General features: G+C 37.9%; 3 protein-coding genes across 9 annotated transcripts; 1 reads left to right on the forward strand and 2 right to left on the reverse strand.

Moving 5' to 3' along the window:
- The first annotated feature begins 8,397 nt into the window (after positions 1-8,397).
- Positions 8,398-52,572, forward strand: CCDC150 (coiled-coil domain containing 150). Of its 4 annotated transcripts, none has more exons than XM_081934435.1 (27): positions 8,398-8,443; positions 8,677-8,819; positions 12,836-13,006; positions 13,366-13,586; positions 14,868-15,046; positions 21,942-22,010; positions 23,012-23,128; positions 24,152-24,281; positions 25,064-25,107; positions 25,299-25,391; positions 26,120-26,227; positions 28,250-28,362; positions 28,543-28,717; positions 29,901-29,966; positions 30,559-30,651; positions 33,943-34,050; positions 38,342-38,470; positions 42,017-42,186; positions 42,481-42,571; positions 46,300-46,469; positions 46,897-47,023; positions 48,019-48,213; positions 49,525-49,593; positions 49,681-49,821; positions 50,036-50,122; positions 50,909-51,022; positions 51,167-52,572. In XM_081934435.1, exons 3-27 carry the CDS (start codon positions 12,861-12,863, stop codon positions 51,269-51,271), a joined length of 3,060 nt encoding a protein of 1,019 aa, XP_081790561.1. In that variant the 5' UTR covers positions 8,398-8,443; positions 8,677-8,819; positions 12,836-12,860; the 3' UTR covers positions 51,272-52,572. The 4 variants fall into 4 exon arrangements, with proteins under 4 accessions (XP_081790561.1, XP_081790560.1, XP_081790559.1 ...); XM_081934434.1 differs by having other exon boundaries at positions 8,421-8,508; positions 12,769-13,006; XM_081934433.1 differs by having other exon boundaries at positions 8,421-8,508.
- A 206-nt stretch (positions 52,573-52,778) lies between these two features.
- Positions 52,779-74,337, reverse strand: GTF3C3 (general transcription factor IIIC subunit 3). Of its 2 annotated transcripts, none has more exons than XM_081934438.1 (19): positions 74,029-74,337; positions 72,536-72,638; positions 70,030-70,205; positions 69,562-69,685; positions 67,476-67,667; positions 65,818-65,983; positions 64,694-64,841; positions 63,897-63,969; positions 63,255-63,329; positions 62,098-62,201; positions 60,520-60,691; positions 58,854-59,056; positions 58,558-58,659; positions 58,189-58,315; positions 57,700-57,937; positions 57,000-57,190; positions 56,333-56,457; positions 54,886-55,038; positions 52,779-53,549 (listed from the first exon to the last, which is right to left on the reverse strand). In XM_081934438.1, the coding sequence occupies exons 1-19, from the start codon at positions 74,128-74,130 to the stop codon at positions 53,427-53,429; spliced, it is 2,697 nt and encodes an 898-aa protein (XP_081790564.1). In that variant the 5' UTR covers positions 74,131-74,337; the 3' UTR covers positions 52,779-53,426. The 2 variants fall into 2 exon arrangements, with proteins under 2 accessions (XP_081790564.1, XP_081790563.1); XM_081934437.1 differs by having other exon boundaries at positions 70,030-70,208.
- A 14,706-nt stretch (positions 74,338-89,043) lies between these two features.
- PGAP1 (post-GPI attachment to proteins inositol deacylase 1) lies at positions 89,044-140,323 on the reverse strand. Of its 3 annotated transcripts, none has more exons than XM_081938999.1 (27): positions 140,031-140,323; positions 132,718-132,871; positions 130,886-131,061; positions 130,148-130,319; positions 127,517-127,677; positions 126,478-126,530; positions 126,284-126,350; positions 125,143-125,248; positions 123,818-123,873; positions 122,631-122,714; positions 121,719-121,768; positions 119,375-119,426; positions 119,093-119,170; positions 118,467-118,542; positions 118,067-118,140; positions 117,917-117,968; positions 116,429-116,495; positions 113,709-113,814; positions 110,388-110,426; positions 109,698-109,791; positions 108,573-108,663; positions 108,203-108,388; positions 103,681-103,816; positions 102,993-103,043; positions 101,702-101,925; positions 100,613-100,717; positions 89,044-89,365 (listed from the first exon to the last, which is right to left on the reverse strand). In XM_081938999.1, the coding sequence occupies exons 1-27, from the start codon at positions 140,172-140,174 to the stop codon at positions 89,347-89,349; spliced, it is 2,673 nt and encodes an 890-aa protein (XP_081795125.1). In that variant the 5' UTR covers positions 140,175-140,323; the 3' UTR covers positions 89,044-89,346. The 3 variants fall into 3 exon arrangements, with proteins under 3 accessions (XP_081795125.1, XP_081795124.1, XP_081795123.1); XM_081938998.1 differs by lacking the exon at positions 89,044-89,365 and adding an exon at positions 90,982-99,184; XM_081938997.1 differs by lacking the exon at positions 89,044-89,365 and adding an exon at positions 90,982-99,883.
- Between the last annotated feature and the right edge of the window lie 1,333 nt (positions 140,324-141,656).

Below are 141,656 nucleotides of genomic sequence, written 5' to 3' on the forward strand. Positions count from 1 at the left end.
ATGTGGTTGAGTATAGAAAATCCCAGTTTAAGTCCTAATAAAGCATTTGAGATGAATCAAGAATTGTGGAGAATGAGCCTCGTGAGTATAGATTGAATTACTTTAGGGGTCTTATATCTTTATAAGGCAAAATTGTTGTACCACAAAGTTAAAGTAATATTATCTTAATTATAAATCATGGAATGGCCTCTGGGAAGAATTTATGTCTTTGTGTCTGATTATATTTGATTATTGCAACTGAGTAACTCTGTACAAAAGATGAGACTTTGTCAATTTGTTGCTTCCATGTGGAAGACAAATGAAAGGTGATACTTAAAGTTATATTTGAGTGCCCTTGGTTTGATGTTTATGAAGGCATCCGCAAGGTCTTAGAAAACAGGATTACCTTTAGTTCTGAATAATTGAACATACATTTTTTTATGATGACAGAAGCTAGCTAGTATTTGAAAGCTCCTCTGCCTAACTGATACTTCTAGGTAACACCAACTCCATACAATATAGGGTCACTCTGGAGGATGAAACACATCGTTTGACAGAAACTGAACAATACAGTTAAAATAGAAACTAAAATATAATGCGGGTAAGGATAAATCTGGTGTATTTTTGACACTGCTTTAAGGAAGTCCCCTGTCTTGAAAAAGACTTAACCAAGTGGTTGGCTTTAGACAAGTGATCAAATTCCTATGTTTGAGCCATAAATCCTTAGTTTATGAACTTCAATTGCCAGAACTTTATCTTAAGCCTAGAAACAAGCCATCAAGGAATTAGCTCAATAAGTGAGCTGATTGATGGAATTCCTAGTCTCTGTTGGAACCTCTGGGAGAAGGTTACATATCCAAGCTCAGGCTGTAGCCTTTCTGATCCTAACATCCCATTTGATGCAATCAATGTTCAACTGTCTGCATGATCTTCTCAGCTAAATATTCCCATGATCAATGACATTCAGAAAAACACTGAAAATTATCCCACCAGATCAACTGATGCTTCCTCTGAAAAAGCAATCAAAATCAAACACTGCTTTTCCTGATAGTAAGAATGGAGACAAGATGATCTAATTTTAGGATTGGATCAGCTTGCTTTCTCAATCAAACTGGGTAAAGATCCAGAACAATGAGCATGACAGTACCTTTCCCCTTCATTTTTATCCAAATTCACAATTGAACAATTGAGACCTCAGATGAAGATGTGCTGAAGGCCTTGCTCATTCCCAAATCTGTGATTTTTAGTTGTTGTCAATAGGTTAGATTCAATGAATTCTCTTCTGAAGCATTAAGAAGTACAAAATGTTCACGAAGGATCCCTTACAACAAGCTACAGAGATCAAAACATAACCAGAAAGGACAAAAACAACCAACCAACTGCTCTTCAAGAGGAAGATGAGACCAAGGCATGGACTTCAGTGTCTGAGTTATCATTCCTAAGAGGACTCTGACACTACCAAGCAGGTACTTAAAGAATTTAAACAGGCTCTGAAACTAAAAAGGGAAACATCCTTTACTTTTATAAAAGAATATATATTAAGTAATATTTAAAGCGCTCCATGGCTTAGGCCCAGGGTACCTGCGAGACCACCTACTGCCACCAGTAGCCTCCCACCGTCCAGTACAATCCCACAGAGCTGGCCTCCTCAGGGTGCCGTCGGCCAGACAGTGTCGGCTGGTGACCCCCAGGGGGAGAGCCTTCTCTGTGGGAGCGCCTTCCCTCTGGAATGAGCTGCCCCTGGAGCTTCGCATAATCCCTGACCTCCGGTCCTTCCGACGCGCCCTAAAAAGTTGGCTTTTCCAGCAAGCCGGCCTGGCCTGTTAATTTTAACTCATTTTTAAATGTATTGTCTTATAAATTTGGTTTGGTTTTTTTGGATATGTATTTAATTTCTTTTTAACTTTTGGGATGTGTGTTTTTTAATGTTGTACGCCGCCCTGAGTCCTTTGGGAGAAGGGCGGCATATAAATCCAATAAAAACAAACAAACAAACAAGTATGTCTGAAAAAATTAATAGTTTTAAGTCTGTGTTAACTGACATTGTTCAGGCAGCTTTTCTATCATATGATTAGGTACAAAAAATCCCTCTAGCATAAAAAATGGAGGGAGGGAGATGTTAAAATATCTCTGGCAAATGTTGAAGATCTTTACAAACAAAACAATCTCTGTATGATGAAAAAATTGGGAATGACATGGTAGATATGATATTAAAGCTCAGTATCAGTATTTGTATGAAAAGAACATGGTCATCCACAGTTTTTTGTTTTTTTTTTGTAAAATTTTTTAATTAGTTTTAAAACATTTATGGGAAAAGGGTAATAGGGTACATAGAAAATTTTGGTAGCTCCCATGTTAGAAATCCCCCCAGTTCTCACGCTTCTACAAATTTAAAAATAACATGTAAAGGATAAGCATATACAGAGTTCTTACATTATATCAGCCATATGTTCAATCCTCTCTTTGTCACTTTCTAGAATATCAACAATTACAATAATATTTCAAATATATTTATTTTTGTGACCTGAGCCTTTGCGATATTGCTCTCTCCTCCCTGTCCCCAGGTGGAGCCACAGCCCCCCCTTCCCCGTGTCTTCTAGATTACTGCCTTTTCCCCCACCTCCACTATCTTCATCCTCTGGGAGAGAAAAATGTTTTTAAATAAAGGCCTCTGCCTCATCCACTTTCTTAATTCTGATATGGCTTCCCTCCCAGAAAATCAGCATTCCTTATGGCAATAGTCATCTAAACCAAATTCCACTATTATATAGTTTCTTTGATAAGGAAGAATATTTCCTCCTTTTTTCTCTTATCTTTTTTGGAATTTGCTTTAGAATGGTAATTTCTTTATCTTGGTATTTTAAAGGTCCCTCCCTTTGGGCCTCTAGCACCTCATCTCTCGTGGTCCTCCTAAGAAATTTAACATGTACCTCTTTTGGAGCATTATGGATTCCAGCATAAGCTGAGTTAATTCTATAAACCAGGTCCATATCCCACCACATCTGCTCTTTGTTTCTTTTAAGGTATTCTGCTAAAAGTGTGCTCATAATATCTTTAAGGTCTTCGTTTTCTGTCTCTGGTAGATTCTGGAACCTGAGAAAAAAAGACATTCTTTCAAATTCTATTTTGGTCATAAAATTTTCCAATTCTAAATTCCCCTTTCAGACCTCCTTAACCCTTTCCTCCATCCCAGCTGCCCCCTCCTCTAGCACCGCAATTTTCTGTTAATTTTCTGTCGTATTATCCACACAGAATTTTTTAAAAAGTTTGCAAAGTTGAAAATAATTAAGCTATCATAATTAAGTTTCTTAGTGAACATATCTGATGTACATTACTCAGAAGCATGCAAACTAATGGAAATAAACTGAGAACGAGAAAAGATTTTGTTTTTTCATTATTCAAACTACTTGGTAAAGCAATGATTGTATTAGTGTTTCTGTTCTGACCCCCCCACCTTTTGTCACCAAGACACTACAAGACACACAAAGTCTCTTCAAGATGTTTATTGACATACAGGTTCCACCTTGGCAGCAATCCAGCCTGCCAGGGTCAAGATAGCACTCTGGGCAGCAATCCAGCTACAGCGACACCCCTTGGCAGCAATCCAGCTACCAAGCTCCAGATAATCGCTTTAGCAGCACTCCTGCCTGCCAAGGTCCAGGGAACAGATTGGCAGCAATCCAGGTAAATCCTTTGGCAGCAATCCAGCCTGCCAAAGTACGACACAGATCTGAGCTTCTGCAACTCTAATGATCAGTTGATTCCTGCAAAGGGTGTGTCCACAAGCAGTCCCTTTATAGTCTGGAGAGGAGTCTAATGATCAGCAGCTGAGAGCAATTATCTCCTGTAATTGCTCAATTGCTCCTTTCGCCGGGTAGCACGCCGGTAACGAGCATCTAATAGCTCACTGCTGATGTCTGACTCACTGTCCTGTGACTCCTCCCCACTGCTCCAAGGCATGACATCAGGAGCCCCCTTCCTTTGGCTTTCACCACTGCTCCATGCCTCAGGCGCCTCCTGGTGGTCAACCAGCCTCTCTGCGCCCTGCTCAGAGTTGGAACCCTGTCCAGGGTCCTCCACATCCTCCTGAGCCGACTCAGAGGGACCCTCGCTGTCGGAGTCTGGTGGCAACTCCAACGGCTCCTGCTGGGCCACAACAGTTTCTAACAGGAATGTTGATAAAAATAGAAATATGTAATAAACAAGGATTTCATTCAAATTGATTTTATTTATTTCTTCACTTTTAGCAAATTGATATGGCCATTTATCTCACAAAAAGTCAATTTACAAGCAAAATAACCATATCACAATATTAAAAAAAAACAGACATAAATGACTGCAAAAATAATAAATAAAAACAAAAGGAACCCAAGAGAATAACAGGACAAGCATCATTTAACCTCTTTCAACCATTCTGCAGACTCACTGGTGTTGATGGAAGAATTACATTTCCAAGGCTTTCCAGAAGGCTAAAAGAAATGGGGCTATGGGGCTATTCCTCAGGGGAAATGATGTTCCAGAGGGCGCAGGCTACAGTAGAAAAGATGCCTCTCCTGGATCCAGCCAGATGGAACTCCAGATGGGACTTAGAGCATACCTCTTCTGCTGGACTTGGTGGAATGGGCAGATGTAACCAGGAAGAGACAGTCCTTCAAACAACTTGTGCCATGCCATGTAAGGCTATAAAAGTCAAAATTAGCATTTTGAATTGCACCTGGAAGCCAAGTAGCAATCAATGCAGCTCATAAAACAGAGGTGTAAAATATGCCATCCTAGGTGCAGACATAACTATCCATACTACAGTTGCACTCTGCACCAGTTGAAGCTTCCAGATGCTCTTCAAGGGCAGCCCATGTAGAGCATGTAGCAGTAATCCATTCTAGAGGTGACCAGGACATGAGTGACACTGAGGCTCTACTCATTTACATTTAGTACAACCTCAGGGCATGAGTGACAATAAGTAGAGCTACATTAAGTAAAGCTTTATAGTACTTTTAAAATCTTAAGGAGTAGAGATAATTCCTCATAGTCAAGATATTAAAATCTGGCAGACTTGAAGAAGACGCCACCTAATGCTGGCAAAAGAAATTACCTTTGAGATTAAAATAAACAGACAAATGCAAAAGAAAGATTACAGAATTCCAACAAAACAAGTGGAAAAGGGGGAAAAATAACACCACAAACTCATTATATTGACCAGTTATAAATCTGGCATAGTAAGTAAAGTTGCATTAACTTACATAGTAAGTTAATGCAACTTTAACTTGCATTAGGACTTCAGACACCTTTGATGGAAAGCCATGAAATAGTAATAAGAGGAAAATATATTTATCAAAGAGGTATACTTAAAAAAGAAAAAAACATAAATATTACATCAATTACACTTAGAAAGTAAAGTTATTAGTAAAATATAATAACACAGATTCTCCAAAGGTCAATAAGATTAAAATAGTTAGTCTAGAGATCTATACAATTTCAAAACAGCTTCTATATTCCACCAAAAATGAATCTGATAACAAGGACTCTAATTATTAGCAAATAAGCTTAACAAAAGTTTAGTTAATTCATTCATAAAATCAAAATTCTAAAGGATGATTGATGACAACAACATCCATTTTTAATTAGTATTTTTTTCCAAAATCTAATCTTATTAGTCTTACATTTAAATTAAAACACATCCAGGTTTCATCCTAGTTTCATCTAATTCTTTGTCTTTCCTGTACCCACATGGACTGATGCTCCTAGCATAGTATTGAAAGATAATAATAATAATAATAATAATTTAAATTTATTAGCCGCTCCCTTTCCGAAAAGGACTCGGGGCGGCGTACAATGGAGTAAAAAACATATAACATTTACATAAATCCATGACATACATAAGTACAAAGACACACATGTTCGGAGGAGGTTAACAGATACAATACATAGACAATTAAAAACCATTAAAATACCCTAATAAACTCAGCTTTTATAGAAAAGTACAACAGAACTGAAGAAAGATAAAAGTTTCCCCTGCCCAGTGGTGTTCGACTCTGGGGGACACAACTGGGTGACACAACTTCTCATTTCTGTTTCCTAGCTGAGGGAGTCAGTGTTGTCCAAAAATGCTTTCGTGGTCAGATGGCCAGCATGACTATACATTGAGGTGCATGGAATATTGTTACCTTCCCACCAAAGTGGTGCCTGTTTATCTACTCGCATTTGCATGCTTTCGAATTACGATTTCTTGCAACTTCAATCAGCACAACTAATGATGAAGCCTACTAATAGTTGTAGCTCAATATCTGGAAGTGCAGCAAGCTCTCTATGCCTAATGCTTACTAATATGTGAACAAACTGTACTTAGAAATACAAACCATCCATATATACTTATCTTGACAGACAGTTGTGAATAGCTGCAATCTTTTTTTATTGCAAGCTGAGTAATATGTGAAAATGGCCCTAATTTTTTGATAAAACCAAAGTATTGATCTGTGTGTCTGGGATATAAATTCACTCTCGTTGTCAGGCTTCTGTAAAAAAAGAGAAGTTTCACACGAAGACAGGATTGTCACCTTGTCTACAGACATGAGAAAATACAAAGAAAAGGCTTGGTAGGGTGAGAGGTTAGTGTTAGAGTGGTCAGTGGATGGTGTAAATTGTGACAAAGTTGTTTGAATCCATTTCCAAGTTCTCCTCTAACAACTGATGCTATTCAGTTGTCAATTTTGGATACTAACCCTGCTTGCAATAAAGTGTAGTCTTGGCTGTCTTGAAATTCCTTGAGGAAACAACTGCAGTGAAGTTCTTGAACCAGAGAGTTTGACTCACTCCCAGATTAGCATCACTTCTGGCCGGATTCTCTCCTGGGAAATCAGATTATGCTTGTAGTCATAAATGCTTTGCATTCCTTTAATCCAGTAAATTGGCTGCATGCCACTTCCTGAAAAGAAAAAATCTGGTCTCCATAATCACACAGAGTGACTAAACAAGCAACTGAAGCTTCTGATACCAAATGGGTGGCTTGCTTAGTGATAGGGTATTATACATTTCTATTGATAATTTTTTCAATATTAATGTTAGCTTCTATATACAAAACAAACTGCTGTCCATTATCTATAATCCCTTAAACATAGAGGAATCACGTAGAGGAAAACATAGCTCTTATGCTAAACATTGTTCTTTTTGAAAGTAAGTGCCCTCATATTCCAGAATATTAAAGACAGTCAGGATTCCTGCTTGGGACTTCTATTCACCTATTGAAAACAGCATTTGAACTGCTATCAAAAAGAGCGTAATCAGTTTAAGCCATCCTTACCCTTTAGCTCCCAACCTTTCTTTTATTTCTATTCATCCCAACCACAATATTTACTGTGTGTCTTGAATCACAAAGATGTATCTTGAATGAATAGAAATCCTCAGATAGATTGTAGCAGAGAGATTATTGGATTATAAAAAGACCAAACCAGAACAAAATGGCTGGACCCATTCATGGAAGTCATGAAGATGAATGCCTACTAGCCTTGATGGCAATATGACTATCTGTGAAGACCATCTTCTCAGAGATTATTGGGCTCCCTTGTGCATTTGGTTGGCCGCTTAACGTGCTATAACTAAACTGTATACTTATATTGAAAACAGCACATACATTTATTTCTCCTTCTCATCTTCTTAAGCCCTCAAATCTATCTGTATTTTTAATGTCAGTTCTGTGACTCCAAAATTATGTCCCACCAAGGAAACAAATGGCAATAAAAAACATTTAAATACCAATCTTGTAAAAAAAAATTGCCGAAGTCTCCATGAGCATTTTGTTCAGTGGCATTTAATGTTTATAAATATTGACAATGCAACATTTTGCAACTTTATGTGTAAAAAATGTTTTCTTATCTGATAAAAGAAAATTAAGCATAATAATATTCATCAGATCAACCTGGGGCATTTAAAATAGTAAACAAGAAATTAGCTTATTTGGCTGTCATTATTAAACAAACTATGAATTATGGGGCTCAGAGGGCACTGATCTCTGGTGGATCCTTCTGGACTGGTGTTGGGAGGCTGGCCATAAACAGCACACAGTGTTTTGTTGGTTCTCCCCTCCTTCCTTTTCCCCCAGAGCCAAACCCAATCAGTGTTGATAGGAGAGGAGGGGTCCATCTTGCAGCCTATATGCTATGTGGGGTCCTGCAGAGCTTAGTACTTTTTCCTTTCTTATTTAATATTTACATTAAGCTACTGGATGAGTCCCACGACCATCCCCGTCCTTCCAAACGCCAGCAGCATCCACAATGCTTTTCTCTCACTAGATAGACCTAGATCGTTTTCCTTGCGCCTGGCTGCGTTACTTTTCTAACACCACCCTTTGAAGAACAGCTCTCGAAAGCTGGGCGGGGTTGGGAGGAAGAGGAGCGGCGGGACTACGAATCCCACAATGCAGCGGGACGTGGGACGCGCGTGCGTGGGATGGCGCTCTCTCGGGAAGCGGGTGAGTTTGAAGCTGCAAGAGGAGCTCCATGGAAACCAGGCCGCGGGGACATCAGGGTCTGTCGGGTGAGCTCCTGCGCTCCTGGAAAGGGGCCGAGGAGGGCGGTTTGCAGGCTCGGGCGGAAGAGCTTGAGGGTGTGGGGGAGAGCAAGCAATAAAGATGGACTCCAGGCTCCTTTTGACCCCACGAAGCTCCCGCCCTGCTAAACTAATCCCCCTTTTGGTCGGTTTTAGGACTTAAGATCCGAAGGGGCTTCCGACCTGTGAGCTCTTATCGAGGCCGAAAGAGCTGCCTTTTTCAGGGAAGATGAGCGGCGCTGAATCCGGAGCCTCCAGCTGCACGCAGGCTTGATGACTGAGATGCGGACCCTCCCTTGGTAATCAGCTTTGAAGGGGGATATATCTCTGCACAGACGCTGCTCTAAAATTATAGCCGGTGGCACGGAGGAAGACTTGTCATGATCCCGTTTAATGTCTAGTATAATGAAAAGAAGGACTAGGGGAGACATGATAGCAGTGTTCCAATATCTCAGGGGTTGCCACAAAGAAGAGGGAGTCAAACTATTCTCCAAAGCAACTGAAGGCAGGACAAGAAACAATGGGTGGAAAATAAGCAAGGAGAAAAGCAACCTAGAACAGGAGGAGAAATTCTCCGAATGTGAGAAAAATGAATCAGTGGAATGACTTGTCTCCAGAAGTTGTGGGTCAGTGGTGGGTTCCGGATCTCATTGCAACTGCTACGGTTGCAACAGGGCCCAGCGTCCTCCACATGGACGTGTGCAGCGCATGTGTGCAGTGCTCGCATGTGTCTTATCGTCCAGCAACACCTCTGTGATGCTCCAGCTGCTCGGCAGAGCGTCACACAGGCGCTGTACGTGCCATGCACATGCACAGAAGCGCCAAAGAGTTTAAAGACAGGAGCGCGGGTGGGTGGGCCCTCTGGAGCACCGTACCGGAAAGGTACCCAGTGCTCCGGGCAGGCTCAGGTATGCCTGTACTGGGGCATACTGCCTGCAACCCACCACTGTTGTGGGTGCTCCATCACCGGAGGTTTTTAAGAAGAGATTGGACAGCCATTTGTCTGAAATAGTATAGGGTTTCCTGCTTGGATAGGATGTTGGACTAGAAGACCTCCAAGGTCCCTTCCAACTGTTACTCTCTTATCTGATTTCCTTATTGGTCTGTTGCTAATTCCTTGTGCCTTTGAGTCTTGATGTGGAGAGTGAGCTCTCTCTTCCTTCTGGCAACATCTTTAATCATGTTTTCAGCTGCTGACATAGTGTGACTCTTTATTAATAATAGCAATAGTACTTAGATTTATATACTGCTTTACAGCACACTCTCAGCGGTTGTATTCATGATGGCAAGAGCTACTGGATTTAGCAGGACTTAATCACAATGGGAAGGTGGGAACAACTGGCCTTTTTTGTTGAATTATAGTATTGCTTTTTTAAAAAAAAGTTATTTATTTACAAACATGCAAAATACACACACACAAAACCACATTTACACAATACAATATGAACAGGAACTTCCTGTTCTTTCTAATAGCAATTGCCAATCGATACCGTTCTCCTTATATTATTTCCCCTTCTAGTATATTTCATTTGCATTTCACCATTCTTAACCCTCTTATTTTACTCATCTTTCTGTTATATTGGCTGATTACCTCTAGTAAATTTAAACCTCTTGGATGCATATATATATATATATATGTGTGTGTGTGTGTGTGTGTGTGTGTGTGTGTGTGTGTGTTAATTCTCCTTAACTACTATTTTGGGGCTTTATTGGCTTTCTTCATTGATCCTTGTTTCTTTCCTCCATTTATCCCATATTTGCTAGTATTCTGTTTCTTCTTTTCCCTGGATTTCTTTTGATAATTTATCCATTTTGGCACAATCCATCATCTTTCTTATTATTTCATCTTCGCTTGGAATTAATTTGTTTTCCATTTTTGAGCAAAGGCAATCCTCACCGCTGTAATTATATGTAAAATTAAATACTGGATTTCTTTTTTATATTTTGCAGTCATTATTCCTAGTAAAAAAACTTCAAGTTTCCAATCTATTTTGACTCCTTTTATTGCCTCTAGCCAATTTGTGATCCTTTTCCAAAAAAAAATTAGCCTTCTCACAAGTCCACCATAAGTGGTAGTATGTCCTATGTATTGATTCACATTTCCAACATTTTGGGAAGGTATTTGCTGAGATTTTAGCTAACCTTGTTGGTGCCAGGTGTCATCTATAAAACATTTTGTACTGGTTTTCCTTGTATGCAACTAATAGTGTCATTTTTAAGTTTGTTCCTCCAAATTTTTCCCATTTATCCAATTCAATATTATAGCCAAAGTTCTGTGCCCATTTTATCATTTGTTCTTTCACGATTTCTTCTTCCAGTTTATACTTCAGGAGAAATTTATATATTCTCCCTTTCTATCAGAGCTTTGAATTATTTTATCCAATTCATGTGGTTCCATTTCGATGCCATATAATTTAGTATCCTTATTGTGTTTAGTTTTGATTTGCAAGTAGGTTAGCCAGTCAACTTTCATGTTTTGTTCTGCCAATTTTTCAGTTGTTTTTAAATTTCCCTGTCCGTCAATTAAGTCTCTGTATCTTAGCATTTTGTTCATATCTATAAAATTTGAATGGATCGTCCTTTCTGTCGGGGATAGCCAGTTCGGGATTTTCACATAATGGATTTTTTAAAATTTTGAGCCAGTTTTGCAATAACACTTTTCTAATTAGGTGTTTTTTAAAGTATTTGTGCGTTTTATTTTTATCATCCCATAGGAATGTATGCCAACCTGCTTGCAAATCATGGCCTTCTAAGGTCAGAATTCTTTTATTCTTTAGCTCTGTCCAATCCTTCACCAATGTTATTGTTACTGCTAATGTATATAATTCCCAATTTGGTAATGCTAAACCTCTCCTCTCCTTGCTGTCTTGCATTGATCCTCGCTTTTCGTCCTTGCCAGATGAACATAGCAGTTATTTTGATTAATTCTTGAAAGATTTACCCGGATTGATAGGTGCGGCTTGCAACAAAAATAAAATCCTTGGTAAAATATTCATTTTAATTGTGGCTATGCGGCCCATTAGTGATAGCTGAATATTCTTCCAATAGTAAAAGTATTTTTCCAAAAGCAATAGTATTGCTTTCCTGAATGTGAAGAACCCACCCACACCAACAGCACAATAGCATTGGGTTTTCCCACTTCTCTACAGGGTCAGTCTTCCACTAGCTGTAATTATTAACTGCAATCTTTGTTCATGCTACATATTTTTATCTCAGAAAAGGAACTTTTCTGCGTCATACAAGAAGCATAAAGTAGCACAGAATAAAATGTCAGTTTAAGAAAAGGCAATTCTTCTACAGTCTCTGCATTAAAGAGTTTAGAAGATTGACCTTGTCACTCATGCAATATTTTTGCCAAGTTTCTTCTGTGCAGTAGAATGGGTTGTTTTTAATCAGTTTTGGATTTTTCTTTTTTTAAGGGAAAATAAAAAAAACTCAGAATTGACAAATATGTCAGTTTTTAAAACAAGCTGAATGGTGAGCGAATCCCATGGCTTTGATAGGGATTTAATATCAAATGAAATGTACACCAGAGAGTTAAAGTCAAATCTGGATGGCTCAGTATATCAGATAAAAGGGATGAGTCGTCATGATGTTAGTGATAATATATCTTTGGAAATAATTCTCTGTGTTGTCAGTCTTCTCTTTCTGCTTCAAGACAAGGAAGGCTTATAGTGAAATTATTCACTGTAAACAATAGTAATTTCACAAAAAGCCTTAGTTGCCTCTCCTTTTTTCAGAAGTTTTGTTTGGAAAATCTCTATTGGCATTTATTGGCTTATATTACACTTATTGAATTATCCAAGAAAATTAGGAAAACTTATCCTTTTAACTCAGCTTCAAGAAAAGAGATACTCTATTCCCATATTACAGAATAAGAGTAGATAGCCGAAGGCTCTTGGGACACATGTAACCCCCAGGCCTCGCTCTTGAAACTGCTTCTGACTGAAAAAGCTAAAAAAAAATTAGAAGTTTCTTGCAATTCTGAGTCAGGAAACATAAAAATATAGTGTCCTACAACTGACATTTAAAAGAAAATGTCAGTTGAAAAAAAAAATTAGAAATCTTAGCACTGTCTAATTCTTCTTACACCTATTTCATTTTCCAGACATGCAAAAAAGTATGTCAGTATGGCAGCTGACTATAAAAATTATCTATTTTTATCTATTCGTTTAAAATACATAAACATTATAGAAACCATTTTATTATTTCTCTCTGCAGTTATCACGTCTTTATATTTTTTTTCAGTGATTAATGAGCTGGTTTGAAGAGCACTCATTACTACTACCTCTAAATGTAATTGTTTTTAAATCAGATACTAGTTGAAAACTGAGATTGTGATGGCAAGGCCAGTAATTTCCCCAATGGATGTCCACCCAACCGCTCCTGAAACTTTTGTTGTGCTGGACCAAAGAATGAAAGTAGTTGAAGAGGAGACAAATACACTATTGAATGATCTGCAGAAAATGGGAGTGAACGGACACAGGTATGATTGAAATGGATCTTGCACAATCTTGAATAGGTTTGCTTAGAAGTAAGTTCCGCGGTAATTTACTCAGACTTGTTTTTAGGAAAATTTATTTAAGAATGCTCGTTTAATTCTGAGTTTGCTTTCTTCCGTATCTGTTTCTCTTTCTGAGCTTCATGTTGCTTCTTCCCTTAGAATTTAATTATTAGCAGAGTTTTTCTATTCTAATTTAATCTGGTTGCTGAATTAATATAAGAGAAATGAGAAATAGATTTTGTGGCTTTGTTGTGTTCCAGATCGTAGCTAATTATATTAAATATTGATGAGATGCCAGTGATGATTCCAAACAAGTAAGTATTCCTTTGGTCTTTTCCCAGCATGGAACTCTTAGCTGCAAAATACCCGGTGAATTCTGAGAACCACCAATCCATCAGCCCTGTCCAAGTTCGAACAGCATTTGTTGAAGCAAATAACTCACTGTGGAGAACCTGCGAAACTCTGGTGAATCGAGTATGCCGTCTCGAGAGTGTCATCCAGACCGTAAAACTGAACATGTTTCGATTACAAACAGAAAAGGAATTGAATCCAAAGCATGCAGGTATTATAGAAAGACAATGAAAAACTGTAGCAACATACATTATCTATTCGAGGTAGTCCTCACCCTTAAACCATTCATTTAGTGACTGTTCAAAATTACAATAGCACTGAAAAAAGTGACTTATGACTATATTCACACTTTCGACCATTGCAGCATCCCCTTGGTCACGTGTTCAAAATTCGGATGCCTGGCAACTGGCATGTATTTAAAACTGTTGCAGTGTCCCTGGTCATGTGATCACCTATTTCACCACATCAACAAAGTCAATGGGGAAACCAGATCCACTTGACAATCATGTTACTAACTTAATGACTGCAGTGGTTCACTTAGCAACTGTGGCAAGAAAGGTTGTTACATAGGGGCAAAACTCACTTAACTGTCTTGCTTAGCAGTGGAAATGTTGGGCTCAGTTGTACAGGTAGTCTTCTATTTACAACCACAATTGAGCCCAAACTTTATGTTGTTAAATTGTTCAGTGAATTCCCCCCCCCCCCCCCCGTTTTAGGACTTTTCTTGCCACATTTGCTAAGTAAATCAGTGCAGTTGTTAAATTAGTAACACAGTTGTTAAGTGAATCTGGTTTCCCCATTGACTTTGCATGTCAGAAGGTTGCACAAGGGGATCACATGATCCTGAGGCACTGCAACCATCATAAATGTGAGTCAGTTGTCAAGCATCTGTATTTTGGGGATGCTGCAAAGGTCATAAGTGAAAAATGGTCATGCCACTTTTTTTGGTGTTCTAACTTTGGATGGTCACTAAGAAAACTGTTGTAAATCGAGGACTACCTGTATACCTTCTTTCCTTTGTGCCAAGCCTATAGTCTCTACAGTAGCAGTTGCCTGTGTAACTATGATCTGCTTACTGTAGGCCTAACTCCACATATATTTTATATGTAACTTATAATTATTTCCCATCATAATATGGTGAGGAAATGTGCTGTCAGCTTTTAGCAATCTTGAATTGAGGGATTTATGAGGACTATAATAAAGAGAGCTTGGATAGGCAATTTGAGAGCCCTAGCCAACTTTACTGCTGTTTTTATATGATTGGATATAGGATAACATATTACCATCTGAAGTAGCACATCAGATAATCCATGATCTAGATCTCCAATTCAGGATAATGCTTCCTATCAAATCACGATAAGTGTTTTTTTTTTTTTGGATGATGGGCAGCTTTTTTTCATCTTATAAACCTTTTTTGAGTGCTTCTTATGGGAAGTTTGGGCAATTTTATTGAGTACGACTATGCCTCCATTCCTCCCTTGCTATTTTATAGCCAATTTAGAACAGCGCCTGAATACAATACAGGAGGAGCACATGAAAGAGCTAAAGGTGCTGCAAATGGAAGGGCGAATGCTGTGCCAGCAGCTGAAGGAGTCTCAAGAAGAGGAAGAAAAAGCCAGAGAACACGTGCAGAAGCTAAGCGCTGCCCTAGAAATTGCAACCACAACAAAGGTATACTTTTTCTTTCTGTTGCTTCTTTAATCTCCAGTTTAATGTAAATCACTTCTACCACATTACTGGTCTTAAATTCTGAATTCACACCATATGATAAGCCATGATTTCTTTCCTAATGCATAATTGGCTCAATTCATTCATCTGCATTAATCTTTTTCAAACTACACTAGCTGGGTCTACATCGCACACTAAACCAGTGCAAATAATTGTAGCTTGGTACCTGCATGGACCCAACTTAAAGGGAATAGCTCATAGTATTCTTCTAACAGAAGACTATATATAGCTCAGGTTGAACTGTGGTATTGTCTCTGAGCTTTCATTACCCAATTAGGTAACCTCAGCAGTTCAAGTGAGTTAGTTTTGCTCCCTGTTATATACAGGAATATATTTGTGTGGGATGTGATTTGCTCCTTTGGAATGAATGAAATGTTTCAAGCAAACAAGTGAGCTCAGAAAGCACCAGGGACTCCTCTGTTAGTATTGTTTTTATTGCTATTTACAGAGAAGCCAGAAATCCTATGACTTTACTTGCAGTGGACAGAGGAATGAAAAATGCATTTGTCTCATACTCATTCCACCTAGATTGGTTAGGAAGGATATTAGATGTATTAAGGCGATGAGATCACCCCCATTCTAAAAGGGGAAAAAATGAAGTGATATTCAATGTTATTTGTACACTTGAAGTGAGGTAGTTCATGACTAGGAGTCTCTTTGAGGCAGTGCTTCTCAAATAGTAAGGCAGGCCCCCCAGGGGGGGGCGCGAGGCTCCGTAAAGGGGGGCTCAGCTCAAATTATTTTATATATTTTTGTTTTGCAGGTTAAAGTTTTTTTTAATATTGTGTTCCTTTAAATCCTGTGCTCCTTTAAATCTTTTCTGCTACAGTTAATAAAGCTATTCTTTGTTGTAAATTGATCCACATTTCTTTCTTTTTTTATTCTCTTATACGTTAATAAGGATACAGTGTTATGCAGAGGTGTACTTATAACAATTTTATAGACAAATGATACTATTTACAGTCGCGCGGGGGGCGCGAAATGTTTTCTTCTTCCTAGGGGGGGGGGGCATGACAGAAAATAATTGAGAAGCACTGCTTTGAGGGAAGAGAGTTAAGCAGGTTTGAATGGGATGCCATGGTAGGGACTTGGGGATTTCCAATAAACACTTTTGATTCATTCAAGTACAGCTTCATATATTTCTGTTTCCCTGTGCTCATTTGAAATTCCTTGCTTTTTAGCCCTGTCCTAAATTTTACAGATTTTGTAGTACGTACCGTATTTTTCGGCGTATAAGACACACTGGAGTATAAGATGCACCAAGATTTTGAAGAAGTAAATTTTGTAAAAAAAGATTTTGCCCTCCCAAGCTCCCAGGAGCACTCTGAAGGCCTCCCAAACCCTCTGAAAACTGAGGTATGCAGAGAGTTTGGGAGGCCTGCAAAGGGCTTCTGCGCGTCGGGGAGGGCAAAAGTGTGATGTGTGGGGGCTCGATCATCCTAAAGGGTAACGCTTTTGTCAATCTCAAATCCGCTTTTCTCTACCCCTCCCCCTGGCAGGGCAGGATTAAACATATCTCTCCGTGCTTTATTTTTCCCCCCTTCCTTCTGTCCGGCGACCACGCAGAGCCACTTGGCAGTCAACTCGCTTTTTCTCTTCAGTGAGGAGAGAAAGACACATGGGGGCTGCTGAACGGCTACTGCTGCGCTCGACCGGGAACGGCCCATTGGGCGAGGAGGGCTGGGGATCCCTTTCATTTGGATTAACAGTTCCTCGTGGTAGTGCCTGAGCGGCAAAAGGGAAGCCCAAAGAATACGACCTGGCAAGGCTGCCTCCTTGAAAAAACGGGCTTGTTCACAGCCCTCTTTGCAACTCCGCTTCCTTAATCTCAGTGCAAAAGCAGGTGCCAGGCTCCCAGCTACCTTATCTCTTTGCTGCATGACAGATCCGGGCAGATTGGAGGTAGGGGTGGAGGAAGAGAAGAGGAACAGTCTCCTCTCCATGAAGGCTTTTCTCAGGACGTTAGATTGGGAAGTTAAAAACCTGGAATGGGATACAATCAAGCTCCTGAAATTGTTTCGCTGCCACCTCAAAACGCTGTTACTGCAATCTCTGCCGCCTGGAACAGCCCGAGAAGAGGAAGGTGAAGTGGGTTCTGCAGAGATTGCTGTAACAGCATTTTTGGGTGGCAGCATAGCGATCCAAAGCCAAAGCCTTTGAATCAAGTTTTGAATCAACCCCATTCCAGGTTTTTAATTTCCCAATCTAGCATCCGGAGAAATCTAGCATCTCTGAGGCACCTCTCATTTGCAGCAGGAGGAGGAGGGCGGCACATACAAAAGCCTCTGAGTAACTGGGAAAGAAAGCCGCGCTTGGAGCCTGCTGAAAACCGCTGCCCGAAAAGAGGCTTTTGCATATGCCGCCCTCCTCCTCCTGCTGCAAATGAGAGGTGCCTCAGAGACGCTAGATTTCTCAGGATGCTAGATTGGGAAGTTAAAAACCTGGAATGGGGTGCAGTCAAACTTGATTCAACGCCTTCTCCCCGTGGAAAAAAGAGCAGCTCCACTCTAGCGCTCTTCCCGCTGCTGCTGCTTGGCCTGAAACATGAGGATTGTGGAGGAAAGCGTTTTCAGGCTGAGCAGCAGCAGCGAGGAGAGCGCACACGATTTCCTCCACGATGAGCTGTGGGAAGTGGCTGCCATTGATGCCCTCAGGGCGAAGACGTTGCGAGTGGAGAAGGCTCAACCCCCCCAGGAGCTGCCAAGCCCTTGCCATCCCTCTGACACCCCTGAGGATCATGGAGGAAAGCATTTTCAGGCAACGGATATCCTCCCTGATTCCAAAAATGGTGCGTGCGGAAGGCGCTGCCACCTGAAAGCTCTTTCCTTCACGATCCTCACATTTCAGGTGGTGGATCTGGCCAGGAGAAAAGAGAAGGCGCGTCTGCGGTGGGAGGACACTCAGCAGGTGTCAGAGGGGTGGCAAGCACTTGGCAGCTCCTGCGGGGGCCTTCAAAAGGCTTTCAATGCAATTCCCTGGGCCACTTCAGGAATCAGACTCCATGAGTAAGTGAGGATCCCCGCTGCCTGGAATCACCCGAAAATCCGATACGCGGACCAGGTGAGCAGGCTACATTCGGAGTATTAAACGCACCCAGATTTTCACCCTCTTTTGGGGGGTAAAAAGGTGTGTCTTATACTCTGAAAAATACAGTAATTCCTGACAGATTTCCCTAATTCATTGTGTGAAGTTATAATACTATTAGGTCTAATGCTTTCTAATGCTACAATCTACCTGTTGTGTATGCACATGTATCTATTTATTCACACACATAAATATTAAAATCCATAAAGTTTGGCAATAGTGGCAAGGGGAAATCTGTTCAACAACTCAACATAAGATATGGTATTATGAATCCAAAGCTTAGGTGTTCCCAGCAATCTGAAGTATGATTCTGTAGAAGCCCTTCTTAATCTTTGGGAATATGAAGGTAGTGAAGTCTCATAGTAAGATAGGTCTTCTATTCAGTGATTGGGAGAGGCTCCTTGGCTTACTGAGAAACTTCACGTGAGAAAGTGAATACTGACAGAAAACAAAGAGCAAATCTGAGTGGGCAAGCATGAGTATACATTCAGGTTTGTGTCTACACTGTGGTGGCAAAGGTGTTGAGTTCAATTATTTATCTTTCTTTACTGGATTTGTGGAATGCTGTCTGTCCACTGATGCTCTTGATAACGGCTTGGAATTGTTTGGAGAAGGATAGCCAGAGGAACTAGAAATGGGCTGCAGTGACCTGACAGTGCAGCTAAAATTTGCTTGAATGTAAAAACCAGCTGGACAGAAGTCAAACAGTTAGGAAGGGGTGATGTTATGTAATGTCAACTCAGAGGAATTTGAGCCTAAGGATCCTGATAAAGAAGATGATAAGAGGAACTCGATCAGATGTAGGCTGGATCCCTACCCTTTTTGGCTGGTGCACACAGCTAGGGAGAAGTTGAATTCAGATTGTGATAAATATCTTCTTGTTGGAAGTAGAATTGCCATTGTCTTTACTGAGGCCCTTTCCTTAAGCGACTGGCCCTATCCAGCCATATTAGCCAGGTCTCCAACATCGGGGGGGGGGGGGATGTTGCTAAGAATGTGGGATGGTATCAGTTTTAGCTTTAGATGGGGTCATGCTGTTCCAGAAAGAGCTGTTCTGCCGTTTTAAGGTCTTTCTCCTGTTTCTGGTAGAAGGGCAGGTAGAAGCCATGGCAATGAATTTTCTGTGCCAGCACTGCTGGCTGCCAGCCAACAAGATAGCATGCTAGGGAAATTTTTAGGCAATTTTTTTAGAAGCAAACAGTCCTTTTTAACTATAAAGATGGTCACGGCTTGGCCTGGGTCAAGACTTTGAATCCAATTTTTTAAAAAAGACAAATCCAAGGGAGAAGATAATAGACACCACGGGGTGGGATCCAGAGTTCAAACCATGGCAGAACAAGGCAAACATGACAGAGCTGAGGCTTGAAAAGTTATTCTCGGCATATTCCCTCAGGGATTGAGGCCAATAAATAAGCCATGCTGAGCCATCACCCAGATGTACAGCCGAGGTACATTACTCATTCGATGCTAGCCTACTTCTTGGACAGTGTTTCTGATGTTCGGTATCCTGCCCTGCAAATGGTGTCGCATTTTACGTATATTTCTGCTCTCAGAATCTGAGAGGCTGTGAATGGGTTCAAGCAGGTAGTCCTGGGGGTTTGCTGGATCCACCTCAGGCAGGATGGAGTTACTGGCTTTGACTTTACTAAAATCACCCCTCCAGGACAGTTATCCTTAGAAGCCTCTGGTTGGACTTCCTTTTCCTTCTCATGAGAAGTCCAGCAGGGCCACAACAATGAGAGCCTTTCTTCGGTTTTGTGCCAATTCCAGCCTTTCTTGGAATGGCTTGTGCAATGGCGGTTATGTCACTTCATCCTTGGATTATCTATCTTGTTTTTCCATGGGACTTCCCTTGAGGGCCACTTAGAAACAGGAATCACCTGTTATTGTCATTGTACAGCGGTATTTCAAGAGCTGCCTTGGTTGCTGGTTTGCTTCCCAATACCATTGAGGTTGCTGATCATAACTATAAAGCCCTAAATGGCTGGGAGTCCGGTTAAACGGAAGTGTGCTTACTCTTGGTAGAATCTGCCTGCCCAAAAGGTTCAGGCAAAGAATGTATGCTAAAAGTCCTCAATGAGGGAAGAAAGCCTTCTTTGTTGGAGTTTCCCTGTGGTGGAATAAAATATGGTAAAGCCACACTTGGAATACTGCATTCAGTTCTGGTCGCCACGATGTAGAAAAGATGTGGAGACTCTAGAAAGAGTGCAGAGAAGAGCAACAAAGATGATTAGGGGACTGGAGGCTAAAACATATGAAGAACGGTTGCAGGAACTGGGTATGTCTAGTTTAATGAAAAGAAGGACTAGGGGAGATATGATAGCAGTGTTCCAATATCTCAGGGGTTGCCACAAAGAAGAGGGAGTCAAGCTATTCTCCAAGGCACCCGAGTGTAGAACAAGAAGCAATGGATGGAAACTAATCAAAGAGAGAAGCAACTTAGAACTGAGGAGAAATTTCCTGACAGTGAGAACAATTAATCAGTGGAACAGCTTGCCTCCAGAAGTTCTGAATGCCCCAACACTAGAAGTCTTTAAGAAGATGTTGGATAGCCATTTGTCTGAAACGGTATAGGGTTTCCTGCCTAGGCAGGGGGTTGGACTAGAAGACCTCCAAGGTCCCTTCCAACTCTACTATTGTATTGTATTGTATTGTATTATCCCTAAAAAATAAGAGTAGTCCAGGGATAATGGCAATGATTGGTCAAAAAAGTCAAGATGGTGGCTGCAGCGGTGTGATCAAGGTTCTGCCTGTTTTTTATGTGCCTTGCATAGGTTATGCATATCAAAAATAGGTGGTATTTCAGCTATACCTTTGCAGCCCCCACTTTTTTTGGAAACATGGAGGATACTTGTGGAATACAGATAGTCCTTGTTTAACGAATATAATTAGGACTAGCAATTCCATCAATAACCAAAATAGCTGTTAAGTGAATGGACTATGCCAACTCACAATGGGCAGTTCTAGCAGTCCCAGTTGCAGTCATCAAAACAATCACCCCTTTTTGTTAAACAAGATAGCGTATGACTGCAATGTGTGACCTCCTGCTAGCTTTCCCATTGACTTTGCTTGTCAGAAGCCAGCTGGAAGGGTCACAAATGGCAATCCACATGATCACGGGATGCTGCAAACGTGACTGCCAAGTGTCTGAATCACAGTCATGATCATGGAAATGCTACGATGAGCACAACTGGGAAGACCAGTTGTAAGTCACATTTTTCTGGACTATTGTAATTTCAAACCATCACTAAACAAATGGTTGTTAACTGAGGATTACCTGTAGTCCAATACATAACATTTTCATTTTTCTGAAGCAAGTAAAAAATCGATCAAGTAAAAAAATCAAGTAAAAAAAAAGGTTTCAGAGAGCATTGTGGAAGAATTTATGAGTGAAGACTGCTGGCAATAGCTTTGTTTATTGATTGTATACTTTGCAATTTATAGATACATTTTTAATTCTGTTCATATTCCTATACGATTCTATATTGGTGAAACCTGTATACTGTATAGATTTCATTGATTTAAATGATATTGAAGTTGTAGGTTCAAGAATGAATTACTGTAATGGGAAAGATAAGAGATTTGACTACTAAAAAGGACCTTAAGAAAGTTATGCTGTATCCCATAAACTCAAATGTCAGAGGTTTATTGGAACTGCAAACAAACATCACAACTATAAGCTATAAAAAGTACTTTGAAAAATGTTTGCGCATTCTGTTAGAGTTGCCTAAATGTGCTATTTTGATCTTTGTAGAGAGATGTAACTATTTCAGCTAAAGAATTGAGAACATCAAAAGAAAAAATGAACAACAAACTCCAAGAGGTAAGAGCAGGAGAAAATCAGAGAGTAGTACATTTTAAAAAGTACTAGATCAGTGATGGCGAACCTATGGCACGCGTGCCACAGGTGGCACGTGGAGACATTTGTCAGGGCACACGAGGCGCTGCCCTGTCAGCTGGCCAGCGTGCATGTGCGCGCTGGCCAGCTGAGTTCACCCTTTTTTAAAGCCATTTTTTGCCCTCCCTAGGCTCCAGAGCCTTTATAGGAGCCTGGGGAGGTCAAAAAGAGCCCACCCCCACCCCTCCCAAAGGCCCTCCGGAGGATTCATGAACAGACTTCCGGTTTGCTCAGAGGATCGTTTTGACTGCTCTGGAGGCTTCCGAGAAGCGTCCTGAAGGTCCCTCAACCTTCAGAGCGCTCAAAATGACCCTCCGAGCAAACCGGAAGTCACTTCCGGTTTGCTCGGAGGTTCGTTTTGACTGCTCCGGAGGCTTGAAGCGTCCTGAAGTTCCCTCAAGCCTCCGGAGGGCTTCTGGGGGGCCAGGGGAGGCTGTTTTCGCCCTCTCCCCGGCTCCTATAAAGCCTCTGGAGCCTGGGGAGGGCAAAAAAAGCATGCAAAAAATGGGGGGGGGGGTGAAATGCCTGTAGTGCGCGCATGCGCACTGGGGATTCGTGCATTGCATTATGGGTGCAGCACGCCTGCACACTACCCCCCTGCGCTCCCCCCACTTATGGCACACGAGCCAAAAAAGGTTTGCATCGCTGTACTAGATAATACAGGGCTATAGGCACAAGGGAATGGATGAGTTGAAGATTCTTAGAATATTCTCCAAGAGATCGTGTATTGTTTGGGAAGAGGTTTTCAATCGAAAGGCCAGCATTATTTTTGCAGAAATAAGATAAAACCATGTCAGACTAAGAACATAGGAAATCATGTCCATCAAATATATTGTGGAAGTCTCTATATTGTGACTTGCAAAGTGAGACTCTCAGATTTGTTTTCTGTGTTGCCTTTGTGCTTTACATTTGTTTGTTTTTTCCAGATAATGGAGAAATTATCCAAGGAGTCCAGCTCAAGGGAGTCTTTGGAACAAAGCCAGGTTGTCCTTCTTTATCAAATGCGTGACATGGAAGCAATAGTGGAAAAAGAACAGAAGCAGGTAGTAGACGCCTTTCTTCTAGAATATGACCAAAGAATGTGCTTGCAGGATGCTGATGGATTGATATTGACGTGTAAGGTTGCAACAGCATACCATTAAAGCAGAATATTAAATTACTATTGCTGATACAACCAGGCTTATTAAGAGAATTTACTAATGCAAACATTGATGTATATAAATGTTCATTTTTTTCTCTATTAAGCAGAATGCTGGAAGGCCACTTGTAATGTGCACATGATTGCGCACCATTAAGAAAATCTTCCTTTGCCAACCCTTAATCACCTATATCTTACTCTTATTCATGCAGTTTATGAGAATAGTCGGCATGCTGCAATTTGGAAAATGTATGCTTTTTTTGACTAGCAAGAAGTAATCAGAGAATGTGAGTACTGGATGGTTGTCCAGCATTGTAGCTTACATTACCTGGCTAATATGCCAGATTTTGACAGAGATTATATAGGCTGCCTCATGACAATCAACTAAATTCAATAATGAACAAATTCTATGTGTATATTTTATTCCGTTAGTAATCCATCAGATACAGTGTTGGTGTCAGTCTAAATGATGGGTCAGCTGTCAATGGAAGTAGGTGTCCATATCCGAGGTGGATAGCAAATTCCAGTCCACATTTTGCAGTTTCCAAATCACAGTCAAAATTTGATGGCAACCCCAATGATTTTCAATAGCAAGCTATTCCTGCCACCCATCAAAATCCTCCAAAATTTCCCTAAGCTCCCCCCCCCCCAAATCTTCCTCTTCCCATGACATCAATACATACCTATTTGGACACTGTTTTTTTTTTATTTTAAAAATGTAGCCATGAGCCAGTATTCAAATCTGCTCTTGAATTATTCTTCAAATTTGTTGGTATTCCCATCCTGATACTCAAAGATAATAATCTACATGATAAGCTATTCAACTGAATAATTTAATTTCATTTAGCTTGCTCACTTTTTGGTATTTCTTAATTGTTGTAAGAAATGCCTGTATTTTACAGAATGCATGTTTCAAATGCCATTACAGGTTCAAATTCTGCAGGAGGATTGTAACATTCTACGCCATGATATTCAGCTATCTCAGGAGAGACTACAGCAAGAACAAGAGAAGTTAGTTCAATTAGAGGAGGAATGTGTATGTCTTAAAGCTGATCTAGGTATTGGAATCAAAACCTTAGATGTTTTATATTTCTTAAACCAACTTTGGCTATCACTTGATAGATACGCTAATTCGAAATATCTTTAATTGGTTTTTTTCTTGACTTCTTTTAAACTGTAATTGTTTTTCTGAGTAAATGGAAAAATCACACTAATTGCTGCTTTTTGGAAAGAGAAAATTATAACATACTTGCAAAATCATTCATGAAATAAATGAGAAATTGATTATTAGCCACTCAATCATAAAGTCTACTGGAATTCCCGAGGTAGAGTATTGTCACAAATATAATATCTAGTTTCCACTGGAAGGTCTTCATTGAGGCAAGCTATTGCTCCTCTTGTAAACTGATTGCATTGTACATCTGCTATTACAATAATTTTAAAATGGTTTCATGATGGAACCAGCTATCTACAGTGTAGTGATCTATTGATGTAGGAGGTCTTCAAAAAAAAATTACTAGGCCACCTGTGACAGATTGAAACAGGACAGCATAATCCTTCATATAAGTAGCTATAGATGTTACAGGAAATGCCTTGGAGATGCTCTCATCAAATCAGCTTGCAAGTTTAAATCTACATGCAGAAAAATGTTACTTTGGATTTCATAAATGCATACAATAATCGGTAGGCAAATCCTGAGTGTACTACTTAAAAATACAGCTTGCTTGGAGTGAACAAGCTTTGCATCTGTTTTGTTGTTATTATTGTTATTATTAGGGAAGAATATTAGTTAAACAGTTAGATATCTAATAAAAACAGCTGCATTTTGATTTTTTTGTAGAATCCCGAGACAAGATGATTTCTAAGCTACGTGAAGAAGTCCAAGTAAGTATAAAAAGAAAATCAGCAGGTCAAAAATATATTATAGAAATTCTTTTTATAAGTGTCTTGACTTTAACTACACAACAAAAAATTTTTGCTAATACATAAAGAGCTGCGCCAGAGAGAATAATTATGTTTTAATACCTGTTTTAAAATATTTTTTCCTAAAGACAATTAACCTTATTTTCATCTAGACTACACAGCTATGTTTGAACACGGCACAAGAAAAGAATACAAAGTTTCGGTCAAAAATATTTACTTTACAAGAGGTAGCAAGTAAGGCACAGGTAGGAAATATTCCTGTTACTACAAACTTGTCTTAAATTACTGGTAGTCCTCTTTTAGTGTCTGTAACTGGGACTGGCAATTTGGTCATTAAGCAAAGCAATAAACAATGCTAATGGTTCAGCTGTCCTTTTGCTTTATAGACCAGTGAAGATGGTAAATGTACGAACTGGTTGTAATTTTATTTTTCATGGTAATTGCAAGTGGTTGCTAAGTGAGGCAACTGCTAAATGCAGACTACCTGTATATAGGACACAAGAGACAAATATCTGTAAAATCTTAGGAAAATTGGAGATGTGAGATTTAATGGTCAAATGATGGGAAATGGTCATCACAAAACATTGCTCCTGAAATGTTGGGAAACTACCAGCCAGGCAAGGAGGATGGGGGTGGGGTGGGGGAAGACCAAGATCAAGCCGGGGTGGGGGGGTTGCACAGCTACTAGGGACCTAAGATTGACAGACAGACAGACAGACAGACAGACAGACAGACACACACACACACACACACACACACACACACACACACACACTTCAATTCCATGGAATAGTTTCTGCTTATTGTCAAAAGAAGGCAAGCAGCTTGGGAAGATTCTTACAGGTAAAATACAAGAAACAATATCTATCAAAAACAATATCTGTTGTTGTTTTTTTAAAGATGGAAGCCAAAACTAGTCATCTTGTCAGGGAACTTGTGTCTATTGCTGCAGAAAATCTGTTTTCTTTTTCAGAAACTTAATGGGCAGTTGGCTCAACAGTGCACAGAACTAAGTGGTGCTCTTCAAAAAGCTACTATGGAAAATGCTCAACTTACTCCAGATCATCAGGATGCTCTTCAGGTATGGAGTACATTTTAATATATATAAATGTAAGTTGTTTGTTAAAAACAGTCAATGGTTAGCTTTAGGTGCGTGGCCTAGCCTTCCTTTTATTCCTTTTATTTATTCATATGGCCACCCATCTTGCTAACGTGATTCTGCGTGGCTGTATAGATAAGAATCCACCCATGTCTTGTAGTAGATCAACTTGATCAGTGTTTCTCAACCTTCCCAATGCCGCGACCCTTTAATAGAGTTCCTCATGTTGTGGTGACCCCCATCCATAAAATTGGTGTCTCGGTTCCTAAGACCATCGAAAATAGGTGTTTTCCAATGGTCTTAGGTGACCCCTGTGAAAGAATCGTTCGACCCCCAAAGGGGTCCCAACCCACAGGTTGAGAACCACTGAACTAGATGGAAACAATGTGGTAGACAAAGGAGAACCTGTGTATTTGTTTAAATAGCTGAGATTTCAAGAAGTCTCCATCAGTATATATTGTTAAAATCTGTGAAGGAGAAAAGGGAGAACAGAGATATGCCTAATGTTTTACATCTGTCTTGTAGCAGTCTCACATGCATTGTATATTGCGCAGGATACCCTTTTTGAGGGAGATAGGCAGTTCAAAAAATTGAAAAATAATAATAAATAAACTAAAAAACTTGCTGAAAGAAAAGTCAAGCAAAGAATTGCTGGCTCCTCATTTCTGCTAATGTCAGGCTTTGTTTATTCACTGTGAAGTCAGAACCAGAAGGGAAATTAGCTGGGCAGCCCTTACATTGACAAAGCTGTGGAATTTCAATTGCTGATCATCATTTCATACCTTTATTTATTTTCTGTTTCCTTGCTTGCTTAGCATTTGTTGTTCCAATGCAGAGGGATTCCCAATAGCTTCCATTCCTTTCCTTTAATAAGAAAAATTAAAATAGCAAAACAATATTAGAAAGATCATCTGTCAGTTATCAAAAATGACCGTGGCCACCGAAGAACCATAAGCATCCAAACACAAGTCAAGTGAGCCCCAAACTCAAGTTTTCTTCCCAGAGCTTTTTATAAAAAAAGCAATTTTTTACATGTTTTGTAAAACTCAACAGGGTTGGGCTATTTTGATTTCAGGAAGTAAACTATTCTAGTGAAGAGGGCTGCAACTGAGAAGGCTCAACTTCTGGACCATGTAGAACATCTCTAAGAGAAGGGACCTGAAGCAAGCTTGCTTTTCAGCCTTTTTGGATGGGCAGGTGCAACTGGGAGGAGGCAGGCCAAAGATATCCAAGTCCTGAACCATAAAGGGCTTTGAAGAATTCTAGACTTTGAATTGCACTTGAAGCTAACTTGCAATCAGTGCATTCTGGACATAGGAGTGTTAAGACGTTAATTTGCTCCTTCTGTTGGTTGAAGTAGGCTGTAACCTGTGCCAGTTCAAGCTTCTGGATGTTCAAAGCAGCTCCATGTAGAGGAAATTAAAGCATGACCTACTCTGAACACAGCTTCCCAATTCAGAATAGTCATAGCTGATACAGCAGATATAACTGATTGGTTGGTTGATTGATTTTTATCCTGCATTCATTATTTTATAAATAACAAAATAGCAAACGTATGTAATACTCCTTCTTCCTCTGATTTTCCCCACAACAACAACAACAACCCTGTGAGGTGAGTTGGGATGAGAGAGAAGGACCAGACCGTAGTCACCCAGCCGGCTTTCATGGTTAAGGCAGGACTGGAACTCACAACCTCTTGGTTTCTAGCCTGGTGCCTTAACCACTAGACCACTAGACCAGTGGGTCTCAACCTCCCTAATGTCGCGACCCTTTAATACAGTTCCTCATGTTGTGGTGACCCCCAACCATAAAATTATTTTATGTTTTCTGTATTTTTTCAAAAATATGTTTTCCGATGGTCTTAGGCGACCCCTGTGAAAGGGTCGTTCGACCCCCAAAGGGGTCCCGACCCACAGGTTGAGAACCACTGCACTAGACCGAACTGGCTCTCATTGTTACTCCCGTGTTCATAAATTCTCCCCCCCCCCTTTTCCCCCCATTAAGGTGGAACAAGAAAAAATGCATCAGAAACTGAAGGAACAAGACTTGATTTTGGATGCTGTTACGGGAGAGCTGCAGGTTGTGCAGCAAGAAAAAGCTCAGCTCCAGAAAAAAATGTGAGGCATTTGTGTGGTTGTTCCCCAAGTGTGACCCACTTTCTTTCCTGTTCTGTTTTCTGTATTTGTCTCTTAGTTTAGCACAAGCTATACCTTATTCAGCTTCTTGCACTGTCTTCTGAATTTTTTGAAGAATGTAGAGGATAACAGGACTGCCACATAGTTATGTTTATTCTGCAGAGAAGACCTGCGAACTGAGCATGCTGAATGCAAGAAGAGGGGCTGTAAAGAAGACACCATTGCTGCTGAAAAAGCCCGCCTGGAGTCTACACTTTCCCAGACCCAAAAGGAATTGGAGACAATTACACAGGAGCGAAATTCTTTGCTAAATGAGAAAAAGATACTTGAAGAAGAGGTACAGTCGCTATTTATTGTGGTTTTACAGTAAAATCTGCATTTTTGTCAGAAGGACATTACATGTTCATTAGAGAGAGGCAAATTTGTATTTGGAATCTTAGTAAAAAAAAAAAAAAGATGTTTGCTGCTTTGTATAATACACCAGTACCAAAATGGCAAATACAAATCATCCTTTACTTATAACTGCAAATGAGGCCAAAATTTCCATTGGTAATTAAGGCAATGATTAAGTTTATTTTGCCCCATTTTACGACCTTTCTTGACCCAATTGTTTAGTGAATCACTGTGATCAAGTGAATCATTCAGTTGATTAGTGAATCTGACTTCCTCCATTGATTTTGCATCTGTCAATGCCATAAATAAAGTTGCCAAAATCTGAATTTTGATCATGTGACCACGGGGATGCTGCAACGGTCATCAGTGTGAAAATTGGTCATAAGTCACTTTTTTCAGTGCTGTTGTAACTTCAAGCGGTCACTAAGCAAATGATCGAGGACTATCTGTGACTGACATTATGTGCAAGATTTGAATTGACTCAAAATAATATTTCTGTGCCAAATTTTTTAAATAAAATTTGCCCCAGAAAATAGCATAGAAAACCAGTATATTCTGCAATAACCAATTTTGTTGTATACATGAGGTACAATGACAATAAAGGCTATACTATGGTATTTGAGGGGACGCGGTGGCTCAGTGGCTAAGATGCTGAGCTTGTCGATCAGAAAGGTTGGCAGTTCAGTGGTTCAAATCCCTACCACTGCATAACGGAGTAAGCTCCTGTTACTTGTCCCAGCTTCTGCCAACCTAGCAGTTCGAAAGCACGTAAAAATGTAATAGAAAAATAGGGACCACCTTTGGTGGAAAGGTAACAGCATTCTGTGTGCCTTTGGCATTCAGTCATGCCAGCCACATGACCATGGAGATGTCTTCAGACAGTGCTGGCTCTTCAGCTTTGAAACAGAGATGAGCACCGCCCCCTAGAGTCAGGAATGACTAGCACATATGTGCAAGGGGAACCTTTACCATTACCTTTTATGGTATTTGATGAGTTATCGCTAATCACTGCTGATTCAGATTTTTACAAAAGTAACCATTCCTAATGTACATGAAGAAAATATATATATATAATAGATTTTTCCTTTAAATGTTTGGCAAAAAACTATTTTAATTCTTAATGTCAGTCGCAGCAAACAATACAAGAAACAAGAACGATTGAAAAGTTGGAAGCCGAACTAACGGAAAAAAAGGTACAGCATTATATACAAGTGTTTAAAGTATTGAGGTTCCCATTGGCCAACAGTTAAGTCTGTCAATTGATTTGCAAATTCATTGGGTTGTAGATCCAGATTTGCTTGGAATAAACTTGGAAAAGCATACGAGGCACCCCTATACCTGGCCTATTACTTTTAACCTCTGCTTAGTTCAAGATTTAGTTCAAACACTTATTTGGTGAAATGATCCAGTAGGTTAAGGTTATTTTAAAATTCTTTGACAAGCAGTTCAAAACTGGGTCCTCTTTGTATTGCTAAGTTCTACAACCAGCAAAACATGATATAAACATCTTTTTAAAAAACCAGAATATATTTTCTAGATAAATGTGTGATAACCATAGCAAAGGCATTCATTTTAAACTGATGTTTATAAATAGAAGACTAATTATTTGTCATTTTTAGTCATTTTAGATGTTAGCCCCTGATGCTGTACATAACTAACAATTATCTGGCTCCCCCTGCTGCTAGAGAAATATCTAGATAGGTTTCATTTACCAAATGGTTCAAACTATGAACAACTAACTATATTTTATGGCACCTGAAATGTGGTCTTTGTTTCTTTTTTAAGTCAGAAATTAATTGTCTGCAAGAATCAGTGAAAGCACTAGAGAAAGAAAAAAGGGAATTTTTGGAGCAGGATGCTGCACTTAAGCACCAAAAGGTATGCAACTGAAATAGTACAACATGGCATAAAAGTAAAGTCATTTGATGATATCTCTTCTGCTCCAATAAAAAAAATTACCTTCAACAAAAAGGAATATTAAAAAGGGGGGGGGGATCAATACTTTTTTGCAGTGGCATTGGAAGTAAAGGTTTATTTTAATCATATCTGCAGTTTTCACAGCATCTGTTTTATTTTACTTAGTTTCTCATTTTACTTTTACATTCAGGGCTGGTCTTCTGTCTCAGGCAAACAGAAGTTTAGTGATAACCTTTCCCCTGTTTCCTGTCAACTCTGCCGGTTCATTGTTGTTAGAGGACATTGCAGGCTGCTTGTTTTCTGCTTTATTGGGCATTATCCTGTGGTCAGCACTGAAGTGAAATTCTGCAGTCAGGTTGTGACTTGAACTAAGATGTTCTGGGCCATTATCCTCTCTTACTCCTGGTTCCCTTAATGAGTCTCCACGTAAATCCTTGAATTTCTTTTTATACTACAGGAAACCGATTCCCTTACTACAAGGGAATGGGGCTGACTCAGTAACAGCGGTTACTTTTATGTGCAACCTATTCAGCTTTTCCTCTCAAAAAGCAACACAGTTGTCTATTTATGCAATAATGCGAAGAGAATACAGAACCTTATTATCATCTCAGTTAAGATGGGTGGACTTCAACTCCCAGAATTCTCCAGCCGGTATCCCGACAAGAGAATTCTGGGACTCAAAGTACAAACATCTTAACATTGCTGAGATTGAGAAATAATCTATACTATCTACACATAAGCCCATCTGCAAATGACCAGCCCTCAAAATGTTAAAAAATACCCATGAAAAATGTGGCACCTAAGGATAAGTTGACATCTACATTTTTGTATTTTTTTAAATTTTTGCCTTATCTGTGAGTGGCACATTTTTCATGGGTTTTTTTAACATTTTGAAGACTAATTTGTAAAAGTATTAATGTATATACAGTACTGCAGTTAAGCAAAATGCAATTTTTAGATATATTTTGGCATCTAAAACTCTTGTGAGTTTTAGATTGAGGTATGGAAAGAAGTGTGTTTGTAAATTATTTTTGAGTTTATGAGTAGTTACACACCTTGAGATTCTTAGGGCAAACTGTAAATACTTCAATGAATAAATTGAATCAATGTTTTGGAGAAAAGAAACATTTACTATAGATATCTCCAGAATGGAAGGCCTAACTACCCAAACTGTAGTTTCGATATCCTTGGTTTACAGAGAGCAGGCTCCTCTGTTTTCATCTTGCTAACCAGTGTTTTCTCTTTTGTTATGCTTTGAGCTAATAATGAAAATTTATGACTGCTTCATTTCTTTACAATTTGCTACGAATCACAGCTGAATGAAAGCAAAGAAAAAGAATGAGGAGTGAGAAATTTTTAAGTCTGAGTGGGGAAAACCACATTCTTTAGTTTAGGGAGCCTAAGACAATGACTGGTCCATCAGCCACTAAAACAAGTTTGAAAAGTTAAAGGATAACAAAAACGGGCATATACTAAAAGGAAAATTCAGGTATCTAAACTGTTGAAAGGATCATTCTTGAGCTTCCTATTCACCTCCTTTTACTTTCTCCTGATCATTAGATCTATACTGTTTTTCAGCATAATCCCTTTAGAGACACTTCTGCTGCTGCTCTCCTGAACAATCCTCTTTTTATTTCTGGAGTTGAGTGGAAGAATAAAATCTGTTTTTGAGAGTGCTTGAACCATCCTGTGTTTTCTATCATTGAATCCTGTTCTGCATAAAGACAACTCATAAGTGTGTCTATAATTTTTTAAAAGAAAGATCTCTTCAAGCTGAAGAATGATAAACTGTGCCTCTGGTGTCTTTTTTAAAAAAATGTATTTTATCAAACCTCTTTAAAGGGAAAAAAGAGGCAAGCGACTGAAAAGAGAAATAATAATTGCTTCTGATATCTTAGAATTTTTACTAGATTTGTATGTTATGAAATGTTGTAAAAAAGAGACAGTTGGCTTGAATGCTTAAAAATATTTGGGGGGGCAGTTTGTTTTTAAAACCAAGAATGAGAAATCTGTATGTGATCCCCACTTTAAGTGTTATATAGTTCATCCCATTGCTGCAGTGCTAAAGCCATTCTTCATATTAAGACAAGAGCAAGTGCTTCCCTAACTTCACCAATCTGATTCTCAGACTTTTAAAAAGTACACCTGTAGTATAGAAAGTGGCTTCTGTGGCACTTCTGGAGTACTTGAATATTATCTGAAATTTATCTTTCAGGTTCTTTCATTAATTTCCAACTGCGGTTTTTTGTTTGAAACATATTATAAACAAAACAGCTTATAGGCCTGAACCCTAAACAAAGAATAGAAATTAAAAGATAGGCTTTGTAGACGCAAAGTCGATCATTCCTATGGCACAGAAATCTTTTTTAAAAATGACTTGGTTGTGTTGTCTAGGAGATGATGGATATTTTCGGATGACAGTGAAGAAGAGGAACAGGAAATAAATAAGAGTGAAGACAAACCTAGGAACAGTGACATTTTAGTCATTAAATTGATGTCACAATTGATACTGCAATCCTATAAATGCTTTTACTTAAAGATATCACCTTACAGGCAGTCAATACTAATTGGAACTGAAAACTCTTGTTAAGCAGTGCCGTCATAGGTTGAACAACTATGTGACTGCACCGCTTAGCAAAGGCAGTCCTAGTTATGTTTGTTAAGCTAGTCATTAAGTGAGGATCTCATGTGACGCTAGCTTTTGACTTCTTGCCAACTTCTCCATTGACTCTGCTTGTGGGAAGTTGGCAGGGAAGGTGACAAATCACAGTCATATGTCTGTGCGACAGTATGGCAAATGAAAGCGAGGAGCGGTGGCTGAAATGAAGTCTCGTGACTCTGGAGGTGCTATGATAACCAAAACTTCGAGGACTGGATGTGAGTGCCACTTGTTCAGCACTGTCATTAAGTCCAATCAGACTTTAAATGAGGACCGCCTGTAATTTTAATGGACTGTACTGAAATGAGTCTCTTTAATACTGCAAGGAGAGATAGAGAGGATGCACAGTAAAAAATAAGGCATATGCCTAAGTATATGACATCATGAGGAGTAGATGTATTTAAATAACACGACAATTATATGCTTATATATTTTAGACTATTTTGATTTCACCTGTTGGAATCTGACTTTTTATAATCTTACACCATAACCTTTTGTAATTTACCTGTAGATTCTGTGGGATTCTGTTCATAATAGTTTCTCCAGACATTTTAAAAATGTTTAAGCTGAAAGCCATCTTTCATTGTCTCTAGCTGAAAGTACAGCAACTGGAAGAAGAACTGCAGTCCCTCATATATGTGCAATCAGAAAATAATCAGCTTCACACATTTTGTATTACCCTGAAGGCTAAATATGATCAGGTACTCCATAAATGTAATAGACATAAAGTGTACTCTGTCTATAACAGAGGTGTCAAACTCGATTTCATTGGGGGCCACATCAAAGTGGTGTTTGGCCTCGGGGGACCTGGGTGGGGCGTGGTCAAGGTGAGCATGACCAGCTCAATGTGTCGGGGACACGTGGTGGCTAAGTGCTAAGGCAGGACTTCCCTCAGACCCTCCCTCACTCTCATAATTTCCTTCCTTCCTTTCTTCTCTTCTTTTTCCTTCCTTCTTTTTTTCTTCTCCCTTCCCCTCTCCTTATTTTTACTTTCTTGCTCTCTTCCCATCTGTCCTTCATTTTCTTTTCTCCTCTTTCCCTTTCTTCTTTCCTGTCCCTTCTTGCATGCTCAAATGTAAAAGGGGAAACATTTCTCCTTTTGTTTTGTTTTTAGTTTGTTTTGCTAGCCCTCTACTAGCTAAAAGAGAGCCCTGGCCCCCGTTTTTGGCTGTGATGGCCTCCTGCAGTCCTCTGCTCCACTTTTGTTTTGTTGTTTTATACACGAACGGTCTGTACACCGCCCCGAGTCCCTACGGGGAGAGGGGGCGGTCTATACATTTAATAAACCTAAACCTAAACCTTTTGGCAGCAGAAGACTGCCGGAGGCTGTCGTGGCTGAAAATAGGACCCAGGGACACATGCAGCCCTCCGGAGCTCAGTTTTTGCTGGCAGAGGCACTGCAGGCCAGTCCTTTGCTGTTTCCAGTATGGCCCCGCAGACCAGATCTAAGCACCCATGGGCCAGATCCAGCCCACGGCCCTTGAGTTTGACACCTATGGTCTATAGTGTTTAAGCTACCTATAGCAATATATATGTTAGATTTTGGTTTTATGTCTTTGTTCCTTTTTCTGTGCATTATTTCTTTATTATTGCATTTAAATCCTACATTTTCTATGACAACATGCATAGAGTTCTCTAATTTTACCCTTCTGTAACAATTTTATAAAACAGGTTGGATTGAAGAGAGTAAGGGACTGACTTGAAGTCATCCAGGGAGCTCCATATTCAATAAATTTAAATCTGGATCTTTGCTGTCCTCCTTCAGGATTTAATGTTGTTCTTTGCTGCCTCACCAGGTCTAAAGCCACCTACGTTTCTTCAAACCCTACAACTATTTACCAGCATTTAGAGAGACTCTTGGGTTTAAAAAGTTATCATCCCTCTGCGGATTATGTGTTCAGTCAGCTATTTGTAAACTAATAAATATCTTTTGTTTCTATGAACATGAAGCACTTTTGGAGCCAAGAAAGTGGAAGTAGCCTTTTGATTGCCACAAGGATCAACTTCTTGGAAACAAGAAAAACTTGCGAGTGGTTTTGTTTTTTGTTTTCGTTTTTTTGAGGAAAAATTGCTTGGAATTATATTTTTTTCTGATTTTTGATATTTTAAATGCTACACGATCAAATTGTAGATAGACCATACATAGTTAAATAATCATTGGTATTAATATATATTTTTCCTGTTGGAAAAATTTACAATATTAAATTAATACATATATTAATAGTTTTGATTTACCAGATATGTTTTTTGAATGGAAATAAGTCATAATTTTAGAGCATCAAAACACATTGGAGAAATAGATGGCGCAATCATATAGAAGTATGGAGACCCAGGTTCTAATGGGAAGGGAAGGTTTTCTGAGTTTATTTTAAACAAAATAATTACCGTATTTTTCAGAGTATAAGACGCACCAAGGTTTTGAAGAGGCAAATTAAAAAAAAGTAGGTAGGGAGAGAGTGGGAGAAATACACTAGGTAGGTAGGGAGAGAGAGTAGGTAGGTAGGTAGATAGAGGGGGAGAGAGAGAGAGAGAGAGAGAGTGAAATACAGTAGGGAGGGAGAGTAGGTAGGTAGGTAGAGGGATAGAGATAAAGGGAGAGAGGGTAGGTAGGTAGGTAGGTAGGTAGGTAGGTAGGTAGGTAGGTGAGAGAATAGGTAGGTAGGTAGATGTTTCCAGGTGTATTTATCCATGTGCTAGAGAAGGAAATCACTGACAATCTGCAGCACCTAAGACTTGTTTCTGCTGGCACAGCACTTGATCAATGTAATTCTCATCAATCACTCTAACAAAAGAGCTTTCCGAAAGGGGGGGTAAGTTTTTGCACTCGGCCTGTTTTTCGTGAACTATAAGATGCACCCAGATTTTCAGCCTCTTTTTTGAGGGAAAAAGGTGCATCTTATACTCCGAAAAATACGGTAACAGACACAAATTGAGATCACAACTCAAAATAGGGTATGTCAAGTAATATCAGAGCATTTTAACCTCCCAGGGCACACCATTGCAAATCTCAATGTTGCTATTTTGGAAAAAGAAAAAGAAAAACAGAATATGGAGTTAAATTTAATCCAATTTGTCAATCTGCACTATTTTTTCACTTAATTTGTTCATTACAGAAAGTGGATTGTGAATAAATCACATTCTGACCAAAGAGGAGGAGTCTCATGACATCACAAATGGAACAGAGTGATGTCCCAGAATTTCTATGATATGGGAGAGAACATACAGCTTTACCTTTGAATAAGAAGGGCTAGAACTTTTCAACAGCCATTGATGGGAAAAGGGAACAAAATCAGATTTAAAATGGCTCCCTTCAGACCTCATTAATATAACAGCTTTTTAAAGCAATATGTAGTTGGGGATAAGAATCTGTATTTGAAAATGGACACCACTCTTTTCAAACTTGATCAGCCTTCTCCGGGATTTTTATTTCTCCTTAAGCCACAAAGTTTATAGCGAAAATGCCTCTTAAAAAAAGAAAGTCTTCGGAAAATTGCTGGCAGCAGAAGTCCAGTAACCATTTTAGGTCATGCCTGGCCTGTGACATAAAGACCAACGTGGAACTTAGGGAACAAACGTCTTCCCTATATTCTCCAACACGTAGAGTCCGTTTCATGACTGATCTGCCTGGGAGGGAATCTGTCTCTGACTGTGGTGATAATCGCAGAGCCTCTTCTCGTGATTTATTCAAAGCTGCCATGGCTGTGGATGAAAAGCTGGAGCGTAGAAGAAAACTCAGGAGCCGCAAACGTTTAGAAACTGACAGGGATGTAGTTAGTGAGGGAACAGATATCCAGAGGGTGAGTTTAAAACTGTGACATGCAGGAAGAGGATATCAGCAACCAATCATATATAATTATGGAGATTCAGGTTCTACTTTTTCCTTAGGCAGGGAAGCCAGATGGATATCATTGGGTCAGTCATTCTCTCTCAGACCTAGAAGGCCTAGCCTATTGTGTGCGTGCGTGCGCACACGCACGCTTGTGCATAACCACATCCATTCATATGTTCTTATTCACACCTGATATTGAACAACAGCCTGGTTCATTTCAGCCTCTGTCTCTTCCTCACTCCCCACACATACATAGAGTGTATGATTCAGAAATTTGATTTGAAAATTTTCTCTAAGGGACTAATGTAATAAAATAATCATAATATAGATAAAGATAGATGATTATATATTCTGCTTGGAATTTGAGAAGTGAAACTGTTACATTAAGAGCCAAGAGTGTTAAGGAAACATATGTCATTCACCTGTGAAACTGGAGGGTAGTTTGATCGGTTAAAAGTTCATGCTTAACATAGGTGTTACATCAAACTCATCCTTAAGCTAGGGAGTTTGTAGCTATTAAAGAAATCTGGTTTTGTTTAAATTGAAATAGGAAGTTGGTTCCGCTGCTAGTTTTTAATACTTACTTTAAGCTATACTTTGCACATTACTTTATTATTTGGCATTATGATTGTTTTATCCTACACTTCGTTCTATAAGAGAGAATAATACAATTCCATGGGCAGTGGGTAGAAATAGTAAGAGAGTTTATTACTACCACACACTGGTAGTTGATAACATGTCACCTGCTTTTAATTGAAATATACAGTATTTTGTGTCAGCAATTAGTCTACCTCTCCTTTGTGCTTTGGCATCTTTTATGATTAAAAAAATGTGTTTGAGTACTCTCTTTTGCGCTGGGCTTCCTTTTATGGCAAGATTAGGTGGGGGAATTCATTTCCTAATATTAACCATAAGATTAAATTGTCTTGAAAAATGAGTGTCTCTAGGTTGCTAATTGTTGTTGTTTCTCAAGTGATGCTTGTACGTATTCTGTAGCTCATGGATATATGTGGAATGGTAACCAGTTCTGAATATTCCAGTCTCTCTTTACTGTTTAGCTACTGATTTATTTGCACAAAATTGAGGGTAGCATTTTCCCCACTAGACTTAGTTCCTGGCATTTAGAAAAATAACATTTCTCTCTCTCTTTTTTTCCATAAAAGACACAGTCTCTCCTTGTCTGCAGAGAGGACTCTCTTTCTCTATCAGTCAAATCCCACGAAGAAGCGTTAAGAGAGAACCAGAAACTCAAAGGGCAAATAGGGGCTATTGAAGAAAGAGAGAAGCGCAAGGTAACACCAGATAGGGAAAGACCCTTATCAGCTTTGTCTACCCTTCCCAACTAAGTAATTTCACCAAAACACTTTAATGTTTCTATTCATCATCTCCATAAAGACTTTGGTTAATTATGTGACCTATCAGATACTCTTTCAGCTGTTTCAAATTTTCTGGTCACTATATACAGTATTAGGTGCTGGGAGAATTGAGGAACAACCTTTTACTGCTCTGTTTTTCACTCCAGCCCCAGAAGGATAGGCAGTATGACAGAGTAGTGCTTTGATAGTTATTTGATAGTTGGGAGAAAAAACAGCCAGCAAGGTGATTTTTCAAAATACTTTTTTGAATTATAACTTCCTCATACAATGGAATAGATGGAATGATGGCATCTGATCAGAAAAGTTTTTCCTACTTCACAGCAGAGCAGATTTTTCAATTGATTAAACTTCCTGAGATACTACCTTAATTTACCTGAATAGTTAGCAGTAGTTATTTTCCATACACCACTGGTCTTGCTTAATCAAGAAAAAAAATCCTAAGTGAAATTTATTTATTTATTTATATTTATTTATTCATTCAATTTCTATAGAACATATAATTATACTTTTGCTACCATTTTTTGCTTCTTTTAAAAATCACTGCATCTAATAGTCAAATAGTGTGCTGCTTACAATTTTTGCACTATACAAATACCCATGCACACATTCCAGTCACAGTGCAATAGCCCAAATGCCCCAACAATAATCCTGCCTGGTTCCCTAGGCTCAACCAGTAGCCAAATTCATCCCCCAAGCCACATCAGGGAAAAAATAATAAATACACGAAAACTTTAACCTCAAAAAAAATTCAGTAAATAAATGAGGCCAGAGCCACCCAGAATCGTAGGGGAGAAATGTCATAGAAACGACAATTGTAAGTAAGTATGCACTAGACCCGTGATGGCGAACCTTTGGCACGTGTGTCACAGGTGGCATGCGAAACCATTTGTCAGGGCACGCAAGGCGTTGCCCTGTCAGCTGGCCAGCATGCCTGCGCGCACTGGCCAGCTGACTTCGACCTTTTGAGGGCATTTTTCATCCTTCAGAGGCTTCCCTGAAGCCTCCAAAGTGCGAAAAACCGGCCCTATGGGCAAACCGGAAGTTCAGGAAGGGACTTCCGGTTTGCTCGTATGGCCGTTTTTGACCCTCCGGAGCCTTCAGGGAAGCCGTCTGAAGGCCCCTGAAGACTCTGGAGGTCAAAAATTGGCCCTACGGACAAAACGGTAGTCATTTGCGTGCTGGGGGCTGGTAGTCCACATAGCATTATGGGTATGGCATGCCGATGCACACACCCCTGTGCTCCCCTCGCTTTTGGCATGGCAACCAAAAAAGATTTGCCATCATTGCACTAGACAATGAACAAAATTTACCGACAGTCTTCAAGCAAGATATATTCTAAGTATTTTTAAAAGTTAACCGCAGGCTCAAAAACATGGTTAGAAGCTAAATCTTAATCACCTAGCCTAAGATCTTCGGTCCATTGTGATGTCAGAGCCAAATGGATAATTAGCCACTAACATTTTGAAGGTACTATTTTGACATATGTTTTTTTTAAACAAAGTTTTTTAAACTTTTTGTTACATATTTTAACTTCTTTTCTAAACAAAGTATTGTCCAGGTTTTTCCCCCTTTACATCTTCTATTATGCATAGTTCATTTTACATCATATTTTCATTTTACATTTCAGTCATCTTATTTTCATTCCATATTTTCCTGCTTAATTTTAATTTATTCTTAATATATAAACAATGTCATTATTTGCTTCTCCAAATTGATCAAATTTAACATATCATTTCCATCTATTATTCTGTTTTATTATTAACAACATATCCTCAAATTTAATTTTATATAGTAAACATTTAATTTAATTAGTTATCCATAAGTAGTAATATTAATTATTTCACATCATATTGAATATATACCGTTGGCTATATTTACCAAATTTCATTCTATTTTGGCATATTATGTTGAGAGTGCACTCAAATACCACACCCAAACTCTGACAACAGTCTTACAATGTATTAGTGGCCCTTTCATGGCCTCATTACTACCTACCTATATAAAATTTCACATAATGAATCTTTAAGAACAATAGCTGGAAGTTCCTCTGGGATTTGCCTGGGATGATCTCTCCTCTTCTGGGTTGGCCATCTCTCTGTCACTCAGCCCAGCCTTAGCCAAAAGATATGACTAAGGTTGATTAGAAACAGCAATCACAAATCTCAATACAAAGTTCGTTGCAACAGTTCAAAATGACTTGAGTTTTATTCCAAAATCAAAATTGATCCATGGTGTTTGTTTTTTCTCAAGTCAGTTGAAATGTTGGAATAACCTGCAGCAGCATCATAGATCATTTCTTATAGGAGAATATTTATAGCTCAAGGTTGAAATGAAATTCCTGTCCTCTGATTAAGAACAGTGCACTAGGCCATCTGGATGAATAGATTTGTGAACAAAGTGGTTGTGTCTACTCCTTCATTTGTCACACCATAGCATCTAAATTTGATTGATTCTCGGGCCATATTCTTGCTATGACTATGATCCTGAATATGATCCCATCCCCCCCCCCCCCCCCCCCCCATTCCAGTGAAAAATGATAGAATCTCATTTGTGAGATTCAGGATGAGGTTTACTGGAATCCTTTCATCTTACCCTAAATGTCAAGATTTTTTTTCCTTGATTTTTCTGTCTAGATGAGAGTTATCTGTTATATTGCCTCTTATTTTCATCTACTAATTTCACTTATAAAATAATAAATAAATAAATCTGCCATCAGTAAGTGAAATCCCCATGTTCTGAGGAGAAACTGATTTTGAACCTAGCTGGTACAGCTTTGTTGGATGTCATTTAGTTCTCTGAAAGACCACAGAGAACTGTTGAAAAGTGGAATTGATAATTCAGGGCTAGAACCTATACATTGTGGCTAGATTTAATCCATGGCATGCCTTTGTTCACTCTCCAACTAGAACTAGAAAATACTATCAGCAATTGCTAATACTTAAGTAGATGGACCATTGACTTGATTTAATATTGGGCAGTTTCCTTTGTTCCTAAAATGAATTTGTTCCACACACACAATCTTAGATAAATCAGAATCCACCCCCCCCCCATCAATAACCTAGAAATAATGGTAACAATCTGTTTTACAAAGCTGCATCACTTCTCCAGCACATTTCAAGCACTCTTAAGGTTGCAGGAGAGGCATTTCATACATGATAATGATTTATTCTGCACTGAACACATGGCACCTTTTTCAGAGCTCAAGATAAAGATGGAGCTTGGTGAACCCAGAAAGTTGCTTTTCACAACAAGTGAAAAAGTTTATTTTCTAGCCTTGTCCATTCTGTGTGGCAGCTACAGTTTTTCAAAGGATGAGATGCTTACAGAGCACATTGTCTGATATTCTTCAATTAGGACCATTTGCTTGTAAAAATGGGTACTCTGCCCCTGGTCTATGCCCGGGACATGCAAAATAGTTGTTAGATCAACTGCTCATTGCCTGCCATATTGTTTTTTTTACAGCTGGCAAATCTACAACACAAGCTGGAAGAATCGAAGGAAGACAACATCAAAATGACCACAATTCTACAAAATGTGTTGGCTTCTCATAACAAGATGCAGGCAGCTCTGGAAAAAGTACAGATTGAATTGGAGCATAAAGATTCAGATATTGCTGGCTTGAAGAAAGAGAGGTAAATGAGCTTGCCATCCTTCCCCTTTGTATATTGCTCAGTATGGCCAACTGAATGGTTTTATATGTGTGGTAGAGTACCATTAATGTCCACCTTGAAAAAAAGTCAAATATACAATATAGGATTTGTTAAATGTTTCAAGATACTCTATTTCAGCAAATATGAGCTTGTTAAAAAAAATCTTCTGAAGTACTAAGTAATATTTGAGATTTTGGCGACGCGGGACTGGACGGGACAACAAGCACATTCTCTCAGTATACCTATTCTTTGGGCTACTTCTATTCTCATATGTAGGACTCAGAACGAGCAAAGAATTCAGACGCTGGAAGAAGAGCTCGAAGAATATCAGAACAAGCTAGCTTTGGACGCCCAGCGCAATGTGAAGGTACTTTTAACTTTAACTTTAACTTTTATTTGAGTTCTAAACCGCGCCCTCTCCCAGAAGGGACTCGGGGCGGTGTACAGTCATATTAAAAACACAATAAATATACATAAATATAAATATAGAAATAGATATAGATGTGGCTGGAGGAGGTAACATATAATTTACTGTACAATAATAGTTAAAGTTCAAATTTAAAATTTAAAAAATGCATTAAAAACTACCCCTAAAAAACTATCCCGGGATAAAATGGAGGTATACAATGGGACTATAAATGGGCCAGGCCAGCTAATTGGAACAGGTGGGTCTTGAGTTTCTGTCGGAAGGTAAAAAGCAAAGCAAATTCCATTGACTAAATAGACAGTCTATTCAAGCTGGGATTTGGGGCATTGATGGTAACAGAAATGACATTCTCTGTTGATGAAGTGTTGATATAATTTGGTTGAAATGGAAGGCTCTTTTAGCTGTGCTTACTCTTTGTGTTGCCATTTATAATGTGAGGTTGATAGCAGGGTAAGTGGTTGACACTAATTGTAATAAAGACGTTCCTAGGCCTTTTTGTTTTTTGGGGGGGAGGGGAATTGCAGAATTATATAAATCCTTTATTATTTTTCCAAATAACTCAAGGTAGAGAACATATCCAGCACACCTTCCTCCTCCTATTTTCCCTACAATACAATACAATAGCAGAGTTGGAAGGGACCTTGGAGGTCTTCTAGTCCAACCCCCTGCCTAGGCACATAAAAAACAGGCAGAACCTTGATCACACCGCTGCAGCCATCATCTTGACTTTTTTGACCTCTCATTGCCAATATCCCTGGACTACTCTTATTTTTTAGGGATAATACAATACAATGCAATACAATAGTAGAGTTGGAAGGGACCTTGGAGGTCTTCTAGTCCAACCCCCTGCCTAGGTAGGAAACCCTATACCGTTTCAGACAAATGGCTATCCAACATCTTCTTAAAGACTTCCAGTGTTGGGGCATTCACAACTTCTGGAGGCAAGCTGTTCCACTGATTAATTGTTCTAACTGTCAGGAAATTTCTCCTCAGTTCTAAGTTGCTTCTCTCCTTGATTAGTTTCCACCCATTGCTTCTTGTTCTACCCTCAGGTGCCTTGGAGAATAGTTTGACTCCCTCTTCTTTGTAGCAACCGCTGAGATATTGGAACACTGCTATCATGTCTCCCCTAGTCCTTCTTTTCATTAAACTAGACATACCCAGTTCCTGCAACCGTTCTTCATATGTTTTAGTCTCCAGTCCCCTAATCATCTTTGTTGCTCTTCTCTGCACTCTTTCTAGAGTCTCCACATCTTTTCTACATCATGGTGACCAAAACTGAATGCAGTATTCCAAGTGTGGCCTTACCAAGGCATTATAAAGTGGTATTAACACTTCACGTGATCTTGATTCTATCCCTCTGTTGATGCAGCCTAGAACTGTGTTGGCTTTTTTGGCAGCTGCTGCACACTGCTGGCTCATATTTAAATGGTTGTCCACTAGGACTCCAAGATCCCTCTCACAGTTACTACTGTTGAGCAAGGTACCACCTATACTGTACCTGTGCATTTCGTTTTTGTTGCCTAAATGTAGTCCCTTTCGGGAGAGGGGGCGGTCTATAAATATGAATAATAAATAATAATAAATAATAAAATAAATAAAACCTTACTCTTTTCACCATTGAATTTCAGACAAATGAATTTCATTTTATTAGATAGTGCCCAATGTTCAAGTTTGTCAAGATCCTTCTGTATCTTCAGCCTATCTTCTGGAGTGTTGGCTATTCCTGCCAGCTTGGTGTCATCTGCAAATTTGATGAGTTCCCCATTTATTCCCTCATCGAAATCATTGAAGATGTTGAAGAGTACTAGGCCCAAAACAGAGCTTTGGGGTACTCCACTCCATGTAGATGCAGTTCCATTGAGGACTACACGTTGAGTGCGGTTGGTCAGCCAGTTACAAATCCATCTGGTGGTGATGCTGTCTAACCCACATTCTTCTACTTTATCTAGTAGTAGGTTATGGTCTACCTTATCAAAAGCCTTATTGAAGTCCAAGTAAACTATATCGATGGCATTCCTCTGGTCCATTAATTTTGTCACATTAACAAAGAATGCAATAAGATTAGTCTGGCATGATCTGTTTTTGACAAACCCATGTTGGCTTTTGGCTATTACTTTGTTTGCTTCTAGGTGTTCGCTAATTCGTTGCTTGATTATCTTTTCCAGAATCTTTCCTGGTATTGAGGTCAGGCTGATAGGTCTGTCGTTTCCTGGATCTGTTTTTTCCCTTTTTTGAAGTTGGGAACCACATCAGCTCTTTTCCAGTCCTCTGGTAGTTCTTCTGTGCTCCAGGATCTCTGAAAGATATAGTTCAGTGATTCTGAGATCTCGTCTGCCAGTTCCTTCAGAACCCTGGGGTGTAATCCATCCAGTCCTGGTGATTTGAACTCGTCTAGGGTAGACAGGTGCTCACTTATCATTTTCTTCCCTATTTCAACTTGTGTTCTTAATCTGATTTTGTGGTGCTGTTTTTGATAGGTTGGACTGTTTTATCCCTTTGTGTAAAGACAGGTGCAAAACATGAGTTAAATAGTTCTGCTTTCTCCCTGTTGCTTGTCACTTTCTTGCCACTTTCTCCCAGCAATGGACCAATTGTTTCCTTAACTTTTTTCTTGTTTTTAATATGTTGGAAGCAGCTTTTTTTGTTATTTTTTACTTTTGTGGCAAGCCTTTCTTCATTGTGAGCCTTAGCTTTCCTCACTTCATCTTTACATGCTCGGGCTATTTGCCGATATTCTGCCTTAGTTATGTCCCCCCATTTCCACTTTTTATACTTATCTTTTTTGTCTTTCATTTTGTCAGAGAGTTCTTTATATGCAGCCATGCTGGTTTCTTTTGGGAGCTGTTATTTTTCTTCTTCATTGGTATTGTGCTAGACTGGGCTTTTGTAATCTCATTTTTCAAAATCCCCAAGCTTCTTGAGTTGTTTTCTCCTTGAGGATTCTCATCCATGGAATTTTTCCCAAGCTCTCTCTAAGTTTATTGAAATTAGCTCTCTTAAAGTCCAAGACTCGAGTTTCACTTTGTTCTACTACTTGTGTTTGCATAATGTTGAATTCCAATATCGCATGATCACTTGCCCCCAGGGTTCCTGTGGCTTCAACACCTTCTATCATTTCCTCTCTGTTAGTGAGAATTAAGTCCAATATGGCTGATCCCCTTGTTCCCTTCTCTACTTTTTGGGAAACAAAGTTGTCTGCTAGGTTTGTTAGGAACCTGTTGGATCTTCCACTTGGTGCAAAGTTTGTTTCCCAGTTGATGTCAGGGTAGTTAAAATCCCCCACTACTATTGTGGTGTGCTTCCTACATACCTTAATTAGCTAGCAACAAGAACCCTGTGAGGTGAGTTGGGCTGCGAGCGAGTGATTGGCCCAAAATCACCCAGTTGCCTTTCACGGCTAAGGTGGGACTTGAAGTCATAGTCTTCTACTTTCTAGCCTGGCATTTTGCAAACTGACTGTTGGGAGGGACATGCCCGTTCACAAAATGGTTGCCAGAGCAAATGCAGTTATGGCCTGCATGAAGCATTTAGATAAATGAAATATAGTTGGTGCAGGAAGCCTGGCAAATGCCAAGTGAAGCATCTTTGGGCACACTGGCTTTTTAGTAATTGGCTGCATTACACACAATTTTTGTCACCATATGCTTTCTTCCATACTATGAAAGATGAACTCACTTCGTAAATCCCTGGAAACCTCCAAACTGGACAAGAAGAAACTGATCCAAAATTTAGAGCAAACGCTGCAGACCAATTGTGCCTTGGAAAGCAAACTCTCTCTTGTTCAAGATGAGCTGGAAAGCAAAGAAGCAGAATGCCAGCAATTAATGCAATGCAGGTCAGGTTTTGTTTACTTATATATGCATTTCCTGCTGCCTTAAAGAACCTCTAGGTCAGGGGTGTCAAACTGAATTTCTTCGAGGGCCAGATCAGCATTGTAATCCTCTGCGGGCTGGCTGGCGGGGAGACAGGACGGACGGCTCCTGCAGCGCCACATTTTCGGCCAGGACAAACGCCTGCAACATTTTGCCAGCCAAAACGGGGCGCAGGGAGCGGCGTGAGGCCCCCGCACCCTGCTTTTGCTGGCAAAGAGCTGCAAGAGGCCATCCTTTGCCTTTGAGGGATTGACAAAAAAAAAATATGAAAAGAAGAGAAAATCTCATGTACATTTTGGAATAAGCTCTTTTGTCTATTTGAGAACTGTATTTTCAAACCAGAAGAGATGGGACTGATGTCCTGTAAGAATTCCTTTTCCCTCCTCAAAGGGACCAGCTCCTTGAAGAAACCAAGCGGGAGACAAAGTTCTATGCGGATCGCCTGGAGACCCTGAAGAAACAGTTTCAGACTGAACGAGAAGTAGCAAAGAAATCAGCCCAAAAAGAATCAGCCGAGGTGAGGAAAGGGAAGGGCTCTGAAGTGAGTTCTTGATAGATTCTACTCCAATAAAAAATAAAATAATGGTCCTATGTCTTCATTGCATGCTAGTTGCAATAGTCCCTGAGTTGCGGCAATAATTGAGACCAGGATTACCATCCCTGAGTAATACAGTCATAAAATACAATGTCATATGACCCCATCACTTAGCGCTGACTAAGCTCAGGCAGCCCCAGTCATTACAGTTGGACAGGTCATTAAGTGGAAAGCAGAGGGAGTCCCAGGTAGGGAGCATGGGCATGTCATGGGAGTGGGGAGGCCTGGCACAGTCTATGGGCGAGCTGGGGGATGCTTGGTGTGGTAGAAACAGGCCACAGGGTAGGTGCAATTGCAGGAGGTAAGGTGGTTGCAGTGCAGGCAAGTGAAGAAAGGCCGTGTACCTTAGTGACTCATGACCTTCCCTGCCAGCTTCCCCAGTGACACCCTTCAGCAGCCAGTAGGGAAGGTTGTAAATGGCAATCATGTGATTGTCAGATGCTTGGCCACCTGGGTTCTGAACTTGGCAACCTGAACTTTGGGAATGGTCATAGGTTCCTTCAGTGCTGTCGTAATTCTGAACAGTTGCTGAACAAATGATCCTAACTCAAGCGCTACCTATAACATGCTTCCTTTGGGATTCATATCAGTGGTATTAAATAACTTAAGAAGATGCAGTTAAGCCTGGTTTATGTCACCCAGTCTATAGTAAGGAGAGACCATAGACTGCTTCAAAATCTTCTGCATGCCAGTTGTGAGTGATAGATCCAATATCTCTAACAGAAAGAGACTAAGATTTGAGCAGTGATTCCTAATACTTCAGAAAAGCTTTATATCACTAAATAGAAGCCGGACAAAAATTATTCTCCAAGTAGGAAACTTTTAGAGTGAAGGGACAAAGGAAGAATTCAGACATGGCCTTTATCTTCTGCAATTTTTTCAGGTGAATATGAATTGTCTCTGTCTCTACCCGATAGGTTAAAAAAGCTCTTGAAGAGGCCTGCTCTAAGTCTAGCGAAATACTACGCTGCAACAAAGAACTGCGGGCAAAAGTGACAGACCTGGAAGCCGCATTGACAAATCAGAAGGAGAAGGTAAAAAAGCAGAAAATACTAATCACCCAGTACTTCAACTCCAAGACCAACAATACACACAATGCAGAAAAAATCAAGGTAAGTTGATGGATTTGGTTTCCTTTGCCTTCTTTGAAAATAGTTTTTTGTATGGTCTGCATCTACTTTTGCTGCAGCTGTTATCAGTGGGACATCATAGGTAAAGTTAAAATGGAAGTTTTAGAGCAGGCTTTGCCCACCCCATCTCCGCAAAAGAAAAAAAAGTCACAAAACGTCACGTGATAGCAACGTGACTCCACAAATTCACACCCGTGTTTTAGAGAAAACAATAGAATGTTGTCTGGATGCAAAATCTCTCTACTTGTGAAATGCCTAGTTCTTTAGTGGTGCTGAGACAAAACTTAAGTTTTGTTTTAAATCTAAGTGTGCATTTTCTCTCCAGAGGATTTAGATTAATAAAGCCAATCATAGTTTCCTGCAGAATGTGGGAAACCTGTCAGTACTGTGGTAGCCAGAAAGGATAAATGAATATGTGTGGCCCGTTTATCATAAGCAAATTTCATTAGAGTTAGGGTGGATGGGGCAAGAAATTCATATACTGCTTAGTTTTAATAGCTAAATTTTAATAGCAGCTTTCTATTGTTGTTGGTACTACAACTGATTGCTGGCAGCTGATTCAGGCAAAGTGAAGAGCAAAGCCTGGATTTGATGTTTCTACTTTCTCTGGGCAAGCCTGATCGGGATCACAACAATATTTGCAGCCTCTCTCTAATTTCCTGAAAAGGAGGAGCCTTCCCAATAGTCTGAGCCTAGTTTACAAACTGGTTTCAAGTCACTGTATTTTTGAGATTCCTATCATGGATTTCTTTTCAGAATTTCTGCTTGTTTTAAATACTTTAGGTGAAGTGGTAAATAGGAGCAAGTGGCAATGAGGAAATGTGCTTGGGGCCTCCAGCGGTATCAAGAAAATTCTGGGCCTTTAGTATCTAGCATCTCACATTGGAAGGAGGGCTAGTGGGAAAGGTTCCAAGCTATGCCGCTATTAAGGCCCCTTATACTACAGAAAAGGTCTTGATATTCCTAGTTATGGTGGGGCCAATGCAAAGTAATGTGGTTTTCTTCCTCCATATCTATCTGCTACTTTTTAAATTTATTTATTTCTGAGGACATTCTAGAAGACAGCCCTGGAGCAGTCTTTTATTTTCTGAATTTTTACTACTGCGTTCTTCACTATGGAGCAGTCATTGTAAAATTGAAATAACTGCCTGCTTGTTTTAAGCAGCAGCCTGAAAACAGAATGAGTTCTTTGAAGTTTTGGTGTCTGCGGGAGAGAGCAGAGACTATCGTTTAGTATAGGTGACACAGTAGATTCCTGGATGCTTTCCTCTCATTGTTGTGAAATACTTTCAGGAGATTGAAATGGAATTGAGGCAAATGGAAGAACTGAAGGATTTATACCAGAAGAAAAACTACGAGCAGGTAGTACCAACTTTCTATAGCAAGTTAAGAATTGACTAAACTAAAATGCTTGATTTGATCACAGAATCTGATTCTTCTTTTTTCTAGTCCCATAGTATTAAACAATTTGCCACCGAACTAACAAGCCTACAAAGTGAGATGCAGCAACTGGCCAAAAATCAGCAAGGGATGGAAAATCAGCTTGAAGATGAAAGGAAAAAGCGGAAACAGCTTGAAGAAGAATGCCGAGTAAGCCTCTTTTGAGCTCATATTTTACTTCAACTGAGTATCTTAATATTTTTAGTGACAGCTAGTGACATGTCTAATGCTCTTTTTCTGTCCTTTTACTTGATGGAAAGTAAAATCTGTTAGCATTAATCTTAAATCATATTGAAATTATTGTAGAAGAATGAATAATTGTATTATTTTGCTTGGGGTTTTGATTTGTTTTTTGCTCCTTTAGACTTTGGAAGACACCATTAAAGAGCTCAAGAAATGCAAGGCAGCTACTGAAGAGAAACTAAAAGAAGCCAGCATTGAGTCTCAACAGGTAGATGCAGAGACAAAAGGGGGGGGGGGGGGGAAACCCAGGGCAGAGTTGCCATTTTGCTGAAATTAATATGCTTGGAAAGGGATTAGTTTTGCAGATCAGAATAAAACTGGCTTGGCATTTCTGAATTTCTCATTAACTTCTCACACTGTCAAACTATTTACTAAGTCTTCATTATTATTACTCTTCTCATCGTTCCTATCACCTATCTCCTCCCACTTATGACTGTATGCAGAGGTGGGTTGCTAATTTTTTTACTCTCGGTTCAGGCGCTCTCCTACGCACGTTTGCGCCACTTCTGCACATGTGCAGAAGCATCTGGGCAGAGCCTCTCGCTGCCGCTACTACCGGTATGGTGATCCGGGTCAAACCGGGAGCAACCCACCTCTGACTGTAACAATGTTGCTTGTATCCTTACAATTTATATTGTTTCCTAGTATGATTTGATTGCTTGTTTGTATCCTACGACTAACATTAAGTGTTGTACCTTATGATACGTGATGAATATATCTTTTTTTTATGTACACTGAGAGCATATGCACCAAAGACAAATTCCTTGTGTGTCCAATCATACTTGGCCAATAAAGAATTCTATTCTTCTATTTTATTCTCATTACTGAAGAAAGAGCTAATTTTATGATTTGATTTAAAGTTTAGGAACTTATCAGTATTCCAATACTTTATCATATATTATCAATTACTGATGTGAAGGCCTAGGAAAATGCCACTCCTTTTTTTATAATCAATACGCAGTATTTCATTTCTGATATCCTTTCCCTGCCTTAGATCTCTGCTAACCTAGAAGAAGCTCATCACTGGTTCAAATCCAAGTTTGATATTCTGCAGCGAGATCTAGTCAAAAACCGAAAACCAAAGCTGGATGAAGAAAGTGAAGAGGAGGTCAGTATTGGAACAATGTCCACTTGCTGTGGCCCTCATGTCATAGTATATATCATGCAATTTGAGCAGCAGCTGACTTCGCACATAAATCTAGATTTGACATTTTCTGATCATTCTCAGCTTTGATCAATGTTCTATCAACAGAATGTGCCAGTGAAGATTCCTAGCCAGGCCTGCCTGAAGCGGTGGGAGACCAAAAATCACCTGAAGCTCATCACCAGGAAATATTTATCAGAACAAAATAATTGATGACCTGCTTCCCCAGGAGGTTCCAGGATGTAAAAGATGACCCTGCACCTGTGAACATCATGTCTCAGATCTAGGGCCCCAGGAACGGTGGTGTACCTGGAAGGAGCCAAATGGTAGACCATTTCAGTGTGATCCTCCACATACTGATGTTAACAGAGGAGATCTTGCATGAACTAGGAATGCTCTACACGCTAATGAAGAAAAGTCCTCTAAACTTTAGGCACTAGGTTTCAACTACCAAGTCTTTAAAATGCCTCTGTGGAACTTTTCAGACCGGAAAACTTCAAGTTTTATTAAAAATAAATTATGTGCCTCAATCTTAAACTCTTCCTGAGAAAATAACTTCTATTTTTAAAGTTACACATAGGATTCAAATCTACACAGTGGATAAGTGTATAGACCCACTACACACACTATACACCGTGATATGATTTGTTTATCTTGTATATTAACAGTTGTGTTTTATTTGCAATTCAAGAAAGGAAAAATACTGGTATTTGGATGGCAGGTCTGAAGCCTTGACCAGGCTAAATTTTATAGAGAGTAAGGCTGGCATCCAAATACATTTTTTACAAAGGATAGTCTTCATGAGTCCTCTCAATACAAGGTATAGTTTGAGTAAATGCATCACCTCCTGAGATAAACTGCCATGTATGACAGAAATACTTTCATAACTACTAAAATTATAGCAACAAAATTCATAATCCGGTCAAATATTTTTCACACAAAAATATTTTACTATCTGCTCTTACCTGCTTATCCTAATCCTCACCCATCATTTGGGAATTGAACTATTCTGTATGAGGTGAGAAAAAATAATATAAAAGCCAGAAAATTAGTAGTCTTTTATAACATTGGTGATTTTCATATCTAGGTATATGAAGTACAAAATCAGAATTTCATTTTTAAAAAAAGCCTTAAACAGCTATGTCATTTGACAATTCACCGAAGTATAAAATATTTGCTCAGACTTCCAAATAATAGTCTTACATGGAATTGGTTCACAAATATCAAAACATCTGGTCTTTCCAAATATTTTCACCCTAAATCAACCTTTCCTTATCTCAGTATCCTCCAGACTTCAACTCCCAGAATTTTCAATGAACTGGTAACTTGGTATTCAGAAGTAGAGATGACAAGGGAATCCAGATTGAGGAAGATTACCATAAATCATGGATAACAATTATATATTTCTGAACTTTCTGTTCTAGATAACGACTGTATAATATATAAGCTTGCTATATAACTTGTAGGGGTGTGGGATTTGTTTTTAAGAATAAAACATCCACTTTTTTATAACAGTTGCAGTTTGTATTTTGTTCTAAAAAAAAGAGCAGAGTTGTTCCTCTTCTTAAACTATAAAGTTTACTACAAGACAGTATAGTTTATTTTTCTTAGGAAATACTATGACATAGAAAATAGTTACTTTAGATCGCTACATCTTTATAATGAATTAATTTTCAATAGGTTGTTAAATGTAAAGAAATAGAACTTGGTCTAAAGAACCTGATTTTGGCCTTTGTTTTATTATCATATCCAGAAATTAACGAACAGTAAAACAGTTTCTCTTCTGTCTCCTTTTTAAATAAGAAAAACACGCATAACAATTCGAGTCTTCATTTCTTCCAAATGAAGAAGCAGAAGTTGCTAAGAATTCATGATTCTTATAAACAATCATGTACTGTAATAGAACAAGAGACATGACAATCCCAACCTTGGCCTAAACATTGGTATTGTAAAGGTAAGTAAGAGCCAGTACTTTTCTGGACTAGGTTTTGTGTATCAAAAAGCTCTGAATGTTCTTGATTCCTGTACAGATTCAAATTGGTCATTGGTTAGACGGTTAGGATTAAGTTTCCCAAAGGAAAACAGCTCAACCTTCAACTCTATCAAGAAAGTTCTTAGACTTCTTCTATCGAGGAAGTTTTAAGTCGTCTTGTATTTCTCATTCAGTTTTAAGGAGAATCAGTGTGTTGAATTATATAATTCAAAGGCTGGAGTCCATTCATGATGTCTCTGTCTTCACCATTCTTCCATCAGTCTCTTCCAAGTCTTCCCATAAAAGCAAAAAGCAGATGTTGCTTATAGAGAGCTGCTTTTCGTTTAGAATCAAGGAAAGGAATTCATCTCACTGACCAAGTGTATAACTTTGTCCTCATACAGTTCCATATGTATACAACAGTTTGCGAGCCATTCGAGTATTTCCACTGCTCTGATAAATGAGCGACAAATTGAAAGCGATATCTTTTTGTAAGTCTGTCTGGTCAGCTTCTATTCCCTAGTTTAAAAGAGAAAAATCTCTTTTAACAAGTCACAAAATACCTTTTCCCCAGAATTCATATACATAAATTCATATATATATATATATATATATATATATATATATATATATATATATATATATATATATATATATATATATATATATATATATATATATATATATATATATATATATATATATATATATATATATATATATATATATATATATGAATTTAAAATTTATTTTTGCAAATTTTAAAGGAAGTTTAAAAAGAAAGTTTAAAAACTAATACAAACTAAGAAAAATAAAAATACAGAGAAAGCTAGAAGTGCAAGAAAGGAAAAAAGGAGACAAATAGAAAAGAAAAAGAAGTTACCAATCTGCTTTACAGCAGTTATACATAGAATTATAACTCTACTCTTATTCTATGATTACAACATGGAGTCTCTTCTTTATATAATCTATCTAATCATCAAAACCATAAATTATGAGTTGATTTTTTTCTATTTATGGAAAAAGTATATAAGCAGTTTCCAGTCAGCAACAAACATAGACATTGTCTTTCCCTGAATCCAAATCTTTAGAATAGTTTAATTTTGAAAAAAAAAAAATCCTGCATATGGAAATGTAATGTGGCAATTACGTTTTCTGGAATCTTCTGAAACAACTATAAATAAGAGATAAATCTCATACTTCAACACATTGCAAATTGACTATATTCTGCTTGTTCTTTTCAAAGGTTTTAAATGGCATGCAACTATGCTTGGAACAGTAATAAAATACGATGGTTTTAGTAACAATTTTTTTAATTTTCAGGGCAGAGTTTTGAATCATAAATGCTATGTGGGATAGGTCAGAGAAGGCAAAACAGGCTCCCTCTAAACATTTTGGGGAATTGTCATCAGCATTATCAGGAAAACCATAAATACTTAAGACATGAAAGGGAAGAAATTTGGCACTGGATATGAATGGCCAAATTGAAACTGTGGATGATTGTGGGGGGTATTCCAACTGAAAGGACAGCTTGTCAAATGCTGATTTGTTGTTACTGCTTTTCATCAAGAAGGCCATGACATTCACTTTATAAAATATCTATGGTTTTAACTCTCACATGTTTAAACTAACAATACACATGAGAGTTAAAACCATAAATATTTTATAAACACCTTTGCATTACTATCCAAAGATGCCAACATGGATATGCATGTTCTGTTTTTTACTGGTGATGAAAACAGAATTGGAAAGGGGAGATACAGGAACATGTGAGCCTATAATGGGTGGCACTTTGTGAGAATTTTCACGTGTCTTAAACATTCAAATCCTAATCAAATGCTGTTCCACACAGTACCTCTAGGACCAATGGAGGTAATTCCAGGGCCTTTTTGTAATAGTGAATAGCAAGATGTACTAATCCCAGTTGATGAAGGGCACGTCCTAAGTTGTAATAAGATTCTTGACAAGAACCACGAAGGCTCAGGTACCGTTGCAGGAATGAAAACCCCTAAATACAAAAGGAAAACTTCACTATTGCAAAAATTAAAAATAACAAGTTAACAATTGAGACATCAGAAGTAATACTGTCAGACTGAAATTCACATATGGCGACCATTAAATACAGTAAAATATCTTACATTAATATTATTCCATATGATACACTAGGGAAGCAAAAGCTGGGCTTTGAAGAAGCAGGCTAGGAAGAGAATTCATGCTTTAGTGTTGGAGGAGACTTCTGAGAAACCAAAGACAGCCAAGAAAGCAAATAGTTTATCGGACAATCAACCCAGAATTGTCTTTCGAGTCACAAATGATGAAGCTTAAATTACCTTACTTTGAACATACTATGTGAAGACCTAGCTCTCTGGAAAAGGGTTTTGGGAAGGATGGAAGGAAACAGAAGAGACCCAGCAGTATCAAGAAAGTCTTATGTGCTCACTAAGGAGTTGACACCAACTTGATAGCATTTAATCAGTCCCCACAACGATGTACATAAATATTCCACAAAACATTTTGCAATAGTAAATCTCCCACCAATAAGACTATTAAACTGCATTAGTTTATAAGTCTTGGAAAATGTGGATAATAAAACAATAATGGGATTAATTGACAGATATTGTTGGTGTCAGCATTCCAAATATCATCCAGAATTAAATCAGCGTTCAAGGCAGAGCTTTCCTCAAAGTTCCAATTTATTGAGAGACATGTTGCTACATCTGGGAAACCTGAATCTGAAAGCTTCCCGGGGTTCCCACCCAGTTGAAAGTTCATGATCTTATCCCCACACCCACAAGCCAATCACATGGTCCAATCTTCCTCTGCCACGCTGGCATTCCCACCCATCCACTTCCGGTCAGGTGCAGAGACAAAAGATGACCTTGATTTCTAGAAAGGATTTTTTTATTTTGAAAACAACCCATTCTACACCTGACTATTCCCCCTCCCATTTCCCCACTAATGAAACAGCATAGTAAAGAAAGAGAGAGAGTGTGGCAGGCCAAAGATCCTAAAAGGAACCGGCTGCAGGCCTGATAGTTGGTTAATTATCTTTTCTTCTGAAACATTGCACCAAAAGGAAAAACAAAATACACATTCCCAGTACGACTGGTAATACTGATTAACCTGCTTACAACCCAGCACCACATAAAAGATGTTTCATGCAACATAACCTTTACAAGAACATCTGGATTATTTTTACGGTCAATTCTTGAAGACTTGCCTAAATAAATTTTAAAGGAATTTCATACCATTTAAGATGAGGTAAGGGTGTGTACATGAAAGTTGTGACAAAGACAACGCACCTGTATTATGAGGGCATGCCTTTTTAAAACATATTTCTGAGATGCCATGTGGATGAAAATCAAGCCTATGCAAAGACTGTACAGGGGCTCATCTGGGTTAGTACGGAATGCTTGTACATATTGCCCTGCAAAGAAACAAGCAGCGAAGATTTTGGAATGTCGTGTATCACTGCATATATTTTACTGAAAAAGCTTTCAAAACAATTTAAACCAGCAGTACATCTATGGACCATTTTATTTTTTGAAGTTAAAAAAAAAGCTGCTTTGGGCCAGTGGGCATGTCTGAAATTTTGACAGAATGGCTGTAGTTGTGTTTGCCTATCGTTAATGAGTAGGAAAACTCCACTACATATGGGCAAGATGGGAATGATAAATCACAAAGTCCCCGTTTATCACAAGGCATGTTGATGCAGTTGCTGTTCATTACTTATGCCCAAGGATGCCCTCTGCTGTTTCATCATAGTTTGGCCTTCGCTCGGGTGAAATTGTATAATCCAAAGCATTGGTTGCAGCTATTCTCCTATTTTGTTTTTGCAAAATAGTAAAAGCACAACTTATAGTATTCCAGTTTCATATGACCTATCAACAAATACACAAGGCATAATTCTACATACATCGTCACACACTGCAATTGCAATTTTTAAATTAATAACAGTAAGAAACATACCAAGGGCATGCTTGAAACAACCGGATACAAAAGCATTGTGGCCATTTAAAACGCACAGCGCGTGATTGTCTGGGTTCTTCAACAGTAATCGTAGACAGAAGCGATGGTGCCGGACATCTTGGGAATGCATGGTGATTTGGTTAAAGATATTCCAAAGCTGAGGCTTACTGACATGTTCCATTACCATTATCCTACAAAAGAAACAGGTGCTTTTCAGATTGCTTGCAAATGATAGAAAAGATCAGTCTACAAACACTGAGGATAGCCGTGTCATCTAGTCACAAGATGGCCTCTTCCATCCTTTTTGTGTATCTCCTATAATGAGCATGTTCCACACGGAGGCTCAATTCACAGAATTACACTCAAAATAAGGCAACCTCAGACCACTCGCCACTATATTGCTTGACCTAAAACTAGTCTCTTTCAACAGACAAAATGCATCACTAGACCCTTCAACTAAAATTATTATTTCACCAACACTAAATTTATTTAACTCTGCAGGAGGAGGAGGAGGAGGAGATGAAAATATGGCATTCTGAAGATATGGTGCATAGGTAGGTGGTTTGCTTGAGGTGAGTTCTCAGTAGAAACAAAAGATCTAAATTATCTAGAAAAATACAATATCAGTAACAAGGTTTTAATTTAAAGAGATATTGAAATGATTTTGCCTTAACCCAATGTGATTGTTGGAATGACCCACCTGATATAATTATAAGCTTTTCTAAAATTCTTGTCTAAAACTGCTGCCGAGAGACCAAAGTATTCCAGTTCTTTGCGCTTCTGCCGATCATCATAGAATGAATAATATTCCAAGGAGGAGTCCACTAGCAGTTCTGCCTCCTTGTATCGCATAAGGTTACACAATGCATAGATTGCCTTAAGGAGAAGGTTCCACCAATCCTCTTTTGTCAGAACACTTGTAAGCACCAAAAATATTGCTAGAGTCAACCATAAACTACAGTTAATTTTTATACAGACCAGAACATAAAACTAAAACATAACTGAAAACATTAATAAAAGTCTGAAGTAGAGGTTAATATGTGGATTTAATAAAACCGAAGGAATATCAAAAAGCCTATTATCACTGAAAAATTTGCTCAAAGCGTATTTAACAAAGGCCAGGTTATCAACATTTATAGACTGCAGTAGACAACTGTTTCCACAATTTGAACAATTTAAATTGTCTTACCTTTCTTTGTTGTTTCTTGGTCATCATTATCAGAGATTTTATCTCTTGAAACTTTTATAAGATAGAGATGTCTTTCTCCCGATTTTGAGCTAGATATTAAACATACCTGAGCTCTGTTCATGGCTACCTGCAAGTTGAACATTTAAAACACATCTGAAAAAAGAAACACCTTACAGTAGCCCATTAGAACAGCCTTAGCATGAATATTGGTATCTTCTGTAACCACTTAAGAAGTATTCTGAAATACTACATTGGGGACCAAGTAATCAGGGAAATTGTTGGGTATTAGAATCCTAGTCTTTATCATTAAACTAGATGATAACGAAACACATGAGCAGGGTGACAGAAGAGGTATAAAAATTAACTTACCTTTAACAGCATGGCTAACATGGTGAGCAAAGAATCTACATAACCATACATGTTGCCCTGAGAGAACAGCAATGTTGATCGATGAAGCAGCAATTTTAATTCCTAAATACAGAAAATTGGGTTACAAAGGCAAGAACTTTAGCTGCTTTCTATCTGGATCCCAGATCTTGGAAAAAGGCAACTATTCCCTCCTGACATTTTTTTTCATTCCAGCATCTTGTTTCATTCTTTGAGCAATTTAGCCCTCCCATCTCAAGACTTCAGAATAGAGTTCACACCATAAGATAAATGCTTACTTGCTGAGCAGCATTGGCATCCTGTGCCAGGGTATCTGGATCATACATGGGCTCAAGTGCTTCTAGAGCTTTCTCAGGCCGGCCCAATTGCTGTTGTAGGGTAGAGAGAGAGATCCTTGCATCCAGATGCAAAGGGGTAAGGTCAACCACTTTGGCATAACTCTCTGCAGCACGATCTATATAGCCCAGCGCTTTCAAGCATTCTAGCAAGGAAAGGACATTTTTAAAATAGTTTGTGTTCTGAAGAGGTAGCACAGAATTTTTAATTTCATTTAATTTGTCATACAAGAATTTCTTTAAATCCCGTCTATAACTTTCAGTTTCCACAGCTAAAGTGGTCACAAATATAATTAACACCTATGATTCTACACATGGACACTGCTACTGAATGCCTATCTCTTATCTTAGAAGAAGGGAGCCAGACAAAACATGGGCACCATAGGGAAGATGTTAGTGGGAGTTAGGGATTGTAATAATTAAGAAACATGAGTATAGGTAGGTAGGGGGGGGAGCTATGCCCATCGATCTTGTTTCTTAAAAAATACCATACAGGAGAATGATGAGACTCCAAAACATTATCATTAAGGAACTGCAGTTCACTTGTTACAGCCTCATGCACATTACTTAAAGAGAACAAGTGATGTTCATTAATATGACACACCTCAGCAATCAAAAAGTTATAGGTTCTAAGCACTTTATGGTACCTCAGTATGTCTTCCACTGTTTTGTAAAATAAGTTAGCATTATTATATACTAATAAATAGAAAGAATGACTACCGTCACCTGCTAGGTTTATGAACCTGAAAAAAATCTGAACCTGGGCAGCTTGTTTTTAGACACTAATTTGAACTTAGTTCAATAATCAGGTACATTAATTACTAATTATAAATAATAACAGACATACATACTTCAATTATTTTGTTCCAAGGAATAGTTAACAGACCAAAAATCAAGTCAAGAGATAATAGAATTTAAGATGTCGAAGTTTCAGGGTTGTCAGAGCTTTTAAGGGCACATATTGCTGAGAAGCCATAATACAGCGTTTCAATGGGGATCGTTTTATTACGTAATTAAGGGCTACATAACATGCTACTTGTAATGCCCCATTCAGTCCAACTGTAAATACAACTATAATGGCTGGGCTGATGTGCCCTTAATGAGAGCAACAAGGCTTTTTTGATATCATGGGCAATTTACAGAACAGGCAGATAGAAGTTTTTAACAAGTCTATTTTGCTAGGGGAAAGCAGAGGGAAGTACATGGGACACATTTATTCTCTAGTTTTAACTAACATTTATTTTGGGTGTGTGTATTTTAGTACACTTAGGAATAATATTTTGTTAAAAAATTGCAGCTTTTCTCCAATATTATGTTTTAAATAAACGGTCTTTCAAAATTGATTGATGCATACATCTAAAAATCGTGTCCATAATCAAGTCATAAATAATATGCAAATGTACAACATATGCACAAAAATGTATATGCATGTTTAGTGCCAAGAAAATCTAACATCCCTTTGAAAACACATGAATAGAGTCCCATTCAGATGTCCCCTTGGGGTAGTTCCCAGCAAAGTGCACACTCAATTGCAACTTTAAATTATGAAATGCAATGTGTGTTACTGAGCCAGAAAATAACTTATCACATATTAGGAGGAAGTAGTTACCTGCATGTCGGAGCCAAACAACAGCTAAATTGTATCTTTCAGAGCACACCAGGGAACTCAGGAGGGGGAGGGCTGAATTGTATTCTCCAACATCAAGAAATGCTTCTGCAACATCAAGATACAAATCTCCCATATCCTCAGGATTCTGCTCCACTAAGATAGTCAAAAGGAACTTGCAAAGAAGAGCAAAATTAAGAATACAACTAAAGAAACAGATTTGTTGCTTCTTAAGTCAGGAACACTAAGCAGAAGAGTTAAGCTTGTATCTTCTTGAAACATTAGAAAAAACATGTATGTATGTATGTATGTATGTATGTATGTATGTATGTATGTATGATAAACACCAGAGAATTTGGAAGACATTAAGCTTGGAAGGCTGCAGGTTTGCCCTAACAATTTCTAAGCCAAATATTACTATTAAAGTATCCTAGCTTTAAAGATACTTTAAAAAATGCACAACATATGAATTATTCCTACAGTGCCTCTAATCAATCTAAAAAGGGAAATTCTGGTTCACTTTTCACTAGTCAAGTCTTTAGACTCTGCTTCCAGGGACTGCCTACTGAGCTAGACGTAGTTACTTTTATAAATAATAGTACTGTAACGGGAACATAAAATGGTTTTCTATGGAATTACACTATGTTGGATTTGACGAGATGCATAAGCATGTTTTTTGCTTAAGAGACCCACTGAGGATGATTCTGGTTTTGCAAATATTAACCCAACTCACAAATTTCATAAACTGATTCCCTCCCAAGCCCATGCTAATTCAAACTTTCGCTCTTAATATTTTTAACTGCAAACTAATCGAGGTAATAAGTTTAGAGATATTGAAAATTAGAAGCGAATATACTTCAACTTTTAGATTTGTATAGCCAGATGGAATACCAACGCAGTATCAAAAGTGAAATGCCCCAAATTCTTAGTGTAATAAAATATATACAAATATGGGCATATATAAATTACTAGCCTTAGACAACTCCTGTGGGCTCTCCATATGTGTGAGTTTCTAAGCTGCTCCAATGATCTAATTCTCCATTTCTAATGGAGAAAGAAAAGGTTCAAGAAGTCATCCTAGTGGATCTAGCTCTCCCTATGGATTTCATTCTTCCTTGCCCACCAGATCCCTTTGGAGAGTCTGGTCTTTCCCACACCAGCTCCAAACCTGAAACAAAGTCTGTATAAGTGTATCCTACAGTTTGTAGTAATTGGTTCTTGAATTCCCACTCATTCCAGAGAGATCCCTACAAGAACTCCCCGGAATTGCCTGACTTGTTTCTATGTAAAATTATAGTTTACCACTAGAACATTTTAAAAAAGAAAAGGTAGCTCAGGGTTTACTTAAATGTCTGCTTTTTCAAGAGCAACTCCATAAATACACATAGCAAACTGAGGGGTTTTCAATTTCTCAGGCATACCACTTTTTAAATGGAAAAAAAGGGAAAACTCCTTAGTTTAATTAAAATTCTAAATTGGCTAGTACAGACTTTCGAGTTCATTCAGTTTTTGCTTCAACAGAATACAATTAGATTGTGTATTAAATTATTTATATTTTTCTTTATTTGGTTCTTGACTTACATTGAGAGGCTCCAAGATATTCAGGTGAATCAAACACACCATGAATTTCACAGTGATATCAATGGGAACACCATCAGGTATAGAGCATGTAATTTTTTCTGAAGCTAGAAAATAACAGCATAATTACATTTTCTAAATATTTTACAACATATCATGTATATTTTTCAACTACTTTCTCCAAATAAATACAGGCAGTCCTTATTTAATGACAATTCAGCTGTCAAGCAAAGCAGTCACTAAGTGAAACCACGACTGTGGTTATAATTTTACTTCAGCTTTCCCTTGCTTTACAGACCTGTGAAGATCATAAATGTGAAGATTAGTCACAAAGTTACTTTTTTGTCACCAGCGTAACTGGAAACAAGGCAGTCACTAGAATGAGGACTACCTGTAATCCACAATTTCAAAGGGGGAGTTTTGAACCATTAATAGATTTTATTTCTGCACACAAAAATATGTTTTTCATAAAAGATACATTTGTCTCAGAATAAATGTGAAAGAATTCAATCTGTAGCAAGAATAAATATTCAAACACAGGAATGCATATTTTATTCGTTTTTCTTGTATGTGCATTTATCCAATTTTTATTTATTTCCTCGTTTTCCCAATATAAGGTGATGTAAAGAGGAAAGGAAAACAAACGACATTCACAAAGCATGTTCCATACAGTTAATAGGATTAGACACACTGACATACAGTATTTGCAATGTCCTTTTCTGAGCTTTGAAGCAGGTGTTCCTACGTTGTCTAAGTCTTAATATATAATTTGCCCATATCCTCTGATTTTGTTAATATTGGAACAAACCTATAAAATATCTCAGTGCTTATTTTGAGGCTGGATGACAGTGTCTGGAGGATTATAATCCAGCAATTTTTAAACAATTCAATGCAGCCTTTTCTAACTTTCATGGGGCACAGCAGAAGGAACCAGCTGGCAGGACTGCATGTGGAAAGCTAACCTTAATAAACGTATTACAGACGTGAATTTATGGAGAGAAAGAGGGCTGAAAAATGAAAATAAAACAATCTGCTTACAGCAACAAGAACCAGCTGCTTTTACTTATACAGTGCCACTATTATGTCCAGGTATTTATATCCTGAGAGATGCTCAAATTGCTCATCTCAGCAATTTTTAAGATGCAGAATTGCATACTCACATGCAGAATTGGTTCCAGGCACATATTCTTGCTGATTAATTGTTGTTCCTGGATCTTCCTGACTTTCCATTGCCTCTACCATGGAACAAGAGGGAAGAACAGGAAAAAGAAAGCATATACTGAGCTTATGAAAATCATTCAATAAATATAAAATTACGCCATATAAAATTACTCATCAATAGTCTTTTATCAATGAGCACATAAAGGAAGAGGGGAAGAAACCTATTTACCAAACCACCTGAAGGTAAGACAAGAAACAATGGATATAAACTAATCAAGGAAAGAAGCAACTAGAACTAAGGGAAAATTGCTAACGAGTGAGAACAATCAACCAATGGAACAAATTCCCTTTGGAAGTTGCAGGTGCCCCATTACCGAAGGCTTTTAAAAAAAAGACTATTTCATTTATCAAAAATAGTATAAGTTTCCTGCATGCATAGAGGGTTGGACAAGATGACCTCCAAGGTCCCTTCCAACTCTGTTACAGTTATTTATAAAGACTACGTGTATTTATTATTAATTACTATATTGGCAGGAAAGAGTTAATAGCACATTTCTAATAACATCAGAAAACCTGACTATTTCAGAAGATTAACTGTTCCACAAAGAGTTCAACGCAATGGTCCTCAATCACTCTAATACCGTTTTTATCCGCTGAAGAATCTTTTTCTGCTTCTTGCTTTTCGAGTACAATTCCTGAACAGTCTGTAATAACCTAAAAGGAGGAGAAATGATTTTGGTTGTCAAGGAAAAAAAATGAATGAACCTAGAAAAGGGCGATTTAAGAAGAAAAGTACTGAGAACTAAGAAGTAATTTAATGATTCAAAGCAGCAAATGACACAGAGTCACTACAGGGATGAAATAACTCAGAAAATATGGGGAAGGTCACTGAGTGCTGCCTAACGGGAAAAAATTAAAAGAAGATGTAAGAAATATGAAGTCCCACCACTTCCTCCCTAGCAATAGCATAAAAGCAACATAGTTGTATAAAGATCACTAGCACAAGTTCACTTCAGCATAAAATATGGCTCTGGCACACTCAATTTATCTCCAAAGAAAAGTTAATCCTGACCCGTTAATTTGGATAAGAGGACAAAGACAAGAGCTTTAGAGCAACACAGAATGTTCTAATTCCAGAAAATGACAACTCATCCAAAAGCAGAACAAAAGATCTTCTCTGTTTCTCTCTATATACTGAGACTCTCTGGTCCAGAGAGCTGGGAGAAGCTGATATTCTGCGTGCAACTTGGGGAGACATACTCTTTTCAACAACTATTCCTCTGGAATCTTCATAGTAAGAGGCAACTCAACAACTGGTAGAAGGGCAATCTTAATTCCTTGAATAACAGTATTAGAAAGTGCACCTCTTTATGCATATGCATTTATATACTCATTATATTATAAACAGACAGCAATTAGATTAATTTAATATGCTTACTGCTAATGCTTTATCATACTGCTTGTTGGAAATATACAGCTCTGCAGCTATATTAACGTCTTCCATGGATACAAGGCTTTGATGTTTCATAAAAGCTTCTTCCATTATCTCAATAGCAGCAGTGATATCATTTGCTTCATAATAACTTCTGTGGAATACATTAGTAATTGGGTAGTAGTAAATGTAAATAGTAATACATCTTCTGCATTAAAAATACACAGATTATTACAATATTTTCTGGGCAAGAAGAAAAACAATAATCCTCATTGAAAAACGTGATTTATTATTGTGAATATCAAAATCATGGTACTTTTGTATTTGTAAACTTAAAAGCAAGTCATGATTCTTCAACTCATAGTTTATAGGTTTTATCCAAAATCAGGTTCAGCAAGAAAATTAATGTAATTTCACCAATATACAACCCATTCAAGAAGCTGTGGTTGATCTGATTGATGATACCCTGGTGAAACCCAAAATTCTAAATCATGATAATTAGTCTAAAGCCACAAATTTGTAAACCTTTGCAAAATGTAATTATCAAAAGTGAAAGCAAAAACCTTAGCATTCTTTCTTACAGCCAATACCAAAGAAGGAGATAGTGATAATAGATCAGCCTAGAGCAAAGCTAGCTGAATTCATACCTCTCTAAACTATGACTTGAGATAAGGGGTGATCACAATCCATGGGCTTGGCACCCGCTTTGTGATGTCGCAACATCCTGCGGTCATGTGATTGCCATCTGTAATCTTCTTTGCCAATTTCAAACAAGCAAGCCAATGGGGAATCTGGCAGAAGTCACAAATAGCAACTATGGGATGTCTCACTTAACTCAGGATGATTTTTTTAACAATGGCAATTGGGAGTGCCAGAATTTCCACTGCTAGGAAGTGGAATCACATGATGTTGCATTCTTTTACTGTCTGTGGAGCAATGGAAATTTTAGTCTCATTGCTGTTAAGTGAGGACTCTCTACATTCCAAAGCATCCAACCAATCATAACATATCATTTCTGTATCCTGCAATTATTAACTATACCAACAAGTAGAAGAAGAAAAAAACCCTACTCCATTAGAAGCTGGTGTTCCATTTCAGTTCAGCATGACTAAGTGTTCCACTCTACTTACTTGGCCATATCTCTTGCTAAAAGCATAAAGCGTTCACCATCAAAAGGAGTCAGAAGATTTAAAATACGTCTGTAGCCATCCATTGCCAGTTTGTGCTCCCCTAACTGTTTGTAGAGATTTGATCTCTCCCACAAATAACGCACGTTAGTAGCATCATACTTCAGAGCTATAAAAATGGAAGTGGTATGATAAATCATTTTGATATTTGTAATTATTGGACACAATATACAAATATATTCAATAGAATAAATAAAATATAAATGTCTCATCCTGAAAGTCATCCTTGGATGAAATAAAAAAAATTCTGAACACTGCATAGATTATCATAACATACATTTTCAAAATATTTTATTATATAAAGATAAGATGGAGGGAATAAGTTAGTAAATTAAATGGAATTAGGATTGATTTTCTATTGGTTTGGCCTATGTAATTTTAAACATAGTTCCAGTGCATTGTTTTGTTTATATAAAGTGGGTTTAAAAATGGGTCTTTTTCCATTGTTTTTATTTTTAAAGATTAAGTAATTCTTAAAGCTTATAAAATGAATAAGCTTATAAGCTTATAAAGTGAATTTGAAAGTATGTACTTATATATTAAAAGAAAGTTTTAAAAGATGTATTAGAATTTATTTCAGTTATAAAAATGATATTTTTAAAGAAATATTTAGTGTGTTAAAATGAATATAAAACTTACTTTTAAAGTTAAAAACTTGAAAGGAGTATAGTGGTTGTCGTTAATATAAACAATGATAGTAGAATGATAAATAATATGTGTAAATAGAAATATATATCATTTTTCACAACAGGAGAAAAAATGGATTTAGTAAAAATGATGAGATAAACGAAGATACTTTATTTAGTCTTGTTCTATTGGAATATTGCTTCTGGTTTTTAGATTTGGAATAGGAAAAAAAATGAATTTCAGAATTTAGACTAAAGATTTTATAATAGTGTAGTTATAAGATTGGCTTATAATAATTATAGGTAATGTAAACAGTTGAGTTCTAACCGTATTAATATTTTACTATTAGAAAGAGTCCACACTTTTTTCTTTTTTTCCACCCTGCATTCACCCTTTATTATTTTCATTAAATTTTATGCTGTAATAAATCTTAATAACACTTTTTAAAAAGAAAACGTTGATTTTAAAATATACTTCACTTGCGCTATGCTATAAACAGAATGCTAGATGGCCATGATAAATTGGTATTATTCCTCAAGTCAGTTGTTATATTTCATTTCATATTATCTGCTACATCTTTGTGACATTATAATTTAATATTCTCCCATATAATTTCAATCAGAGTACTTGAAAAGCTTTCTAGAAGAATACTGGCAAGCTATCATATAGCTTTTGAAAACTGTACACATTTTATCTCCCATATCAGGATCATCTATAACTTCGTACAAAATCAATTTCCCATCTTGATTTGGTATGTCATAACAAAAGGCAAGGAGATTGTAAATATACTATGTCTAAATATTTCAACAAATTAATTTATGAGATGCCCATCAAAATCAGCTGAATGAAATTAGGTTCAGTAAATACAAAGACTAATCTGTAATGAAAACAATATCTTGACACTTGCTGCAAAATGAACAGTAAAGCAAGTGCAGTATCATTAAATGATCTACTATGATAATTAATTTGTTTACCTTTCGAATAGCAAAAGACAGCCTGTTTAATATTGTCTTGCTCAAGTGACATTTCAGCTAGCCTGACCCACTCCTCTGTGTCACTGGGATTTAAGTGAGCAGCAATCAGTTCAAACTGCAAGGATTTTTCCATATCTCCTTGGTCTTCATAAATCATAGCAAGAGTAGAGAATGGCTCATAAGCAAGTGGAGCTATTGGATGTCAAAAGAAAAATGGGTTACAATTCATAATCATTTCAATAAAAATACTTACATTTGTACATGCTGCACCTAGCAACAATAATCATTCGAAAGTGTTTAAAGGCAGATTAGCAGCTCATTTCTGAATATAATGCAAAATACTGTTTTTGACCTGTAAAAGTGTAGCAGCTTAGACTGGAAGGAGCATGAGAAGGATTTCCTGCATGACCCACCCAACTGTTAAGTTCTTACTGTGAGACCCTGCTTTGGATGCTGTAGTCTAGAGAGAAGAGAGATAGAGAAATTGGGATCTTTTTCAAACTGTCTTCCATGACGCAAAAACAGCAGCATTTGAATTGGCTTTCCCCCGTTTTGTCAAATTTTAAATTATTTGACTGCCATTGATGATATTATGTTGGGCAGCTTTTAATTAAAAAAAGCAAAACAAAAGCATAATTCAAATATGGGAACTTTTTAAAGAAAAAGAAGCAGTTTATTTATTACAAATATCTGAAGGCTTAGGGGGAAATGTGATCTTTTCCCATTTTTCCCCTAAGTTTTTTTCCCCTCCGAAAAAAGGAAAAGACTAAAAAAAATAGCCTTCAGTTATTTGAGAATTGTAATGGGAAAGCTTTTATCTAGCACTATAGTTCCTATATTAAAGAGGACAAAGAGTGCAATACAGCATGATGCACTAAAGTAGAAAAGAAAGGATTCAGTTGTCTTTATCTGACTTTTTGTCTAAAGATCAGTTGATCTGCTCTTAATAAGGCTTCAAATAAAACTGTTTTATTATCCTGCTGGTTTCCTACTTCAACTTCTTTTTCTAATTTACAATCTGGCAAAATTAAGAGAATCTAGATGTTTTGGAGTTTCATAGATTGTAGATCTCCTTATAGTGAATATTCAAAACATTTTTAACAAAACACAATTAGTACATGTAGTTACAGTATTGTCTGGCTTAATTATTCTTTTACATTTAATTGCTATGCCAAATACAATTAATATAAAACTAACTTAGGCTGTTCATATTTTACTGCAGATTGTTAAAACAGCAAAGTGAACTTAAATCAGTAGAGGCTAATATAAAAATAAATACAATATAAATTTTAATTTTCTCTAAAATTTCCATTTTAAAAAAAGCAAAACATTTTCTGTGCTTTAAAAATGTCCAGCAATGTAACATTTCCATGCAAGCATAGCCAAAGCAAAAAGTGGCCATACATCAAGTTTAAATAATACATTTTTAAAACCATATATCTATTTATTTCCTTATGGGTTTATTTCTTCTATTCCTGAAAAGAAATGTTAAAAGTAAACTTTTCAAAGCTTGGCAATAGCAGATTGAGAGTGTAAAGTGTTCAGAAACTATGAATAGCTTACGTTTGTGCACCTATGCTACCATACAACACTAATGTAAGCAAAATATCAGTGCTAGAGCAAAATGGCTTTGAATTACATATTTTCTACATTGGGAAAATTTTAAGAAGTTGCGAAGAAACCAGGACAAAGTGTAGTTTAAATAAAAACACAGAAGAGTTGCAAGGTCAGCTCTATAATGACACACTGAACTGTCTTGTATTGGTGTTATGTGTCCCTTCTATTTATTCTCACCCTGTTTTCCTGAAAATAAAACCTCCCCGGATAAAAAGCCCAATCGGGCTTTTGAGCGCATGAGCTAAAATAAGCCCTCCACCGAAAATAAGCCCTCCCCAAAAATACTGCAACACAGGTGCAGCCCTGAGGTGACCACACTCACCGCCTCTTGCACCTCAAAAATAAGAAGACCTCCCCAAAAATAAGGCCAAACGCTTATTTCAAGGGTAAGAAGAAAATAAGACCGTGTCTTATTTTCGGGGAAACATGGTCAGTAACAAATCTCACCCATAGAAGCATCCAAAGATACCTTGTCTTATTATCTCCATGCACATTAGAATGGCTTCTTCATGTTCCCCTCGAGCAAATCTAATGTTAGCTTCACCCATGAGGCCTCTCAGGGCACGAGGCAATTTACTGCGTGGACGTTTTTCCTAGAAAACAGATTGGTAAGATATTTCAATAAATTCAATTTTTATTACTACTTACAAGGAATATTTTAGTAAGAAATATATTTGAATTGAGGGTGTTTATTGAGCTGTTGATTTAAACTGTTGTTTGTACAATAGCCATGTACATTATTTAATATTTCGTTTATATCAGACATCCACACAGAACCCACATAATCAAATTCTATCATAAATATTTTCAATTAAGCAGCAAGGATGTGCATGCTTCAAAAAGGGTTCATAAGAGATGGTTCAGAATGCACAGGAATGGGAATCCTTCTTTGGGGCAATTAGATCTTTTTTGCTTTAATGACTCTTATATTGCTTGCCTTCATCATTTTCTTAGTCTCTCTATTAAGCACCATCTCTAGTGCAAAAACATCGCCAGCTGTAGGTTGCTCAGAGATCTCCTCATCTTCCTCCTCATCTTCTTCATCATCATCATTCTCTCCCATCATGGAAGCAAAAACTCGATGGACAGATTTACTGATACCATCTGACATCTCTTCTGCTCAGAGAGAAAAAGATTAATAATAATGATTAATCATGAAAAAAGGGGAGGTCATAAAATCATAAAAGTTACCCTCAAAGAAAGAGAGAAGGAATCCCAGTTCAAATAAAGGAAATAACAAGAAGCAAAGGAAAACTGAAGGAAAATTGTAAGTACAGTCATAGTCATATGATTTTCACTTAGCAACTGCTTCATTTAATATCACCTTGTCAGTATCAAAACAAGGAGTACTTGTATTAAAACATAAATGTAATCAAATACTCACAGAATCAATAAGAGTAATTTAATCAAATAAAGTAAAGAGGCAAGATTTTGGGGAGATATCAGGAATTAGCAAGAATCTATAATATTTCATCTTCACCAGTCCTCACCCCAGAAACATGATGGCAAAAATAAAGACAACTATTATTTTGCTTTCATTTCATGTTCGTGCAATATAATTCTTTTGTCATATGTTTTAACTTGAGTTGCATATTTCCCAGAGAATTAGTATTAGTTGGTTGTCCAGAAATGCAATAAATTATAATAACTAATATCAGTTAAACAATAAATTAATGAAAATAATACATTGAAAAATTAATGAAAATAATAAAAAATAAAAATCATTTGAACATGTATAAATAAGTAAATTCAAAAACTCCTTGCATTTGACTTATAGCTATTACCTACTGCTAATTAACTACTGAGCCCACAGTGGCACAGTGGTGAGAATGCAGTACTGCAGGCTACTTCTGCTGACTGCCAGCTGCCTGCAATTTGGCAGTTCAAATCTCACCAGGCTCAAGGTTGACTCAGACTTCCATCCTTCCGAGATGGCTAAAATGAGGACCCAAGTTGTTGGGGGCAAAATGCTCACTCTGTAAACCGCTTAGAGAGGGCTGTAAAGCACTGTGAAGCAGTATATAAGTCTAAGTCTCCCAAAAATCCCTGTTTCTATAGATCATTTTCAGCTAGAGAACAATTAGCCAAGACTTATCTGCCTATAACTATCCACAACCTGAAAGTGGGGAAAAAAGTCCTCCAAATCAATCCCATTACCATTTTTAATTTTTTAATGGAACTATTGTTTCAACAACTAACAGCATTGTTTCAGCATTAGGAAAGCAAAGGCTTTGCAAAAAGATCCAAGTACTCCAAGAATGGAGCAGTAATGTTGAATAATGAATAAATAAATAAATAAATAAATATTTATTTCTTAGCCGCACCCTCTCCCGAAGGACTCGGGGCGGCGTACAATGAAACATATGAAATAAATATGTGGACAAAACAAACATATAACAGAGACATATACCGAGACATACACAAGGAGGAGGTCGGCTGATGAATAAAAAACAATTAGAATACAGTGATTAAAAAACCCCTAAATAATTAAATATAATTAAAATACCCAATTAAAAACCCGTCAGGAGCGATATGGTTAGATCAAAGTTGAGCCAGGCCAGCTACTTGGAATAGGTGGGTCTTAAGCTTATGAAAAACTATAAAATGATGTTTTCCTACTAACAAGGAATTTGAAGTGAGGGAGGACTAGTTTGGCCTAATGGTTAAAGAACCAGACTAGAAATCAGGAGACTAGTCCCAACTTCGGTACAAAGCCAACTGGGTAACTTTGGTCCAGTCACTCTATTTCAACCTATAATCTTGTTGGTAAACTTGAGCAACAAGCGAGTCAGTCAAATCCTGTTGCCACCAATACATCAATACACAGTGCATCTGGGGGTGGGGGTGGAAAGGATCCAAAAAAAGCAGAGCATCCTTCAAAGCACTAGAAAGGGGAGGGGGATTTGAAATGGGTAGGAGGCAACTTTGATTCAGTGCATCCCAAATGATTAGGATTATATCTCCTACCATCAATTATCATTGGCCACAATAACTAAGGCTGATGAGAGCTGAAGGGCAGCAGGTTCCCTTCTCTTTCTATTAATAAAGTGATAAGCTTGAAAAATAATATAATAGAACATCATATTATTAGATCATCACATTTTTTGTATTTCTACACCAACTAGCAGAAACCCTCAAAAATTTTAAATCAAAACCAGAAGGAAGTCGAGTTGCCTCTTGAAAAAGCACGTTTGGGATCTCAAAAATTTCCTACTCTGCGTCAAGATGCTGTAGACTGATCACAAAGGATGTACTGTACATATATGTTTGAATTAAAGCCTATCAAATAATAATTAGTATTAGATACAGATTTCTGAACCTGGGGAAATTTTGATTTATTTTCACTGCAAAGTGGCAGTAAACCCCCATTTTCTAACTTATAAATGTGACAACAAAGCAAAGTTCAGGACAAATGTAAATGAAACAATAAGCCTAAAATATACCTTCTGCTTCCACATGTCCTTGTATTTCAGTACACATTCCTTGCCCAGAAGTAGAGGGGCCATCAAAGTCTTCTGCATTTTCTTCAATGAGTACATTTTGTCCCTGTAAAGATTAAAAAGGAAATAACATTAATTTTATAATGTTACAGGTAGTCCTTTTGTTTAATGATTGTTTGAAGTTAAAGTAATACTGAAAAAAGTGCCTTATGGCCATTTTTCACATACAACCATTGCAGAATCCCCATGGTCATGTGATTAAAATTTGGAATCTTGACAACTGGTGAATATTTACGCCGTTGCAGTGTTCCAAGGTAATGTGATCACCTTTTGTGATAGTCTGGCAAGCAATGTCAATGGGATGGCCAGATTCACTTAACAACCATATTATTAAATTAACAACTGCAGTGATTCACAGTGATTAACTGTGACAAAAAGGGTCATAAAATGGGACAAAACTTACCTAACAACTGTGTTACTTAGGAACAAAAATTTGGGTTCAACTGTGGTCGTAAATCAAGGATTGCCTGTATTGTGAATAGAATATTCTGTACTAAAATTCATATCTGCTTAAGAAAAATGATATATGAAACCTGAGGTTTCATTGTATGACTTATTTTGGAAGAGTTTAACTTTTATGAAAGTTAAATGGTCAACTTTAAAAACAAACTTTAATGAATTATTCAATAGACAACAAAGCTAAATAATGTAAAACAGGCTACGTGTATATGGATAAGAGCATATTATATCATTAACTGGACACATTCCTCAATTGACTGCACATTTTGCAAATGATTTAACAAAATTTGGCTACACTTTGGATAACAGAATCATGTGTATGTTACATTAAACATTCTGAACAGAATTGGTCAGAATGGAACTGTAATTTAAATAAATTAAACCAGTTGAATATGTGCCAGCACAAACTCATAATGTAACACAATGTGTTTTACTGCTATAATAATCCCTTTGCTGTCCCTTTGCTCAAATGTGATTTCCTTGTATTTTGCATTAGCCAAGGGCCCAAAAGCAAAACAATCACAACCTAAACCTTGCTTTTATGTCCCCAACATAAGCAGTAATACTGATAAGTCTTCAAATTCATGAATTTGAAGGGCTGCAAAAATCCGAATTAAACAGCCGGCGCGCACACCGAAAATCCTACTGCATTGCTACCACCTAGTAGTCAGTCGGATTTTTGTGTCCGAAAACGAGCCCTAGGTCCAGCATTTGTTTTTAATTAGGACGAACGAACACCAAGAAAGGATGGATAAGACGTCTGCCATCACGTCCCTTGCGTATCCTAACTAAACGTATTTTTAGGATTTTATGATCCAACATCCTTATTTAAAATGCAAGCAAGATATCGGGTACCTGAGTACATGACACACTACTGAAAATGAGGGGAGTGCGAGCCATAAGACCCCTGACAGACATCATTTTAGACACGAACACGAAGAAAATTGTGAATAACTGCGAGGCAAAAGTGGCCTCACCTTTCTTTCGCAGCTTTTACGCTCCTCTCGGCGACGCTCGAACTCCTCGAAACAGATTTTCCCTTCCAGGTACTCAATTAATTCGGGACTAAACCCCGACATTTTATGCTGCACCGAGGAGCAACCGTAAACCAATTCTCAAAAGCCCTTCCAGCGAACGGCGGGGAACCTATTTTGAAAGGACCGCAATTCCCTCGCCGAAAGGAGTCCGATTACGAATGAAGAGAACCGGAGGCCCGCTGACTTCGCTGCCTACTGCGCATGCGTTCGTGGCTGAGGTTGCTCTACGGAAGGGAGCACTGAGAATTTTTCCCTTTCTTGCTTTCAAGCGCTTAAAATCGGAGGAGGGATTTATCTCTTTAAAGGGGAAGACCTTCAATCAAGTGTTGTAATAAATGGTCATTTTCTGTCATACTATTGTCAGGCAGCTCTGTTGTAACCATGCATTAGTAGTACCATCTTTGGATCCACCTTTTTAATTTTTTTTTGTCAAGAATACGCGACCTGTGCTCGTCCTTGTACTTCATCAGCCTCACTCAACTCGGTTGACTACCGGGAATTCTGGGAGATGTAGTCCAAAAATTGAAGGATAGCGGCAAGTCGCCAAAGTCGTAACACAACAACAGCAGCAGCAGTCTCCTAAATCAGCACTGTCTCTTCTCTGAGTCCCTTTTGGACTCCTGACTTCCCTACAATAGGTAACGGCTAACAAAGTTTAATTACTTTTATATATCTTGTAGTGGAAAAAGAATAAAGATAAGAGGACAAAGTGAGATGCTGGATGAAGTTTGTCGGAAGTGGAAAAGGAAAAACTTTAGTAGAGGCAAAAAACCTTTTTTGGGTGGGAAGGTTCTCACCATTTTTCTGGCAAAAGAAATGCAAAACACTTTCTGGCATCTGGTTTTCAACTTTCACTTGTGAATAACTAATACAGAACCTTTTTTTTTTTAAGACGAGCAAAGTTGCTTCAAAGAATCGAGAAGATAACTTTATCATCCAAACTACAGGAATACTGTTTTCCATCAGGATTATGGATGATCTGCCTTTTTTCACTTTGCTTCTGTGTTGACTACTACAAAAATGCCAGTGATTTGCTTTTAGTTGCATGTGACTTATTTTTTAATGTTTTATTTATTTTGTTTATATAACATAAAAATCAATTTCCATCAAACAGTGTGTGATCTGGGTCCAGTTGTTTTTAAGCAGTCATAATCCATGTATTTGCTATAGTATCCATCACAATAATTTTGATAATAATCATATAATAACAATAATACTTAACATTATCTTCTTCAACAACTTTACACTTAACATTTCCTCTTTTTATGTCTCCTGCTTTCTAACTTCTGTTTCTATTGTCTAGCCATTGATAAAATATGTCCCGTATCAAAAAATATTCAGTTTCTTCTTTATCCTTAATAGTAAGTGTTCATCTATCCGTTTCTGCGCATTCTAGTATTTTCTTAATTACATTCTCATTTGCTGGAGTCCCATCATTGTTCCATTGCTGTGCAAATACAATTCTGGCTGCAGTTAGTATATATAAAACCAGATATATAGTCCTTTTATCATATTTTTCTGGTAGAATTCCCAACAAAAATGTCTTGGTTTCAAGTCTATATTCTGCTTTATCATTTTTTCCAACCAAGTGTGTATTTTCATTCAATAGTTTTAGCTTTTGGGCATGTCCACCACAAGTGGTAATATGAACCAGATGACTGATTACACTTCCAACATTTAGTAGATCTATCTTTACACATTTTTGCTAGTCTTGCCAGTACAAAATGCCATCTATAAAACATTTTATACAAATTTTCTTTATACGTACTTGACATAGTCAATTTAATATTTCTATCCCATAGTTTCTGCCATTTATCTAATTCTATTATTTATTTATTTATTTTATTTGATTTCTAGACCGCCCCCTCTCCCCGAAGGGACTCCATTGAGATCCAAAATTTTTAGCCCAAGCAATTATTGTCTCCTTTACTTGCTTGCTTTTAATCAAGTGACTTATTTTTATGAGTCTTTCTGCAATACTGAATTTAAGTACTATCCACTTATATTTAGGAGTATAGAAAATATTCTAGAATAAAACTTGCTGTCCCTGTTACCATTCACTAACCTGTCTCTATTGTCTTTGTTTCAAATCCAAAATGCTAACAGATTTTATATAGTTTGAAGCTGCCCTTGGATGATTGTAAATAAGGGGAATGAGAGTTATTGTAGAAAAGCCAATTTGGTATAGGGGTTAAGGGCCCTAGGCTAGGCTGTGAGCTAAGCACAAATCCAGTTGGGTGACTTTAGTCAATCACTGCAAACTACTACTGATATTCTTGCCAGAAAAACTGCAACAATCCTATAATCTCTCCAGTTCATTGGAAAGGTCATCTCCAGTTTTTTTCTGCCTCACATCAAAAGTAGTGTTTTCCCACTTGTGCTGGCACAAACAATGATGTTTCGTTTGCTGCATTTCGTTCCATTGCACATATATGTTAAGAGTCCAATGGGTACAGTGTATGCCCTTCCTTCTAGTCATTGGTTGCCATCGATGTAGTCCATGGCATTATGGTTACTCAATTGTTGGTCTTCCCCTGAATCCATGAATTCTGGGACTATATGGTGATGATGGTTTCTTTTCTTCTTTTCTTCTTTTCTTTTTTTTTTTTCTTTTCTTTGGGGGAGAAAGACTTTTTATGCATGGGATAATTTTCTAGATTTGTAATGCATGGGAGGAGACTTTTTATGCATGGGAGTAAAACTGGAGTAAAGACTGTAGTAAACATTGTCCATTCTTTATTAGAATAAGACTGGATGGAGCCAGGATTAAGAAGTATAAAAACTCTTCTGCCAGAGCATGGCCATTATGAGGAATACTTCCCACTATTCCTTAACAAATTCATTTTTCAGTTTCAGTGCCTTGCTCTTTGCTAGCCTGAATCATAAATGTACAATAATAATAAAACTACTAGTAATAAAACTAGTAATAAAGATGTTTTGTTTTGTTTATTTTGAATTGACATTTCTAAAAAATATAATCTACCCTTAAAGTGATAAAACCTATCTACACACAAACATGCCCTTTTTGTACTGAAAAATTGACATGTAATCCGAAGTTTTTGTATGTTTGTGACCGCTGAACCAAATCACGCTGTTTTTAATATTCAATCGTTATATCATTTTGAAGCATGGTTAAAAAAATCTAAAATCAATTCATTTAGCAATTTTAGATGTTGTTATAAAAACTGTTTTCCCGAGAGTCTCAATAGGTATACATGGGTATAATTTGAATTTCTTTCTGTTTTTCTTTAAGAAAATGCAAGATTGTGAACACAGAGCAGATTTCATCTATCTGTATGCATCCAGCATCTGACATGAAAGAACATTGTTGATTTATAAACACTTTTTTCTAGATGCTTCTGAATAATTGTGCATGCTTAATCAGCCACCTATAAAAAAAGGGAAGAAAGGAAGAGTATAATAAACAAGAGTTTTAGTAAGATTAAAAATGGGTCTCATAAACCATGACTGCTAATTTATCTTCCTTTTCCTTCTCTTTACTTTGAACTTCTAGGACTTTTAATTAATATAAGAGAAGTTCTAATATTTGAAACTTTAAAACTATTTCATGCTCACACTAGACACTCTCAGTTTTATTTTATTGATTGTCCTTCTTCTCCTTTCACTCTGGAGTGACAATGCTACAATATAATTAGCAATGTAGGTTTAAACTACATTGGTAGACTAGGAATTTCATAGAAAATCCCAATCCAGGCCCTGTATAGCTCAGGCTGGTTCGAAATGAACTTACTTCCAATTAGAGACATTCTACCCATCCCCTTAATAAAGCTAAAATGGAGGAAAAGATGGAGATGAATGCATCAGTATAGATTGTAGAACCTAAGTCCTGTACGGTCCTTCATACATTCCTGAAACTTTCCTAGTGTCTTGGAAAACATGCAACATAAGTACACCAACAGTCATGGTTACTAGGACATTATTGTATTTGACTGCAGGTGCATTGCAGAACATTGATTTTGAGGTGCTCCTGATATTATTGGATCCTTTTTTGTCACACAATCCCTCATTCTGTAATCAATATTCTCCACTACATTGTTGAGGTAAAAGGAAAACTGTCAGGTTTTAAGCAAATAGGATTTAGTGAATCTACAGTTCCAGAATAATATGAGTTCAACAGTTTAATATTAAAACAATTTGATACTCATGCAAAACCCATTTATGTAAAAACAGATGTTCATAAAATGACTTGTGTTTTATCTGAGACGAAGCCTGGGAGAGGGGTTCTAAATGAATTTCATTCCTGGAATAATATATTATAGCTCTGGACATGAACCAAATTCAGAACGGGAACTGATCCTGATTTAACACATAATTTGGGGGTCATTTATAAGGAAAACAATGTACCTTGATCCATCTTTTTCAGCTTCTGAGATAGTTTCTAAAGGGGTTTTTCTTTTCTTCATTATCTGTAAATGCAGAATCAACCGGTTCCGTGTAAAAAGAAACTGGGTTTGATTTGTCATTGTTCACTGGGAAGGTATTTGGGAACTTTCCAAGTGCAAACTCTCTCAGAAAGGTAAACCATAAAAGTTCTGAAACACTATATGAAATTTACGATTTTAGAAGAAGGAAATGGTAACATTCAAGCACTATTTTTGTTTTTGCTGACTCATAACTTTCACACAATACAGTATGTACAAGAAACACTTGTTTTGTTTATAAATGTGCACATGTATTATTTCCAAATACTGGATAGTCAGTCACAGATTGAGAGTGTATCTACAGAAGACAAATACATTTTATTTCCATCCACACATTGGGTTTTATCACAAATTAATAAAGTAATTGAATAAAAGAATCGCAATTAAAATTGCATCTTACTTAGAATAGCCATTAATTAACTGCTTGTTACTTAATATGTTCTAAGATTATTTCAGGTCATTTGCCACTTCTCATCAAGCAACTGTTATATATTAATTAAAGAAAAATATGGTAAAATAAATGTCATATTTAACACCCAAATTGTGATTCTGTACTAGCATAGATGAATTGAAAATTACATATAGTATACCTATAGATAAATGCACACAAGCAAACACAAGTTAAGACCAATCTTTATCAAACAAGCTTATTCTGGATGTCCTGGAATTCTCAAACACCCCAAACCATTGTGTCTTTAAGAATGAGAAATTGGTGGTTGTAATCCCAATCCATCTGGAGCATACCATATTGAGAAAAACTGATTGTTCCAAAGTTTTATTTACTAGATCTCTGTTCCTGGGATTATCCAAAGATTTCCATACTTCCTCTAGCTTTAATGGAGAGACCCTGAGGCAATTCTGTTGCCATGAGGATGGTACACTCAACCAAGATCAACAGCTTCCACATGCCAGAAAGATTGGCAGACTGTGGGCAAGTAACAACAGCTCAAAAGATTCTATGCATGAATGATCAGGACACATTTGAAGCAATTATTTAAGCTGGTTCATGAATTTATATAATTTGTCTCAAGCAATAATTAAAAGAAACTCTGTACCGCAATATTCATTTGTAAGCAAATGAATATTAGTAGTGTTAGATACTTGTTCTAACTACAGTGGTTTCCACCAAGGTCCTCTGTTCTGGTGGGAACAGAGGTTTAATCCTATTGGTTGAAGGGTCTGACAGCTCCCTATAAAAGGGCTGCTGTCAGACTCAACCTTCTCTGGATTGTTCTCACTTCCTGTACTTAATAAAGAGCTGTTATTACCGTTAAGCCTGTATGTGCCTGTCCATTACCCAATCTAACAAGTAGCATAGTTCAACTCTTAACTTGCTTGTTCAGGCTTTTGTTCTTAAATTACCCATGCTATCCATAAACTGAGTAGGATGAATGATTCAGAAAAAAATGTGAGGAACCTCCAGATGTACAAATCTATTGTTTAAAAATAGCCTCTTAGAAATAAAGCTTACCAGTAAGTATTGGCTTTCCCTTCTCTGTTCAGCAGCTTACAAAGTCTCAAGATAAGTCATATTTCCTGCTTATAGTTTTAGAAAAAATAACGGTCAGTAATTGATAGTGACTTGCAAGTAGGGTTTCAAAAGGCAGTAACAGATGTGTATACACCTTCCTATACTTACTGACTATTATCCAAAGTGCCCTGAAATAGTGATTGAGCTCAAAATGATGAAACACTACTGCCTCATCCATTATATCATTGAATAAAAATCTCTTACATAAAAGAATAAGGGTAAGACATTCTGGTTTTTAACGTCAAATACGGCTTTTTTGCAGCTGAATCTTCTGACAAAGTTTTGAACTTCAAATCCCAGACTTCGTTCACAATCAGTGTAGTGACCATAATGATTTGGCTAGAAGTTTTTTGTGTACCTTCACAGCCATTATCCATTTTTCATCTGAAAATTTGAAATACCATTTTTAAGCATGAAATTCCACCCCAAATCAAGTCCCCTCGAGGGTTTCTCAATTTGGGCTCAAAAAAAATTGGCCTCCAAAGCACCCATTTTTCTGACAGCAGGCTCAGAGGTTTTCCTCCTCTGGGTGCAAAAAGCTTGATTTTTACAAACAGCAAGAAATACCATTTCTTGATGGTGCTGTCATTAACCAGCACAAGGGAATCAGTGTTCAAATAACCAAATTTAAATTGACCATATTAAGATACGTAGGAAAGGTACATACAAAGAATTTTGGCTAAAAGACAACGGTAAATGAAAAATGCTAAAATGCTTGCTCAGCTTACACATGTGCAACAAAAGAGGAAAGGGATTAAAATTAGCAATCCAGGTAGTATAACTTTAAAATAGCAACATAAGATGCAAATACAAAAAAATCATAGATAAAATATTCTAATTTTCCATAAGGGATTGAGAATTATAAACATATATGTATTTACAGACCTCTGTCAAACCTGAGAATATGCAGATAGTCCTTGATTTACAACTCTTTAATAACTATTCAAAGTTATGACAGTACTGAAAAATTAACTTACAATCACACTTACAAACATTGCAGTGTCACATGATCAAAATTCAGGCAGTTGGCAACCAGCTTGTATTTATAACAATTGCAGCATCCTAGAGACACATGATTGCCATTTGTAACTTCCCCATGGGACTTCCAGCTAACCAAAATCCACCTGGGAAGTCAGATTCACTTAAAGACAGCATGATTCACTTCACGACTGTGACAATAGGTTGCAAAATCAGGCGCAATTCATGATTAATGACCCTGATCACTTAGAAATTTTCTGTTACGGATTGCACCAGTAGAGGCTAAACCAATTTTGTTGTATACATGATGTACAATGACAATAAAGGCTGTTGTTGTCTTTGTCATTGTTGTCTTCATCATCACCCATCCCAATTGTGGCCATAAATCAAGGGCTAGTATGTTATAATAATTGACATGAGATATGCACACCAAAGCATAAAAAAGGTAAAAATTAACCAATGGCTAATGCTTAGTCTAAGCCATTTCTGAATACCCATAATCATGCAGATTCAGTTATTCTTAATTATTCTTTGCCTGATTTTTCATATCACTATGCAAAACCTTGTGTATCATTTTAGGGTTAATGTCAGAAAGTGCTTATACTGTGGTGAAACCCGTTCTGCTGACCAGGAGTGAGGTAATTAGAGCATTCCAAAGTTTTGTATTACATTCCTGTAATGGAGAGGGTATCTTTTTCTTTCTTCCAGTCAGAACTACTGGAGGGGGAGCATTACTTCAAGCTAAGGTAAAGGCCCTTCTCTGGTTTGGGATGTTAAGCTGTGTGAGATAGCTGGTGCCAGAGAGCATCTCATACTATCTGCTCTGGGAAGCTGAGTGGTACCACCATTATCTGTTTGGTGTTTTATGTCAAACAAATGCTGCTTAAATATGCCCTTGCTTGCTCATAGTCCAGAGACAGCAATTAAGTGGGATAGAGTTCTAGGAGAGCTTGTTGTAAACCTGTTTCCACTCACTTTGAAATCTGCCCTCTAGTCAGTGGCACTAAGCCTATAGGGAAAAGTGTCAGTTTCAACAGTAGCATAGCAGAGTTTGTCACATTCCAGTCTCATCATTCCAGCCTCCATGCGTAGTACAGCATTGGGGACACAGCAAGAGACTTGGAAAATTGGGGAGTGATCAAGTAAGTAAGTAAATCTTTATTACGATCAAAGACCAGCAATACACATTAGTTTTTACAATATGTTAAAAAGTACTGACATTAAGATATAATTAAAAAGTATTGACGTTAAAAGTGGAAAATAGCATACATGTTCTCAGATTGTTCGGGTCACTCCCTGGTTGCAACGCTGTTTAGTATAGGAGTAAATACCATGGTCCAAAGATTGTTAGAGATATGTCCAGATAATTGGTACAAGATGACAACTATACTAATAATAATAATAATATATTTATTTATTTCTTAGCCGCACCCTCTCCCGAAGGACTCGGGGCGGCGTACAACGAAACATACGAAATAAATATGTAAACAAAACAAACATATAACAAAGACATACACTGAAACATACACAAGGAGGAGGTCGATTGATAAAACAATTAAAATACAGTATTTAAAACCCCTAGAAATTAAATATAATTAAAATACCCAGTTAAAAACCCGTCAGGAGCGATATGGTTAGATCAGAGTTGAGCCAGGCCAGCTGCTTGAAATAGGTGGGTCTTCAGCTTAATACGGAAGGAGCGGAGGTCAGAGGTATTCCTAATATCCGGAGGGAGGTCATTCCACAGGGCTGGGCCCGCCACAGAGAAGGCTCTACTCCTAGGCGCCGCCCCACGACATTGTCTAGCGGACGGCACCTGGAGGAGCCCCTCTCTGTGCGAGCGAATTGGTCGCAGGGATGTATGGGGCAGAATACGATCCCGCAAGTAACTAGGTCCTAAGCCATGGAGCGCTTTAAAGATAGTTATCAAAACCTTGAAACGCACCCGATAGACCACAGGAAGCCAGTGCAGCTCGCGCAGGAACGGTGTCACATGGGAGTACCTAGTACTCCCCATAATCACCCGCGCGGCTGCGTTCTGGACCAACTGCAGCCTCCGGGTGCATTTCAAGGGAAGCCCCATGTAGAGAGCGTTACAGTAGTCCAAGCGAGACGTCACCAGCGCATGAGTGACTGTGCGCAAGGCATCCCGGTCCAGTAGGGGGCGCAATTGGCGCACCAGGCGAACCTGGTGGAACGCCCCCCTTGCCACGGCTGTCACATGGTCATCCATGGACAGCCGGGCATCCAGGAGGACGCCCAAATTGCGCGCCCGCTCCACGGGGGCAAGATGAATGCCCCCAATGGCCAATGATGGGATTAATTGGCTGAACCGAGGGGCTGGTACCCACAGCCACTCCGTCTTGGAAGGGTTGAGCTTGAGTCGGTTGTCATCCATCCAGATCCGTACGGCTTCCACACACCGGGACATCACTTCGATGGCCTCGTTGGAGTGGTTCGGGGTGGAAAAGTACAGCTGAGTATCATCAGCGTACAGATGGTATCCCACCCCGAAACCACGGATGATCTCACCCAGCGGCTTCATATATGTGTTGAACAGGAGTGGCGAGAGGACCGACCCCTGTGGCACCCCACAAGTAAGGGGGCGTAGGGTCGACCTCTCCTCCCCTGCCAACACACGCTGCGTCCGGCCAGAAAGGTAGGAGCCGAACCACCGCAAAACGGTGCCCCGGACCCCCAACCCCTCCAGCCGGCGCAGCAGGATACCATGGTCGATGGTATCAAAAGCCGCCGAGAGGTCTAATAGGACCAGGATAGAGGAACAACCTCTGTCTCTGGCCCTCCAGAGATCATCCACCAACGCGACCAAGGCCGTCTCCGTGCAGTGACCGGGGCGGAAGCCGGACTGGCGCGGGTCTAGATAATCATTTTCCTCCAGATGCCGTGGAAACTGGTAGGCCACCACACTCTCTACAACCTTCGCCAAAAAGGGAAGGTTGGAGACAGGACGATAATTGGCCAGCTCCAAAGGATCCAGGGAAGGCTTCTTGAGCAAGGGTCTCACCACCGCCTCTTTCAAGGCGGCCGGGAGAGACCCCTCGCTCAGCGAGGCGTTCACTAGGTCCAGGAGCCAGTCTCGTGTAACCTCCCAGGATGCCAGTACAAGCCAGGAGGGGCACGGGTCCAATAAACATGTGGTGGGTCGCAGTCGTCCACGCATTCTGTCCAAATCCTCGATGGCAACCAAGTCAAACTCCTCCCAGGTCGATTCCTCAAGACTCGCCACGGACGTCTCCATTGGACCACTAACAGGGACCCAATCCTTCCGAATTTGAGCGATTTTATCCTGCAGATATTTCCCAAATTCCTCTGCTCTACCCTGTAGAGGGGCCTCCCGCGGCCTCTGAAACAAGAGGGAGCGGGACACCCGAAACAGGGCGGCAGGGCGGTTCTCTGCGGATGCAATGAGAGTGGCACAATATTGGCGTTTGGCCACTCTCAATGCCACAAGGTACGTCCTTAAATGGGCTCGTGCCTGTGTTCGATCAAGTTCGGAACGAGAGGATCTCCAACGACTCTCTAGACGTCTCTTGCGGCATTTCATCACCCTCAGCTCCTCGGTAAACCAAGGGGCCAGGGTGGATCGTTGCCGCTGGAGAGGCCGCAAAGGCGCCACCCGGTTCAAGGCCCCGGAAGTCGCATTATTCCACACGACCACCAGGTCCTCTACCCGGGGGCGGGTCAAGGTTACAGGAGGTGGCCCAAGCTCCGTCTGGAACCTATCTGGTTCCATCAGGCGCCTGGGGCGGAACCATCTAGTGCTTTCCGGTTCCGCCTCCCCGCAGCGGGAGGTAGCACCAGGGAAGTCAAGACGAAGGAGTGAGTGATCTGACCATGACAGGGGAGTGATGGTTAAGTCCCCTCCTCCCAGATCACTCAACCACTGGCCAGAGACAAAAACGAGGTCCAGAGTGTGTCCTCCCTCGTGTGTCGGGCCCTGAATCATTTGAGTCAGGTCCATGGCTGTCATGGAAGCCATGAACTCCCGAACCCCCTCTGATGCTTCTCCCATCGATGGCAGGTTAAAATCCCCCATCACCAAAAGTTTGGGGGTCTCAACCGCCACCGATGCGATCAGCTCGAGGAGTTCAGGCAGGGCCGCTGATGTATAGCGAGGAGCCAGGTATACTATCAGCAGGCCCAACTGTCTCCCAGGGCCCCATTTCACAACAAGGGATTCACATCCGGACGTCTGTGGCACAGTAGACTCCCTCGGCTCTAAGTCCTCCCGAATAATTACTGCCACCCCACCGCCCCTTCCCTGGGCCCGGGGCTGATGAAATGCTCGGTAGCCTGGTGGGCACATTTCCACGAGGGGAAGACCTCCCTCGTGGCCCAACCAGGTCTCCGTTATTCCCGCGAGGTCCGGCTCCCCCTCTAAAATTAGATCATGAATGAGGGGGGCCTTGTTAACAACGGACCTCGCATTGCATAACAACAGCCTCAGGCCCTGGGTAGCCAATTTTTTTCTTATGGACATTGCAGCAGCACAGAACTTTGCCACTGCATATGTAGTAACCAGTTAGTGTCCTGGAGGAGAAAGCCTAGATAAAAATTGTCTGCCCTCCCTGGCAATCTCTCTAATAAGGGGAGAATATGTGCAGCTCTACAAGCTCTGTATAGCTCGCAGTGTAATAGAACATGTGAATTATCTTCCATTTCTCCTTTACCACATATAAACCCGTTCTGCTATAGGTGTTCTCTTATACCTGCCGTGGAGAAGTGCTGAAGGAAGAATGTTAAATCTGGCTCTGAAGAAAGCTATTCTTTGTTTTGGGAAGATCAGGTCATTTAGATATCTTGCCCGTTCCCACACACCCTGTTTGATTCTGTCCCTACTGTGGAGAGACAACCTATTTAGTTCTTCTTGAAACTCCATGTCCTTCATTCTATTAATTACTGCTTGCTTTGCTTGATCAAAGCCTAGGGACATTAAGAATAATGGTGAGAGCCCATAAGAGCCCAGTTTGTGATCAATTGCCTGTTTCCAGGGGGAGGAGAAATTGTCAGTCAACACTAGTGGGGACAGTCTCTCTGGAAAGAAATGCATTTTAAGCCAATGAATGATCTTCATCTTCCAGGCTCTTACCTGAATTTGAGGCATGCCTGTCTCAATTCTTAACTGGACATTTGGAGTTCCATTGGATGCAGCTAAGATGGCTTGCAGGAATTTGGTTTGTATGGTTTCTAGCAAGTCTTTCTTTGCAAAGATCCCTGTTTGTGGCCCATATAGAACTTGTGCCAATGTTTTGGCCTCAAAAAGTTTTAAGGCAGCAGGTACTAACTGACCTCCACCTGTATAAAAGAAATGTTTAATTGCATTTGAGGACCTATTGGCTACTTGCAATGTTTGATCCAGGTGTGCCTTCCATGTCCCTTGCGAGTGGAAAACCACCCCAAGGTATCTAAATGTTCTAACCTGTTCCAAACTATGTCCTTCTATTTTCCAGGAGTATTGGCTTAGTCTTTTAGCAAAAACTAAAATTTGTGATTTATCAAAGTTAAGGATCAACTTGTTTTGCCTGCAATAGCCGAGAGTTGCCCTTATTGCTCTCTTCAATCCTACAGGGTTTTGTGAAATGATAGCGGCATCATCAGCATATAAGAGAATTGGCAGTTTGCGTTGGGAGGTTAGGAGGATGGAAATCAGGGGATTAATATAGAAGTTAAAGAGGGAGGGGAAGAGGATGCAACCCTGCCGTACCCCTTTTTGCACCCTTACTGAGCCGGTTAAACTCCCTTGGGGATTGCACCTCACTTTCAAGGTGGAATTGGCATACAACTTTTGTATGAGGAAGAGAAGGCGTTTATCGATAGTGGTGTATTTTAATTTCTTCCAGAGGGTACTCCTGGATATTGAATCAAAGGCCTGCTTAAAATCAAGGAAGGCCACAAAAAGAGAGGATTTCTTTTTATCTATGTATTTTTGTACTAAATGGTGGAGTACCAAAATGTGATCCACCGTAGATCTTCCTTCTCTAAAACCGGCTTGTTTGTCTTTGATTATCCCCCCTGAGATTAGCCAATCTTGAAGTTTATAATTTAGGTGTTTGGCATAGAGTTTACTAATAACATTTGTCAGACTAATGGGTCTATAATTGCCTGGGTCATTTCTATTACCTTTTTTTATAAATTGGTATGATAATTGCTACTCCCCAATCTCTAGCATATGGCCTGTTTTATCTATAAATGTAAACAGTGATGCTAAAAGTGGAGCCCACCAACTGGCGTTCATTTTGATTATTTCTGGCAGGACATTATCAGCCCCAGGTGCCTTATTAGCCTTTAGGGCTCCGAACAACCTGGATATCTCTTCTGGTGTAACAGGAGGCCAGTAAGGAGTTTGGTCCAAACTAGCTTGGCTCTCCTTGGTTACAGTCAGGATCTGTATAAAGCTCCCTAAGTGATCAAAAGTTGAGTGCCATAGTATAATTGAGCTAGGGACTTGGCCTCAAAGAGCTTTGTGGCTGCCTGTAAATATTGATGACTTCTGGAGTGAAGAAATTTTAAAATGGCTGCTGCATTCCTATGTGCATTTTGTGACGCCTAGATAGAAGGGGTATTTTTATTTCCATTAACCTGGAAGATTTCTCACAGGTATCAAAAATATTCTACTTTTTCTATGGCATGATTGTTAATAGCAGTGTAGTAATATCACTCTCTGCTAGTTGGGTGGATGGAAGTATGGGTTCTCAGGCCTATCAATCGCATTATGTATATAAAGATTAAATAAGAGAGGTGTCAACATGCAGGCTGGTTTTACAACCTTGGTAATTGAAAAGGTGCTATCTAATATCCTTCATAGGTGCATCTTTTTCATGCAATGCACTTTGATACAACAATCAGCAATGGTGGTATTATACGGGTAGTCCTCAACTTACAAGCACAACTGAGCCCAACATTTTTGTTGCTAAGTGAAACATTTATTAAGTGAGTTTTGCCCTATTTTACGACCTTTCTTGCTACAGCTGTTAAGTAATCACTAGTTAAGTGAATCTAGCTTCCCACTGACTTTGCTTGTCAGAAGATCGCAGATGACCACAAGACCCGGGATGCTGCAACCATCATAAATAAGAGTCAGTTGCCAAGCATCTGAATTTTTATCATGTGACCATGGGCATTGTAACTTCAAATAGTCACTAAATGAACTGTTGCAAATCGAGGATTACCTGTACGCCTTGTTCTATAGCTTAATCCAAGATACAGAGTCAAATGCTGTTTCAAGATTAACAAAAGTTGCCTAAAGAGAAGCAGTAGAGCTGGTCGAGTTATGAATGTAATGGAGCCTGCCCATTCTGTACCTAGAACAAAATAACTCCCTGCTTTCACCCACACATTCACTATTTTAATGCGTGGGCAAATCCAATTCATTAAGTGCACGAGGTATCTTGAGGTGGGGAAGACCAGGGCCCAGGGGTCAGCCTAATGATGGAATAGGCCTCCAAGGCCTCCCCAACCTACTAAGATACCTCATGCTTTCCCCTCGCTGCCATGCCGGACTCACTTACCTTGCAAAGATCTGTCTCCTCTCTGCTTTGAGGGAGAGGAGAGGAAATGGAAACTCCTGGATGCATTGTTTGTGCTGCCTGTCCCCTACTCCTCCTTCCCTCCTTCCTCCCCCACTCCTTTCTGCATTACCCGGACACTTTTTGCACAAACGAAGCCCTGACGGAGCTTTGTCTGAGTGCAAATAGAGCCTTTGAAAATCGAAGGATTCACTGTTTTGAAACACCCCATAGATGCCCGTTCTGAACCCCCCCCCCCCTACGCCTGTGAATAAACCAGAACACAGGCTTGGCTGTTTGCCACTGTTTAATTACTGAGATAACGAATCCTTTGGCTGAGGGCCTAGACAACTCACGTTCAATAGAGTAGCTCTGCAGCAACCCAGATAATTCAAATGAAGCAACACAGATAGTCCAAATGAACAGACACGGCTAGAATACAGAGATAGATTTTCTTAACTACTAATTTGAGCGGTTGTTTCCTGCAAATGTCCCCTCCCAATGCCTCACCTATAATCTCTCTTGGGAGGGGCCAATCCACAACCACCTGTGCTTAATCATCTTCTGTGAGTCTGCCTACGGAGTTGCTGCTTCCGTTTCTCAGCCCTTCTCAATCTAACATCAGGGACAAACTGCCTTTGATCCTCCCCACTGCTCCATGCCTCAGGCGCCTCCTGGTGGCCAACCAGCCTCTCTGGTCCCTGCTCTGAGTCTGAACCCTGTACAGGGGCCTCCACATCGTCCAGGGCAGACTTATATGGTTTCTCGTTATCCGAGTCCATCAACAGCTCAATCGGATCCTGCTGGCCCATAACAGATACCTATGAGGACTTTGAAAACAGAGGGATTCTGATTAATCCATTCTATCATACTATATTGCTTATCAGGAAAGGTATTGGTGAAAAGTATTGATGTAAACCTGATTTAGTTTCCTTATTTCCTGCTTTTAATTTCTTTTGCTTTCAGTATATGTTGTATAACACTGCTTATCCCACAATGGAATAGTTTGATGGATATATAACTGGAAATAGTTCAAAGTTGCCATTATTATTCCCTTAAAATAAAAGTAAATCCTTGAGGATGGATTTTCATTTATGTTGTGCATCAGTGGTGGGTTTCAATTTATTTTACTACCGGTTTTCTCGTGCGTGTGCACACATGGACAGAGCCTCCCACCACCGCCACTATTGGTTCTCCTGATCCGGGGCAAACTAGCAGAAACCCACCTCTGTTGTGCATATTCCGATTGTGATAAGTTAGGTACATTTAAAACTATTTAATTGCTGTCACACCTACTGAACAATATTAAAGCAGTGTGATTTTGGCCTCAAAATCTTTAAAGGAGCATCTCTCTTTTCATGGGTAATAAATGTAGACACATAAATACCAAACAGGATAATTATGTTTAATTAAAACAAGGACATGCGTCATTGGAGAGTGCTAATCTACCATATGATTTTCTACTCATACAGAGGAAGAGGTGCTTGTAGCAAAATCACATGTATCTGCCAGATGATATGCCAAATTAATTTTAATAGAAATAATTTTCTACAAAAAGGGAGAATATATATCATTTCATTTTTACTGTTCACATCAGTCAACAAAATTAAGTACTCTCCTCCCATAGACAGCTCATAGAAAAATATGAAATAAAAACTCTCCAGTTCGAAAAATATTCCTTTCATCACCCATCATTTTTTGGAAAATAGCACACAGTAAATTAGTACTATTAAGCTTAGCTCTCCCACTCCCCCAAAGATAAAATTGAGATTGATTTAATGGATTTGACCATGGAGTTTTCTGAACAACAATCTGGAATGGCTTGCTGCTCATCTTTGCTCCTTCACTCTTGTTAGCTGTATTTTTTTTCAATCATTTCTGTTGGTCAATTAACAATCCAAATAATTTCAAGCTAAAATCCTTACTATTTTTTCCTATATTAATGTTTGTAATACAACATATTCAGTGGTGGGATTCAATTTTTTCTTTACTACAGGTTCTGTGGGCGTGGCTAGGTGGATGTGGCTAGGTGGTCATGTGACTAAGTGGGTGTGGCTAGGTGGCCATGTGACTGGGTGGGCATGGCTAGGTGGCCATGTGACTGGGCTGAGTGGCTACATGGTCGAAGCAAGGGAGCCAAAGTGCAGCTGCATCTATGCCGCAGTGTGATTCTAAGGCACCAGCCAAGGTGTGCAAGGCCATAAGTAGGGGCATGGCATGGCGTGCAGGCCAGAATTTTTACTACTGGTTCACCCAAATCGGCTGAATATCACCACTGAACATGTTACTGCTGAACAAAAGTAAACAAATAATTTAGCAATAAAATGCTTTTAGAGCTAGTGTTATCCATTGCTTAAAAAACTTTGTGTGAAAATTGAAGCTAGCTTTATATTGCTGAAGAACACGGTAAACATGATTTAATTTTTTTCTTTTTATTTAATACACAAAATATTAAAACTGAAAAAATACACCCAAATATTCTAACATAAAATACCTGAGCAGACTGAAGGCAAAAACACGCATCATTACATTCAAAAGCATTTGAGAAAAATAGAAATGCAGGTAACAATATTCACAGACTGCAGTAAATGGTCTCTTGAGTGGCACTTTTGCATAAATCTCATGTATTCCATGGAAAAAATACTAAGATATTCAATACTGTGATTTGTAATGGAGCTTGATGTATAAAATATTGGAAAATTATGCACACTTACAATTGACTGCTTAAGGTATTATTTGGACACATAGAAGAGTAAGCATTTTTTTGAAACAAAAGAAAGCTTTGATATCCATTCTGTGATTGCTGGCTTGATTGGAGCAAAATTGTTCTCAAGGAGCATGTGCAGCTCTCCTTTCTGCAGGATGAAATATTTTTTTCAGTCGTAGGACTCCATCTTCTTCTGGGAGATCACATGTTGGCAATAACTGGTGGAGGAGCTGAAAGTGTCCAACTAAGCATGTTTGGTACATTTAACTGCTCCCCCAAAATTTCCAGAATTTCCATAACTGTAATTCATATTTGAATTGTATAATGTATAAACCACATTCAACACAGCTAAAGAAAGCCCTATTCACCACTGTCTACAAATCTAAATCTGAGGTAAAGAACCTATCACATCAACCTTTGATTTTGCAGATCTGTAGTAGCAAACTAAAATATAAGTATAAGTTACACTGTTCAATAGTGCTTACAACCGTCAAATCCTATGTTTTATTTTCAAGTGATATCATGGTCACTTTTATTGTATAAAAAAGAAAAAGCCAACAAAACTAATCATGTTTTTTTATGAAAAAAAAGTTTTATGGTAAACTTTATTTTCACAAATGTAATTGTTTCCAGAGTAGTACATCAACACATTGCACAAACGGATATTTATAATCTAGGAATGACCAGTGCAAAAAGACTTGAGCAGAATTCTTATGCAACAGAACAGTCCTGCTCTTTCTTCTAAAAACTGTTTCTGAAATCTGCAGAATGTGCAATGTGACATTTGTAGAATGGAAGCTACAACTGAAAGAAGGGATAGGCAGACATTGGGAAGGCAAGTCCACACTTCTTTCATCCTTGCATAATCCTACAATCAAGCCAGTGATTGTCTTAAGAAGTTAATAAAAAAGTCAGATACAAAGAGAAACTAGTTATCAAAAAAAGAATTATGTGAAGAACATTACTTCCAGATGCCAAATTTCTCTAGAGAGCCATATTTTAATTTTCACATTTGAAATAGAGTTAAATTGAATAGTGTATGTTATTTAGCATGCTCGCACACTTCAGAAATGAAAATATATTCAAATGCTGACAGAAATGTGATACCCTTGAATCATTTAAGTGATGATTGATCGTAACTATCTTTGATTCAAATGTGCAATATTGCCTCAGGGAATGGAATGGCTCCATTCAGAGATCCATGCAGGCTCAAAAATATGCACAGATCTACCTATGGCAAGATTCAATAAAAAGAACGTGGTGAGAATTAGTAATCCATAAAAGGAGCAGATTTATGAGACTAATTCTATTATGTGCACTATAACATCTGTATCTACCAGTAAGTATTTGGCTATAGTAACAAGATTATTTAAAAACTGGTCTTTATATTGTTAATTAGCACCAAAAATGAATTCATCTAATAAAAATGAAAAATAACTGTTTTTAAAAACTGAAAAATACATTTAATTCAGCTAATCATCAGCTTCACAAACTTTAATCATGGATATCTCTAAAAGACAACAAATCTTATTTTAGCTTATAAGATGACCATAACCCAGTGATGGCAAACCTTTTTCTTATGGTGTGCCAAAATTGTGCGCATATGGCTGGAGGCTTTCCTAAAGCCTGGGGAGGGTGAAAATGGCCTCCACGCATGCCATAGGTTCGCCATCACGGCCCTAACCAAACCATTAAAAATCAGTCAAAACTGCTTAGCATAATACTTTGTAGAATAACTGACTTTGAATATCAAGCTTCCCCGAAATGAAGAGAAACTTGTGTAACAGGAACACTAAGATATTGGCCATTCCATCAGTACACTATTTTATAACAGAAATGCCTATTGTAATTGACACATGGTTTTAGTAAAATGAAAGTGTCAGTGAAATTAAAAGGTTCTATTGAGAAGATTAAACTCCACTGGAACTGAATGAAGAGAACTACATTTCTTTCTTCTATAGCTTTTTTGGCATTCCCCCAAATAATAGTACCCAGCATAGCACTGTGCTTGTCAACATGTCTTCCTAGCTAACGAATTTCCTCCCCAAATTACTTGTAGTCCTTTATTTTTTTTAAAGTAAGCTAACATGCTAGAAGAATGAAGACCAACCTATATTTCTAATGATGACTCTGGGCCCTATATTAGGGATGAACCTGAAAAATAAAGTAAATGTGTGTGTGTAAAATTCAGTGTTTGGTTGTCTTCTGTTATGACTGGATATGCCGACCATGGCAAACATTTAGTGGGAATGCCTGTTAACAGGCTTTGAAAATTCCAAGTATGCCCACTGGCTACAAAACACTAAGGAATTCTGTCTTCAAGTAATTAGGAACATATAATTTACAACTGTCCCTGGGACAGAATTTTTTATTTATGTATTTATTTAGTTATTAAATGTATATGCTGCCCATCTTACTAATGAGCAATAATATAACTAAAATTTATTGTAAGGAAAATTATATTTTTGGTTTGTTTTTCTACACTGCTGTTAAAATGCTTTGAAGTTTATTGTCTCCAATACCTGGAAATTCTTGGAAAATCTAATACTCCAATTCTTTGGAGTATTACAATCTAATATTTTTATCTATTTGTTATCTACGTTTTAAAACTTTTTTTAGTGGATGGAAATCCTTATACATTTGTTTTAATCAATTGCTTATTTCATTTATGATGAATCTTTTCTACATTTTTAAATTTTATTTTCAAAATGTACTTATAATTAATTATAATAAATAAATGTTTAAATGTATAGTTATAAAAACGTGAAGTAACGTCATTGTTTGATAAAGGATAGTAGTCCTTGTGGAATCCCTTCCTTTCTATGCTGTAGTATTGCAGAATTCATACAGCATTGTTTATTTAAAAGTACCCACTTCACTTTTTTCACTAAAAAAAATCCCAATCAAATCAAATTATGAAGAGGATATGAGCCTTTGTTGGTATGTATATTAAGGGCTTCAAGAGACAATCTCTCTCTCTCTTTTCTGGTGATGGAATCCTTTGCAACAGGATTTTTTGCAAATTTTTGGGAAGGAAAAGAATAGAAAATATTTTAAACAATGGAAAGGCTTAGAAAAGGTTTATAAAATCCCCAAAAAGCAAGGGGAGCAGAGGGAATTAAACATCTCTCTTCCTCTTGAACTTTAATTATATTAAGTGTAATATATCAGATTTTACCCTTTTACTATTTTTAAAATTCTCATGGCAACTTACTTTATGATAGTATGCCAATAAAGTTTGATTTAATCCAGTGGTCTACAGCAAATAGATAATTTACGTCAGGGCTGTCAAACTCATAGCCCGTGGGCTGGATACGTCACATGCTGACCACGCCCACACCCAGTTTAACGAAGGGGGGGAAGTCCCAATATGTCAAATGGCGCTGCCGTGACAACGCAAGTTTGACATCCCTGATATAGTTAGTCCTTGACTTACAACCAGTTGCTTAACAGGGCTGGGCAGTAACCAGATTCACTTAACAACTGTTTTACTAACTTAACCACTGCATGTCACTGCATGACAACAGAGGTCATAAAATGGGCAAAACTCACTTAACCAATGTTTCACTTAGCCACAAAAAAAATGAGCTCAATTGTGGTCGTATGTTGAGGATTACATGTAGCAAAATTGGGGATGGTCTCATGGTGACATGGTTAATGACTAGCCAAACATGACTTGTAATTCTGGGGTCATAAGTCAAGGACTTCCTGTAGACTATATTTTAGAAACTGAAATAGCAAATCTAGTTGCATCCCAGAGCTTATTCCGGTCACAATTTTGACTTCCTTTCATCTCTTGAAATATCATAGTCTGCACATTTTTTAAAAACTTTAAAAGTTTAATGTCATGCACAGAAAGGAGAGCTATTATTAAAATTCAGGAAGCATATCTAGATGTTCAAGTTTAATGGTCGGTACTTTGAAACAGGATTTATACTGCTGGACTTTCAAATAGTACTCATTATGAAAATATTACACCATATGCTCTTTTGTGAACAATTGTTCATGACAAGATGGAAACCACTAGAACTCTGAATTTAACTATAATGTTTTACAAGTTGGTTCACTAAAATGCCACTATTGAATAATCAAGCTACGCTTTTTTTAATGAATGAAAATATTTCAAGTATGTTTCTCACCTTAAATATTTATCACACAGATTAGCATCAAGTTTCAAAAATCTATCAAAATGAACTAAAATGTATTCTTCACCCGTTCTAAAGCACGGGTCATCTGTTCAATCATACTTCCTTGACATAAATATCCGGAAATATATTAACAATTACAAATACTTTTAATAAACATCATGTATTTCTAAAATAGTTAATATTAACGTTGATCTAGCTACATTATCTTATTTTCTAGAAAAAGGAAGCAAAAGATTAATATTGCAACTGAAGAAGGATCTCTCAGGTTACAAAATTAACTCTAAAATGTAAGCTACTTAGGGACTAAAATATTTCCTATTGTTCAGAATATATTGCAGTGGTCAGAAACATACTTTATTGCATGAACAGTAAGAGCCCATGCAGATGTTAAGAGCTATGAATTATGAAATGAATCAATTCTATCAACCGTATTGCACAAGATGAGTGTGAGATCCAATTGTGCAAACAGGTCATCCTTTGCTGTAAATTATTTCTTTGCTAGTTAATTTTTTTGGCAGCTACTCATTTGTTTACAGCAGGGGTGTCCAAACTTGGGAATTTTAAGACTTGTGGACATCAGCTTCCAGAATTCCCCAGCCCCAAAGTTCCCAAATTTGGACACCCCTGGTTTACAGGCACTAGAGATCAGAAATGGTGATTGAAAGCTTAAGGATACATCTAGCATTTCTGAATAGAGGTATTCATAAATAAATGTTTGAGGCATGTGCAGCCCACTGGCTAAGCAATATTAAAAAATCTAGCAGGTTCAAAAATCAAAGTTGCGCAATATATCAATGCTTAATGCATAATTCCAAGAGCTGAAGGACTGGAACATGCCCTCCTTTCAACTGCAACCCACCAGGCCCCTCTGAAATTTTTGAAACTCTGCTGAGTTTCTCACGTTTTTAATATAGTAGTTACATACATGGACCTAGGCATGGATATTTTGAATATGGTCCGTCCTCTTTTCTTATTATTTTTTCCAATAGTTCTCATTACTGTTTAATCCTCCATGCCAATTGCACATGTAGGAATTCAAAATAAAAAGCTAACACTTGCAGAGTTTTATTCCTAAACAGTTCTTATCTCCAAATTGGATTCTGATCCTGAAGATACACAGAAGTCAATTTGAATTTCTAGGAAAAAGCATTTTCTCAAAGGCTAATTGAGATGCGGTGGCTCGGTGGCTTCGTGAAACTGGAGATGGTCTCTGCTACAGTGGTTCAAGCCCTAGCACTGCATGGTGGGGTGAACTTCCATCACTTGCCTCAGCGTCTGCCTATCTAACAGTTTGAAAACATGTTCTATGAAAGCAGATAAACAGATACTGCTTTGGTGGGCAAATGAACTGATACTTCATGCAGGTGGTCAGATTCCTGCCAGCTCTGAACCTTCCCAGTTGTGACACCTGTTTGTGAGGTGGTTCCGGTGGAAGGAGGGGGCCTTGGATGAGGAAGAGCTGAAGGAAGAGCTGCTCATCTTTCTTTCTAGTGCAAGCCTAGCTCACTTTCCTGTGGTGCACCTGAATATGTACTACAACAGAGCTAGTAAATTGGCAGGCAAGCTGCTACTCTGCATTAGCACTGTATTTTCCTGGCTAATGTAACACTGCCATCTAATACTACTACTACTACTACTACTACTACTACTACTACTACTACTACTATTACTACTACTACTACTGATGATGTTTAATTAAGCTGTGGAAATTTAATATAGCTGCTCTTGTTGATTCCTGGAGACTGCCGAGATGAACGGGTGCCAAACCAGATCGCATGATGTGACATATCATGCAACATTTTTTGCCTTGTGGAGCCGGGGTGGGCGTGGCTGCACATGATGCATCCAACCCGCGAGCCACCAGTTTGACACCTCTGGCAAGACTCTATTAAAAAGTAGGGATGTTTTCATTTTAAAATTTCCTTAGACTACTTTCCTGAAATACCTACAGTTCTACACATAGTTGCATGCTTAACTGAAGAAAATCTCAAAGCACTCAAATTGACTTTCTTGTGAGTAGCCTGGCTACTGCTTATTTTTTTAATGGGCACTCTAAATCCAAATTAAAAGCAAAAAGAGAAGGGGATCCAAAATAGGAAAAAAAGCAAAACATTTCAGATAAAAGTGTAAAACTACTTTCAATATACAATCTAAAACTATAAATTATTAATTTATAGGCAGGTACAAAAATATGTAAAAGTATAATAAAAGTGCTATACATCCTAAGTACGCATAATTCACATAGAGTGTAAAATAGCATCCATTCACTAAGAATATTAGAGATTTCTCAATTCACCCACTTCTCATATATAGGTATGAGATCACATTCAGCAGCTTTGATTTTCTAGTAATACATAAATCCATAATAGATTGTCCAGAGCTGTCTTACAGATTCTAAAGTGTATTGGATAGCTCCTTAACTTCTAATGCTTTCAGAATAGCCGTAGAATATGATCTGGTATGCAATAAGCTACCACAATGTTAATAAATATTAGATACTATGACACACACATACCCACACCATATGCACTGCAAAATAGATAAAGTTTATACAGTAAAACAGAGCCTTTACTAAAACCTATTATGACCTTTAACAAATTGAGGTTCTCATTGGCATCTGATTAGAAGGACAAGCTTCCCAGGAGATGCCAATGCATGAATTTGAAGAGAACTTTTGTTCCCTTAGCTTCTGCTTGAGAACGCATAATTTGGCAAGTACCATTTTCCTTGCTGTAGCACTGACAAGAGACAAAAGGTCACTGCCAAAATTCTATTTAGTATACAGCTATGAGAGGCATAGAAATGCTTTCCAAGGTCAGTCTTCATTGAACGAGGTCTGAAAGTAGATTGCACTATTTTGAGCTCTGCCAGCTGTTGGCAAAAAGCCCAGTATAGCAGTAAAAAAGAAACTCGTTGCGGATGTTGTAAGTCATCCATTAAGTAGGACACAGAGTACACTGATAGCTCAGTTTAGTGCCATAAAATTAGCTGAAAATTAGATATTGGAGGACTTTTTTCCAGAGACTTACCTAAGAATATTTTAATATCCTATTAAAAATATGTCTGAATACCAAGACTGGCTTGACCTTGAAGCATTCCATGTAAAGATAGTAACATTAACACATGTGATGATTCATACATAGCACAATCTACTAAATTGTTAATATTACAGAACAATTCTATAAATATTTGTTTAATAAATTAGAAAAAAAAATGATAAACAAGAGACAAATAACTAACCAAAGGCACTTTAGGCAGGAATTATAGTGGATACAAGTAAGGAAAATATGTATTATAACTTTGTTTAGAGGAAGAATCTCTCCAGGAAGAGGAAATTAGCCATTAAGTAAAAGAGCTGCTAAGAAATACAATGAAGTTTTAAACTCATGGTGATGTGCAAAAGCAGCAAAAATGCCTTATACATTTTATTTAAAGAACCAAAATATTTGCTGCTTTTTAAATGGTTATATGTAACATTAACATAGTTCTGCCTAAAGGCAGGTCCTTTTAAAACTTCTTTGTGCACAGATAAATATTGATAACTTTGATGCCTACATTTTAGGCATCAGGCATCTAAATAATATTGGACCTAAGAGGTGCTGAATGACATTAGCAAAATGTTATTCTAATGAAATATTTCCAGGATGCATTTTTAAAATCTCTGTATATAGCTCTAGGGAGGTTTTTTGAATCGTCTTGTTTGTCTGTTTTTAACCTGGTCTTTCCAACATGGTTGGAACTATAAGAAATGTCCAGTGAAGTATCTAGAAAGGAACATATTAGAGAAATTATCATTTACACAATGCAGGGTTTCACTGCCCTTGAATAAAATGGCTTCTATGCAGAAAATACTCTATTAACGTTCCATTTCTACTGTGGTTGGATGCTTAGTTCTTCAATTCTTGAATTCAAATAACTATGCAAAGGGTTTTGGATGTATGAAGTTATTTCACAATACAAACTGATATCTTATTTACTCTAACAGTAATATTGCCAAAATAAATATGGGAGTGGTGATTCAATGAGAAAAGTACACAGAAGTATCTTGGACATGTAAACTTGCAATTTTAAAATAAGTAAGCATAAGCCATTTGCTTCAATACAAGGAACCGATGCAACCATGTTTTCCCTCAGTGTTGAGAACAAAGTGCTTACTGAGTAACAGATTTATGCATTTCTTTTAAAAATTAGTAAGTTAAAAATATTGTTTTCTTTGGGAACCTAAAGCCTTTCCATTTTCTACCATTGATAGAAGATGCAGCGTAGGTTTTCCTATATTATCTATACTTCCGCATCTATTACTGTTTTGGCCAGCTAAAGTATTTTAAACAATGCTGCACAATGAATGTAAAAAAAGAGGAATTATTACAAAGTATGGCATTTGATATAAATAAACAGGTGCAAAAACTACAGCAGCAACAGAGAAAAGAAGTGGAAAATATGCTGTAATCTTCAATAATTTACTGTAGGAAGAAAAAGAAAAAGAATAAAATAAAATTATTCAAGCAGTAAGATGTATGAGTACTTTTGCTAATCTTAGTCTTTCCTAATCTCATGTGGTATTTGATTTCAACTCCCAAGCCAACATGGTTATGCTGACTCATATAGGTACAATTTATTGATGGACATGGTGAAAAGGCTAATGTAGCAAATAAACAACATATATTATTGAAGCAATACTATGGAGTAATGTTCAACATATAATTTATTTGCAGTAAAACATCCTAGAATATGCCAAGGTGGGAAATTGGAATTTTATCACCTCAGCTTGTAAGAGAACCATCTACCCCATGGCTTTTAAAAGAAAAAATGTATAAAGACTTCCATTCCCTCCCCTCACGAGTTTATAAGAGAACAATTCATACAATTTCTTTATTTTCTGTAATAATTACTATGAGAGTTGTCAGCTAGCAGAATTACAAAATGATCTGGAAAATTCAGTTTATTTTTTGTGTAGGAAAAGAAAAAAAATAAGCTTGGAACAAGATGAAAATAAACAAATCTCATCTCCATCCTCTTGCTGCTATTGTTGGATCTAAAGCAGTTCGGAAAGCTAAAAACATTTTTTTGTTTTGATCCAATTCCTAATAATGTACTATAAGAAGGGAGAATATGTGATACAAGAGTGATTCAATGTAGTACAATTTATAATATATTATATAATTATATATATTATAAGATAATTAAAGTACCTTGATTTAAGTTTTGTAGTACTTGTATTCATGAGTATACTCAAAATGACTATCAAAATAACAGCAACAAATCTGCATGGATCAGGATCAAGTCTGATATTGTATCTAATTTAAAAAGAAAGAAAATACAAAGGACTATTGCAATTTGTATTACTCACATGCAAAATTATTTTTCTAGTAGCAACAACAAAATACAGTAAAGGTGTTGAAAGATTCTTGAAAATAAAACAAGCAGAGAAATAGGGGAAACAATACCATGTCATTAGATGGCCCAAATGCAACTTTTTCTCTCAGTTAAAGCTACTTTAACAATAACAAATATTGAATTTCTGTGAACTACCTATTTCAGAAACTGTAAAAAAAACCTGCCAATTTTAAGATAATGAAAAAATATTTATAATTGATTTTTCATTTCAAGATAAGTTCCTAGTATGCTAAAAATTAAAACATCTGTGGTTCTACATTTTCTTGCAGCCATTTTATCTTTTAACTTTTAAATATTTTTTTTCTTTAGTTCTCTGCCTGCTAATGTACTGTGGCTGCCTCTCACATTCATAAGTCATCTGGACTGATTTCATCTACACACCCAAATACCATACTTTTTGGAGTATAAGACACACCTTTTTCCCTCAAAAAAGAGGCTGAAAATCTGGATGCGTCTTATACACTGAATACAGCATTTTTGGCCTCCTGAAATCCCGTCCCCTTCACCAAAATGGTCGTGCATAGCCTTTAGGAGGCTTATAGAGTGCTCCTGGGGGCTGGGGAGGGCAGAAATGAGTGAAAAACAGGCTGTTTTTTGCCCCCTAGCCCCCAGGAGCACTCTATAAGCCCCCTAAAGGCTATGCATGCCCTTTTTTTGACAAAAAACGGGGACATTTTTGCAAAAAAACAGCCCTTTTTTGGGGAGGACTGCATAGTGCAAAAACTTTTTTTTTAATCTGCCTCTTCAAAATCTTGGTGCGTCTTAAACTCCGGTGCGTCTTATAGTTTGAAAAATACGGTACTTCATGAAGTCTTCTAATAAGCTCATAGGGCCATCTCATAATAGTTTTTTAAAAATAAAACCTGCAAATTTGGGATGATTACCTGATATTTTTTAGCCAATAAATTAAGGATGGGCAACTAAGAAGCACAATCCATGTGATTAAGTTGATGACAGTTACATGCATCTTAAGGCTATCTATAATGCTGTCATTGGTGATTGTGGTGCTAAATGAGTTTCTTGCTTCTGAAGAGCAATCATCTGATCTGCAGCTGTTCCACTTTTCATTTTTTGAATCATCTGATTTAGGTTCTGGATTCTTTATGGGCTATAAAAATATAAATATATTTCAGTTTTTTCAGCATTAGTTAATACAAGTATAAAGAGTAATTTGAAATGTTCATAAAATAATTTAATAATAGCATACCATAATTTAGTCGTTTAAATTCATGAGATTATATATTATTGTTTTATTTTAAAAGATTCCTTTTCCTGATGAAGGATTATTGCTATTTTTTAAGATTTGTCTTAAAGTTGCCAGGTTTCAAGAACCCTATTTTAGTTCGATAATTATACCGTATTTTTTGGAATATAAAACACATCTTTCCCCCCCTAAAAGAGCGTGGAAATTGGTGCATCTTATACACTGAATACAGCCATTTTTGGCTTCCCAAAGCCCCACCCCCGGATCCCATTTTTGTGAAAAACGGGGGGGTTGCCTTACCCCACCCTCCAGAAGCACTCTGCATGCTTCAGCAGGGCTGGTGGAAGGCAAAAATGCCCCCATTTTGATGAAAGTGGGGGCATTTTTGCCTTCCCCCAGCCCTGCTGAAGTCTGCAGAGTGCTCCTGGGGGTCAGGGAGGACAAAAACGTTTTTTTGTTACTTCCCTCTTTGAAATCTTGGTGCGTCTTATAGTCCAAAAAATACAGTAATTATTGTTTCTTCTGTAAAATACTCTGAGAAGAATGGAACATAAACTCTGAATTACATATAAAGAGCTGGAGAGCCAACAGTGACATAACCAATGCAGTAGTCCTCATATGAACCTATTTTCTGCCCCACTTCCTGTTATGGTGTTCAGTTGCTCAAATGCTTGGATTTCCTCTCATGGTGCTATCTTGACACTGCATTGTTATGAAGAATTATTCAAGCACTGGAAACACTAAAATAAAACAGCAAGTAATCTATTTATTCTTTAAAAAAGAAGCTAGGAGTTCGGAAACCCAACTTTGGTTTTCAGCCTTTCACTATGGGGGCAGGTATAGTAAATCCCCATGAAACAATGTGGAGTAATGATATTCTGCAAGCAGTAGGCAAGAACAGGAACTCTGTATATATTAAGACATGAATGTTCTTAAACCAACCACAAAAAGTATACAATAAACAGACTTACCGCATTACAAACACTTAGTTCAGATCTTAAATTTGAATGGAAATTAACAACCTGTAACAACAAGCATATATTTTAGTTCTGCCACAACATTATATGCCTATGATCATAGCTTCCTAAAGTTAATGATTTACTATTCTGTGCTTCTTTGTTCTACAGTTCCCTCTTTAAATATTTTTAAAGCTCTTATCTGGCATCTTTGTGGTTTCCTTATATTGCCTGAGCACTTTGCATTCTTACCATATTATTGAATTCATATATAATCCCTGCATATCTGGAAGTTCTTTGGGATTTTACTGCTACATTATTTACCATCCATTTAAAAAAAATTCAGTTTGCTTTCTTCCTTGGATAGAAAGAATAATGAGCAAGGAGCATAAACCTATTTCAGGGGCAAAGGGACAAATTGTATAACCTGGTTAAGAATTATCCAATAGCTCTCCATCCTACTGACTTTTCCCTAGAGGCACTTCTGTATTGATTTCCAGAAATATCAGCAGTAAGTTTTTACACATAGGTTGTACATAGACTCATATATGGGCAGGATGGATGATCTAAAGGCCAAACTAGCAAACGCCTATCATCTTCCATGCTTAACATAAACTAGTGGGAAATTAACTAGCCAACCTGTAGCCCAAAAATGTCAAAACTATGTTTGTGTTATATCACATAACTTTTATTGTTTAAATACCTTGAATATATAATGAAAATAAGTCATCATTATTGCCAGCGCTCCACAGGTAGTCCAACTAAGAAAAAACATTGAAACCGCAACACAAAATCTTAATCGGGTAATCCGATGGTTGTGAGATGGAGGTCCAGAGGGTCTAATAAATACAAAATAAACACACTTATGAAATAAAATATTAATTATATTACAAAACAAGATGTCAGAGTTCAAACTTCACATCAAACTATGGTTTATGGCAAGTACTTTTGTGACTCAAACTGCAGACTGACTTTTTAGAGGTCTAACGTTCAAATGTTGGTTGAAAGTCGCTTGGCTGTTTTCCATTATTTTATTACTCAATATTAAATTGAGATTCAGTAGACTCTGTAGGAATCAACATTCTAAATGATTTTCTATTTAACTGCCACCTTGGTTTTGCCAAATCAGAAATGCTAAGTTTCTTAATCATAGTTTGCCATGATACCTAAATGCATAGGGACACAGGTTATGCATAATGAGCTTTCCCCCCTACAATTAACTCTTTCATGATTTTGTTGCACAGTTTACCATTATATGGGTAGATTTTCAACATGTTGGCTAATTTTCCAGAACAGGCATTAGAATTTGATTTTTAAATGTGAGCCAGTGTGTTGATAGAAAAAAGTGACAAGGCTCTCTCATCTCATCTCATCCCACCCCATCCTATCCTTTTTCCACTTCGTATGTAATATCAAACCATTATTTGTAACAATACACGGAGAGAAATAATAGAACACACACAAAAAAGATACAAATGAACAGCTGGTTGTTCTACTTAGCATAAAATTACTGTTTAAAAAAACCCTTTAATTAAACTACAAATTTGTTTACAGCAAGAGTAAGCAGGCTGAAGTACTTCAAACTTCAATACTCCTAACAAATTGACAACCTACACCTATCCTTTGATAACCTACACTAATAGGAATGAAATCTAAAACATCTGGAGCCTGCTATATTTCTTATCCTTGGTCTATGGCTGTGATGGCGAACCTATGGTATGCATGCCACAAGTGGCACACAGAGTCATTTGTTAGGGCACACAGGGAGTTGCCCTGTCAGCTCCAGCGTGCATGTGTGTGCTGGCCAGCTGACTTCGGCCTTCTTTTGAGGACATTTTTGCCCTCTGGAGGCTTCAAGGAAAAACTGGCCCTAAGGACAAAACGGAAGTTCGGGAATGGACTTCTGGTTTGCTTGTATGGCCATTTTTCACCCTCCGGAGCCTTCACAAAGTCACTTTCAGTTTGGCCATAGCACCATTTTTTGCCCTACAGAGCCTTCAGGGAAGCTCCTGAAGCCCCCGGAGAGCCTCCGGGGGGGGGCAGGGGAGGCTGTTTTCATTTCATTTCATTTCATTTATTCGATTTATAAACCGCCCCCTCTCCCCAAGGGGACTCGGGGCGGTGTACAGACAAGAATAAAGTGCGCTATAAACAACGGAAGTACAAAATCACAGAGAAACAAATTAAACAAAGTCTGTACAATGAACATGAAATTAGCTAGTAATTAAAACCAATTAAAATACCCCAGAATTTAAAATTTAAAATATAAAATACCGGCCAGGAAGGTCGGGGATTAAATTATGATTATGATTGTGATTGTAATTGGGCCAGGCCAGATGATTGGAACAGGTGGGTCTTGAGTTTCTTACGGAAGGAGCGGAGATCAGCAATGATTCTAATATCGGGGGGGAGGTCGTTCCAGAGGGTTGGGCCGATCACAGAGAAGGCCCTACTCCTGGGCACCACCCACCGGCATTGCTTAGCGGATGGTACCCGGAGAAGTCCCTCTCTGTGTGAGCGGATTGGTCGCAGGGATTTGTCGGGTAGGATGCGATCCCGCAGATAACTAGGTCCTGAGCCATGGAGCGCTTTAAAGATGATAATCAACACCTTGAAACACACCCGAAAAGCCACAGGTAGCCAGTGCAGCTCACGCAGGAGCGGTGTTACATGGGAGTACCTAGAACTCCCCAAAATTGCTCGCGCGGCTGCATTCTGGACCAGCTGCAGCCTTCGGGTGCATCTCAAGGGGAGCCCCATGTAGAGAGCATTGCAGTAGTCCAGGCGAGATGTCACCAGGGCATGGGTGACTGTGCGCAGGGCGTCCCGCTCCAGCAGGGGGCGCAATTGGCGCACCAGGCGAACCTGGTGGAATGCCCCACTAGCCACGGCCATCACGTGGTCATCCAGCGACAGCCGGGTATCTAGGAGGACGCCCAAATTGCGCGCCCTGTCCACGGGGGGCAGTTGTCCGCCCCCAATGGCCAGAGATGGAACACACTGGCTGAAGCGGGGCGCCGGTAGCCACAGCCACTCCGTCTTGGAAGGGTTAAGCTTGAGTCTGTTGTCACCCATCCAGACCCGTACGGCCTCCAGGCACCGGGACATCACCTCGACGGCTTCGTTGGGGTGGTTCGGGGTAGAGATGTATAACTGAGTATCATCGGCATACAGATGATACTCAACCCCGAACCCTCGAATGATCTCGCCCAGCAGTTTCATCTATGTGTTGAACAGGAGAGGTGAGAGGACCGACCCCTGTGGCACCCCACACATGAGTGGCCTCAAGGACGACCTCTGCTCCCCTGCCAACACACATTGCGTCCGACCGGAGAGGTAGGAGAACCACCGCAGTACGGTGCCTCTCACCCCCAGCCCCTCCAGCCGACGCAATAGGATACCATGGTCGATGGTATCGAAAGCCGCTGAGAGGTCTAACAGGACTAGGATGGAGGAACAGCCCCCATCCTTCGCCCTCCAGAGATCATCCACCAACACAACCAAAGCCGTCTCCGTTTTCCCCCTCCCCAGGCTCCTAGAAAACCCCTGGAGCCTGGGGAGGGGGAAATGTATGCCAAAAGTATGTGGGGATAGTGCTGGTCAAAAGCGCATGCACTTATGGGTGTGGCACGCCCGTGCACGGCCCCACTGTGCTCCCCCTGCTTTTGACACGAGCCAAAAAAGGTTCACGGTCACTGGTCTATGGTATACAGGTGGGAGGATTTTATCCATTGGTATAATATTTTACTTATAATATATATTGTTATAGTTCTTCCAAACCAGTTTAAAATGTAACATGTCTGTTTATGAATACATTCTATTCATAACAAATCCTGTCTTGCTTAAAAGACTATTTCTGAATTCAGAAGTACTTTTCAAGAAGATCAATAACTTTCTTGATAAAACCGCCCCACTCCGGAAGCTTGGGAGCGCAAAAACCGGTCCTACGGGCAAACCGGAAGTTTGAGAACGGACTTCCAGTTTGCTCGGAGGGTCGTTCTGACTGCCCCGGAGGCTTCAGGAAAGCCTCTGGAAGGTCCTGAAGCCTTCAGAGCACTTAAAACAACCCTCCAAGCAAACCAGAATTGACTGCTCGGAGGGTCATTTTGACTGCTTCGGAGGCTTCAGGGAAGCCTCCTGAAGGTCCCTGAAGCCTCCAGAGGGTGGGGAGGGCAAATCTTAGCTGCAAAATTAAAGGCTGTTTTCGCCCTCCCCATGCTCCTATAAAGCCTCTGGAGCTTGGGGAGGGCGAAAAAAGCATGCAAAAATGGGGGGGGTCGCGCCTGTAGTGGGCGCATGTGCACTGGGGGAGGGCGTGCATTGCATTATGGGTGCAGCACGCCTGCACATGACCCCCCTGCGCTCCCCCCACTTATGGCACGTGAGCCAAAAATGGTTCACCATCGCTGCCCTAGATTATTTGGAGGGAATTAGCTACTTACCTTTTCTCCTTTTTGCCCTAATCCAATTAACAACTCTAGAGAATTCAAAAGTTTGCACATAATTTTGTGATCCTTTCATTGGCCTAGCCAAAAATTACTATGCATTATGAATTTTAGACTGCTAAATCATTTAGAAAAGAAAACCAATTAGTTTTGTTTTTGTATCTCCAATGTAGAGAGTAAGATCTAAACAGAGAGGGAGAGAGATTTTTCTTCCTAATTTTCTTATTGTTTTATTAAAAGATAAAAGTTCTATTCTTGGTGATCTCTTTACACACATCCAAATAGTTTACTTGGCAAGAATACTTCTGTGATGTGTGGGTGTGGGTGTGAGTGGGTGTGCACATGTGTTGTTAACTTTCCATTCTCGGAAAAGACGTTTAAGCCACTTAGAGTAAATATGATCCATTTCCAATCTGTCAAATTGCTGGAGTCATTTTACCTTTTGTGGAAGTGTTGCCTGTAAAACACAGAAGTGTAGTAAATAATTAATTCCTGTTGCCTTTTAAGTGATACAATAGCTTGTGTGTAATACTAGTAACTATAGGTTCAAAGAGTGTCGCTTATGCAACACTAGGGCCTAGGGGCTACATCAGAAATCTTTGCGTTGTGCTTGTGATATTTACAGGTGTTTCAGTTTTAAGATTATTTTAAAAATATATCAATTCAGGAAATATTCTTGCATTGTTGGATATGGCAGAGAGAATATACTTCTCGGCAAGTTTACCAAATATTGTTTCCAGCAATACTACTAAACATTTGCATTTATTTATTGGTTTTTACCTGGTCAAAACTAAGTGCAATGAAGATAAGAGCCTTATAGACGAGTCAAGAAGTATGCCACCCCAATAGGCTATGCCAGTCCCAAACATAAAGAGAATCAGGGATAGAAAAGGAAACCACAAGTCCTGGTTGTTCACTGTGACACGATCCAGGTCTGTATTTCTGAGTCCTTTAAACAAGTTAAGTCTAAAAAAATAAATAAATAAACAGCATCATAGTTATTTGGTTTGATTACCTGCATTTTTCAAAACTAGTAATTAATCTCAGCTGCAAAATTAATATTATAAATAGTTATAAAAATGCTCATGTTTCAGAAAAATTCTGTAACTATAAGATAAAAATATATTAAATATATTAAAAAGAAACGTACCCCAAGAAGAACTTAATCATGTATGCTACCGGTTCTACTTTATAAGGCTTAGCTGCTTTAGTAAGTGCAGGTACAAAGTCTGAACACTGACCTGGAACAAAAGAAAAAATATCTGAAACCACATGTTCACAAATTAAATGATAACGTTAATATTTATCTTTTTAGAATACATTTGAAAATGCTTAAGAATTATACTATCAAAATCAAATTACTTCTCAGACTCTCTTTTTACTTTACAAAAAGAAAAAAATTAAAACTCAGATATTTAAATATCTATATTTAAATTAAAATAATGTTTAGTTCCATGCATACATTTCCATGTCCAGTTTACAAGTCTTATTAAAAAGCCCAGTATAATACAATTCTTTAGAAATATGCTTTTCAAAAGCTTTATTCCTTCGAATTATGATAATTCATTCAGTGACCATTTGAAATTACGGAGGCACTGAACAAATGTATTTTAGTGCAGTCCCTGTAGTTATGGCCACATGATCAACCACAGTGATGCTTTAACTCCTCTTACTTGCCTATCTCTTCCCCATTTCTGCCCTTTTGGCCCCCTGCACTCCCAAACCCCTGGTTCCCTGTGCTCTCCTAACCCTAGATGATCTAAAGGCAGTTGGGGGGGGGCACTGTAAGAGAGATAATCCCTTACATTGGAAGAACTGGGGCTCAAGGCTGGGAGGGATCTAGACCGGAATGACTTGGATCAGGATGGGTCCTTGGCTGATGACTGGTGGGATTCAAAAACAACAAAGGGAGACCGGGATTGATGTCGCTAAGGGATGCAGTCAAGTGGAATTTACTACTGCATTGCTTAGTGACAGACAGTCTGGTCCCAATTGTCGTAACTTGAGGGCCACTTGTGTTGTAAACACCTTATTTTAAAATATGATCCTGTTGAAGTCAAGAAGCTATGAAATATTCATAATTCACTAATTACTAGTAATGTAAACATTTTATCTCTTTACATTCTAAAAGGGATTTGTTTCATTAGAAATAGTTTCAAACCAATGTCAGCCTTGTTTTAAAAGCGATGACACAGAACATAAAATTAAATGCAACGTGAACTAGTTTTTTAGCGATAAACAAACCTTGCTTAAAAATCTTTTCATGTAATGTTACCTGTTGACACTAGGGACCTTAACTGTCTTCTGTAGGCAAGAAGAATATTAGAAATAATGTACATAGGAAGAGTGCCACCATGGAATCTCATCACCTACAAAACAAAGATGTTTTTTTGGAAAACAAGAACATGGAAAATTCATTTTACCTTTCCCTTTATTCCTATACTAAATACCTCAGTCATTCTTACAATTTTGTACAGATATAACAAAGTGTCTTGCTTGAGACCATCCTGAATAGTCATGGAAAAAGCAAAACTTGCATAAAAAATTCCAATCCTAACTAATTCACTCTCAAAAATCTATTAAGGGAAAAAGATTAGAAAGTGAATCTATTTTCTCATTGATTTGTAGGAAGATCATATATTCCAATGTAAATATTAAAGAATAGCAAGACAACATGAGTTGTGTAGAAAACCATATGTCTATGGGTTTTAGTGAGTGCTTTAAGCCCAAAAACGGCACAGTGAAATCCAATTGAGTCCAATCCTTGATTTGCTTACACCTAATGGACAGAATCTTCCCAAGCTAAAGCTCTAACCCTCTAGCTTATTAGATGTATCTAATGTATCACACTGTTGTAACAGTAACTGGTCAATTAAAATATATCAATTTGCATTAAGTTGCAAATCTTACTTCTCTTAATCTACTTGAAACATAACTGTGTATAAGCTATTAAATAAAATCTTACCTGACCAAGGACCTGCAGAAAAGAGGTCTTGACAGTAACCTAGTTTAACAAATGCATGAACAAGTTATTATTTAAAAACAAATCTTTAAGATAAAAATTTACAAACGTTTACTGGAAAGATAAATACAGTAAGTGCCCATAGTACCAAAATGCCTTCTAGTTTAGATGGTGCATCCACCCCAGTCTCTCCTAGATGAAGACTCCTTGTCCACACTGATCCACATTTTAAGTGATATAAAGTTACTAAAATGCTTTACAACAATAAACATTACTTCTGAAGGCTGAATTTCATAGCTTCTCTCTCCTATACAACTACTTTAAGCTTACAGTCTCTTGCCAAGTGCAGATTGAAGTCTTTCTGTTAATACTAATCAGATATTCTTTGGGTCTTTTTTACCTTCCATGTCAGATCTTCCAAAGATCGAGTGTTTCCGGTCAAACATCGTCCAGAGAATTTGTTACCTCATATGAACACTGATGTTTTTACCATTAGGTTGAAACTATTTCACCTACCATATTTTTCAAAGTATAAGACGCACCAGAATATAAGATGCACCTTAATTTGGGGGGAGGAAATTAGGAAAAAAACCTTTCTGCCTCTTTCCCAGCAGCCAACAGTATTTATCTGGCTAACGTCTTTGCTGCCTCAGTCCAGAAGCGTGATTCCCGAAGCGGCCCGGGGAACTGTGATGAAAACCGCAGCGGCCCAGGGAACTGCCATGGGGATGGCAGGTGGGGCAGGGGATGGGACGGGGTGGAACACCCATTTTATTTGAGTCTGACAGCTCCACCGCTTCTCTCTCTCAGCCGCTCTGTGCAGGGAAACATCTTGCACAGTAAAGAAAAACTTCTCATGAAGTTTTTCTTTACTGTGCAAGGTTTTCCCTGCAGAGACCGGCTGAGTGATGCAACGGAGCTGCCGGACTCTATTAAGATGTGCATTTCATGGTGAGGCACAATTTGGAGGTGGCAGGTGGGGCAGAGGATGGGGTGCCCAGCATCCCTGCCAGCAGTGAAGAAGTGCCATGGCCGCTGCCAGACTCTCCCCTCCCCTCGTTCGTTGGGCTGGAGGTGGTGAAGGCACCTTCCAGACCTGGGACCCAGCTGGAAAAAATTTGCCTGGCACGCTGCCTCTGCTCTCCTGGCGGCTGTTATCCGGGAGAGGGGGCGCAAAACCGTGGTCACTGGCAGTGACACTTAGGGGCGTGGGCAGTGGGCTCCAAGAAGTGGCTGCCTGGGACCCCCCCAGCCCCACATTAACAGCTGAGTTCTGCTGTGCCCCTTCCCCAGCAGGTAGGATCAGGCCTGGGCCACGCGCTGCTAAGCTCACTTCGGGCCTGCAGTGCCTGAATGGGCACGCCAAGTTAGCGAGTCCTCCCAGGTGACCATGGCTTGCTTGCTAGTGCGGCACCCACACTGGCATCTCTGCTTTCTCTGGGGACCAGAGCGGAGGAAGGACCTAAAAGACACACGCAGCAAGGTCTTTGGGAGAAGTTCCTGGTCTCCAGGCCATCTCTCCACTCTTTGGGTCATCCCAGAAAACCAAGCTGGAATACTTTGGCTGCCCCCACTTAATTTCTGCCCACAGACTCTCTTAAAGCGGTAGAAAGAAAGAGGAGAAGGGCGCGCAGCTCTTTCATCCTCCGCATCCTCCCTCATTCTCTTTTCAGCTAGCCAGATCCGTTTCAGGGTGCAGATCTAGCCAGCTGAAAAGAGAATGTGAGTCCACGGTGGGAGGAGGCTTGACAGGTGTCAGAGGGGCAGCAAGCACTTGGTGGCTCCTGAGGGGGCCGAGTCCTCCCCGCTCACAATTTCTTTGCTCTGAGGGCATTGCTGGCAGCTGTTTCCCGCAGCTCAGGTCTGCGCTCTCCTCACTGCTGCTGCTCAGCCTCCTCAATGCACGTAGGCAGCAGAGGCCATGACACGGGTTTCCTTTGATGCCTGCATACTCCGGGTTGCCAGCAGCCAAGCTGGCAAGCCAGCAATCGGTCGGCTGCCTCTCATCTGCATGACCTGTGTCTGTGCCCAGCTCCTGCACCCTTGCCTGATCACGCTGCCCTCTCGCTTTTCTCTGCCTCCCCTGGCCAAAAACGCTGGCCAGGAGAAAACAGAAGGCGAGTCTGTAGAGGAGAAGGAGGGTGCGTGGCTTTGCGATGTGCACCGGGGAATTGGGAAGGAAAGCATTTTCAGGTGGCAGTGCATGCTGGAACCGCCTACCACCTGAAACATGCTGCACTTTTTTGGCCTTTGCATGCCCCTTTTGGAATCGGGAAGGGGATCGTGGCGCTACAGCCCAAAAACGCTTTCATTGAAAAGGCTGCTTTGGAAATCAGGCTCCATGTGAAAGTGAGGATCCCCACCGCATGGAACCACCTGAAAATGCGATGCGCAGAGCGGGTGGTTTTAGCTACATTCAGAGTATAAGACGCATCCAGATTTTCACCCTCTCTTTTGGGGAAAAAAGGTGCGTTTTAAACTCCAAAAAATACAGTTTTCACCATTAGGTTGAAACTATCCCCCGCACCAAAAAAAGCAGCAGCAGCATTAATGCTTTTCCTAGTCCAGAAGATCAACTAGAACTAGAAGGTCATTATCTTAGTTTCATGGCTTCAGCTGTGCCGTTTATACAGTGATAGATGTACTTCATTCTTGCTACTTTTATCGTTTCATCACACAGAGAGAAGTATAGATATCTTTTAAGAAATACAATATAAATAGTCGTCCAGTCACAAAGACATTGGGACCAGGTTTGCCATCACTAAGCAACATGGTTGTAAAGTGATATGTCATGTAATAGTATCGCTTAGCAATGACAATCTCAGCAACCTAGTTGCCATCGTAACTCCAAGGCATGCAGATTGTTAAAACAGTATCAGTGCATAAAGACTGGGGGCGGGGGGCTACCAGTGCAACTTGCAACCTTCCCTGCCAGCTTCCTCATTGACTTTGCTTGTGAGAAGCATGCAGGGGAGGTCACAAACAGCAATCACATGAGTACAGGATGTCATAAGTGTTTGACTGAAGCAGAATTTCTGCAGTCCAGAATTCCAAGGATCACTCATTCAACAAGCAACTTTGAATGGTCACTGGACCCTATACATTTAAAATGAGCCCGTCACAAATACATTGAAGATGAAGGCAAAGATCATTTAGCCTTAGTTTTTCAAAAGAGTTTCATTATTTTTGGATACAATCCACAGAAATACTTTGTGACAAAGGTGTTATACAAATTTATAAAATAAATAAACAAATAAACAATATAGGCTACCCTATTCTGAAGAAAAACAGAAGGAATTGAACATTTTTATAGTTTTTACTTACTTCATATTGACAATCTGAAGATGAATACATTTTCAACAAAGAAACTGTAGAGTCATTTTCAGGCTGTGCAATGTGCAATTTTGCAGAAATCTCAGTCAAAGAATCCCTAAAATGGTTAATTTTAAAAACTATTAATTTGCAAAGTAAGGCATCACATCTAAACAAATCAAACTTAAGATGGACATACATGCTACAGTCACGAGGGAGCAACAACATGAAACATTAACACTTAATTTTAAAAAAGCATACACTAAATATTTTTGTGCAATCCCATCTTTATTTATTATATCTTAATCAAATGTATACCCTACTGCAATCACAAAAATTTTTTGGCAGCTCACAATAAAAAATAAAAAATAATAACAATACATTTTATGACAAAAACCTCTAGAATGGTCCAGTTTCATATTTTGATAAGTGGCCCCTTAGTTTCATTCAACTGCAAAATAAACTTTAAAAGGTGATACAATCTAATTAAAAACTCTAATGAGCCCTGCTTAATGTTAGTCAGAAATAAAAATAATCAGACTAGGATTGAAAACAGCAAATGGAAGATGGAAAGTATTTGGAAAAATAATAGTTGAAGGGAGTGATACAGCCTCTTCTTAGACTGCCGCCATTTTTGGAATTATTCCATAACATACAAATGAGAAGTATCATGGCCTCATAGGGAAATTTCACCGTGTGTGTGTGTGTGTGTGTGTGTGTGTGTGTGTGTGTTTTATCTGCATGTATACATTTGAATATTTTCAGGAGAATTTCCGTGAAGAAAAAAAATGACAGGAAATACTTAACATCACATGCATGTATTTGTGCACCAATGTGCACACATGCATACAAATATATTCAATAGGCTATAACTCTGAAATTCTGATAAAAACTGATAAAACAAGGACCTACAGTGCCTTTGTTATTTTGTAATACATTTATAACTGCTTTAGATGGAACAATAAAAGGTGATACAAATTAAAAAGAAACAAAAAAGATGCCAGAAAGCAAAAATAAATAAACCCTCCCCCCTAAGAAAGCAACTTCCCCTCTGCACCATGACAAGCATAAACAATTTCATAATCTCTTCACCTCTTCCTTGTTAATCTATTTGTTAACTAGGAAAAGGTGACAAATAGTTCTTCATCCCATAACCTATCTCTTAACACGCAAATCAAATAATTAATGTTTTCTCCAATCCAATTCAGCCATAAGGTCAAGGTAAAGGTAAAGGTTCCCCTCACACATATGTGCTAGTCGTTCCTGACTCTAGGGGCGGTGCTCATCTCCATTTCAAAGCCGAAGACCAGCACTGTCCGAAGACATCTCCGTGGTCATGTGGCCAGCATGACTAAATGCACTAGGGATTTGAACCGCCAAACTGCCGATCTTTCTGATTGACAAGCTCAGCGTCTTAGGCACTGAGCCATCACAACAAGCTCCAAGAGAACTCTAAAACAAATAAATGACTTCCCTCAGAAAATCCAAAAAAGTACAGTTTCTTTAGTAAATATCTCTTCTACGTATCACTGAAATAGTCATCTAATATCAAAAGGGGTTTACGAGCAATATTTAACCTTTAAACAATACCTAAAAATTAGTTAAATTTTACTTTCACTCTTAACAAAGGACTACATTTGAGACACAGTGTAAAACATATAACATACATATGAACATATAAGAGCTGGAAGGGCTCATTGGTAGAAAAGTAATGCCCCACTCCCAATCAGAATATTCCAGTTGCCAAAGTTAATATTTGAAGATTCTGAATGACATAGTACTTCTCTTACTGGAAGTCTGAAAAAATAAGTCTAAGATACTGAAAAGCCTTGATTTGCTCAATTACATGGCCATTTAGTTGCTACCTAAGGACATTTAGCAAATATTATGATTTTCATTTTTTATTTTTTTCAAAATGTATTAATAATTCTTTGTCCTTGCAATAAAAGGCAAAGGCTCTCAAAGCACACTTTAATCTAGTTAAGGTCTCGGATAGGGAAAATATATCATCAGTACACAAAAGTTGTGGTAAGTCTATAAACTACTTTTGGGGGAATAAAATTAGGACTGTTTTGATGGTAAACCAAATAAATTATTCAAACAGTACACAGCTTAATGACTATTCAAGATTACAAGAGTGCTTTATGGCTCGTAAAGCACTTTTAGCCATCATAAAATATTGTGCCACCCCACCCCCACCCCCTGCAGTCACATAAATGCATTTCAGGTGTGTTATAACCAGCTCATCTTTACAATTGTTTGCATTGTCACTTGGCCACAATTTGCGATGTTTTTGGCCTGTTTCAGTGTTTTTGCCTGTTTCCAGTTTGGAATTCTGAATGGGTCCCATTTATGACCATGATTAACAACCATGGATTTGCTTAATGATCATGGTGATTTTGCTTAACAAGTGCCCCAAGTGTCTTAAAATTGTGTCTGGTCATCTAGGCATCTCAATTTATTACCATAATGACCAGAAATCCGATCCCAATTTCTGTCAGAAGCCAAGATTACTTGTATACAATTTAAAAGATAATGGCACCAGTATGTAGCCCTGCCTGACTCCCCTTACTTACTTATTTAGGCAAATGACTGTGTGCGTAAATTGGATTTTTTTTACCTACAATTTTCATGAAGCTTATCTATCAGAAGTAAAAGATATCAATTTTGTAAAATAGGCAGAAAATACTATTATATTTAAACAATGTAAATAAAGAATGAGAAATCCTTACTGTGACAAAGTTAAGAAATCTTCATGTGACCATGGTATATGAAGTTGATATACATTGGGTTTTCTTTCTTAAGGGACAAATGAAAGCACAGAATGAATCATTTTTAAGTACTTCAAGTTTAACAAATCATAAGGATAATTGGGTAATAGCCAATCAGTTCCTATCAAAAGAACAATTTTGAACAGTAGCAATTTATTCTTAAAATCTCCTTTTGGAGTTGCAGGAGTTGCAGAATATTCCCAATCCCAAAAGTAGAGTGTAGAGGTCCCATTACAGATAATCCTTGTAATCCTGAAATTACGGTGGACCCCCAAAAAGTTTCTTGACAACCTGATCCCAAAATTTCAGGCACTGCAGTACCCTCATGGGTACATTTAGCAAATATGACTGCTGCAATGGTGTAGAGCCCCTCCCCCTCTAGCCTATCTTCCCCCATCCCCTGCACTGGCTCACCGCAAGCAATTACCTTTTAAAGAGTCCTGGAACTCTGGTGCTTGGGTTGGGGAAGAAGGACAGGCTGCTCCATTGCTGGATTGCATGATGTGATCTTGGAAGCGGCCACCATTTTCCAGCAATGCAGTGGCCTGTCCTCCTTCCCTAATCTGAGCTCCAGAGATTTTCGGTATTAGATGAGAGACACGGGATAAGGAGGAGAATGTCAGGCCCAGTGGAGTGAGAAGCAGGCCCAAGACATGCTGAGGAGTGGGAAGTGGAGCATAGGATGCTTCAAGGGGTGGGGAAGGCCTTAGGAGGTCCTGGAGAGGCCTCTGAGTCACTCCATGCTTCACTTAAAATCTGCATTTTCATTTAATGACTGTATTGGGAAGAGCAGGGATGTAAATGAGGTGATCATATGGGAACAGTTGTCATAACTTCTGACTGTATTGGGCAATATATTGCTACATCTTGAGAATGAGAGTATGCATCATTTTTATATTTAAAAATATAAGCATTTCTTCCTTATCTATGAGTTGCCTGAACTCTGATATCAACTGTAGTAGTCTTGATGATAAGCCCTCTTCTAACATAGGCAGGCAAAAAAATTAAAACTTTCTCAGTGGTTGGCCCTCTACTTGTGGGTTTCCCTGCTGACTGACTAATTTATGGCTCCTAAATACACACATTCAGATTAAATCTAAAATAGAACTAAGGAGAAATTCCCCCACAGTTACAACAGTTAATCAGTGGAACAACTTCAGAAGTTGTGGGTGCTCCAACACTGGAGATTTTTAAGAAGAGACTGGACAATGATTTGTCTGAAATGTTACATGATTTCCTGTTTGAGCAGGGGGTCAAATTAGAAGACCTCCAAGATCCCTTCCAACTTTATTATTTTATTATTCTGTTACTGGTTACAGTAATTTCTCACTTTGTTTTGTTTTGATACGACTAGTCTGATTTAAGAAATGATAACAATATAATAAAATGTGCAAGTAACAAACAAGAAGCATTTTTTCATATGAAATGATATTTAGGAAATAAATTTACCTTTGAGAATCTGGCATTTACTCTCTATAAAGATCTTAAAAGCCTGGTATATCTAAAGAAAGATAACATACTATATTAGTATTTCTTCCCAAAACTAATCCATATTAGATTCTACTAAACAAATAACGTATACACTTCAAAAATTAATACCTGACCAAAATGTTGGAGCTGAACAATGTGAATAAGGCCAGTTGAATTTAGTATGATTTTGCTTGAAGAAAATCCTGCAGAAATTATGGCTTTGTTAGTTAGAATTAACAAAAGATAAAAAATAAAATGGGTTTTAGAAGAAATATTGAATGTTAGCTGTACAGAGAAACACAAATTCCTTATTAATAAAACATAAATAATAAGATGGAAAAAAATAACCATTTTATAAACATGTTTTGTTAAAAGACATAGTCTCATTTATATCTATCTAGAAACAAGCCTGTTTAGTGAGAGTGATTTTCAGAGAAGTCTATATAGGATTATAGATTTAAAATCACAATTGCAGGAGAAAGAAGAAGCAAAATTAATCCATATGTCAAACACAATGAACTGAACCTACCAAAAGTAAAAAGATGGGTTACAGGGAGTTGCACTGTTCTTGAAACTTCATTAAAGAACTCACAGTCCAAAGTAAACTGCAAAACAAACAAAATTACTTATTGTCATATTAAAACTAATATGTGGATTTTTATCCATTCCAAATACAGTATGTCATTTAGAACTTGCGGTTGTTTAACTCAGATACTGAAGAAAAAAAACTCTGAAAGCTTAATCAATTATGTACCCACATCAGGGGTTCACCCAAATCAGGCGAACCTGTAGTAGCGGCAGTGAGAGGCTCCATCCACCCACCCGGATGCTTCTGCCCATGCACAGAAGCATTGCACGTGCTCGAGCATGCGGGGAGTGCGCCTGAAAAAAATTGGCAATCCACCATTGACCGACATATAAATCTTTCTTCAACTTTTAGATCCTCCAGTGGTGCACCCTTTACCATTGTATCTGAAACCAAGCGAAGGCTTCATCCATTATAAATATAAGATAGCAACTCTATGCATTTATTGCAGCTATTGTCAAACAGAATAAGATTATTGCTGTGGCAATTTCGCCATGATATAATATGTAAATTCATTTAGGATACTCACATTTCATTTCTGAAAATTCTGTTTGAAAAATAAATTTTACCTTAATACCATTAACTACTGGAACATAAAGCACAATATGAGTCAAAGATGGATAATCTTGAAGTTTCAAAGTCACAATCTGAAAAACAATGCAAATAATAATAATACTTGAATATGTTTTTTAAAATTAAGGTTAAAGATTATCTAATATTTAATTGTGCAATCTATAATAACATTAGAACAAAACATTATACTAAGTCTGAGATGATACTTTTCATAGTAAGTCACAGACCTATTAATTCACATATTTAGTGAATTTGTTTTTGAGGTTCAGAATAAATACCTTGACTGTTGGTAGTAACTCAGCATTCCAAGACAAGTCAATTGCTTGCTGACTGTGAAATGTATGTTAAAATGAAAATATTAGAGCTGTTATACAAAATATTCATGAATATGTATTCAGAACGAAATGCATAATAATTCATTTAAAACTAGTGCTTTTCTTCATTTGAGCAACAAATTTAGAAAATAAATTTAATTCCACTATTATTAATATTCAATACAGCAGCTGACATAGTAAAAATCGTGTCCACAGGAAGTAGTTTCTCAGAAAGCATTTATAATGCTATTTTTAAAAGGGGTAGGAGTATTTTGTGGTATTAATTTGCGAAGAGATAAAGACACATGAAGTAGACTGTATTTCCTAATAAACAGCTTGGACTCAACTCTGATGTATAATGAAAAGGATTTAAACACACTGCAAAACACAATTGCAATTTTTGAGGGGGGAAATAAACATAGGATGAAGCTAGGAAAAAAAGAAGCAAGGTATTATTACACCAGGTACATTTTGGAGATGACAGCAGATAAAGAGGCCTAGAAATAATTAGTTAGTCTAACTAAGGACTGAAAGGGCTACGACTAAATTTATAGAGTGAGTAGAAGCAGTTTCGAGAGCAGAGTAAGCTGAAAATGACCCACCAGAGAAGGACCAGGGAGATCTTGGGAGGTAGATATTTGTGACAGTGGGGTGTGGACTGATCTGTCATGGAAAAAGAACTGTAGAACAGATGAGAAGGCTAGGAAGGTTTATGGGATAACCTACCGTGTTTCCCTGAAAATAAGACCTGGTCTTATATTTTGGGGAGACTCCAAAATAAGCATTAGGGTTGATTTTTGGAAAAACATGATTTCAGGGTGATCAGCCCAGCTGGGTGCCCCACCTCCCCAGCACACACACAAAAGGCGGTGAGCATGCAGAGGCCGATATTGTCTGACAGCAGCTACAGCCCGCTGGCCCCTTGGTAGGCGCACTCTGGGGTTGCGCAGCTTGCTCTGGAATATTTTAAATTCAGCTGCCCTTCTTTAGAATATAAAAACTTCTGGGCAGTTGTTAAAATAATAATTAAACATATTTTCAACATAGGGAACTTATGAAAAGTGATGCCTAGGTATTTAAAAATGTAGCATTTCTCTATTTGTTGGCAGTAATTGTGCAGCTGTGTTCAATATTTCTTGTGTTAGACACTCCCTTTGTTTTAATATAAGTTATCCTCAGTTTTTTCCTTTCACAACAGTAACCAATAACCGTCAAAGATCAATCCTGATACAGGAAATAAGAACCATGTGATCAACATAAATTAACAATGAATGTGGAGAAGAACAATTCATTTCACATATGCTATGGAACATACAATGTCTTTCAATATGTATGGAGAAAAACTTCATGCTGGCAAGAGAAAATGCTGTCGATGTGGCCCAATACTGGGCGGATGTCATTTAATTTTAGTTCTAGTTAATTTTACATACTTTTTATGACCTATTTTACACCTATTTTATTTGCTCAGTATTGAAGGTTATATATCTAGAATTTGAAGGGGCTTCTGACATGAGTAAAAAAAGAACAGTGAAATTTTCCATCCATTAAACGAGCGGTAGAAAAATATTTGTGACTTAATGGCTGCTACAATATCATTAATATGAAGTAAGAAAGGAGCAAATAAACAGCCTTGTTTTAACTCCTCTTTCCAATAAAATGGGATCTGACAAAGACCTTTGTAGGCCCATTCTTACTCTGGCTCTAATTATTATTAGTCTGAGAAGGCATCTATCAATATTTGCCCTTACTAGTTTATCCCAAGTCAAGATCTGCAAACTGAATAAAAGGCAGAGGTAAAACCTGAGGTTGTTTTGTGCATATGTTAGTATATTTCTGAGTGAGAATCTTCAAAGTGGTGCAGTGATCTAATGTGCTATATCCTTTTTGAAAAATCTGCCTGTTCTGGATGGAAGAATTTTGTTTCTTCTTTCCAACCTTTTAACTTATTCAGAAGATATCTGGCATAAAGTGTCTTCTGAGGCTGCCCTCCACTTGTTCAAACAAATTAACTTCATCAGATCAGATTCAGAATCTGAGTCCTGAGGCTGGATCATGGCATAAACATAGAAGAAATATCTAGTAGGCTAACTGGATAATGATTAACAGTTTTTTGCCAATTTCCCTTTTTGAAGAATAGTTAGGTTTCAATGAGACCGCACAACAATATCTTATCTACTTCTGACAAAAGTCAAGTCATATACTTGTGGAAGTATCATATCTGCTCCAGGGGGGGTTTCTTTCAGTTACATAAATACTTCTTTAAAAAGGAAATTATTTTCATAATCTCATAAAAATAAAATATGCTTACCACTTTGATGAAGTACTGTTTGCACAACCAAATATCCAGCTATTTGTATCCTTTTGTTTAAGAAAAGAAGAAAAATAAACAGAAAATTAAAATGTATGTAGATTCCTACTGTATTTTTTTAACCTAACCTATCAATAATTTACTTTACATTTTCCTAAAAATATTTATCAAAAGCAGCACTGGCAGCTAGCATTGGAGCAAACTGCTTTTGTAAATATACCAGTAGGTAGTCCTCAACTTATGATGACAATTGAGCCCAAAATCTCTGTTGCTAAGTGAGACGATTATTAAATGGGGTTTGCCTCATTTTACGACCTTTCTTGCCACACTTAAGTGAATCAATGCAGTTGTTAAGTTAGTGACATAATTATTAAGTAACTCAGGCTTCCCCATTGACTTTACTTGTCAGAAGGTCACAAAAGATGACCACATGACCCCAAGATAAAGCAACCATCATAAAAGAGACATTTGCAAGTGCCTGGATGTTGATCACATGCCCATGAAGATGATGCAATGATTGTGTGAAAAATGGTTAGCATAAATCACTTTTTTCAGTGTCATCGTAATGTCACTACATGAATTGCTGTAAGTAAAGGACAGTTGAAGTGCTGCTAGGATAGTGATAGTTTTTTCTAAGAATGAAAAGAACAGAACAGTTGAACATTCTGTTGAAGCAGGCATTAAAAACATTTCCTAATACTTCCAAGTGCTACTAATACTTTGAAACAACATCCCAAAATTTAAAAAAAGATAATGTCATGGAAAGTTTGTGATCTAGTTTCCCATTATGACATCATCCATCTTATGTAGAGATTAAGAGGAGCTGTTATCTTAAAATATGAAAATTCCTTAAAACAGATGCATCATAATATAACAATGAAAATGAATGTTAGGAAGGAAATAATTTCTCACCAATATACTGTTTTGGCAGTAAATATGAGTGAATGATTTTCTTTGGCTTGAGAGGGAAAAACTGAAATATTTTCCATCTGATTCCTATTTAGAAAAAGAGAGAAATGCTTAGTTGAACATAATAAAACTATTACACTGATAAATTGTGCTATAATATTTTAAATGATGGGATAAAATATATAAACATTGAAAATATTCTATCATAGAGAACAATGAGAAATTGAAGGATGTTATTTGTTTTGTTTTTCATGCAAAAGCCACAAATATAAATATAGTGATAACTCATGGAAACAATGATTAAGCAAGCTTGCCTGCACAACCATGAAACTAAACTAAGATAAAATTTGATACCGGTGGCAATAGATTTGTTTCAACCTAGCCCACAAACAATGTAACAGTTGCATTTCTTTTGACAACTGGCTTGAGGCATCTTTTCCATCAATATGCACAGAGAACTTATATTTGCTTGCAAAATTCAATAAAACAAAATATTTTTATTTATAATCTGAAAGCTCAACAGGACACCAACAACATCTGTAAGGCATGTGCCTATTTCATGCTTTTACATTTTGAAACAAGCCTGAAAAAGACAGTTTAATATAAAAGGAATGTATAGAGGGACAATAATGTACTTTAACAACTCATGAATTCCATAGCAAAGAATTTAAATTCACCAGTAAACCTACCTACCAATACTATGATGATGTAAAACTTCTCTCCCTCATGCTTTCTCTGTTGTTTTTATTGTTTTTATTCACTAATCCACTTGCCAAATCTCCATGGCTTGGAGTTTTTTAAAAACATCCAGGCAGATGTGAAATGTAAAATGAAACGAGTGATTTGTCATCAGTGGTTTGTTCTAAGCTCGGAACATTTGGTTGTCTTTTTGACTTGTAAACTTTTCAAACCTACAAAGGTTGTGCACATCTCAACAGCTAGATTAGATATGGGGAAACCTTGGTTCAATAACTACAATACTAGTTTCAATTCTAGATTTTCAATCATAAAAAAGCTGTAAGTGGTAGAGCAAATATTTTTCATAGGGAAGATGCTAAATTCAAACATTTCCAGCATTACTAGAGATGGAAAATAAACCTGCCTAAACTTAAAAAGACCTCCTAATTTTTTTTTAAAGCTTTTACATAACCTAATAAGTAATTCTGTTTTAAATGAAAAATATTACTTACATTGTATCCTTTGTAGGACCATTTTGAAGTTTTTATATTAATCCAAATTGATGCTTCTGGAAAAAAAACCCAATACTTTTCTTCATACTGTGTTACTTTTTTTTTTGCTGTCCTGCAGTACCACACCACAATAAGTTTGTTGTATAATCTAAAATAGCATGTCTCTTTTTGACATAGAAAAACAAATATTTTTGAAATGATAAAAACTAAATTCTTCTCCTCTGATTTTAATTCGGAGCAGGCAAATTAGCATCAGTATCATTACCAAATGTTCTTTTTCAAGTTTTTTATAAATACTTAAGGCATTTACATCTTTATATTTAATAGTTTAGTTGGAATAACAAACATTAAATCACGAAACACTGGTGGTTGCAATGATGAAAACAACATAGGAACCTACTTCAAAAGGGGTTTTTTTTGGTCACACCATCATGCTGTCTGCTTAGAATATCATTATGAGAAAACATGGAACAGCAACACTTATTTAACCTACGCATTTGCCCAGGCCCAGACATCATATAGAGAAGGAATAAGCATAGATATAGATCAATGTTACTAGCAAACACTCCAGCATTTACAGAAAGGAAACAAAAAGTTACCTTAAGATTCGTTCACATTGCCTTTTTTTAAAAAAAGGTGTATTCCTACTGGAAAGCTGCAGTTATAAACTTGAATGCCTGATCTTGAAATAAATTGCTTGGGTTTTCCATAATAATATTCCCTGCCTTTGGGCTTTGTAATGCTACAATGTTAGGCCAGAATTGCACATGAGATCCTTAGCAAAAAAGAAGCAGCTATCTAACAAGTTCAGAGCTGAGACAAGATCTAATCTATAATATCCTACAGGTAGTCTCATTTAGTGACCATTACTGAAACTGACAACTTGGTCACTAAGTAAAGCAGTTGCTAAATGAAACCAGTGCTATGCTTAGGGTCATATTTCATTTTTACTTTGCTTTATAGGCCAGCAAAGGTAATAAATTTGAGGATTGGTTACTTTTTTATCACTGTTGTAACTGTAAATGATCACTAAACAAGACAGTCATTAAATGAAGACTACCTAACTGTTGCAATTCAGTCTCCTATTCTTTTTTTTCAATTAACTGTTAAATTAGCAATAGTGATTTTGAATAGAAGATTTTAAATCATTTGAATGGCTTAATGATTTGAGTTTTGCAGCAGAAAATGTTTCTATGCTACTTCCCAGAATTTAAGAGGAAAAAAACTGAATGAAATATATTGATTCAATTCCTTTAGATTTAATGTTACTCTTAAACATCAAAGGAAATAATACACACCCACGCAGTAACACTGGATACACTAACCTGTTAACTCAGTAAGTGATTCAGGTCTTTCTTCAAAGAGTTTTCCTGGATACCTTAAAAAGTGGTGATTCAGGACCAGAATTTTTCTTTGGGGATTTTCTGTTATCTATCAATTAACAAGCATGTAAATAAAAACTACAAGCTTTTGAGGCCTAATGTGAGGCCAACCATTATTAATAATAGTAGGAGATAATACTTCCCAGACACAAAATTAACAACTTTTCAGCTTCAAGCAGAATCACATGGGTTTGGGCACATTTGCAAAAAGAATTATCCAGACCCTTTCCTTTCTAAGCTAGGCAGAAAAGAGTTTCTCCTTTTGAAAAAAAAAACCAAATGTTTTGGATTACAGGTTGGAAACCAAAAGGATTAATTGTTTTCTCTCAGGCTTAGATTTAAACTGGAATCTGCAGGTAGCAGAATTTTCCAGCAGAAAATTAACACAGAGGTAGTATTATTTCCAAGGCTGCTCTATTCTGTAAAGAAATAGAGAAAAAGTAACTAATTTTGTACGAATTTTAATTTCTATGTTGCCTGGTCAATTTTTTCACCGGTGTTTATGTTCTCCATACATATTTGGAATATTACATATTTTAATGCAATTTGGAAGCTCTTTTACAGTAGCGTTATCCTAAATGAAAAGCAGATCTATAACCTGTGGCATCTGCCCAGAGCCTTATAGTGTCTTTCATAATTTTTCCATGTGATTTCCTTTTCAGTAAAAATCTGTGATTCGAATAACTTTTATTTCTATTTCCTCTACTGATGGGTATTTTGAATATGAAAGGGAAGTTGAAAAAGGATTTTTACTTTTTGTTTTTTTAATTGTTAATTTTGTCTATATCTTGTTAGATTGAAAAATACTTATGCCAAGGCTGGAGGCAAAGTTAGGTATGAAGTGAGCTTCTTAGAAAGCACACTGAGACACTTACACTTTCATTTTATGAACTCGGCCCTGCCACTACAATGGCAGTAACAGCCTGGTTAATGAAAAGTGTGTCCATAATTCTAATAATATCTGTAATGTAGGTACCATTCCTAACACTATTATCTTCATTTACTTGCAGGAATGTAAAAACAAACAAACAAGCAATAAATGCTTTTTCCAGAAAGCATGCACAGATCTTCAAGGAATGCAAACCTGTTTAGTATTATCGTCAATAAGGTCAAAAAATGCTCTGATGATAGCCAAGTTCAATTCCTTACACCTAAAAAAGAATATAAGGGAAATATGCTTGTAAAAAACAGACAAATTTAAAGTCAAATGATAGCCAAATAAAAATATTTGAACAGCAGTATATCAGTCCTTGTACCAAAAAGCTTTTAACTACTCACCAAACAATGGAAAGATGGTCTGTGGAAGCCCAGACTCGAGGAACTGCAGAACTCTGATTAAAAGAAGATATGTATTATTCATTTTAAAACTGAAGATCCAAACATTTATTTATTTACTAGAAGCTAATATCTTGCTGAAAAAAATATGGTTGAAATCCTGCTAACGTTGTTATGACTAAAATCCAAAAACCGAGCATGTCATATAGAACACGTGACTCTTTCCTCCCTCTTTGAACAGCAGACAATTCTGCCTTATTATATTTTGAAATGTCTGCCCATTTTGCCATTTGGATGCTGCTGTACTGTTGCTTGAGAAGCACCAGGAAAATATGGTCTTACATACTTCACATAAGAGTTCTGTATTATTAATTTAAACTGTGTGCAGATTCATATTTCTTTATTGATGTAATGAATTTGTGAGATGCCTCATTCACTGAAGCAATAAAGATTAAAAACTGAAGTACAATTATATAAGTTGTATAATTCTTAGCATGAGCCAACAGCTTACTACCGCTAATATGATTTACACATCCTCTTTTAAACATGTTCTTTCTTCAAGGGATTTGGAGTAAAATCCAAGCTAGACATGGCAAACAAATAAGAACTTTGTGGAGTCTTTGTTCTCTGAGTTTGATTGTTTGCTTGCAAACATTTCATTACCCAACTAGATAATATCACCAGTGCTAGTGAAGGTGCATTTTACTCCCTGTTTATATATAGTAGTTTCATTTTACTAGTTTAGTAATGAAATGTCTGTAAGAAAACGATCAAGTTCAACCCTGAGCTACATATATTTTCTTCTATAGAGAAAATTCTAAATAAAATATAACGTGCTATTTCTTGAGGATGGAAGAATCTCCAAATAAATGCAGCAATGAATGCTACTGCTTCCATTCAAATTGAGATCTCAATTTAGAATGTCACATTCAATTAGGGCAGATGTTAGGGCAAGAAAGAACTAAACTATTCAGGAATGTTAACAGTAATATTTAATGATCTTCAAAAGCCAAGGCTTAAAAGCAACAATTAAAGAATTTACCACAACAGATAAAGCACAATTTTGACTATTTGAACTGGGCAGAAAAGCCAATCCAGAGCGAACTTGATAATCTCGGAATCCTCCTGCTACAGAAAGGGTTGTTAGATTCTTTATTTCTTGAGCCTTCTGAATCCAGTTATGGTTCACGGTTGTGTAAAAATCTATAAAAAGAACATTCTTTTAAATATCATTTTAGCAGTTTTGTTTCCTGAGGTTCAGCAATATCTTCAGTATAGATCATTTTGTAGCACATATCATCATATATTATAATTCTTCATTTCTCCACTAAGCAATTTCAAACAAGAAAAAACTAAGCCAACTCAGCATGCCAATAAGTCAAAATAATAAATCTCATTCTGGAAAAATGTAGAATTAAGATAATTTAAATCTGGCAGGTTAAAGCCTCTATTCTACATAAGGTAATTTACAAATTGGTCAAAGATATTCTAAAGAGTTTTGATTGCCATAAACATTTTGTTATCTATATGTAAGAAATACTGAATGAAAACTCATATTGATATGCATTAATTTCAAAGTTCAATCATTTTAACAGCAGTAATCCTATCCCAATGTGATTTGACCATATCCATTCAAATTACTTCTATACATTTAAGCATATTTCAATATATAAATCCATGTATTTTATAAAAACTGTATAAATCTTAAATCCTACTCATATAGTACATACACACATAAACACATACACACAAGCATACATATATTACAATAATTTGGGTTATACGTTTTGAGGTTGTGTATAAAATGGGCATTTTTATAGACCAAGGGGTTATTTGAACATATATAAAAACATTTTGATGTGGGAGATTGAAATATATTCCAGTTGTTTCCCTGATAGATAATGCATCAATTTGGACCAGAGAAAAATGTCTCCTATGTGAAGTATGCATGAACTTAAAAAAAGATAGCCTGGATAAGTCCTGGATGGTGATGAAATTGTAATATAATTGAGATGAAAAAATGTAGCTTTATCTTAATGAATCTGAGATCCTGTGTTTGAATTCTGCTAAAATTTTTATTAAAGTCTAAAGTAAAGCTATTCACAATACATTAAATGTTGATTACTTTGCCTTCACAGGGTGGTTACAAATATATTGTTTACTTGCTCGAGACCTTAAAAGGCATACTCTGCTATGGATCCCAGAAGAGATGTAGTCCAATTCTACTAAACATAGCGGGGAAGATATTCTACTGAAATGCCAGTACTAAGCAAGGGGAAAATACTTTATCAGCTGGCTATTTTGAGGGTTTTGAGATTTTTTTAAAAAAAATTAATTTACTTTCAACATGCATGATAGCACTTCAAGGTAGATCAAATCAGGAAATAGAGATAATAAGAAATACTGAAATTCTACTTGATGTGGGCTTTCAAAAGAATGTTCTTTCTGTCCTTCTTATACCAAACAGTATCAATACTGGGCAATTTTGACTTTCTTTCTCATGCTTTCCTGTTTTCCCAGACTAAGCTCATTTTCATTTTCCTAATGGATTCCCTATCTTTTCTGGAGTATCAGCAATATAATGAATATGGTGCCATTTAGAACAAAAGTTGCTTTTTGGGGGTGAGAGTGAAGATAGAAGCAATTTTTCATTTATAGCTCCAATATTATCAGGTACATTAACAAATTAGTTCACCCCTATTGAGACACCGATGGGTCATCCCTTTGATCTCATGTATTGAGTAACTGGTTTCTGATCTCCTATTCCTAAGTGAGACCTCATGGTTTTATCGTTTTTATATGATTCTGAAACATGGATCAGTTAGCTAATGGCATGGATATGGTCTAACTCTACCAAACTAGGTTTTTTTTAGTAAAGCCTAGACTGTGGAATCAAAAGAAATGCTATTTTCTCCAGGAACAGGATTAGCTACAAGAAACTGGCTTTGGGCCAACAAGAAAAATTGGGAATACTGTTGGAGATATTCCTTGCTATCAAATAGATAAACTATCTGAAGTGGTATCTAGTTTGATGTGTAAGAACTTAATATTCATGCTCTGACTCTCCGAGTAGTCTGTTTCAAATTAACATCAGACAAATAACCCTTGTTTTAATTTTTAAGAGTCTTGGATATGGATATGTCACAATATCATCCAATTGCCCACAGAAGTGTGGATCTGAAAATAATATCTGAAGAATTCTGGAGTACCTTGGATTTTTGAGAATCCAAAGTTAGTGATCCAATCCAAACATTTTGCAGAAATAGAATAAGATTGTTTTTAAGCCCCTGTCTTGCTTAAACGCAGGCACGTAAGTGACCGTCATTGATGCTGCCAGGACATATTTAAGTACAATTATTTCCATCATGAAATTTAAGGCTACCTATATAGGCAAACCATGATTAAACATATTGAGAGAAAATCGTGATATTAACTTTCAAAACTGATGATCTTCCACATTATTCTATTCTACAACACATTTCTGGTGAAATTGCTAATAACAGTAGGTATAATAACAGAAAGTATAACAAGGAAGTTTCTAGAATTTCCAATAGTGTTTTTCATTAAATCAATGGGAATGAAGTTTATTCAGTTACTCAAAAGTGACAAAGCAAAAGTGGGGGAAGGCAAAACAAAACTTGACCAATCCAAAAATTCTTAGGGGTGAACTTACCAGAAAGATATTGATCTAAAGGCAACACAGGTGCAACATGAGGTGTCGCTTGAGTAATAAGAATATTGAGAAGTTCGGGTTTAAAATGTTTAAGAATCACTAGTGCTCTTGCAACAAGACCACCCATGGAATGACCTACTACTGCAACACTGCGTGGAGCAAATTCATAACCCTTCAAAAAAGAAAGAAAAATAATCTCACATCGGGCACAATGAAAACATATAAAAAGCACAAATTCTTTCCCACTTAATAGTTAACATGTCAATCGCTTAAGGTAAACCAGACTAAGAAATTGACACTGTTGTCTAAAGCTATCTTTATTAGAATATCTATAATACACGGGTGTCAAACTCGCCGCGTCAAATTGCCATCACATGACGTTTCACAATGTTTTTCCCATTCAGGAGCTGGCGTAATCATGGCCTGCACATGATGCATCTTGCCCATGGGCCGCCAGTTTTTACACCCCTGCTATAATAACAGAATCTTGCACGTTTGAATCTGCTTCCCATGCTCCCTCTTTTATCTTCAGGTGAATTGGGCAGGGGAGGAGGACCTATCTGAGGTGTCTTCTTAAATCACTTTCTTGGTATGGGCTCAAGCCATATATATCTGATCACTGCATGGTAATGGAGATCTTCTCTCTGTTCATCAAGGCCATCTTCCATATTTTCTGCATCACAGGGATAATAGCACAAAACATTAAAAAGTTGATATATATTGTGTTTATCTTCATACCTTATATAATTTAAGAATTATTTTAATACACTCATGCACAAATCTCGTCTGCCTTTGTAGACTTCCACCATATAGTGCAACAAGTTCCTCGTTGAAATTCACACTGAAGACATCAAAATGATATTTGAAATCCATATCTTCTGCCTTTCTCAGTGCTATTGATCCAAGGGAACGTACTGAAAAAAGCATATATTAGAAGCAGAGATAATTAAAATCCTGGATTTGGATGGTGAAGTAGATCCCTAAAAGAGATAGGGAGGAGGCAGAAAACAAAACTATGAGGATTTGTTTTTAAAATCCTCATTCTAATTTTTATGTCTTCAAACTCCAAATTCCAAAACCCATGCTTACTATGCAGTGTAATTTGAAAACAACAATATTATTTTGAAATAGAACCTTAGAAAAGTTGAGACATTCTCAGCAATTTTAGAGAGCTCCATGGATTCAGAGATGTTAAATAATTAACACCAGGGAAAGGCAGTTGAGACAATGGTGGGGATTCAATGTAGGGTACTAAAAATGGATTATCTGGCCCTTGTAGTCAGGATTCAGGCCTGGCTGTGGAACAGAGATAGCAATTGTAGTAGTAATTTAATTTTGCCATTCCCACGATGAAGATAGTGTATCTATGCCATATTAGATCTCTCTGTGGCCTTCAATATTGTAATTCATGGTATACTTTTGTACTGCCTATGGGAAACTGAGGGTAATATGTTGTAGTGGTACCAGTCAGAGAAGGGGGAGGACAGGAAAGGAGGGACTGGCCTGGTGGCTATTACTTTGTGGAAGTTAGAGATCAGTCTTCTCCCATGCAGCCTTTGGAAAAGATCATCTAATAGTTTGGGATTGGGCATCATTAATGATTCACAACTGTATATTGATACTCCAGATCAGACTAGAATTTATTGAAGCCCTATCCTGATGCTTGGAGGCTTAAATCTAACAAGACATTTGTTGTCCAACAGAGATATTTATCTGCTCCAGTGGTCTCTTGACAGGGACTAACAGCCCCTAATGAGCAAGCCTGTGACCTTTGGGTCCTTCTGGATTGTGGCTCCATTTAAAACAGAAAGTGAAAACTGCAGCCAATGCTGGCTTTTCCCAGTTTTGGGTGGTATTTTGGACTCTACCTTGAAAAGGAGGACCTTACTATAATGACTCATCCCCTTGCTACCATCCATTTAACTTACTGCAAAAACCTCTACATGGTGATCTTTTGAAGACTATTCAGATAGTTCAGTTCATTCACAATGCAGCCGCCCATCTGCTAACCAGAATTTGCCAGAGGGAACACATTACACCAGTGCTATGGATGCTACACTAGTTACAGACAGATTTCTCAATGCCATTTACAGTGCTCCTGATAACTTATATAATGTATGGTTCCAAATTATTTGCAGGATTGCATTTTCTCAATTGAATTTGCCCAGCTAACTCAAGCTGTCCAAGAGAAAGTACAAATGGATCTCTGCTTTAAGGATGTAGCAGTAGGGAGGCTCCCTAGCATTGCTTTCGGAATGGTTTCTAGTAAACTACTCATCTGGCTACCACCTGGAAATATTTCAAAAGTGATCCATTTTGGTTGGCATTTGGTCATTGATTCCATCTTGGTATGGTCATAGTCTGGCTTTGTTACTTCATTTTATTCTGCATTTTTTACTGTTTTAATTATGGTATTTTAAAAATGTAATTAATAAATGTAATAAAATACTGTAAATGCAAACCATTTATTATCCAGGTAAACACAGATTCATATAAAGATTATTATTCCTATACTATTTCCTCTTTAGGTATTCTACAGAGACATTTCTATTCCTTCAGAGATACCTTACCTTGCTTAAAACTTCCAGCATTGCCAGGAAGAAAAAGGATAGGAATCCCTGTTAAGATTAGATTTCTGTTTTCTTCTGCAGAAATTCCTTCCCCGTAGAGATATAGTTCATAGGCTGGGTAACGTCTGGATATTTTCTTAGGTAATTTTATTCTCTGACACAAAACATGTATTTCAGCAGAAGAAAGGTAACATTTTGGTATTAATAGGAAGAATCTAAGCAATTGCAATGTAAATAAAATGTACACAATAAAATGTACTGTGCTATTAATATGAAGCCAAGATACTTTTAAAAAGCCTGAAACAATATGACAGCTTTTTGAATATTTCACTATCTTCTATATGTAATTAAATAATGGCAAATCTGAAACATCTGCATTCCTTCTGACAGTAACTTTGGAGAAGATCCTGAAATGGAGAACCAAAACTTATATTTGTTTACACAGGTAACCTTGCAACTATGTATATAAACCTTATGGCACTAGCAGGGGAAAAATGCTAATTTCCACATCCAACAGATTTAAACACATAGTTCAGCCTTCCCCAAGCTAATATTTTTTCGGAATTTTCATTAGCTATAGACAGCATGTTGAACTGGAATGGACCAACTCATCACAGTCAATTCACTATGGCCAATTCACTGTGGTCAATTTGTCACAGCCAACTCATCATGGATCAACTCACCATGGCCAACTCACCATGAGACAATTCACCACAGGGCAATTTAACAATTCAATTTAATTATTTAAAATATATATTTTTTAAAAAATTGTCATCTCTTTTTGCATCCTTTACATAAAGATTCTATTCCACCCTTTCTTTGAAATTAGTGTAACTCTTGTCCCACAATGAGTTGTCACGTGGCAAATTGGCTGTGGCAAGTTAGCTGCAGCAAGATGGCTGTGGCAAGTTTACTGTATGATTAGCTGGCCATGGCAAATTGTCATAGACTCATGCTGAACAGCCAGAAATAATGGAATGTGTAACACAAACATTAGCAGTGAAAGCTGCCCTAATATTTATACAGATCCAGTGCTTACTATTTTCTGTTGTTAGCTATCATGCTATCAGATGAATTCTACTGGCAGATTATTACAGCAAAAGAAATGTAAAGATAGTCCTCAACGTATGACCACAATTGAACAGAAAATTTCTGTTGCTAAGCAACACAGTTGTTAAATTAGTTTAGCCTCATTTTGACTTTTTTTGCCAGCATTAAGTGAACCACTGCCATTGTTAATTGAAGCATATGGTTCTTAAGTGAATCTGGACCTTGCCACTGATCTTACTTGTTGGAAGCCAGATGGGAAATTTACAAATGGTGATTACATGAGTCTGGAACAGTGCAAATGTCATAAATACATGCCAGTTGCCAACTGGTTGAATTTTGATAATGTGACCATGGGGATGCTGCAATGGTGGTGTGAAAAACGGTCATAGGTCACTTTTTTCAATTCCGTTGTAACTTTGGACGATCCCTGAATGAACAGTTGTAAGTCAAGGACTACTTGTATTTGCCCTTTCACTTCTCCTTAGATGAATAGCAAAAACTGTAGAAATGCCAAGTCCTTCAAATCTATCAGACTCAGGAATCAAGGAATACTTGAATTGCTGGAATGCTCCTTATTACTAGTAGGGTTGTGTAACAGAATCTGCTTGCCAAAGCAGTTTTCCAGATACATCTATAACTAATATAATTAAGATGAGTTACTCTGAATCCCATTTATGTACCATCCCTTTCCTGGGGGTATGTAATCTTTTCTATAATGGTTCTGCTTCCTCCTTTGTTTTCCCAGAGTCTGTTAGACACTCCATCACACAGGTTTAAAATTTTGCTATTAAAATAATACTATTCCAGTTAATTAGAGTTGTTTTGTGGGATTATTATTTAGCTTTTGTGTGCAAGCTATACATTGCACAATATTTAATAACTCTATGTTGTTATGTTATGATTCTAATCTATTTTGAAAGTGCCTGTAGAAATATACAAATGCAAAATAGAAAACTAAGTGCAAAGAGGAAGTTGCAAAAGACAGTAAAATAACCTGAGAAAGCCAACAGAAACTATTTGAATTATATATTGTACTAGACGATAGCCTGGTGTTGCCCGGGTATTTATTTATAAGGGGGAAATGTCTGGACCAAACGTAATTTCTAATGTTGGATTTTCCCCTTTACCAGAGGGAGACCCCTTTTGGAGTACTGTGAAGCTGTTACCACAACAACTCCACTGCGCTGCCCAGTAGAAGCCATTTTAAGGCACAACAGGTTGAATCTTAGCAGAACACACACACCCCCAACGGGTCTTAGGGGTGTCTTACCCCCACAGTATTTGTTTTCAGAGAGTAAGTCATTTGTGTACCATGTTTGGTTGAAATTGCTTGAGACTTTCCAGAGTTATGCTGGAACACACACACACACACACACTTACACACACACACACTACGCACTACACACATGCGCGCGTGCGCGCACACACACACACATATATAGTACTTTTTTTAATGGCAAAAAGAAAAGAAAAAAGAGGATGACCAGCAAGAGAGTGGATGAACTCAGTTATAAAGCCAAAGGGTGTGTCGCTGTAAGACAAAGTACCGGATTGGAAAAAGAAAATCTGTTATGTGGTTGCTAAGACTTGATGGCATATAATCATTAAATATTTTTTTAAATAAATTTAGTTTCTACATTTCTGAAAAGGAACAATAGCTATTATGCTAACTCTTGTTAATTTCTGGGATTCTCAAGTCACTATACTAAAACTCCCCCCATATATAGTAAATGTATACACATATTTGTATACAATCATATAAATATCATACGCTGCTCTGTGTAAAATGTGATTTTCAAGATATTCATGAGAAAGGAACAATCCTTTATAAAAATTATTTCTTGCCAAACAACATTGAGCTAACAAGGCAATAAGACTGTAGTATGTTTCAGAATCCAATGTGGATTAATGGGAATTTACTCTCTGGAGGTACACAATCCACCTATTCCAACTTGGTTATTAACTAGATTAGGCAGTTTTACCAAGTCTGAGCCTTAACTATTACAACTAGTTTCTTTTGTTTTATCAATCCAACATAAAATGAAGATGATCTATAAAAGGCTTTAACTTAATATTGTAATGCTTTTGTGTAATTAATTTTTGTAATGTTTTTCAACAGAATTTGCCTTCCATCTTTGTTGGATTTCTTAGAATTGGTTATTAACTATACTTTGATATCCTTTTCTTCACCAGCATGAGGTTGGTAATTCCTGAGTTTGAAGATCTTTCAAAGTTTTTTCCTGTATTCCCATGTCTGTTTTCAATTTCAGTATTTTCATATAATATTTTTTCTCTTGCTTCTAACAAACATATAGTTAAGAATTATTGATAATTCTTTGTTAAGTTTCTTCCTGAAATCCTGATTGCATTTTTGGCAATTTCCAACATTTATTTCATAGTCCATTTGCTTTCTTCTCTTTCTTGATCAATGTCAGCATCGTTTGACATTCATCCTTAATTTATTTGATGCCATTCCATAATTCTTCTAGTTCTTCATTAATGAGGCTTAGGACTTTAAAATAATTCTTGATAGTCTCCTTCAAAATGGTGGGCATATGCTCAAGATTATATACTAGAAACTGGTTTTCTTTTTCCACTTTAGCTTAACTTGTAACTTGCATCTTATCTATTCTACAGTCAACCCTGGTCACATGTTTGCTATTATAACTGAACAATTTTTCTACCAATCAGGAATGAGATCATAAGAATTGGCATAGAACCAATCTGAAACTACATACAAAAATAGCAAACAAAATGGTTTCCTTGCCTTGAGATTCCATATCATACAAAGTATATACAAAAAGAGTTCTGGCAGTTTTCTTAGCAATTTTCCTCAAATTTGTATTACCGCATAGCTCTGTTAACTCTTAATATTTAAATTTCTTATGCCTTTTATTTAATTTCACACAAAGTATTTTAAACAACACAATAGTTTTTTTAAGATGACAGAAATCAGATAAACAAATCATAAAGTTAACCAGGACTTGTCTTTCCTGTTGTATTTGCTGTAAAAGCCCTAGTAGTTATACTGACATTCCCACACCCACCATGCATTAAACTAGCTATTTATTATACTTAACAAATTTAACCCACAGCAGCTTCCAACTACCAATTTAAGTCATGAGTACAACACCTGCAGAACTCTTCTCTAAAGTCTTTTAATAGTCTCCATTTCATTGTACTGTTTAAAAAAATATGTTGTTTTAGGTAATAACACTGTAGATATATATTACCAGGAGGCTGTACTACAAAGTATATCATTTATTTATTTATTTATTTGCTAAATTTGTTTGCCACTGATCTCACTGTGGGGCCTACTCTAGCTGGCTTACAACAATAAAAGGAAAGAAATGAAAATAATGTGAACAGAAGTAACGTCATAGAGCAATAAAAGAAACAATGAAAAAGACCATAACAAGAAATACAACTATATGATTACCAAAGGTTGTGCGTGTGTGTGGTGTATGTGTTTGTTTGTGTGTGTGGGGGGGGGCAAGGGCCTACAGACCTATATCCATTTGCCTGGAATAAACCTCACTGAAACTATTACTATTGACTACTTTAATAGTGTAGAACTGTTTCCTATATAAATTATATATTTGAAAGTGTGCTAAATATTTACTTTGTTAACCAAACTTTTGTTTGACAAATTGAATCAAACAAATTGAGTCCTAGTCAAAATTGTGGCATCAGTCCCATGTATTACTCTGGAGATAACATATTTTAAATGCTTTCCACAAAAAATTCATTAAAAAGCCCCAAAAGTATAATTGTTTTATTACAGGAGTCCATGTGAAGCGTATATCTCAAGATCCTTTTCCATTAGAGGCATCAGTAAGAAACAGCATGTGAAACATCAAATACAAAGTAGCCTACACTTTAAAGGTAAGTATCAAAGTTCTTAAGGCATCTCAGAAATAACATGTTTTTAGAAAAGCAACATTGTGTATTCTATAGTAGTTCAGTGACGACCAACCTGGGATCCAAAAAGCTTATATACCACTTCTTCTCACATTAAGCTGCCTATTTATTATGAACACTGGATAAGGGCCATATCTGAGATCCGTTTGCCAGAAAAATTAATTATAAAATCAGGATGCTATCCAAGGCACATTTCTAGGAGTCAAATCTGTATTCTTCTGAGAAAAGAATTACAGTATTAGGTGTGGCTCTGTATTCTCAAATTAGGATTTATTACATACTTGTTTGCTTTATTATTTTACTCTATGTATTAATGTTCATCATACTTTCATTCCCTACATTAAAATCATTTTTTGTAGATGAGAGATATTTTTAACAAACAACTTGGGAAGAAAAAAACACCTGCAGCTTTTTGCTTGCTGACTATGCTATATAAGGAATATCACTACAAGGTAGACAAAAATATTTTTTGAATAACACATAATGTAATTATAAAGGCAAATTAATTGCTTCACTTCCCATGCCTAAAACAACCACATGAAAAGAAAATGATGCCTAAGAAAAAGAGTTTCAGGAGTTCCTGCTGTTGATTTCCTATCATACCATCATACCAATTACCTGTGATACATGTCTACACTGGTTTTGGTCTGTAAATAGTGCATGACATTATCCATAATAGTAAAACTGTTGACATTATAGCCATGTTTAAAAGGAAGATGGGAAAAGCTGCCAGAAAGGAAAAGGTCCAGCACAAATCTTTTCAGGATAAAATTGACCTATTCTGCTTTCGAAAAGACAGAACACTACTGCATTTTTAAAATCATAGTTATCATCAGAAAAAGATAGGAGAATGCTTTGAGAACTAGGAAGCCACAAGACAAAATACATTTAGTAAATGTTCAAACTTACAATGGCACCGAAAAAAGTGATGTATGACCGCTTTTAATAGTTACAACCTTCGCAGCATTCCCATAATCATGTGATCAAAATTCAGATGCTTGGCAACTGGTTCAGATTTATGACCATTGCTGTGTCCCAAGATCACGTGTCCATCTTTTGCAAACTTCTGACAAACCAAGTCAATGGGGAAGCCAGTTTCACTTACCAACCGAGTTACTAACTTATCAATGGCAGTGATTCACTTAACAACTAAGAAAGGTTGTAAAATGGGGCAAAATTCACTTAAATGTCTCTCTGAACAACATAAACGTTGGGCTCAATTGTGGTTGTAAGTCAAGGACTACCTGTAGTACTCAATTCAAAGAAAAAGAAAAGTATCAACATACACAGAGAAAATACTTTGTGACTACTCCTATGAATCCAATGAAAGGTTACTGTTCAACACCCATGTTCTCTCACTATTAAGCAATTGCTCAATAGCAAACAAATTGGCAACTTTCTAGCAGGTTAACAAGGGTCAATGCAGCTTTGACTTTTGACTGATTGCATGGAAATAGAAATCTTAATTCCTGAGATCCAAGTGTCAAGCCAACTTGAAAAGCATGTTCTCCAGAAAGGTGAGCTGGGCTGTTTTTTCATAGTTAAGCAATTTACTGAAGCCTTTATTCCTCTAGGGCAGTGGGTCTCAGACTGGTCTCTTTTTATCCCAAAGGTGCTTTTTCAAGAGGCAACTGGACTTTTCCCACAAAGTCCAGATGCCTCTTGAAAAGGCACTTTTAGGACAACCATGATCTGGATGACTGAAAATCTCCATACATATCCTCTTTGCATTTTTTTTTAAAAAATGAGTGAAGACCCCAAAGAGTTTTCATTTAAGTAATTATGTCTATCAATATTTACCCTATTAGGAATCAAAACCGAAACATTTGAAAGTATTTATTTATTTTTCACTTCATGGACCCCCTGAAACCGTGTCAGGGATCTCCAGGAGTCCCCAGGACACTTTGGGAGAACCGCTGCTTTAGGGCACCCGATATAGGTGCTTGAACCCCGGGAGGCTCCCATTGAACCAGCGGGGAGACCAGACACACACACAGACACACACCAGACAGACAGGCGGCTACAAGATGAAAAGGGGCTGAAAAGGGACCGCTCCTAAGTGCGGATGAAGGGCGTAAGGCAAAGGCGCTCTTCCTCCGAAGGAGCTGTCCCCGAGACCAGGGTGATGCTTTGCCCTCGGCTGCGGAGAGGAGCCTTCATGGGCTCTCGTCTCGCCGGAGACCAAGTTGCTCAGGAACTCCATTATTAGAGAGAAAGCGGGTCTTTCCTTATAGGAAGGAGGGGACGGGGGACGGAGCCAGCCTCTCAGGGAGAACTCGCGGAGAGGAAGGCAAAACGGGACATCTCGCAAGATGCCGCCGCCTGTCCGCCCAGCCACTCACCAGGTACTCCGGGTAGTCGAACATGTAGGTCATGCTGCACCGGTTCTCCTCATACTGAAAGAAGACGTCCCGGGCTCCCAGCAGCACCAGAGCCGCCAAGACCCCGTGAAACAAAATTCCGGTCACCCTTCCCGCCGTCCACATGTCGTTTTCATCAGCGGCCGCCCGGCTCTTCTCGCCGCCAGGGCCGCCTCTGCCCTCTCGCCGGCGGTCCACACCCGCCAGGAGGCGGGGAACCGCCCCGAGTGCCTCCCTCGCCGGGCGGGGCGAAGCCGTGGAAAAAGCTGCCGCCATGTTTGGGAGGTCGACAAAAACGGCCTCAGAATTCTCGGGCGGGGGTCTTTCCGTCCGCCATCTTGGGAAGGTCCCTCGGATCGGGTGGGCGGGGCGAGTAGGCCGTTTAGACGGCCGGTTTATTTTAAGCACCTTTGGGATAACCGTGACCTGGATGGCTGAGAATCTCCATAGACTTTCAGCGGGGAAGATTTCCCAGGGGTCGCTAACGGGGAATCGGAGGTTGGGGAGCGCCATTAGCAGCAGTGGAGGCTTGCATCTAATACCAATTTAAGCCCGAATCATAAATGAGCACGAACATGAAAAACGGTAAGGAGGAAGAGTTCCGACTATCGTTGGGAAATTGAGCCACATCTTTAAAAGATGATGTGAACGGCTTGTTGGACGAAACGTGTTATGTTGGATCATAACACTTATTTAATAATAAAATTATTAACACACACGAAAGAATGAGTCTTGAACATCACCCCCGAGCGAAGCTATTTGCTTTGTGGTTGCTAGATCCGGATTCGGACAACCTGCTGGAGTTATCAAACTCTCAACTTCTTGCTGTCATCTCCTGGTCGTCTGGATTCAATCAAACCCGTTTTCCTCCTAATCTCTTACCGGCCAATTCTTCACCTGACTATATAAAGCCACATGTTATGTAGAAACTAAATTTAGTGGAGTTTAACCCAAATTAACCCTGCTTGCAACTTGTTGGCAGTAATATGAACAATGATCAATAGCAAAATCAAAGTTGAGGAAATGATAGGAAAAAAAGGATACAGGCTAACTGAAGAGATGCTGAGTCACATCTGGAATAGATTAGTTGCTACATCATACTATGCTTGGCTAATAATCCTCAATTTACAACAAGTTGAGTAATCATCAACTTAAAAATGAGGCCAAAATGAGCAAAACAGTTAAGTGAATTTTGCCCCATTTTATGATCTTTTCTGCCACAGTTAACTGAATCACTGCACTTGTAAGTTACTAACAGTTGTTAAGTGAATCTAGCTTCCCTATTGCTTCTATCTCAAAAAGCGATTATATGACCCCAGGCACTGCATGACAGTTGCCAAATTTTCTAATTTTGATCATGTGACCATGGGGCTACTGCAACGGTGTAAGTATGAAAACGGGTCATAAGTCACTTTTTTCAGTGCTTTTGTAAGTTTGAATAGTCGCTAAGCAAATGGTTGCAAGTCATATGCAATGCATAATCAGATTTCATTTGCAACATAAGTATATCTGTGCTCATACTATGCTGCATAATAATAAGACCAATGTAAAAATTACTCTAAATGCACTCAAAGAACTGTTTAAATTTCATTAGATTAAAAGGAAATT

This window comes from Natrix helvetica, assembly GCF_964273705.1.
Source record: "Natrix helvetica genome assembly, chromosome: 1".
Taxonomy (NCBI): Eukaryota; Metazoa; Chordata; class Lepidosauria; order Squamata; family Natricidae; genus Natrix; species Natrix helvetica.

Bases quoted from the DNA above. Each gene is read 5' to 3' on its own strand.
- GTF3C3 (XM_081934437.1), bottom strand. From the start codon at position 74,130: ATGTCGGGGTTTAGTCCCGAATTAATTGAGTACCTGGAAGGGAAAATC. The intron at 58,316-58,557 runs GTAAGTTAATTT...TTCAACTTGCAG, and splicing joins TGTTAGCCATGCTGTTAAAG to GTAGCCATGAACAGAGCTCA. The intron at 57,938-58,188 runs GTAAGACAATTT...GGTTGACTCTAG, and splicing joins CCAAGAAACAACAAAGAAAG to CAATATTTTTGGTGCTTACA.
- PGAP1 (XM_081938997.1), bottom strand. From the start codon at position 140,174: ATGTGGACGGCGGGAAGGGTGACCGGAATTTTGTTTCACGGGGTCTTG. The intron at 126,351-126,477 runs GTGAGTAGTTAA...ATTCTTTTTTAG, and splicing joins GACCATCTTTCCATTGTTTG to GTGTAAGGAATTGAACTTGG. The intron at 119,171-119,374 runs GTATTTATTCTG...ATTGTTTTTCAG, and splicing joins AGTTACTACCAACAGTCAAG to ATTGTGACTTTGAAACTTCA.
- CCDC150 (XM_081934435.1), top strand. From the start codon at position 12,861: ATGGCAAGGCCAGTAATTTCCCCAATGGATGTCCACCCAACCGCTCCT. The intron at 23,129-24,151 runs GTAGTAGACGCC...ATGCCATTACAG, and splicing joins TGGAAAAAGAACAGAAGCAG to GTTCAAATTCTGCAGGAGGA. The intron at 28,718-29,900 runs GTACAGTCGCTA...TCTTAATGTCAG, and splicing joins AAAAGATACTTGAAGAAGAG to TCGCAGCAAACAATACAAGA.